General features: G+C 42.2%; 7 protein-coding genes across 11 annotated transcripts in view; 6 read left to right on the top strand and 1 right to left on the bottom strand.

The window, feature by feature from the left end:
- The window catches only part of LOC139553184 (dnaJ homolog subfamily C member 5B-like), a 9,038-nt gene extending 5,097 nt beyond the window's left edge, over nt 1-3,941 (top strand). The window contains exons 3-5 of the mRNA XM_071365219.1: nt 1-140; nt 446-596; nt 2,449-3,941. The exon at nt 1-140 is cut by the window's left edge and continues 74 nt beyond it. Coding sequence (XP_071221320.1) covers nt 1-140; nt 446-596; nt 2,449-2,504 — 347 coding nt within the window. The 3' untranslated portion in view covers nt 2,505-3,941. The remainder of the gene's footprint in view (nt 141-445; nt 597-2,448) is intronic.
- Nucleotides 3,942-23,675: 19,734 nt separating this feature from the next.
- On the bottom strand, nt 23,676-34,796 carry LOC139553221 (putative deoxyribonuclease TATDN3). 2 transcript variants are annotated; one of them, XM_071365309.1, is made up of 9 exons: nt 34,595-34,796; nt 34,442-34,474; nt 33,797-33,955; nt 33,626-33,688; nt 31,655-31,764; nt 31,455-31,510; nt 27,454-27,566; nt 27,110-27,187; nt 23,676-24,457 (listed from the first exon to the last, which is right to left on the bottom strand). In XM_071365309.1, exons 1-9 carry the CDS (start codon nt 34,646-34,648, stop codon nt 24,314-24,316), a joined length of 810 nt encoding a protein of 269 aa, XP_071221410.1. In that variant the 5' UTR covers nt 34,649-34,796; the 3' UTR covers nt 23,676-24,313. The 2 variants fall into 2 exon arrangements, with proteins under 2 accessions (XP_071221410.1, XP_071221412.1); XM_071365311.1 differs by lacking the exon at nt 23,676-24,457 and adding an exon at nt 24,636-25,188 and having other exon boundaries at nt 34,595-34,774.
- Nucleotides 34,797-34,812: 16 nt separating this feature from the next.
- Nucleotides 34,813-47,369, top strand: fuca2 (alpha-L-fucosidase 2). Its single transcript, XM_071365308.1, has 7 exons — nt 34,813-35,153; nt 35,377-35,564; nt 35,749-36,088; nt 42,613-42,823; nt 43,379-43,569; nt 45,910-46,018; nt 46,291-47,369. The coding sequence occupies exons 1-7, from the start codon at nt 34,960-34,962 to the stop codon at nt 46,426-46,428; spliced, it is 1,371 nt and encodes a 456-aa protein (XP_071221409.1). The 5' UTR covers nt 34,813-34,959; the 3' UTR covers nt 46,429-47,369.
- Nucleotides 47,370-60,064: 12,695 nt separating this feature from the next.
- On the top strand, nt 60,065-73,146 carry LOC139553183 (transcription factor HIVEP2-like). Of its 3 annotated transcripts, none has more exons than XM_071365216.1 (7): nt 60,065-60,247; nt 63,185-67,212; nt 67,802-67,977; nt 68,242-68,417; nt 68,623-68,721; nt 68,862-69,709; nt 69,909-73,146. In XM_071365216.1, the coding sequence occupies exons 2-7, from the start codon at nt 63,268-63,270 to the stop codon at nt 70,374-70,376; spliced, it is 5,712 nt and encodes a 1,903-aa protein (XP_071221317.1). In that variant the 5' UTR covers nt 60,065-60,247; nt 63,185-63,267; the 3' UTR covers nt 70,377-73,146. The 3 variants fall into 3 exon arrangements, with proteins under 3 accessions (XP_071221317.1, XP_071221316.1, XP_071221319.1); XM_071365215.1 differs by having other exon boundaries at nt 60,065-60,301; XM_071365218.1 differs by lacking the exon at nt 60,065-60,247 and having other exon boundaries at nt 60,315-67,212.
- A 6,575-nt stretch (nt 73,147-79,721) lies between these two features.
- Nucleotides 79,722-85,837, top strand: LOC139553180 (beta-taxilin-like). 2 transcript variants are annotated; one of them, XM_071365211.1, is made up of 10 exons: nt 79,722-79,849; nt 80,915-81,158; nt 81,293-81,384; nt 81,654-81,824; nt 82,796-82,990; nt 83,760-83,879; nt 84,132-84,206; nt 84,426-84,518; nt 84,683-84,778; nt 85,087-85,837. In XM_071365211.1, the coding sequence occupies exons 2-10, from the start codon at nt 80,930-80,932 to the stop codon at nt 85,735-85,737; spliced, it is 1,722 nt and encodes a 573-aa protein (XP_071221312.1). In that variant the 5' UTR covers nt 79,722-79,849; nt 80,915-80,929; the 3' UTR covers nt 85,738-85,837. The 2 variants fall into 2 exon arrangements, with proteins under 2 accessions (XP_071221312.1, XP_071221314.1); XM_071365213.1 differs by having other exon boundaries at nt 79,826-79,931.
- A 134-nt stretch (nt 85,838-85,971) lies between these two features.
- On the top strand, nt 85,972-89,162 carry LOC139553182 (peroxiredoxin-like 2C). The gene is made up of 9 exons (XM_071365214.1): nt 85,972-86,103; nt 86,289-86,382; nt 86,580-86,633; nt 86,826-86,871; nt 87,047-87,174; nt 87,305-87,419; nt 87,633-87,755; nt 87,944-88,081; nt 88,183-89,162. The coding sequence occupies exons 1-9, from the start codon at nt 85,998-86,000 to the stop codon at nt 88,288-88,290; spliced, it is 912 nt and encodes a 303-aa protein (XP_071221315.1). The 5' UTR covers nt 85,972-85,997; the 3' UTR covers nt 88,291-89,162.
- An 18,304-nt stretch (nt 89,163-107,466) lies between these two features.
- LOC139553179 (afadin-like) lies at nt 107,467-138,485 on the top strand. Its single transcript, XM_071365210.1, has 25 exons — nt 107,467-107,689; nt 115,472-115,664; nt 115,892-115,998; nt 116,181-116,335; nt 116,496-116,660; nt 116,868-116,926; nt 117,084-117,307; nt 122,095-122,240; nt 122,442-122,533; nt 122,732-122,855; nt 123,086-123,245; nt 126,645-126,788; nt 127,047-127,245; nt 127,500-127,594; nt 127,702-127,788; nt 127,903-127,968; nt 128,115-128,188; nt 131,428-131,546; nt 131,781-131,978; nt 134,725-134,810; nt 134,975-135,112; nt 135,268-135,912; nt 136,113-136,226; nt 136,461-136,708; nt 136,935-138,485. The coding sequence occupies exons 1-25, from the start codon at nt 107,594-107,596 to the stop codon at nt 137,047-137,049; spliced, it is 3,849 nt and encodes a 1,282-aa protein (XP_071221311.1). The 5' UTR covers nt 107,467-107,593; the 3' UTR covers nt 137,050-138,485.
- The last annotated feature ends 5,694 nt before the right edge of the window (nt 138,486-144,179 follow it).

Raw genomic sequence — 144,179 nt, 5'->3', positions numbered from 1 at the left:
ACAATGCCAACTCCATCCTCAACGACGAGACCAAGAGGAAGGTCTACGACGAGTACGGCTCCATGGGCCTCTATGTGGCCGAGCAGTTTGGAGACGAGAGCGTTAAATATTACTTCCTCATTCACAAGTGCTGGTTTAAGGTGAGAAGTCTTTTAGGGCTTACACATTTTCATATGCATACACTTTGCAGACGCTTATACCCAAAAGTTACTTATTGTACAGTGAGTGCATACTGTACATTTTTACTAAGTGTATGTGATCCCGTTAGAAATTAACTCACGACCTAGGCGTTGCTAAATTGTACTGCATGTTAATCATTAAGGTCATTAGGGTTCACAGAAATCAAAAATCGGGTTATTATAGTTTTCTAACACTTACAAGTGTATGCATGACAACTTATGTCAATTATGCCCTGTGTGAAACAAATTCCTTCTTTATTTCCCAGACCCTGATGGTGTGCTGTGGGATCTTCACCCTCTGCTGCTGCTGTTGCTGCTGCTTTTTCTGCTGTGGCAGGTGCAAGCCACAGGAGGGGGAGCACGGATACGTAGACCCAGACGACCTGGAGGCTCAGATCAGAGCTGAGCAGGACAGGGGTGAGTGGGGGCAAGGCCTGGGGGAGGCAAGGCCTGGGGGAGTACGAGATAATCCTTTAAGTATTAGGCAGAGGCTGCGGATCCATATAGGCAACCACCTCGCCCCGCTCCTTGGATCCATTTTCTCAGAACTGAAGATCCGATTCATGTTCTGCGCATGTGTTTCATTACCTCTACTTTACACACACCTTTTTTGGGGTTACCCTCCCTTCACATTTCTCACTGTCAATCGTGAATTATAATTCTCCAAGTTTTACCGGTGAAACGTCCATGCAGCATCTACATACCAACCATTTTATCTCAGTCAGTTTTATGGGGATATGCATTTAGATCTTGAGTTATACAGTGTTGTTTTGAATGATGTACAGGGAATTAATTTTAGAGCAAACTGTAGCATAACCTACCTGTGATTAAAGCACATATTTTGCTACTGGGGCATGCTGTTGAGTTTTGGCCACATGAGAAAAATGCGACCAATCGCACAACCATCCTAAAATCTCATAAGAAATGAGGTGGTGTTTTTTGTCTTACAGTAATGTTACACTATGCTATTATATTTGGTTCTGTTATGTAGAATACTATCATCATGTGATTTTGCAGACATGTCTTTTTTTCAACTGTATTAAACAAGCACTATTTGCCACCAGTAGCCTGTAGTGCGTAAAGTAGAGAATCCTGCATATGCGCAAAACCTTTGGGGCCTTTAGCCATTTTGGCGCGGCAGGTAGCCTAGTGGTTAGAGCGTTGGGCCAGTAACCGAAAGGTTGGTGGATCGAATCCCTGAGCTGCCAAAATCTGTCATTCTGCCCCTGAACAAGGCAGTTAACCCACTGTTCCTAGGCCGTCATTGTAAATAACAATTTGTTCCTAACTGACTTGCCTAGTTAAGTAAAATAAATAAATACAAATTGGCAAGAGGGGTTCAGAAAAGTCCGATCTGCAGCCACTCCGTACGTATGATATCTGTGTGGGTCAATGTGTTGAACAATACATCTTTAGAAGCTAGTTTTAGAATCCGCCTCTTTGTTTAGAGCAACCAGGACATCACTTTAAAGATGGTCCAGTGCACATGCTTAAAGGGATGAAGTAGAAGGAGTCTGAAAATGTTTTTTCATTTCACAGCCGGTGGTGAGACTATAATAATAATGGCTCAGCCAGGCCCTAGGGCAACCTCTGGCAACTCAGTTGAAACTCCAAACTGGGTCGGCTTTAACACTCTTTGTGCATTTTGTATACTGTATATCGTGCTTACTGCTTACGCCCGTTGATTAATGCTATTGTGGGCTAGCAGCTTATTAACCCATATGCTTTTGGCAATTGGAAATTGAGCTCCGAATGTGCTCACTAACTCGAACTATGCTAGTGTGCTTATCACTGTGATTACTTTTGTTGTTGGGAGCTTTCTTTAGTCTTTCATGCTCCAGCTCTATCTAAAAAGCTTTTCGTGTCCCTTCACACCACTAGCTGAACTCATTCCAATTCTTTCCCCCATTGCCAACCATGCGTTCTTTGTGATGTTGACATGATTAAGGCCATGCTTTAATTTTGTTCTGTTAATCAATGGCTGTTTACACAGGCAACCCAATTATTGGCAAAAAGCTGATCTGATTGGTCAAAAGACCAATTAGTGGGAAAAGAACGCAGCCTATGTTTACAAAACATGTTTTGAAAATGTTTATTATCATTACTAATAGGAAGGGTTGGTTCAAAAAAGCAGAATACACATTTTTATTTCATATGGACTAATAAAAGTATATTTTTCTAATAGGTGATTTCTGCCTGCTTGTGTCCTGGCTTGGACTTAAAGATAAGCGCTCAGTGAATTAACAGTACATCTCTGTTCTCCCTGCAGGGGAACACGAACCCATTGTGATCCAGCCTCATGCTGCTGCTAATGAGAAGACCTAGTTCGACCACGAGCAATCTGCAGCCAAACCACTCTGACCCTATACTCACCACAGCGGACCAGTAAAAACCTGTCAGCGAGATGTCTTCCCATAGCCTGGTCCCAGATCTGTTTGTGCTGTCTTGCCAACTCGTATGGTCATTAGGACTTGGCAAGACAGCACAAACTGATATGGGACCAGGCTAGTCTGCCCACTCTGGTTACTCCCAACTAGGGTTGCAAAATTCTGGTAACTTTCCCAAAATTCACAGGTTTTCCCGAAATAAGGAGGGAATAAGCAGGAAATCTGGAATCCTCCACCCAGGATTTCTGGAAAAACAGCCAACATTACTGTGATCAGTTTCTGTGGTTCGTTTTTTAATCAGTGGCTGGTGCTTAAATCATGCAGTCGACCCACCGTACTATATGTGGCCAAAGCCTTATATTTGTGGCTCATTTTAATTATAAATTGGGGTCTGTGTTTACAAGAATCGTACATTCTTATGATTGTGCCAACTGCCAAGTTGACCTTAATGCTGAGGGGATCTTTCTTTGTAGATTGAAAAATTTAGCATTTTTTAATAGTACAGAACAATATGTGCAGAGTAATGGCTTCTATGCATGCTCAATGGCGAGTGTAGGGAGGGTGTTTGAATAGAAACTGATGTGCCTCCCAAATTACACCATATTCCCTATGTGTAATGCACTACTTTTGACCAGAGCTATGTAGTGCACTACTTTTGACCAGGACCCATAGGTCTCTGGTCCAAAGTAGTGCACTATATAGGGAACAGGAAGCTATTTGTGAAAGAAGGGAAAGCGCAGCCTGAGTCTGAAGTTGTAAATTAATGTGCACTTTAAACGCCTTGTGGGTCATTCAACAAAATGTGTCAATTTTGGGTAGGGTAACTTGGTAAAAACATTCACATAATTCTGTCATAAAGAGCACATGTTCAACTTTAATAAAAAACACATTTTACCATTGAGGTTAAATGGGTTAAAATCTTCGTGGAAGTCACAGAGGGTGCACAAAGGGACATACCAAAATGCTGAATCTTTGCACTTTAGAAAGTCTTTATTAATATGAATAATCAGCTGTATTGAAAGTTGTGGTCTACATTAAATGGCACTTTTTTTTGGTAAATATTGGTGCACAATTTCTACTTTAAATATTAAAGGAATGCAAAAGAGACTCATTTTGTGGAACGACCCTTCTAAGCATAATGATCCAGTTATAATAAGGGCTGCTGTGGACTGTCACGACCCCTTGTGTGGGAGCCAATCGCTGCAACCTATGAACCAATGTGAAGAGACGCCAAAAGTTTAAATGTGTTTATATGTTTGTTTTAGGCAATATTTTTGTGCTGTCAAGCTTTATTTTCAATTTTCCGAAGCTTATGATTCCATACATGTGCTTACTTTTTTCATTTTCTCATATGCCTCTCTTATACCTCCCTCTCTTTACATGGAATAATATTGGAGTTCTTGTCATTTAAAAATGTCTTCCTGACCCATATGACTTCCCATTTCTTCTGATGTCTGTCCTCTTGTGTGATCTGGAGTCAGTGTCAAATTCTGTTTCTGTGCAGTATAGTGCACATTCTATTTTTATATGGAGCACTTCCTGAGCACACCTGCTCAACTTTTTTAAACACTTGGACACCAAATAATGCCATTTGTTGAAAGTCATTCTCTCACATACCAGCAATTCTCAGATTTTAAAGTGGGTTTCTTTTGTAGTTCAGCAGTATCACATTCAGTGAAAACTGAAGAAAAAAAATATATAATGCAGTTTAAACATTGCTGTGATTATTTGTCCATTGACTTTAATTTCTCCCTGAGGATTTAACTGTGGTGGCTTTGTGTCAAATGCTGTTGATATGATATTTAATCCATAGCTCTTTAATTTCCCCAACCTAATATGCAGGATTCCTCAAAGGCTTTATTTTTGAATTAATGTGTTACTAACATTCACCTTTAATAAAAATGTTTCCTTTTTGTTTTGATCCTACTTTCTACTTTATATACTGTTGATACTGTAAAATATTTATATAAATGTATATTGAATAAATTGGGGGTTATGTAAAGAATTGTCTGCCTATTCATTTCTCACAGAAGTTCTACAAACTTATTTTTCAGGAAAATCCCATACTTCTACAGCATATGAACGTATGTAATGATCCTTGTTGAAAACCACACCTGATGAACAGGTGGCAGGTTTTCAACAGACGCAGGCATGAACCAGACCAATGTTAAGAGACTGGCAGAGTTCATTTGGAGATTTGTGTTGTAAACTTAGAGGTAGCAATGCCATAAGAACAGTGGTGTTTCCTTTTAGTTTAAGCAGGCACCTTTTAGCCTGTTTGATTCTTTCTAAACTTTCAGTAGCTGTTTTAGGAGGAGAATGAAATGTTCCGATGATGGATTTGAGAAACACCATCTCATTGAGGATGATACTACATACTCAATTACATTACTGGGGTATGTAGCACTGGCGAACCGGACCCCCCCCCGCAATGAGGGGAGCCCACAAGCTCTGGGGGCCCATGCGCCTGTCACGGTCTATTTTTATTTAATAAACCGTTTTGACAGTAACCCTCAAAAGTAATTCATAAACCTTTTTAATTTCCATATGTACTAGGAAGATAAGTGTTTATTTCTTGGGCTTCAAGAATGGGACTAAAAAAGAAACTAATTGAAAGTACAGTATGAGTGGATGTCAGTGAACAAACGTGGCCAACGCTACGACGGGGCCAGTGCAATGAGTGGAGCTTACAGAGGTGTTCAAAAACACAGAGAGCCTAAGTGCTTCTTAGGTAGTTCTTTATGAGTTTTCCTTTAGAAAACGATCTCTCCGCAGAAGTGACAGTTTCAGGTGTGGTAAAAACAGCTTGATTGCCGTAGCAACAACAGGGAAACTGGGCAGAAGGGAGTGGTGCTTCAAATACAGCAGTTCCGTAACATCTTTAATTGAGGCTCTCATTCTCCTTAATTGCCGGCCTCGACACGTTGCGGAAAGAGTAACTGTATAGGAAGCTCTGGGGACAGATTGTCTGGATACTGGACAGCCAATAAATTGGCAGATACAAACCGGTTATCCTTAGCAGAAAACAGTTCTTGAGAACTTGAACATAAAAAGATGTTTGCGATTTCTTTCAAACTGGTAAACTGCCGTTTGAGTTGTGTGGTTGCAATATCAACAGTCTCTTATCTCTGGTATATCTTGTCATTCATCATTCAAGACTAAGATTAAATTGTGTGCAGCGCAATGGACATATAGTGCATTCTGAAAGTATTCCGGTCAAAATGAGCAATCGGAGGAAAAGGGCCTTGGTCAGGGAGGTGACCAAGAACCCGATGGTCACTCTGACAGAGCTCCAGAGTTCCTCTGTGGGGATGGGATAACCTTCCAGAATCAAATCAACAAAACAAATTGTCACATGCGCCGAATACAACAGGTGAAATGCTTACTTACAAGCCCTTAACCAACAATGCTTTAAGATGTTAAGTAAAAAATTGAAAATAAAAGTAACAAATAATTCAACATTAGCAGTAAAATATCAAGCGAGGCTATATATAGGGGGTACAAGTACAGAGTCAATGTGCGGGGGCACCGGTTAGTTGAGGTAATTGAGGTAATACGTACATGTAGGTAGAGTTAAAGTGACTATGCATATATTATAAACAGGGAGAAGCAGCAATGTAAAAGAGGGGTCTGGGAAGCCCTTTGATTAGATGTTCAGGAGTCTTATTGCTTGGGGGTAGAAGCTGTTAAGAAGCCTTTTGGACCTCGACTTGGTGCTCCGGTAACGCTTGCGGTGCAGTAGCAGAGAGAACAGTCTATGACTAGGGTGGCTGGAGTCTTTGACAATTTTTAGGGCCTTCCTCTGACACCACCTGATATAGAGGTCCTTGATGGCAGGAAGCTTGGCCCCAGTGATGTACTGGGCCGTATGCACCACCCTCTGTAATGGCTTGTGGTCGGAGGCCAAGCAGTTGCCATACCAGGCAGTGATGCAACCAGTCAGGATGCTCTCGATGGTGCAGCTGTAGAACCTTTTGAGGATCTGAGGACCCATGCCAAATCTTTTCAGTCTCCTGAGGGGGAATGAGAGGGACAGCCATCTCTGCAGCACAACACCAATCAGGCATTTATGGTAGAGTGGCCAGATAGAAGCCACTCCTCAGTAAAAAGCACATGACAGCCTGCTTGGAGTTTGCCAAAAGGAACCTAAAGGACTCTCAGACCATGAGAAACAAGATTCTCTGGCCTGATGAAACCAAGATTGAACTCTTTGACCTGAATTCCAAGCGTCACGTCTGGAGGATACCTGGCACCATCCCTACGGTGAAGCATGGTGTTGGCAGCATCATGCTGTGGGGATTTTCAGTGGCAGGGACTGGGAGATTTGTCAGGATAGAGGGAAAGATGAACGGAGCAAAGTACAGCGAGACACTTGATGAAAATCTGCACCAGAGCGCTCAGGACCTCAGACTGGGGCGAAGGTTCACCTTCCAACAGGACAACAACCCTAAGCACACAGCCAAGACAACGCAGGAGTGGCTTCGGGACAAGTCTCTGAATGTCCTTGAGTGGCCCAGCCAGAGCCCAGACTTGAACCTGATCGAACATCTCTGGAGCTACCTGAAAATAGCTGTGCAGCGACGCTCCCCATTAAACCTGACAGTACTTGAGAGGATCTGCAGAGAAGAATGGAAGAAACTCCACAAATACAGGTGTGCCAAGCTTGTAGCATCATACCTGGCCTGTACCCTACCTGCCCTAAGCTCTCTCCTGGCCCCTTACACTAAGTCTGAATTTGTCCTGCTAGGTGACCTAAAATGGGACATGCTTAAACCACCTATATATATATATATATACACTGCTCAAAAAAATAAAGGGAACACTAAAATAACACATCCTAGATCTGAATGAATTAAATATTCTTATTAAATACTTTTTTCTTTACGTAGTTGAATGTGCTAACAACAAAATCACACAAAAATGATCAATGGAAATCAAATTTATCAACCCATGGAGGTCTGGATTTGGAGTCACACTCAAAATGACAGTGGAAAACCACACTACAGGCTGATCCAACTTTGATGTAATGTCCTTAAAACAAGTCAAAATGAGGCTCAGTAGTGTGTGTGGCCTCCACGTGCCTGTATGACCTCCCTACAACGCCTGGGCATGCTCCTGATGAGGTGGCGGATGGTCTCCTGAGGGATCTCCTCCCAGACCTGGACTAAAGCATCCGCCAACTCCTGGACAGTCTGTGGTGCAACGTGGCGTTGGTGGATGGAGCGAGACATGATGTCCCAGATGTGCTCAATTGGATTCAGGTCTGGGGAACGGGCGGGCCAGTCCATAGCATCAATGCCTTCCTCTTGCAGGAACTGCTGACACACTCCAGCCACATGAGGTCTAGCATTGTCTTGCATTAGGAGGAACCCAGGGCCAACTGCACCAGCATATGGTCTCACAAGGGGTCTGAGGATCTCATCTCGGTACCTAATGGCAGTCAAGCTACCTCTGGCGAGCACATGGAAATGCCACCCCATACCATGACTGACCCACCGCCAAACCGGTCATGCTGGAGGATGTTGCAGGCAGCAGAACCTTCTCCACGGCATCTTCAGACTCTGTCACGTGCTCAGTGTGAACCTGCTTTCATCTGTGAAGAGCACAGGGCGCCAGTGGCGAATTTGCCAATCTTGGTGTTCTCTGGCAAATGCCAAACGTCCTGCACGGTGTTGGGCTGTAAGCACAACCCCCACCTGTGGACGTCGGGCCCTCATACCACCCTCATGGAGTCTGTTTCTGACCGTTTGAGCAGACACATGCACATTTGTGGTCTGCTGGAGGTCATTTTGCAGGGCTCTGGCAGTGCTCCTCCTTGCACAAAGGCGGAGGTAGCGGTCCTGCTGCTGGGTTGTTGCCCTCCTACGGCCTCCTCCACGTCTCCTGATGTACTGGCCTGTCTCCTGGTAGCGCCTCCATGCTCTGGACACTACGCTGACAGACACAGCAAACCTTCTTGCCACAGCTCGCATTGATGTGCCATCCTGGATGAGCTGCACTACCTGAGCCACTTGTGTGGGTTGTAGACTCCGTCTCATGCTACCACTAGAGTGAAAGCACCGCCAGCATTCAAAAGTGACCAAAACATCGGCCAGGAAGCATAGGAACTGAGAAGTGGTCTGTGGTCACCACCTGCAGAACCACTCCTTTATTGGGGGTGTCTTGCTAATTGCCTATAATTTCCACCTATTGTCTATTCCATTTGCACAACAGCATGTGAAATTTATTGTGAATCAGTGTTGCTTCCTAAGTGGACAGTTTGATTTCACAGAAGTGTGATTGACTTGGAGTTACATTGTGTTGTTTAAGTGTTCCCTTAATTTTTTTGAGCAGTGTATATATATATATATATATAGTGGGGAGAACAAGTATTTGATACACTGCCGATTTTGCAGGTTTTCCTACTTACAAAGCATGTAGAGGTCTGTAATTTTTATCATAGGTACACTTCAACTGTGATAGACGGAATCTAAAACAAAAATCCAGAAAATCATATTGTATGATTTTTAAATAATTAATTTGCATTTTATTGCATGACATAAGTATTTGATCACCTACCAACCAGTAAGAATTCCGGCTCTCACAGACCTGTTAGTTTTTCTTTAAGAAGCCCTCCTGTTCTCCACTCATTACCTGTATTAACTGCACCTGTTTGAACTCGTTACCTGTATAAAAGACACCTGTCCACACACAATCAAACAGATTCCAACCTCTCCACAATGGCCAAGACCAGAGAGCTGTGTAAGGACATCAGGGATAAAATTGTAGACCTGCACAAGGCTGGGATGGGCTACAGGACAATAGGCAAGCAGCTTGGTGAGAAGGAAACAACTGTTGGCGCAATTATTAGAAAATGGAAGAAGTTCAAGATGACGGTCAATCACCCTCGGTCTGGGGCTCCATGCAAGATTTCACCTCGTGGGGCATCAATGATCATGAGGAAGGTGAGGGATCAGCCCAGAACTACACGGCAGGACCTGGTCAATGACCTGAAGAGAGCTGGGACCACAGTCTCAAAGAAAACCATTAGTAACACACTACGCCGTCATGGATTAAAATCCTGCAGCGCACGCAAGGTCCCCCTGCTTAAGCCAGTGCATGTCCAGGCCTGTCTGAAGTTTGCCAATGACCATCTGGATGATCCAGAGGAGGAATGGGAGAAGGTCATGTGGTCTGATGAGACAAAAATAGAGCTTTTTGGTCTAACTCCACTCGCCGTGTTTGGAGGAAGAAGAAGTATGAGTACAACCCCAAGAACACCATCCCAACCGTGAAGCATGGAGGTGGAAACATCATTCTTTGGGGATGCTTTTCTGCAAAGGGGACAGGACGACTGCACCGTATTGAGGGGAGGATGGATGGGGCCATGTATCGCAAGATCTTGGCCAACAACCTCCTTCCCTCAGTAAGAGCATTGAAGATGGGTCGTGGCTGGATCTTCCAGCATGACAACGACATGAAGCACACAGCCATGGCAACTAAGGAGTGGCTCCGTAAGAAGCATCTCAAGGTCCTGGAGTGGCCTAGCCAGTCTCCAGACCTGAACCCAATAGAAAATCTTTGGAGGGAGCTGAAAGTCCGTATTGCCCAGCGACAGCCCCGAAACCTGAAGGATCTGGAGAAGATCTGTAGGGAGGAGTGGGCCAAAATCCCTGCTGCAGTGTGTGCAAACCTAGTCAAGAACTACAGGAAACGTATGATCTCTGTAATTGCAAACAAAGGTTTCTGTACCAAATATTAAGTTCTGCTTTTCTGATGTATCAAATACTTATGTCATGCAATAAAATGCAAATTAATTACTTAAAAATCATACAATGTGATTTTCTGGATTTTTGTTTTAGATTCCGTCTCTCACAGTTGAAGTGTACCTATGATAAAAATTACAGACCTCTACATGCTTTGTAAGTTGGAAAACCTGCAAAATCGGCAGTGTATCAAATACTTGTTCTCCCCACTGTATATATACAGTACAGTACAAGGACAACAAAGGAGGTGATCGTGGACTACAGGAAAAGGAGGTCCGAACAGGCCCCATTAACATCAACGAGGCTGCAGTGGAGTGGGTCCGAGAGTTTCAAGTTCCTTGGTGTTCACATCAAACAAACTATCATGGTCCAAACACACCAAGACAGTCGTGAAGAGGGCACGACAACCCCTTTTCCCCCTCAGGAGACTGAAAAGATTTGGCATGGCTCACCAGATCCTCAAAAGGTTCTACAGCTGCACCATCGAGAGCATCCTGTCCGGTTGCACCACCGCCTGGTATGGCAACTGCTCAGCATCTGTCCGACACTCAGCTAAAAGTGTGTGCAAGAGTGTGCAAAGCTGTCATCATGGCAAAGCGTGGCTATTTGAAGAATCTCAAATATAAAATATATTTTGATTTGTTTAACACTTATTTGGTTACTACATGATTCCATGTGTGTTATTTCATAGTTTTGATGTCTTCACTATTATTCTAAAATGTAGAAAAAAGTAAAAATAAAGAAAAACCCTTGAATGATTAGGTGTTCTAAAACGTTTGACCGGAAGTGTATTTACGTGTATTTTTGGCTGAGTGTCGTCTGGTTCAGTTGGGTTTCCGTTATGACAGAGATGAAACAAGAAAAAGGCCAGTGGTCCTGGCGTTGGAGCATACAGCTGAAGAAGCGTCTTCCTTCGTCAGAGCTCACACGCATAGGAGACGTTCTCTTTCTTTCTCAGACTCAGTCCTCAATTGCGTTCAGTCCAAAGAAATAAAGCTTGTTCAGGCACTAGGGTGCAGTGGAATGTTTCGGTCCCCTTAGGGAGATTTTTTTATTTCACCTTTATTTAACCAGGTAGGCAAGTTGAGAACAAGTTCTCATTTACAATTGCGACCTGGCCAAGATAAAGCAAAGCAGCTCGACACATACATACAACACAGAGTTACACATGGAGTAAAACAAACATACAGTCAATAACACAGTAGAAAAATAAGTCTCTAGACAATGTGAGCAAATGAGGTGAGATAAGGGAGGTAAAGGCAAAAAAAGGCCATGGTGGCGAAGTAAATACAACATAGCAAGTAAAACACTGGAATGGTAGATTTGCAGTGGAAGAATGTGCAAAGTAGAAGTAGAAATAATGGGGTGCAAAGGAGCAAAATAAATAAATAAATACAGTAGGGGAAGAGGTAGTTGTTTGGGCTAAATTATAGATGGGCTATGTACAGGTGCAGTAATCTGTGAGCTGCTCTGACAGCTGGTGCTTAAAGCTAGTGAGGGAGGTAAGTGTTTCCAGTTTCAGAGATTTTTGTAGTTCGTTCCAGTCATTGGCGGCAGAGAACTGGAAGGAGAGGCGGCCAAAGGAGGAATTGGTTTGGGGGGTGACCAGAGAGAAATACCTGCTGGAGCGCGTGCTACAGGTGGGTGCTGCTATGGTGACCAGCGAGCTGAGATAAGGGGGGACTTTACCTAGCAGGGTCTTGTAGATGACCTGGAGCCAGTGGGTTTGGCGACGAGTATGAAGCGAGGGCCAGCCAATGAGAGCGTACAGGTCGCAGTGGTGGGTAGTATATGGGGCTTTGGTGACATAACAGATGGCACTGTGATAAACTGCATCCAATTTATTGAGTAGGGTATTGGAGGCTATTTTGTAAATGACATCGCCGAAGTCGAGGATCGGTAGGATGGTCAGTTTTACGAGGGTGTTTGGCAACATGAGTGAAGGATGCTTTGTTGCGAAATAGGAAGCCAATTCTAGAATTAACTTTGGATTGGAGATGTTTGATGTGAGTCTGGAAGGAGAGTTTACAGTCTAACCAGACACCTAGGTATTTGTAGTTGTCCACATATTCTAAGTCAGAACCGTCCAGAGTAGTAATGCTGGACGGGCGGGCAGGTGCAGGCAGCGATCGGTTGAATAGCATGCATTTAGTTTTACTTGTATTTAAGAGCAGTTGGAGGCCACGGATGCAACTCAGCATTTCGTCGTGAGTGAGCAGAGTGTGTTGTTCGGCAAAGTTCCTCTCAGGTGATTCTTCTGTTTGAGTTGAATAAGGCTTCCTCGGTCTGTATTTTGAATTTCCAAGGAGTTGGGATCATTCGTCCCACGGGCGTGGCCTCGCCTTGCAAAACTGGATCTGACTTCTGTTTCGTAAGTCCTCTTATTTATAGGGAGACTCAAAGGCAGGCAGGCTCTAACGGCCGGACAGTGTGAAAAGCGAACGCCCTGTTGTTCAGGAAAACCCCGCAAATTAATGTTCTTATGAGATAAACCTGAGCCTCATGTTTTTCTTGTACAGAAGACTGTTTCATAATCTTTAACATAGAATATGTATCCTGTACAAACACTTCTTGTGTAAAGTCCATATATTTTATGTTACACTAAAATACCAATTATACTTATTGTATGACATAGGAAAATCAGAAGAAAGATATCACATTGATTCAGGTTACATCAACGTGTCATGAGTCCTTCAGTTTTAATACAGTGAAGAAAACATGTTTAAATGTCCTTTTGTACTCTTGGTGCCATTTTCTCTTCGTTACAAAGAGTAACAATTCCTGACTGTCCTCTTGGGATACACATGCAGATCGCCAGGTGGTCTGCTGACTTGCAGAAGGGTCTGGTTTATGTTTCCTGACCTACTCAGGGCCATTCAGAGTCATAAAGAGATAAAGGGATAGCAGTTTATTGGTCTTGTTGAAAGGGGGCGGCGTCAATTACAGAACTGTAAATCTTGGCCTGGAATGTGGTACTCTGTCCATTCGTGGGCTCTCATTACAACGACACTTTCTAACTGGGTTAAGTTTAGACTGTAGTATTCTTTCATAACACCCGCAACCCATTAAAAACCTCCTGCGACCCAAATTAGGGTCGTGACCCACCCGTTGAGAATTGCTAGTCTACTGCATGTAGTACCAGGACCCCTTGGACTGACACCACTATCACTATGAGGGTTGAGACTGAACTAAAGGGACCACTATGGGGGAATGACTTAACGCATTATGGGTTTTGTCATAGGGAGATCTTACTGCTGTACTCAGCACGAACCCAGAACAAAATCTAGCATGTACTGGCCAGCTGCTTGAAAAACATTTATGTTAACAGTGAGTGACAAGTTATTCTCTAATACTTTGTTGTATACCTCCTGAATGTAAAATATAGAATTCAATCTCTGTAAAATTGCTGTTTAAAAGCAGGAACATTTCTGAACGACCGCCATGATTCGGTCTTATGTAGCAAAATTTGAATGTAATTTTTATTTTTTACATTGGATAAAAGTAGAGACTCAGAGCTACAAAATTGTATTTCATACACTGCAGTTGAAGAACAAAAGGAAAGTAATTCTGCTTTGAAAGTTGATAAACTTCTAATCCCACTTGAGAAAATGGCCCTTGAATGTTTTGGTACACCTACTGGAGCGCTCTTCTTTGTCTACACCCATTCAGCATCGTTTACACCCTCTTAACCGTTAGCTCCACCCATCTCTTTAAGGATTCACATGTGAGACCATTTGCTAAACAGAGTGATTAGTTTAGTTTAGTAAACAACCAAATATGAATCACCCCAGACACACTTAGCTAACTTGATGGGTCATGTAATCATCTGGAAAAGTGTTTTGTTTAGACATATAGTCTTATCTTTTGTTCAGATGTAGCTCGCTAAACAATGAACCGGCATAATCCCAACTGTTGATAAAACGTTTACTGGAGACAGGAGACCAAGTGGAGACATAGGACGAGGTGGATAATTTTATTATAAGGCCGTTTTATTAAAGTGTAAAGATATCAGGCAAAAACGTGCACGGCCCCTTTCTGTCAGATTCTTATGAAATCGTCGGAGAAGAGGCCGCTCTAAGCAGTACATACAGATTATATAGGCAACAAGCAAAGTAGGTTGATCTTGTCGTCTGGCCTTCCGATTGGTCGATCTGGGTCGTGGGTAGTCCTGCTCGTACCCGGTGTCGGCGTTCCATTGGTTCTTGACATAGTTCTTTGTCTGGAGCTCCAACCCTGAGTTGTGTGTGTCTGAGTGATTGTCATGGGGGAGGGGAGTTGTGGGTGTCGTGCATGTGTCCAATGAGTCCAGCATATGTCCAATAGAAAGAGGGAGTGTGTATATTATGTCATCCATAGCTAATGTTGAGAAGTTGTCAAAACAAGTTACCAATATCTAATACAATTCCTTACAAATCCCCCTCTTCACGTCTCACAAGAGACGTGACATAAAGTATATAAAAAGACAAAACTAAAGGATAAAATTTGTCAGAAGACAAATTTTTGATTCCCTCTCTTCACGTCTCACAAGAGACGTGACATAAAAGTATCTTAGTCCTCAAATAGATAAACAGGTCCAGCTTCCCCATCATCAAGCAATGGGAACATTTGGGCCCTTTCCTGAATAGGGTCTATGGCGGCAGTGATAACACGACTAGCAAGCGTGCGCGCACATGGAATGCAACAGCATCCACAAAGTACAAGAATGCCTGCAAACACGGAAATAGATACTAGGATGGAGGAAACCAGCGTCTTATATTTCCCAAAAGCATCCATCCATGAGTCCCACATAGACGTGTCCACTCCAGAATGCTGTTTCATCTTACCATTAAGGGTACGGAGTCCCTCCAATACCTCAGTCAGACTCCCATCCGTAGCTGTATTGTTGGGAATGAAAGTACAGCACTGCTCACCAAACATGGCACAGACCCCCCCTTTCTCAGCCAATAACATATCTACCGCGATTCTGTTTTGAAATGCCATCAGGGATGTAGCTGCCAATTGTCCATGGACCGCCTCAAATCCTTGTTGAGTCCAATTGCCCAGTTTCTGGACATTAAAATGAATGTAGTTAATTCTGTCCACATTTTTATTAACTGTACACCACCAACAGACAGAAGATTCAAACCCAGCTGTCACTTAGTCCACCAGTTTATATTCATCTGGCACCCCCTAGGGACACCACTAGCATCAATGTAAGTTGAGTCGTAAATAAGCAAGGACCAAAAAGGAGACCACTCCAATAACTACACCTGGAGTGGCCAACCACACATTAGTAACCCAAAAAACTAGAATATGTTAAACCCTCAGGTCCATCCCTCTATACAACCTGTACCAGGTGGGCTCGTCGCCACCCGGGAACTTCAAACCTTCACAACAGGGAGGACAAACATCACTTTTTATTCATTCGACAACATCAACTACAGCAAACCAAGGGTCCTCCTCTGTCAGCCCACTCTCCTGCGGAAGCTTGTTTTCGTATCAGCCTCTCCAACTGGAGCATCAAGCAACGGCATCATACCAGAGGCCCCTTACACATCTGTAACAAACTTCTTCAAACAAGGTATGATACAGGCAATACAGAAATGAAAAACAACAACTATTGTCAGAAATCCAGTAATCATCATTGCAGTGTACTTACCAAAACAACCACCCAGCCAGGGGAACAGTCCACTCTCCTCCACACCTGCAAGACCCTTCATCTCCACTGATAACCTTGCCAACCCACTCAGAGCTTTTGAAATGCTCCCATCCGGACTAGTATTGTTAGGAACAAACGTGCAACACTGTTCTCCAATCATTTTACATACACCTCCCTGGTTGGCCAGACTCATGTCCAGTTCTAGTCTATTTTGTCTACTGGTTTGAGAGGTAGCCTCCAATCGTTCAGCCATCCCCGTAAGTACTGTGTGGGTGTAGTTTAACAAATCATTGTTGATTATAGTAGATATAATTGATCCAAGCATTCTGCTTAGCATCAACAATAGCTGGGCCAAACTGGGCAATAGATGCCACAGGCCATCATTCCTGTTTGATGTCTGGTATTCGTGGGGGACCCCTATTGGGACCCCAACAGGTTGGTGTGCATGTTATCTGTACCCTCGGACCAAGGAGCGTCACGGTTCTGCCGTCTCCTGGGTTGGTACCGAGTCTCTGTGTCATGTGCAGCTCCCAGAAGTTGATTAGCTGTAACCTCAATAATAGGCAATGGTGTTATCAGACTGGCCAAAACACATGTGCAACGACAATTTCCTTTCAAAATGGGGGTCAACTGCCTGGCAGGTCCACACATCCACCATACATCAGCAACACCTCTAGTTAATAGTGACATTAGTGATGCAGGCAGCAGTAGGGAACCTCCCATAGTCTCTACCTCTACCTGTACCAGTGTTACAGCTGTAATATCCTCCATATGCCTTAACTCCCCACGGTACCTTCTGGGGAGGTACTTCTGGGAACACAAAACTCAAGAGTTTTACACAAGGTTGAATTTGGCTTAAACTTTCCAATATACACATCCAACCTTCCACATTACTTAGGGCAAATGGGTGAGCAGCCAGAATAGGTCTGGCATGTCCACATACGACACAGTCCTTTCTATTAAGTATTCTGTAGGCCAACCACATATTCTCCCTTTCCTCATAACCAGTTTCAGTCCCCAATTGTTCACTATCTTAGATGTCTTTTATATTTATTACCTGTACCAGATTGGAGAGCTTAGGTGATGGCGTGGGACTTGGTCTTGAAGTGGTGGAGGAGGCCGGCTGAACCCTGGTCCGTTAGAACTGGTGGTGGTTCTGGCAACACTGCGATGGTAACATCCCCATCGTATCCTAATCAGACAGCTCAGGACTTCAAGCAGTCCTGTAAAACCCCACCCTCTCCCAAAGAACACATCATCAGCCAGAGGTCAAACAACACTTTCACTTCTATGAACGTACACAGTGAGGAAAGGTCGGGGTCAGGGAATTTTCATTAAGGAGTTGACCCCCGAGCTTTATTAGCAACAGTTCTTCTCCTTAACTCTGTGATCATTCGGCAGTGTCAGTGTGTCTCACCCTCCAAGTGCGATATGCCCCCAGGTCGAGTGAATCACCTTCTCCTTTAATTCACCTGCAACGCATAAAATCCTGGACATACAGATTTGGTTAACCACCAGTTTCTCATTTGTTTTATCTGATTATATATTTAACTTCTATACCTATTTGTTAGCTATAATTTTGAATTTTACATTAGTTTATTTTCCAATAGGCCCCATCCTATCCTAGACCACAATGTACCCCTCCCCCGTTTGATACCTGGCTCTGGCCAGGTATCAACCTTACCTACTCTAAATAATGACTTAGTACATTATAATATGGAAACGCCCCATTCATTCGCCGCATATCCAATTCTCCCTTGGGCGTACATTCATATCTATTTTTTTCCAATTCTCTGTCAAGTGACTTATCTACTTTAAAATGTATCTGTGCTGCTTATATATGTTAAACCCTTTCTCTCCTTTCTTATTTCACAGCCTACCTTGCTCATTTCCTGGTCCACCCTCCCCACTCTACTCTCAAACCTTCAAGGTCTCAACAGTGCGGGGTAGACCCATCTGTCAAGGTCTCAACAGTGCGGGGTAGACCCACCTTTTTCTAATAATAGTCAATAACAACTATGTGTTCTTTTGCAATATTAACTAAGTGTCTCACTGTTTTGACTTTATCTATCCCAAATGGATTTAAAATAACAACATGTCTTATAGTGTAAATCTCTAAAGTCCTTACATAACCTTAATAAACCTATCTCTATCTTCTAATGGCCAAAACAAATGCTAACCTTATGGTCAAGAGTTATAAACTAGTATCCCAAATGACACAAATTCATTATTCCCACTACATTCTCCCGTGAGTGATCAAGTCACCGGAAAATGCAATGAAAATAGGTCAAAAAGGTTACACCTACATTCGTGTTCCATACCATATCTAGGCATACCAAAAGAACCCTTTATCTTCTCAAAGTCCCCTGCCTAAATAAAACTCAGAAAGTAAAACTCCTATTCCAATATGAGTGTATTCTTTTAAGATATCTTGTCTCTGGGAACACGGAAAACCCCTTAACCCAAACGTTTACCACAAAAACAAAACCTAATAATTATGATAATACCCTTAAATCATTCGTTCTAAATTTCCCCGATGTTTCATGTAACACAACTGTGATAAACGTGTACTGTCCCTTTAAAAACTCCCTGCCAGCCATACCAGGTTGCGAGTCGTTCATTGTTCCCCATAATGAAAACAGATCACGTTTAGAATACGTTTACTTATTGTTCGAATTCTCTGGTGTTACCTAAACAAAAACCAATAACTTTCAGCAACTTTTGAAAAGTATCTCAAAGCGATAATGTACACATTTTCCCTCTAAATGACACAACCAATTTTCTCTAGCATAATTTAATACGACCACACCCGGTGGGGAAAGTACACATTTTATCCCGTTCCTCCTATAATACTCAATGCTAAATTCAAAGTTGTGGTTAAATATATGGATTTGCCAATTATTATCAAATGTTAAATATACAGGTTTAGTACTTTTATCAAATAGATTAGTATAGTTCAAATAAAGATATGCGTTTACTAGCGCTCAACCTGTGTTCAGAACGCAGCAACTAGCCAATATAATACCAAAAATGACTGTCTTATTCCTGCCTCTAGGCAAAACATCTAGTTACCCCAACTAAGTTTGGCAGCAAAACTATCGTATAAGTAAAATCGACTTCTCAACTTTCTCCATTCCAAAGTGTAAACTTACCATATACTTCGCTAAATTTATATCGCATGTCACCCAATCCATAACAATAATATCATTAGTCTGTAAATTTAACCTGAATAAGTTATTAAACGTATTCTCTCTACTCCGAATTGGTTTTAAGTTTTTTCTCTGTCACCAGCACTCAAACAGGCTCCTGGGAGACCGTTGAGTGCTGCAATACTGCCATCTTCTGTCCATTCTCTGTATAGCTCTCCACCCCCAAACTATCCTAAGAGTTATGAGTGTGTGGAGTAATATCACAAATAAGGGGCCAGATACCCCTAGTCTTGCCCAGGGAGGGAGAAATGTCCCTCTAAATGGGCGAGGTTCCTTTTTCAGGGGAGGCGGAGTTTGATGCCGCATCCCCTGAGTCAGGAATGTCTTCATTTGGAATCGGATTTAAGCTGTTTAAATCAGCTCTGACTTCTGTCAGTGTTCTAGAAGGGATTGGGGCTGGAGTGCAATGTGTGAGGTGGTGCCAAGGTGCGCCTGATTTACCTTTGACCTGGACTGAGTGTGAAGTAACCTCCCTCACTTCGTACTGTCCAGTCCACCTGGGTTCTAGCCACTTTCTCTTGTGGACTTTTACCCCACCCAGTCACCAATTTTTTACCTTCCGTGGTGCCGGATCTCTCGTCAGCTCCCCTTTTGGACCTTGTGAATCTGTGTGGAGAGAGCTGCAGAAAGTTCCGTCAATTATCAGACATTACAATTTGTTATACATCAAGGGCGGGCATATGACCTCCCTCCCTTGGTGGACCGAGCATAATTCTTCCAACCATTATCTCATGAGGAGAGAGATGGGTGCCTGCACCTGGAGAGGCTCTCATGGCCAGCAACGCCAGGGGCAGGGCTTCAACCCAAATCAACTTCAAACCTGCACATACATTTGATTGGCGCGTTCCACGAGACTTTTGAGATTGTGGCCTGTACACTAACCCAAACTTGTGTACAATACCCAATCTTTCCTCCACCTGTCTCAGGTGTTGGTTACTGAAATGGGACCCGTTTGTCGGATCTGATTTGCCTTGGAACTCCATACCTTGGTATGAGTTCGGTTTGGAGCCACTTAATGATCGATTTTGCATCCTCCCTTGCTGTTGGCATTGCCTCAACCTATTTAGAGAACCTGTCTACCATAACTAACAGGTACCTTTTTCCATTTGTCACATTGTCTTGCCCCATATCTGTGTAATCTATGCTGATGTCCTGCTAACCCATTGTGGTCCAACAGTATGGACTGCTCCATGAGCATACGCTGAGTCGGTGTAGATGTTTACAGTCTTTCCTTCAGCTCTTTCCAGAGCTTGTGTCAACCCTATGAATACAGTTAACTGGGCTGATGCAGGTGTGTGATGATGGCAGATTCCAAAGTCACATGTGATCTATCCGGAAGCTGCTGCACCACTGCGTATGCTGCTATGTTCCCTTCCTCTCCTCTATAGCAGCACCCATCTGTGTACAACCATAGGTCAGGGTTGGTGAGTGGTTCGTTCCCCAGGTCAGGTCTCAGTTTCAGTTCTTGTGCAGCTCTTTCTGTGCAGGAGTGGGGTAGACCTTCTTCAGCATTGAGTGCGTCTGCCATGTTTTTGTCAGTGTTGACAAAAGTGATGTGTGATTGTGTGCATTTATTCTGGTGGTGCACTTAGCCCATCACTGGCCAAAACTAACAATGTATCTCTGGTGCTGACACAGTCTTATCTCTGGTGTCTGTCTCCCCCTTGTGTACAAAGAATGTTATTGCTTTATGTTTGGCGAATTAATTAAATACTTTCCCAAAGTATTTCGGCAATATCCTTTTGGAACACTCTACTAGTATTATCTAGCGCTTCTATTTTAAATATAATAATAATTTTAGGAACTATTTTCAAACAGTTATTATTCGTTTTCACTTTTTCGATTATTTAAATACTTTGCCAAAACATTTCAGAAATGTCCTTTCGGGACATTATATTAGTATATTCAAGCGTTTCTAGAATAAATATTTAATTAATTCTAGGACTCATTTTTCTCAAAAACTAATTAAAAAACTGAAAACTCAAAAACTAACTTAATTATTTAAATACTTTCCCAAAGTATTTCAAACGTGTCCTTTTAGGACAATATATGGTGTATCCTAGCGTTTCTAGAATAATTATCAAATTAATTCTAACCCTTAAGGATTTACCAACAGCACGAGAGGGAAAAATCAGGTCAACTTATCAGCAGAAAATAGCTGCTTCTCTGACCCGGCGGTCACTTCCAACACAGCCTCAACTTAGCATATGGCTAATTATTAGCAATCGGCCTCGTGGAACGTTCAATCACTCACATTGATTTGGCGTTATCGACTTGTCTCGGTTCTGCTCATGCAACTTATTTCATCGATTCCTCACTGGTATATCAGACTACTTGGAATACATTTCAGCATTTAATTCCTCACTGTTATCAGACTACTTGGAATACATTCAGCATAGCCTTCTGTCTACTGGAATGCCAACTCCAGTAGGCTCAGGTTCGCTATTACCACAATTCCTCACTGTTATATCAGACTACTTGGAATATATTTCAGTTAATTCCTCACTGTTATCAGACTACTTGGAATACATTCAGTTAATTCATTTAATTCCTCACTGTTATCAGACTACTTGGAATACATTCTAATTCCTCACTGTTATCAGACTACTTGGAATACATTCTAATTCCTCACTGTTATCAGACTACTTGGAATGGGATTTTTAACGCAGATATCCTTACAGCATGCCTTAAATTCTAGACAATTCCACATAAATTTAGCAACAATTCACACTCACCTCAGTACTCCTGATCATAATTTAGATATTGGCTATTATACAATATGCAGATTTTGATTAAACCGGCTCTGCTTACCTTAATATTTTCGAGCTCTTTGATCAGTTTCCTGGGTGAGTTGAATCGCCGACGTCTCCCTCGAGCGGGTCACCTCTCCTTCTTGAATCTTTCTCCCACTCGCCTCCTGTCTGATCAACTTTCTATGGACCGAAATCAAAGGTGTCTAATTACCATCCTCTGCTTACCAAGTCTGTTGATAAAACGTTTACTGGAGACAGGAGACCAAGTGGAGACATAGGACGAGGTGGATAATTTTATTATAAGGCCGTTTTATTAAAGTGTAAAGATATCAGGCAAAAACGTGCACGGCCCCTTTCTGTCAGATTCTTATGAAATCGTCGGAGAAGAGGCCGCTCTAAGCAGTACATACAGATTATATAGGCAACAAGCAAAGTAGGTTGATCTTGTCGTCTGGCCTTCCGATTGGTCGATCTGGGTCGTGGGTAGTCCTGCTCGTACCCGGTGTCGGCGTTCCATTGGTTCTTGACATAGTTCTTTGTCTGGAGCTCCAACCCTGAGTTGTGTGTGTCTGAGTGATTGTCATGGGGGAGGGGAGTTGTGGGTGTCGTGCATGTGTCCAATGAGTCCAGCATATGTCCAATAGAAAGAGGGAGTGTGTATATTATGTCATCCATAGCTAATGTTGAGAAGTTGTCAAAACAAGTTACCAATATCTAATACAATTCCTTACACAACTCATACTACTACCAACCAATACAAACATTGTCATAGATGTAGTATGAATCTGCAAGTAGCTAAAGCTAACCAACCAGGTTCAATGTTAGCTAGCTAACATAAGGCTATAACTAAGAATGCAAACGGTTTCTGATTCGAATAATATTACTACACAGATCATACACATAATGTTCACTTGTGAGCCAGCAAGCTAACGTTCGCTAGCTAGCTAACAGTACAATTTAACTTGCCATGAAAACGACTTTCTGACAAAACTAGAAACATATAATATCTGAAAATATAGCTAGACTCTTACCCGTATACATGGATGAACGCTTCACGACAGACTGGAAACATTTAACTCTTGCAGCTACATCTTGTTTTGCCAGCATTGTGTCAAGTTACTCCAGATCACACTGACCGTGGCGTATGCAGAAAGTACCAAATCACTTTTTTCCAACTGATCTGTCGATAGCGCCTGCTAAATTCAGGGCATCAATGTTGAGAAAAGTAGCAAAACTTTTGTAGTTCTCAATGGCTAACGTTATATATTTCAAAAACTGCGGTAGAAAGTATTATCAACACATACAGAGCAGCTCACGTCATAAACAGAAGCACGCTACATGGCAGACCAATCCAAACTCATCTCCCGGCATGTCCAGACCATCCATTATCTCAGCCAATCATGGCTAGCGGGAAGGTTCCTGTAATTTCCATCACTAAACTAACTAGGCTCGTAATTTAACAATTTACGGATGGAATACAAGTTTGTTATTAAGGCACATGAAAGTTCACATGTTCCAGAAGGCATTTCTGCCCAAAAAAATGCATTTAGATTTTTTTAGAAATATGTTCAAATGACTCTCCTGTGTAGTGACGTGCTTTTGTGTTCCTGGTGTAGCACTTCTGTGGGAAAGCTCCTGTTTCTTTCAATATTGTTTTTCCTATTAAGATAACAGACAAGGTCTACCAAAACTAAATATATTGTCTGGTGTCGTTGTAACACATCATTTACATGTAGCACAAGGAATGTAGCACAAGAAATCTGATCATATTTACTTAAAGAAATACATTTGTCATATTTATTTAGTTTGTTATATAACAGATGTTGGATATGAACAGAAATACTGAAACATTTCAATCTCAAAGTTTGTTTTTTAAACTCTACACCTCAACTCCAAGGCATACAGAGTCCAAAAGCAGCTCTAACTTGAAAGTCTTTATAAATGCTGTTCAGTTTGTAGGCCTTTTTGTTGCCTTATTTCCCTCTAAATTCTTGCTGATATAACACCAAAGTGAGACAGTGGTGACTTTCAGGAACTTCACCCAAGAGGGTGAGATTCAATCCAAGGCCTCTTATAGAGCAGAGCACTGGACAGCTGACCATGCTCCACTGAAAGAAAATTTCCCTAACGTTCGCGGAGATCACATTCACGGTAAACACTGTGCATGTCAGCTCCCCGGGCGCCGAAGACGTGGATGTCGATTATGGCAGCCCCCCCACACCTCTCTGATTCAGAGGGGTTGGGTTAAATGCGGAAGACACATTTCAGTTGAATGCTTTCAGTTGTACAACTGACTAAGTGTCCCCCTTTCCCTTTCCCTCAAGCGTAAATTACCTTTAAAAAGGTCAAGAGCCATGCACTGCTATATAACATGCCTTGGATTGAAACTCGGACTTGGTTGTTCAGGCTCTGAGTAATGTCTTGAGCCTAGGGAACAGGCGCAGGGCATTCTGTGTCGTCACCTCCATCACCGTTTCCAAGGGAACCCCTTTGATCTTACTGATGTACTCAGCGCAGACAGAGATATTCTTTGGCTCATTTCTCACCTATGTTCAAGATGCAAAAGCATGACTAGTGTTAGTAACACCATCTCTAAAATATATTCTTAGATGCATCAATCACTTTCAAACATTATTTGATGTACAACCACTTTCAAACCAGGATAAAGTCAATGGCATATGGATTTCAATCTACACTGAACAAAAATATAAATGCAACAGACAACAATTTCAAATATTTTACTGAGTTATAGTTCATATAAGTAAATCAGTCAATTGAAATAAATTCATTAGGGCCTAATATACAGATTTCACATGACTGTGAATACAGATATGCATCCTTTGGTCACAGATACCTTAAAAAAGGGTAGGTGTGTGGATCAGAAAATCAGTCAGTATCTGGTGTGACCACCATTTGCCTCATGCAGCGCGACATCTCCTTTTCATAGAGTTGATCAGGCTGTTGACTGTGGCCTGTGGAATGTTGTCCCAATCCTCTTCAATGGCTGTGTGAAGTTGCTGGATATTGGTGGGAACTGGAACACGCTGTTGTACACGTCGATCCAGAGCATCCCAAACATGCTCAATGGGTGACATGTCTGGTGAGCATGCAAGCCATGGAAGAACTGGGACATTTTCAGCTTCCAGGAATTGTGTACAGATCCTTGCGACATGGGGCTGTGCATTATCATGCTGAAACATGAGGTGATGGCAGCTGATGAATGGCACAACACTGGGCCTCAGGATCTCGTCACGGTATCTCTGTGCATTCAAATAGCCTTTGACAAAATGCAATTGTGTTTGTTGTCCGTAGCTTACGGTGCATTTGGAAACTATTCAGACCCCTTGAATTTTTCCACATTTTGTTACATTACGGCCTTAATCTAAAATCGATTACATTTTTTTCTTCTTCTCATCAATCTACACACAATACCCCATAATGACAAAGCAAATAACAGGTTTTATAAATGTTTGCATATGTATAAAATATAAAACCCTGAAATATCACATTTACATAAGTATTCAGACACTTTACTCAGGACTTTGTTGAAGCACCTTTGGCAGCATTTACAGCCTCAAGTCTTCTTGGGTATGATGCTACAAGCTTAGCACACCTTAATTTTTTTTTAAATACATTTGCAAACATTTCTAAGTACCTGTTTTCACTTTGTCATTATGGGATATTGTGTGTAAATTGAAGAGGATTAAAAAATATATTTTAGAATAAGACTAACGTAACAAAATGTGGAAAAAGTCAAGGGGTCTGAATACTTTCTGGAGGCACTGTATACCTGCCCATACCATAACCCCACCGCCACCATGGGGCACTCTATTCACAACTTTGACATCAGCAAACCCACACAACGCCATACACGTGGTCTGCGGATGTGAGGCCAGTTGGACCTACTGCCAAATGGTAGAGAAATTAACATTAAATTATCTGGCAACAGCTCTGCAGTCAGCATGTCAATTGCACGCTCCCTCAAAACTTGAGACATCTGTGGCATTGTGTTCATTGTTTTGTGTGACAAAACTGCACATTTTAGAGATGCCTTTTATTTTACCCAGCACAAGGTGCAACTGTGTAATGATCATGCAGTTTAATCCGCTTCTTGATCTGCCACACCTGTCCGGTAGATGGATTATTTTGGCAAAGGAGAAATGCTCACTAACAGGGATGTAAAAACATTTGTGCACAACAACTGAGAGAAATCTAATTTTAGTGTGTTTGGAAAATTTCAGGGATCTTAAAGTTCAGCTCTTGAAATATGGGGTCACTAGAAATGTCCTTGTTTTACATGTTGCATTTATATTTTTGTTCAGTATATATACTGTGTTATGTTTTATGTACACTAACGCTCAAAAGTTTGGGGTCACTTAGAAATGTCCTTGTTTTTGAAAGAAAAGCAACATTTTTGTCCATTAAAATAGCATCCCGGAGTCTATTTACTACTATTTAATGAAGCTGCCAATTGAGGATTTGTGAAGCGTCTGTTTCTCAAACTAGACACTCTAATGTACTTGTCCTCTTGCTCAGATGTGGACCGGGGCCTCCCACTCCTCTTTCTATTCTGGTTAGAGACAGTTCGCGCTGTTCTGTGAAGGGAGTAGTACACAGCGTTGTACGAGATCTTCCGTTTCTTGGCAATTTCTCGCATGGAATAGCCTTCATTTCTCAGAACAAGAATAGCCTGACTAGTTTCAGAAGAAAGGTCTTTGTTTCGGAACATTTGGAGCCTGTAATCGAGCCCACAAATGCTGATGCTCCAGATACTCAACTTGTCTAAAGGCCAGTTTTATTGTTTTTTATATAAGGACAACAGTTTTCAGCTGTGCTAACATAATTGAAAAAGGGGTCTCTAATGATCAATTAGCCTTGTAAAATTATGAACTTGGATTAGCTAACACAACGTGCCATTGGAACACAGGAGAGATGGTTGCTGATAATGGGCCTCTGTACGCCTGTATCGATATTCCATTAAAAACAAATCTGCCGTTTCCAGCTACAATAGTCATTTACAACAGTAATTAACAATGTCTACACTGTATTTCTGATCAATTTGATGTTATTTAATGGACAAAAAATGAGCTTTTCTTTCAAAAACAAGGACATTTCTATGTGACCCCAAACTTTTGAACACTAGTGTATATTGCATTTTGTTTTTGAGTGTAAATAAATAAATAAGTTAACAATCCTACCTGTTTCTCTGGACCCAAGGCAGGTGAATCGGTTTCTAGACACATGCTCTCCAACGGCAGCTGTTTCACTAGCTTCTGCTACTTGTGGGATTTTTTTAAATTTTAAGGAAGTGACATAAGTTCAAATTAGCACATGACATAGTGACATAGTTCAGACAGTACAAGACTCACATCTGTTCAGATAAAATGCATCAACAATTTTTTTTTTAACAACGAGCGAACAAGTGCTGTAGTGTTAGTACTACTTAGTGTGAGAAAACAAATCAAATCACAATTCATTTAAAGTGAATTTAACAAAAGCCTTAATACACTTACAGAAAAATAATAATTAAAAAACTCTTTACCTGTTCACTTCTTACTATAGATGGAGGAATGGAGAAGAAATACCCAGCCTTTACTCCCTCCATGGCAACTGAGGGTTTCCCATCAAAAGCATGAAGAAGAGCTTTCTCAACACCTAGTGGAAAGTCAAAATCAATCAAATGTATTTATAAAGCCCTTCTTATATCAGCTGATGTCACAAAGTGCAGTACAGAAACCCAGCCTAAAAACCCCAAGCAATGCAATGCAAGCAATGCAGGTGTAGAAGCACGACGGCTAGGAAAAACTCCCTAGAAAGGCCGGAATCTAGGAAGAAACCTAGAGAGGAACCAGGCTACGAGGGGTGGCCAGTCCTCTTCTGGCTGTGCCGGTTGGAGATTATAACAGAACATGGCCAAGATGTTCAAATGTTCATAGATGACCAGCAGGGTCAAATAATAATAATCACAGTGGTTGTCGAGGGTGCAACAGGTCAGCACCTCAGGAGTAAATGTCAGTTGGCTTTTCATAGCCGATCATTCAGAGTATCTCTACCGCTCCTGCTGTCTCTAGAGAGTTGAAAACAGCAGGTCTGGGACAGGTAGCACGTCCGGTGAACAGGTCAGGGTTCCATAGCCGCAGGCAAAACATTTGAAACTGGAGCAGCAGCACGGCCAGGTGGACTGGGGACAGCAAGGAGTCATCAGGCCAGGTAGTCCTGAGACATGCATTGTTTACTATATGAATTAACTTGGCATATTCCGTGCCTTCAGAAAGTATTCACACCCCTTGACTTTTTCCACATTTTGTTGTGTTACAAGGTGGGATTAAAATGGATTTGTAATTATTTGTCAACGATCTACACAAAATACTCTGCCAAAGTGTAAGAAAAATGTGAACCTTTGTAAAAATAAAAACAATATTTTAAAAATACTAAAAATAAAACACTAATATATTATATATGGATTCAACCCCTGAGTCAATAGATGTTAGAGTCACCTTTGGCAGTGATTACAGCTCTGAGTCTTTCTGGGTAAGTCTAAAAGCTTAAAACACCTGGATGGTACAATATTTGCAAATCATTCTTTAAAAAAAATCTTCAAACTCTGAAGTTGGTTGTTGATCATTGCTATTCGGCCATTTTCAAGTCTTACCATAGATTTAAGCCAATTTAAGTCAAAACTGTAGCTAGGCCACTCAGGAATATTCAATGTCGTCTTGCTTGGTAAGCAACTCCCAGGGTCTGTTGGAAAGCAGACTGAACCAGCTTTTCTTGGATTGTGCCTGTGCTTAGTTCTATTCCATTTCTTTTCATCCCAAAAAACTCCCTAGTCCTTGCTGATGAAAATATGAAGAGCCCTACTCTGTGATGGGTTGGGTTGTATTTGCCCCAAACATAACACTTTGTATTCAGGATATGAAGTTCATTTTTTGCAGTATTACACGCCGACACAGTTAGAATGTACATTTACAAAACAGGGGACCATGTATATACAGTTTATACTACAAATGTAACAAAATGTGGAAAAAGTCAAGTGGTTTGAATACTTTCCGAATGCACTGTATACAAAAGTATGTGGACACTCCTTCAAATTAGTGGATTCGGCTATTTCAATCACACCCGTTGCTAACAGGTGTATAAAATCGAGCACACAGCCATGCAATCTCCATAGACAAACATTGGCATTAGAATGGCTTTACTGAAGAGCTCAGTGACTTTCAGAAAGGGAAGAAACACCAGGAGAAGAGTTCCAGTAAGGAGGGGGTGGTTAACTGTGCCTGTACATTGATTTAGAGTTGCCCTAAACTGTTTATTTTGAGTATCATGTGGATTTTGGAGGTCTACACACTGGGAAGCGTATTGTAATTTAAATTAAAATGCATTGAGATACCGATCTGTCATTAAAATGCAACTCGCGACAGTAAAACAGATACAAATGGGGTCTGTAATGAGAAAAGTTAATACTGGTAATATAAGTAGTATAAACTCTATTTACATGGTCCCCTGTTTGTAAATGTACATTCTAACTGTGTCGGCGTGTGCTAAATCGAGGGTCTTGAATATGAGTGATAGTGTTTCACGTTGAGTCTAAGGACTGTCATTCTAAATTTGGGTTGTAGAACCATGATGGGTTTTATAACCATTGATAGTAGGGGTTTTGTTTTACCATGTTATCAGTATTCTAATGTTAAAGCGCTTCAATACATATGGCTTTCTGGATGATACAGTACAATTGATATGAGCAAGTTTTAGTATGTTAATAACTATATAAGTCGACTAGCAGTAGTGACTAACATGTTATGGGTTAGATGGAATGATTTATGTGCAAATGCATTTGTAGTCAAAGGTTAAGTACATACAGGGCATGTGTTTGAGACAGAATGTTTGCTGCACAAGGGTGTTAGTTGTAGATTCTAGCGGAGATAGTGTTTTCATTTCAGACATTATTGTCAACTTTCAGTGAGGGGTTTGCCAAATAATGTACAATGCTTGAAATAGCCAAAGATCCCTGTATACAGGAGGCCATCTTACCAGAAGGGAAGTTCGCTGTAGTAGTAGCATCACATCTTCTGCAGAGTGTGCCGAAGGATCAGTGACCATTGCTGTACATTCATACCCCAGGGTGAGGGTAACTTGACTATTGTAGTGGAACATCTGAAAGAGCTCATCAGTGATCTCGCAAACAAACACCAAACGAAGCGATTGCCTTGCGTGTGGTGATGAAGCGTGTACCGATGTTTAATTCTTATGTTATTTTTCCCCTTCTGAGAATGAATTGCACTATGTGAAGGTTTGAAACTCAATGACAAAGGAGGTAATTTACTAAGTGTAAGAAAGTCTTCAATTTTTCCTCTTTCCCCTCATGTTAATGCTTGTTTGATGAAAATGCTTGTAAGTAATTTTCTATTAGTTTGAGACATAGTCTCAAAAGGGTGGACTGTGGTGGAAAATTACTTTTAGACATCATATGCTGTTTTTTCTTAAGAGAATTGTGCATTGTTAAATGTTAGTTGCTTTTTTGCTGACGCAGGCTTGTCTTGTGTGAATTAGTCATACGTCTGGGTGTACAGATAAGAACCGGGTGCGACCACAGTATGTGACATCCCATTTGTACTAACTGTAGGAACTCATCTGTGTGGAAACTTGCAGGAAGGAACAAACAATGGTGGCAACATCAGCTATCAATTTGCACAGACAAGCAAAACGCCTTTTATACACTATGTTCCCCACCCGTTTGCACATATCTGCTAACTGCCACATAGACAAAGAGGTTGGACTTTACCATAAAAGCTAAGAGCCAACTCTGTTCGTTAGGCTCTTAATTCTGCACCTTTGAGTGATTGTTAACCGCTCCATTTTTGCAAATCTTATAATAAAGTTGTTGTTTGAAGAAACTAGTCTCTCTTCTTCTGGTTAGAATTTCCACGACAGCTGTTATTGTGAAGTGGTAACGTAGAGGAGCAACAACAGCTCATCCGTGAAATGCTAGGCCACACAAGCTCACAAAACGGGACCGCCATGTGCTGAAGCGTGTAAAAAATCATCTGTCCTCAGTTGCAACACTCACTACAGAGTTCCAAACTGCCTCTGGAAGCAACGTCAGCACAATAACTGTTCATCTGGAGCTTCATGAAATGGGTTTCCATGCGTTTCCAATTCCCCTGTGCACAAAGCGAAGTCCATACAGAAATGGTTTGTTGAGATCGGTGTGGAAGAACTTGACTGGCCGGCACAGAGCCCTGACCTCAACCCCATCAAACACCTTTGGGATGAATTGGAACACTGACTGCAAGCCAGGCCTAATTTCCCAACATCAATGACCAACCTCACTAATGCTCTTGTGGCTGAATGGAAGCAAGTCCCTGCAGCAATGTTCCAACAGTGGAAAGCCTTCCCAGAAGAGTGGAGGCTGTTATAGCAGCAAAGGGGGAACCAACTCCATTAATGCTCTATTAATGCCCATGATTTTGGAATGAGATGTTCGACGAGCAGGTGTCCACATACTTCTGGTCATGTAGTGTACATAGAAATATATGAAATTACCTTGTTCCTTTAGCAGGTGTATAGTAGGTCTGCCTGCAGATCTTGAATGGACATTTCTAAACAATTGATACACCATGTTACAAAAAACATCTGACAAGATATATTGATTAAAACAAATGGACTGCGAGGAAAATGTATCAATGCCAACAACAACGCATGATCAATAATTTTGATTTGGTTTATATTAGTGTAGGACTCACAGCGGAAGGTCCAGTTGTTTTGCAATCTCTGCCTGCCGAATAAGCACCTGTCTTTGACTGTCTTTGTCTGCGTCACCACTGACAAATCTGGGGGTGAAATCCAAGCCTACCTACAATGATGACTGATTATCAGTGATGTAAGATCCTCAACCAACCACTTAGTTACTGTCTAGTGTGGATCTAACCCCAGCCCCAGGCTTATTACCACATACAGTGCATTGCAAAAGTATTCATACCCCTTGGATTTCTTCAATACAGCGATAACAGCTGTGAGTCACTCCAGTGTAGATTTAACCTTGTGTTGTAGGTTATTGTCCTGCTGAATGGTGAACTACTCTTCCAGTGTCTGGTGTAAAGCAGACTGAAGCAGGTTCTCCTCTAGGATTTTGCCTGTGTCTAGCTCCATCCGGTCTCTTTTTATCCTGAAAACTCCCCAGTCTTTGCCGATGTCAAGCATACCCATACCATGATGCAGCCACCACCATGCTTGAAAATAAGAAGGCAGTTACTCAGTGACGTGTTGTGTTGGATTTACCCGAAACATAAAGCTTTGCGTTCAGGCCGAAAAGTTTATTCCTTTGCCGTGTCTTTTTGCAGTATTACTTTAGCACCTTGTTGCATTCAAAATGCATGTTTTGAAATATTTGTATTCTGTATATTTGTATTCTTTCACTCTGTCATTGAAGTCATTATTGTGTAGTCACTGCAATGTTGTTGATCCATCCTCAGTTTTTTCCTATCACAGCCATTGAACTCTGTAACTGTTTTAAAATCACCAATGGCCTCATGGTAACACCCCTGATCCCTTCATTTCTGTCCTGCAGCTTAGTTCAGAAGGACGACTGTATCTTCGATGTGTCTGGGTGATTTTTTTATTTTTATTTTTAAATTTTACCCCCTTTTCTCCCCAATTTTTGTGGTATCCAATTGCTAGTAATTACTATCTTGTCTCATCCCTACAACTCCCGTACGGGCTCGGGAGAGATGAAGGTCGAAAGCCATGCGTCCTCCGAAACACAACCCAACCAAACCGCACTGCTTCTTAACACAGCGCGCCTCCAACCCGGAAGCCAGCCGCACCAATGTGTCAGAGGAAACACCGTGCACCTGGCTCCCTTGGTTAGCACGCACTGGCCCGGCCCGCCACAGGAGTCGCTGGTGCGCGATGAGACAAGGATATCCCTACCGGCCAAACCCTCCCTAACCCGGACGACGCTAGGCCAATTGTGCGTCGCCCCACGGACCTCCCGGTCGCGGCCGGCTGCGACAGAGCCTGGGCGCGAACCCAGAGTCTCTGGTGGCGCAGCTAGCGCTGCGATGCAATGCCCTAGACCACTGCGCCACCCGGGAGGCCGTGTCTGGGTGTTTTAATACATAATCTACAACATAATTATTAACTTGACCATGCTTAAAGAGATATTCAATGTCTGATTTATTATTGTTACCCATCTACTAATTTGAAATGCTCCCTGGTCTTTGTAGTTGAATCTGTGCTTGAAATTCAATACTTGACTGAGGGACCTTACAGATGTTGTATGTATGGGGGACAGAGGAAGGGTTAGTCATGAAAAAAAAACATGTCAACGCCTATTATTTCACAAAGAGTGAGTCCATGCAACTTATGTGATTTATTAAGTCAAATTCAACTCCTGAACTAATTTAGGGTTGCCTAAACAAAAGGGCTGAATATTTATGTAACAACTATATTTTAGTTATGTAAATTTGATTTATCTTTTAAACAAATATACATTTTCTTCCACTTTGACATTAGAGTATTTTTAGTAGATTGTTGACAAACAAATGCAAATTAAATGTATTTTAATCCCACTTTGTAACATGATAAAATGTGAAGAAATCCAAGGGGTAAGAATACTTTTGAAAGGCAGTGTATATAGAGAGTTTTGCCTGCTGGACGAGAATAGTGTGGATCTGTATCAATTTACACACAAAATCAATACAAAGACTACTTACCTCCCCAATAGCAACAAGATGGTCTTTATATTTCTCTATCAGGGGCAAAGCAGCATCTAAATCCTGCATAGAGAAAATCTGACCATTTAACAAACAGTGCCGTAGTAGACATGCATTATGTTGATGATGGTGGTGGCGATGAAGATTATGATCTTTGTTTGGGGCACATACCTGGAGTAAGGCTCCTCTCTGTGGCTCAGGAGCTGTACCCTGTATAGGATGGACTCCTAAACAAGGGAAAATAAAGCCTGGGAACCTCTGTGACAGCTGTATAATCTTTTCAAACTCTCCGGCATTTTCTGCTACTGCTAGTAGTGCTAAAAGCCCAGCCTGAAAAAAAATAAAGTTGTATTGGTCACGTAAACATATTTTGCAGGTGTAGCAAAATGCTTATGTTCCTAGCTCCAACAGTGCAGTAATACCTAACAATACACACATTCAAAATGTTCATAGTGTGTAGACATTAGACATTATACATTATGGACAGTATATGAATAGAAAAGGTGTGTACAGCAGTAGTTATATAGAATTAGCCTTGTCTAGAATACTGTATATACATATGAAGTGGGTAAAACAGTAACGTAAACATTATTAAAGTGACCAGTGTTCAATGACTATGTACATAGTGCAGCAGTCTCTAAGGTGCATAGTTGAGGACCGGGTGGTAGCCGGCTAGTAAAAGTACTAAAGTTCTGGGCAGGGTACTTGGCAGAGGCCGGCTAGTGGTAAAATGTATACCATTAGGACACGCCAATGACTAGGGGCCCTCCCCTGGACTACGACATTAGCAACAACAACTGATCAAGTTACAGTTACCTTTTTAGAATTCTCAATCACATCTTCTATGTCCTGAAAGAAAATACAATAAATTGATTAAAGCATTAGACAAAACAAACAGACTGTCATATCTAATACAGAACCAACAATTGGTAAAGCTTTAATACAATATGCGTTACGTAAAAGTCATACATTGTCGAAATCTCCTGCAGAGATGTGACAGTGGCAGTCAATAAAGCCCTTCATGGATAATTTTATTTATTTAAAGGTGGAGAAATTGAGACTAAATAGGCTATAATTTTCATAGAAACATGCTCTGCAAAAGCTCTCCCCAAATTGTCACGTAAAGAAAATATTGTGGATTCCACTTCCTGGTTCGTCACCGTTTTCATTATCCAATCAGCGTCCAATGAGCGGAGTCTATTGTTTTTTTAGCAAAGGTGTTCCTGTTTTTCTCATGTGATTAATTTGCGGAAGCATCATGTGATATCAGCAAGCTATTTTAGTTGCAAAACTCAACTGAACGCTGATTTCGGTTACCTGACTTCGTAGGAGTTATGGCTTCTTCAAAGTTAGCCCTCATTTCTGTCGCACTGCTCCTGATGATTACTGTATGCAGTTGTAAATATGAGCCTACCTGGGAATCCATCGACTCCCGACCTTTGCCAGAGTGGTATGACCAGGCCAAGTTCGGAATATTCATTCACTGGGGAGTGTTTTCTGTTCCAAGCTTTGGTAGCGAGTGGTTCTGGTAAGCTGGTTAGCCTATACTTTTGTGCAATACAGAAAGTAATACGCTGTTTCTTCATCATTAGTCCTACTTTAAATGCACAATCTACATTTCCTGCTGTGGTCAATTCAATAAATGATATACATTACTGAAGAATTTAAATGTTTTTGATCAACTGTACCTCACTCCCCAAGCCCATATTTAAAAAATTATGTTTTATCATTTGTGTGGATGTTTATTACAGGTGGTTTTGGCAGGGGCAGAAGATAAAGTCCTATGTTGACTTCATGCAGAAGAATTATCCTCCAGACTTCAAGTACCAAGACTTTGCACCACAGTTTACAGCTGAGTTCTTTGATGCCAAAGAATGGACTGACATCTTTGCCTCATCCGGGGCAAAATATATTGTCCTCACCACGAAACACCATGAAGGTAGGTGTGTGTGTGTAGGTGTGTGTGTGTAGGTGTGTGTGTGTGTGTGTGTGTGTGTGTGTGTGTGTGTGATGCATTATCCACTGATAAGCTGTAGCCATCTTAATAAAGTAATACATATGATTCCACTAGATTAGGCCTATAAAAATGTATTTGTGGTTTATTGTTATTGTTCTATCTGCAGGCTTCACTCTGTGGGGTTCGGAGAACTCCTGGAACTGGAACGCAGTGGACGTGGGTCCAAAACGTGACCTTGTCGGAGAAATGGCTGGAGCACTCAGAGCCAACAGCGACCTGCGTCTGGGACTGTACCACTCTCTGTTTGAGTGGTTTAACCCGCTTTACAAGCAGGATGCTGCCAACCTGTACACTACCAACCTCTTCCCCACCACTAAGACGCTGCCCGAGCTGTATGAGATCATCAACAAGTACAAGCCGGAGCTGCTGTGGTCCGATGGAGATGGGGATGCTCCTGATAAATACTGGAACAGCACCGGATTCCTGGCTTGGCTATACAACGAGAGGTACAGTCATAGAGATAATAGACAGAATCTACCACACTCCCAAAACATATTAGTGAAGGTGCTAGAGGCAAAACTGGAGAAAGCAGAAAAAATCTGCACACTTCCAGTTGATGCAAATTTCGGTAACTCTTCATTTTAAGGGGTCCTTATTAGTGTAATTACACTGTAACAAGTATTGTAGTTAATTGTAATAACTCATAGTTACACTGTATTAACATGTAATTGGTGGTAATTGCAGTCTGTAATGCTTGTTACAAATGGACAAGTTTCCACTAAATTCTTCAATTTAGTGTTGAGTTTCTTCATTGTTGCATCAGATTCAGTAATAACTGTCACAATGTTGAAATCTCTTGTGGACCGATGCACTGGGTGTCCGAGATTACAACGGTTGGAGGCTCAATGGGCTCTAATTAACTACCCGTGAATGGGCACTCTTCAAGATGTTGTTGCTAGGACTTGCCCCCCAAAAGTGTACCATCTGGGTTAACTTGGTTGAGTTTACAATAACAGATCAGAAATAGGTCAACATTACTAACTGGGGCCTACCGTATGGGTGTCATCCCAGATTCAATAATAAAAAACGTATATTTAATGTGTACGTTACCCATTATAACAACGTGTACCTCCTTGCCATCCAAGTGATCCACAAGTACACCACAGAGTACATGTCATATCTGCATAAGTACAATGTAATTACTAGGTGTTACACAGGATTTAGCTTCTTAGAATGAAGTGTATCTTGAGGGATACTTACCTGTCATTAATGTGTACTTATATAGTACATTACCCATCCTGACAACCTGGCCTTTATTTTAAGGCTTCCGGAAGTGCCATCCAAGTTGGAGGATAGACACACTAGTACACCACAAAGTGCATGTAATATCTACAAAAGTACAATGTAATTACTAGGTGTTACACAGGATTTAGCTCGTTAAAATGAAGTGTATGTTGAGGGGTACTTAATGTGTACTTATATAGTACATTATCCATCCTGACCCTTATTTTAAGGCTTCCTGAAGCACCATCCAAGTGAGAAAATAAACTCACTAGTACAACACAATGTAATGACTAGGTGTCCTTACTTGTAATTATTGTGTACCTACAAAATAAGTTACCCATTCTGACAATCTAATCATCAGCTTCTAAAAGCGCCATCCAAGTGAAAAAATAAACACAATAATATACCACAGAATACATATCTGTAATATCTGCATAAGTACAAGGTTTTCGTTAGTTCTTACCAGGATTTAGCTATTTAAAGTGAAGTGTAACTTTTTATAGTTACCTATGGGCAATTTCTATATAATTACTCATTACCATATGAAAATACCTAGAAACAAAAGATGAGCTTCAACTTTAGTCGACTTAATTGCAACATGTAAAAATGCCTGTCACTTCTTACAAAATAATAAGGAATTTTATTGTTAGATTAATAATTAGATCAAACAAAGGCGTGTGTGTGTGCCTACTCAATAACATAAAAATAACTATTCTAGTGGTGACTCAAATTTGTAGCCTATGGTATGCTGAGTAGCCTAGATGGCTAGCTAATTTAGAAAAATTTGATTTTCTTTTTAACAATGGAAATCGCAACCGTCTCTAACTATCTTCATCAGTTTTTTTTCTTGTAAGCATTTTCCCATCCTGGAGTCTGATATCTTGTGGGAATCTATGGTAGAGAATAGAATGTATGACAAATTAGCATAGGCACTATACATTTTATAGTTGAGGCATATAGCTAGCTAGGCCTAGCTAGTTGTGTTATTCAGTTAGCAATAATAGTGCTTGTCTTGACACATGGCTAGCTAGCTAGTTAACGTTAGCACCCCAAAATCAACAGATTGCATTGAAAGTCTATTCTGTGGATGGTAATTAGCTAGTTAGTCTAGTTGGTAGGCCCAACAAAAACGGCAGCTAACATTTGCTAGCTAGCTACAGTTAGCTAACTTTAGCTAGCCAACACTAGGCTAGCTAGCTAGAAAACCCTAGCTAACTAACCGAGGTAAAGCCAGTTTCAGGTTGGATATTCGACGGATATTCACGCTTTCAAACCTCAATAGCTTTCAAACCACTTGAACCACAGACTCCAAATAAGTGTCACGATGTTGGAAAAATTGTGCACAACATTGCACAGGTCTTATTTTCACGATTTGGACATTCATTCGCTTTGCAAAGCTAATAAACATGTGGAAATGTGAGCAGCATTTTGTATTCCTAGTTGAATTAGTTAGGGAGCATAAACAAAGTACAAACTTTTTTTACATTTGAATTTCAAAAGCTCCTTGGTCACTGACTTCAAACAAGGTTCAGAATGTACACTCGGTGGGCCTACACATTGCACACCCTTTAGTTTGTCCATTTTCATCTCACTCACTTTTACATGAATTTTCAACGTTTAGAATTTCAATATCTCCTTGGTGATGTGACCTACTGACCTCAAACAAGGTTCAGAATGTCCACTGACTACCCTTCTATATTGCACACCCTTTAGTTTGTCCATTTTCATCTCACACGATTTTAAATGAATTTGCCTGCCATGCACCCCTGAAGGACAGTGTCACTCACACACCTATTCACTTGGGCCTTCTCCATGGGGCCTTCCTGACCTCCAGGTAGGCCCCCATTGACCTGGTGACCTCTGACTCCTGAACTCTAGGCCTAAACTCCCTGCCCGCTTACCTGCCCTCTCCCTGGGCCTGAGCGTGTATAGCTTACTCCCTGGAACTACAGACCTCCAGGCTTCCACACCTACTCTCCCTACCTGGTCAACACCCCTCTCCATTGGCCTTAGAGTATAGCTTACTCCCTGGAATTACTAAGACTTCTATAGTCCCGCTGTCAGGAACCACGTGCACCCGGTAACCCGAAACAGGCTCTGTAAACCTGTTTATTCGAAACAGGCTCTGCTCCTGGTGACCCGCCCACCTTTTTACTGCTCACAGACTAAGTCCCCACTCCAACCTCCCTGGCGTGAGTGCTGCCCCCAGCCCCCAAATCCGGCGGCCCCTGCTTGGACTCGGAGTGCCCCCCCACCTTGATGGAGGCCTCCTTGTACACCTGGTAACCTGAAACAAGCTCTGTGCACCTGGTGACCCTTCCGCTTTTATCCACTCAGAAACTAAGTCCCAAATCTCCACAGCCTGAGTGCTGCCCCCAGACCCTGAGTCCGGCCGCCCCTGCTCGGACTCTGAGTGCCACCCGCCTTGGGGGAGGCCTCCTTGTGCACCTGGTGACCTTTTGACTTCCACAGAGTCCCAACCTGACTCAGTCCCACCAGAGGACGGGCCCGGGCGGATGGACGACCACCACCTAGCCCCCTAACTATCCAGAGTCCAATGTCTTATGCCTTCTACCCGCCTGCCTAGGCTCTCTCACACTCTGTGTCTGGCACTTGGCCCTTCTCCGTGCACCTGGTAACCCGTAAGTAAAGGAGGATGTTGTAGGAAGATGCCTTCCGTCCCCGACAAAAGCTTGGATCAAGGGCTGACTTTCAATAGATCGCAGCGAGTGAGCTGCTACGTACGAAACCTTGACCCAGAATCCGGTTGTCTATGAGTGATTTAGCACCAGGTTACCCACAAACATGCGGTGTGCATCAGGAGAGGGGCAGTAAGCTCAACAGGGTCTGCTTTCCCCGCTGATTCCGTCAAGCCCGTTCCCTTGGCTGTGGTTTCACCAGATGGTAGATAGGGACAGTGGCAGTCTCATTCATCCATTCATGCTCGTCACTAGATTACGATGAATTTGGATGCCTCAAGAGACTCTTAATTATCTCCCGCCGTTTACCCCAGCTTCATCGAATTTCCTCGCTTTGATATGGGGGGGGGGGGTCACAGCCACGCCGAAGGTGGTTTGAGTGCGACCGCGAAGGGTAGCATGCTACGGTCAGATATTATCAAATTGACATCCATTTGAGTCACGCCCGGTGGTATCATCAGAGGCTTTTCTGTCTTACAAACTGGGCATCAGTTGGGTGTTTTTACACCCAATCAATATCAAGTGCCAGCGCAATACTTATAGGCTTGAGAACCAAATACCCAATGCAGTATCTAGCGGCACCATCGACCGGGTGCCGGAAGAAGCAACAGAAAAGAACCATCCCCTTTCCTCACCTTGACATGAGGGGGTCACAGTCACCCCACGGGTGATTTGAGTGCAACCGCAGCAGGTGGGTACGCACCGTTAAATTTCATCAAGTTGACATTCAGTGATCCGTGCCCAGTGGGAACCTAGGCTTCTTCCGTCCGTTTTATGGTTCCGCAGCAAATCAATGGGCGTGGATGGTACTACCCACATCAGATGTAGGCCTCCCTCCCCAGACAAGCTGGAGATACCTCTCCCCACTTCATAGGGCATGAGACAGATCCATGCAATGCCCTATCACTGCGGAGCCAATGGGTTTAGTCTCCGCCTCAAGTCTAGTGAGCGTAGAGGAGACCTCCCCGGCGAGCGCCGTAGCTGGGGAGATCCGCAAGAAGGGCCGGGCACGTGTCCAGAGTTGCCGGACCCAACCCCCCCACCGGTCCGCCTTCGGCCCGCCGACAGACACCACCCCGACAAACCCCCGCACGCAGCCCCTTGCGAGACCACGCACGAGAGACTGCGAGATGGGCCGCACAACGAACTTCCAGTGGTTGCGAGCGGAGGACGATGGAGCGACTGCTCCCACAGCCGCGGCTCGAGCCAAGACCCGCTTCGCACCACAGCCCGACCGACCCAGCCCTTAGAGCCAATCCTTATCCCGAAATTGTGGATCTTTTTTTGCCAACTTCCCTTAAATACATTGTTATAACATGCCAGAAGCTGTTCACCTTGGAGACCTGCTGTGGATATGGGTACGGCCTGGCGTGAGATTTCCACCCTCTCCCCCGGAATTTCAAGGGCCAGGGAAAGCTCACCGGACGCCACCGAAACCGCAACGCTTTCCAGGTCTTGGACCCCTCTCTCGGGGCGAACCCATTCCAGGGTGCCCTGTCCTTCACAAAGAAAAGAACTCTCCCCGGGGCTCCAGCCAGCTTATCCGGGATCAGTTGCGTTACCTCACTGGATGCCTCGTGGCGCCCGTTAACGCCAGTCCGTGGACATTCTGAAAGTAGTTTGAGGTCAGTAGGTCTCATTACCGAGGAGCTTTTGAAATTACAAAGTTTGAAAAATGTATGTAAAATCGTGTGAGATGAAAATGGACAAACTAAAGGGTGTACAATATAGAAGGGTAGTCAGTGGACATTTTGAACCTTCTTTGGGTCCAGTAGGTCACATGACCAAGGAGCTATTGAAATGTAAATAAATAATTTAAAATAGTGCGAGATGTATATCGACAATAAAAAAGTGTGCAATGTTTGTTTATGCCATCGGGTTTGCTAGAACCAGTTTGAACGTTTTTTTTTTTTAGGAGTAAAGGTTAAAGAGCTATTGAAAATTTGATTTGTCATTATGCTGACGGTCCCTAACTGCTGTTGGTTGACGTAAGGAAAACTACAGGCGAATATCCAACCTGAATCTCTCTTTACCTCGGTAGCTAACTACCAATGTTAAATCGTCTAGCACAATTATTGTATCCAAAAAAGCAAAACAAATTGCATGGGAAACTTTCTGTCCTGTGTTTACGTTTTTGACCTACAACGCATATGTTTCTTTCACGGCAATCTTTCATGTCTGGATTTTGCACACTGACCATCTACTCGACCGCCGCTCTTTTCGCACTGTTACATGTCAGTGTCAACACATGTAGGCACGTTCGAGGTCGTCGTTATGTTGAGCGTGTTGCGCAAATGGGCAGATCTTGACATGATGCAATAATTCCTGGTATAAATAAATAATTGCACCAATGCATCCCATCCAAAGGGAGTGCTCCTCATCAGTGAAACCCTTGCGAGGTTACATGATGGAATAAAAGTTTGTCTTATGACCATTTTAAAATGCATTTATAAACCATTATTCAACCACGCTTAATAGCCATTCGTGCTTGCCAAATTGTAAGCCTATCTCACAATTTGAACCATAGCTCTTTATTAATGTGTCTAAAAATGGTTAATTGATGGTTAAAGTAATTGACCCATTGTCAATTGCACCACTAAATTATAACTTTTTATTTGTTTGATGTGAACCCATTTTTTGCCATTGGGCCTGGGCATCAGACTCCAGATCTTAAGTGCAGAGTTGTCAATGAGGTGGTCGGTTTTCAATTGGCTTACACTTCTCACGTGTTTTACGCAGGCTGAAATATGGTGCGTTGGGATCGGAAACTTTAACATTTGTAACAAGCATTCGTTGTTACACTCCTGTAATTACAGACTGCATTTAACACCAGTTACATGGTATTACACTGTAACTACAAATTATTACAGTAGTGTCCAGGGAAACTGGCCGTAAATGTATACAAATCTACACCAATGTCTTTTAGAAGTTTATAGGTCTATTTAATGTGTCAGTTAATGCTATGGAGTATGATGTATGTATGCACCAACAGTATAAACATCACATGCGTCATGATATGATTTCATTGAATGTGCCCCCCCCCAAAGCCCAGTGCGAGAGACCGTGGTGACCAATGATCGTTGGGGCTATGGAAGCATCTGCACCCATGGAGGCTACTACACCTGCGATGATCGCTACCAGCCCGGACACCTGCTCAAACACAAATGGGAGAACTGCTTTTCGATAGACAAAGGTTCCTGGGGTTACAGGAGAAACGCCCAGCTTAAAGACTACTTCACTATCGAGCAGCTTGTGGCGGTCAGTTTTAAATGGTTCTGAAAGCACTTTATTTTATGGTAAACAGGAGATTCAGATCCTTAAGATCTCTTACTACCCAATAAAACTTCTTCCAATACCATAACAAACTTTTTGTAGCTGAATCGGTCATAATCCTGTTTAGTATGACCTCATAAACAGCCTAATTTAACTGTAAAGTGCACTCAGTCTAAAGTATTTTGACTTGTTTTTGAAATGCTGCTGGTCCTGTATGTTTCTTGTATAACACTTTACAACTGTTTTTTTGGGGTAACCTAAATGCTCTACTCTACAGCATGACTTGCTTGGCTTCATTCTTCTCTGCTAGACTAATAATTGTACACTACAGTAGAATATGTACGAAACTAGTAGAAATGTATTTTGTTATAGACTGAAATGTGGTTACTTTTCCAGCCCCACACAACTAAACTCCGCGACAAAATGTTGCTGGGAGCAGTGCAGGGTCGGCTGCATTCCTGCCTATGGAAGATGTTATAATATTTCATATAGCTGTCATAAAGGCTTTATGAGTGCATACTTGTGTCTTGCGTGATTCAGACGTTGGTGGAGACTGTGTCCTGTGGAGGGAATCTGCTGCTGAACGTCGGACCTACGCACGACGGACGCATCGCCCCCATCTTTGAGGAGCGTCTGAGGCAGATGGGTCAGTGGCTGGGGGTCAATGGAGAGGCCATCTACAACACCACCGCATGGAGGGCCCAGAACGACAGCATCATACCTGGCATCTGGTAAGTTCATAATGATAATAGTAATAGTAACTAGATTCTTCTTTTTTTTTCATGAAGAATTTTTTTTCCTTTCTTCAGCTGTCCAGAAGTAGTTTTATGTTAGTAGAAGAAGTTTAGAAGTTAGAGGCTATTTTAGTATTTTTTTTAATGGGTGAGAGCTTTGGCGTTTGTAACAAGCCTCAGCGCCCCATGGTACAGTGTCCAGCTTACGTAATGACACATGACTTATTTCGAAAATAAAAACTCAACTTGAGATTGAGCTTTTTCACAAGACCTAAAAGTAAGACAGGTAACAAGAAACCCAGGTATTTGTAAGTTGATACCCTTTCTATGTGCTTGCCCTGCATGGTGACTATACATGGAAGTTTCATCTTAAATTTCCTGAAAACCATCAACTTTTTTTTATCAGCATTTCAAAGCGACTTCAGCTGACAGAGCTGAGCCTGGACAATAGTAAAGGCACATTGCATTTCAGCAAAGGCCTTTTTCAGTGTTGCTGCACAACAATACATTAAAAAAATTACATTTTGGGTTAGGTCACGGCACGATAAAATGGTCAATTTGACTTACGAACATTGGACTACAAACACTACCACAGACAAAGCCTGACATGCTGCCATCTTGGTTTTTCAGTCTACTGTATGTAGATTGAGTGTAATATTATTGACAGTTACTGTTGGTGGGTTCTACAATCCTGACAAGTTTTTATCAAATTTGACAAATTGGAAATGGCCGTTGTTGCCCTAAATGGAGTGGCAATTTGACCGCAATGACTATTCCTTCACAAACTGTCAGACTAGTAAAGAGACTGTGTCTGAAATCTGTAATGCCTACTACTTACTAAAACTACATACTGTGTACTAATCGTACTACATACTATTTACAACATACTGTTTAGTAAAATGTGCTAGGACCCTTAATCTAAGCTTTATCAGCATTTCAGGATCCAAGAACAAGGCCAAAGCCCCACGTTGTTATGTTTAGTCTTAAAATACTTTTTAATGTTCTGAGAGATATGAGGAAACATGTTTATTAACAAGAGGGGTAGATTCTAGAGTTAAGTTGGCAAACAAGCAGGGTTTGTGGAGCTTGCGATGAGGATGCTTAAAGCCACACTCCTTAATTTGTCAATACCCTCAGACTGGGCCACCAACAAAAATGTTAACAATGGAGCAAATGCATTCTATGACCTTTTCTCATGCAAATAGCACTTGATTTACGCGACACATCTGTAGTTCTTAAGTAATTACTCCGTAGCAAAAGGAGAGTTCATCAGAGCAGCCAGCACGCAGGCTCTTTCAACGTGATGGCAAATTCAACACATGATGCTTACTTCCAACAGAAGCACACTGTGCGCAGATAAATGTAACCCCCAAAAATCGATGCAAGGTGGAAAGGGTTAAAAACATTCATGTTCTGAGAGATATATGAGGAAACAAAGGTTTAATAAAAATAGAGGAATAGATTACTGAAATAATACTAACACAGCTGTATCTCCTGATTTGGTAGAATATATTTATATTATGATTGCTGATTTTGTAAAGCAGAGAAGTAGACTAAGTCATACTGTCTAAGTTGTTGGAAAAGTGGTCACATTTTCAGTTGTGTTTAAAAGTTGAGATAAAAAGTAGTTTGACGCCTTTACTAAAACAGCTGTGTCGTTTGATTGGTGGAATATATTTCTGTTCTAATTTTAAGATTTGAACAGCAGAGAATATAACTATACCAAGTTTTCCCTTACATTTAAAGTTTTTTTCCTAGCTTGTTGGGAGTGGTCAAAGTAGCTGATTTGTGTCAAATCAGTTTACACTGAATGGAATGTTGGAAGTCACATCTTAAGAAGGGGAGTTTTTAACAATGGGAGCTTTAGAATGTTGAGGAAATCCCATCACTCACTCCTGTAAAAAGTATACATGTTACCAAAAAGTTGTAAACAAGCAACCTAGTCCGGACCAGTCTGCCTGTTTTTTAACGGCATTTCAAGTCAGTAATAAATACAAGATTTAAAGTGTGATTCCTAAAGCTAATAATAATCATTTATTATTATTAACACCACAGCAGGAGACCAGAATGACAGCATCACCCCTGGCGTCTAGTTCTTAGCAAGTCATTTAGTTCCCCGATTCGTGTGGCAGAAAGGCCTATATGTTCTATGGTCACAGTATGCCTACCAGACACTCTCATGACAGGCTTTCGATATAAGCCCACAAAAGGAACCATATGTTCCAAAACTTGTTTGTCCTCGAGTTTAAATCAAAGTTAACATTTCTTATAAAAAAAAAAAGGCACAGCTTTTCACTAATAAACGGCTCATTATTGCTTTTGACTGCGTTCCAATAGGTACACTGCTAAACCACAGGATAAGGCCATCTATGCAGTTCTCCTGGACTGGCCTCCAAGTGGATATGTTGTTCTGAATGAACCTATTGTTTCTACAGGAAAGACTCAGGTAAGATACAGGATCACACCGCTACTTTTTGTATACCTTTTCACATGTAGAATGTGTAATTAGATTGAAAATATTGTATTATTACTGAAAAGAAAATGTATGATATACTGACTGAATGTCCATTTAAATATATACAACCAGGTAGTGTTGGTTTACAGTTGATGAAAGGGAACAATGCACCAGGTTTTTTTTTTACATCTGGAAAACAGGACAGACTGGTAGAACAGCTACCAAATCTGAATTTCCACTCTGATCACCTGTTATTTGCACAGGTGGTGCTGCTTGGTCACAAGCCACTGTACTGGGAGCCGGTGAAGCCTCGTGGTCTGAAGGTGTTTCTGCCTGAACTGTCTTACAGTCAGATGCCATGTCGCTGGGCCTGGACCCTACGCCTGACAGGTGCCGCATAGGAAAGAATGCAGGGTCGTGTTTATTAGCAAAAAAAATTACAAACAGATAACAATAACAAGTGCTTCTTATTGAACAAGTTCAGATAGTTTGTTTGTCCTTTTTCTTCTGTTCTGTGCCTACTGAATATGACCCAGTTTTAAGCAGAGGGGTGCAGTGCTAGGCCACTGCAGACCTGGCGGGAGGGCTTCAATGTTGGACGAGCTGTTTTTTCTTGCTTCTCAACTATGGGTGCATTTGTTTTGCATTGCCTGGTGAGTTTGCCCATTTTAGACCATTCCAATGGTCCTGAAGTGAAACCTCCACCCACCTGGGGCACCTGTCAATTCAAATGAGCACACTCAGTTTATATAATTGCGAGGAAGTCAAAGAGCTTGCAGGTCATGTGCCACTCCTTTACAGAAGGGATATACTTTTGCTTAGACTATTGTTTAAACCATTGGTCTAAAATGGCTAGCTGCTAGCTTTTATCAACCCAACCTAGCCAATTGGTCATTTTAGACCAATTGTTTAAACCAAAAGTTCACAAGTTTTTAAAAAAGTGTAGGGGAGGACCTTTCTTTGTGGAGAACGATGGTAATTCTGAAACTGAGGCCAGTATAGATCCTGAATGTAAACAAAATTGTTTCATCTGTTTTTTATTTTAGTTAAGGCTAATGAAATTGATTTTAAATTACTTGAATAATTCTTGTGATGGGTGTTTCATAATGATTTTTGCACTTTTTCTATAAGGGATTGATACTGTATGCACTGAAATTGAACATGTGAATTTCAAAGGCTTTTATCAGATTTTTGTTTTCAGGATTGTGACTGACCATCACAGCAACTTCTTAAACTAATGCCAATCCATATGTAATTTTATTAGGAATTGAATGCATTTGATACGTTTTAATTGTGTTGTATGGCTTTACAAATTATATAAATAAAATTCATTTGAATTGAATTAACCTCTAACTGTTATCATATATTTTGGCCAACAGAATTGTATCCATAAATGCCACAGGTTATTGTAAAACAGTAATGATACATAGCATAGCCTCTTCCAGTTTCGGGAGAGAACCAAGTTTCTCGTCTGTCAAATGCTTGGCCGATCAGCGGTACGCGAGCCCCCTCTACAGCCTAACGTCAGCCACTAGCTGAGCAACATGTGGTAACATGTCTAACGCACCGATGCATGTCACAATTCGACACACCAGCGCGTTCAGCTATAGAGAATGGAGGCAAATATCCACTGCATTTCTCTCCGACTGTAAACGCAACCTTGAATAGGATACGATTACAACTAGTGTAGAACGAGTCAAGCACACGATTCCAACACAGGTCCTGTATTCCGATTTACGGTATAGGCTATGCGGTCTTTTTTTGTTGGTCAGCATGCGCTTAAATTCAACCGTCAGTCGTTGTAGCCTAATTTTAATTTAATGTCCAGAAGTAAAAAGGCACATTTCTTAATTCTAAGCCTTCAATTGTGAACGATATCTATATGTCCAGTCTGTGAGCATTGCAACGTGTCTCAATGTTGTCTGTCTACTCCTATCTGTAATGCACGCGCTTGGCCTGTGCCTTTAGGAGATGGGAGGTTCTCCGGAATTGTTACGAAAAAGTTCCATGACGTGAAATAGGGGGTGAGCAAGGGGTTCTCATGTTCCATCGGTCTAATTCTCAGGATAGGATACTTAGACCATAGGAGACACCAGTTCCGCAAGAGAAAGCACACTGCTGATGTATGTTAGACTGGTCATATCTGTTCTTTCTCTTATCACGAGAGAAGGAGGACATTTGATTCCAGCCAGGATGCCAAGACAGGAAAGCAAGCCAGCAAGCCACAATGTCAGTGCAATTGCATGTGGTTTTCTCTGATCAAGCCATATCTTGAAGGTGGACAAGGGCAAGTCGGATAGGACAGCTACTTTGTGCATGACACAAGTCATTTTTACAACAATTGTTTACAGACAGATTATTTCACTTATAATTCACTGCATCACAATTCCAGTGGGCCAGAAGTTTACATACACTAAGTTGACTGTGTCTTTAATCAAATTGGAAAAATCCAGAAAATCATGTCATGGCTTTAGAAGCTTCTGATAGGCTAATTGACCTCCTTTGAGTCAATTGGAGGTGTACCTGTGGATGTATTTCAAGGCCTACCTTCAAACTCAGTGCCTCTTTGCTTGACATAGAAAAATAATTGTAGACCTCCACAAGTCTGGGTCATCCTTGGGAGCAATTTCCAAATGCCTGAAGGTACCACGTTCATTTGTACAAACAATAGTACGCAAGTCTAAACACCATGGGACCACACAGCCGTTATACCGCTCAGGAAGGAGACGCGTTCTATCTCCTAGAGATGAATGTACTTTGGTGCGAAAAGTGCAAATCAATCCCAGAACAACAGCAAAGGACCTTGTGAAGATGCTGGAGGAAACCGGAGCAGAAGTATCTATATCAACAGTAAAATGTGTCCTATATCGACATAACCTGAAAGGCCGCTCAGCAAGGAAGAAGTCACTGCTCCAAAACCGCCATAAAAAACCCAGACTATGGTTTGCCACTGCACATGGGGACAAAGATTGTACTTTTTGGAAAAATGTCCTCTGGTCTGATGAAACAAATATAGAACTGTTTGGCCATAATGACCATTATGTTTGGACCATCCCAACCGTGAAGCAAGGGGGTGGCAGCATCATGTTGTGGGGGTGCTTTGCTGCTGGAGGGACTGGTGCACTTCACAAAATAGTTGGCATCATGAGGCAGGAAAATTATGTGGATATATTGACGCAACATCTCAAGACATCAGTCAGGAAGTTAAAGCTTGGTCGCAAATGGGTCTTCCAAATGGACAATGACCCCAAGCATACTTCCAAAATTGCTTAAGGACAACAAAGTCAAGGTATTGGAGTGCCCATCACAAAGCCCTGACCTCAAGCCTATAGAACATTTGTGGGCAGAACTGAAAAACCGAGTGCGTGCAAGGAGGCCTACAAACTTGACTCAGTTACACCAGCTCTGTCAGGAGGAATGGGCCAAAATTCACCCAACTTATTGTGGGAAGCTTGTTGAAGGCTACCCGAAACGTTTGACCCAAGTTAAACAATTTAAAGGCAATGCTACCAAATACTAATTGGGTGTATGTAAACTTCTGACCCACTGGTAATGTGATGAAAGAAATAAAAGCTGAAATAAATCATTCTCTCTACTATTATTCTGACATTTCACATTCTTAAAATAAAGTGGTGATCCTAACTGACCGAAGACAGGGAATTTTTACGAGGATTAAATGTCAGGAATTGAGAAACATTTACACTCAGTTTATTTGGCTAAGGTGTATGTAAACTTCCGACTTCAACTGTACATGTAGAACCCATTGTACCTTTACTTGGAGAATAGTAGCCTGAGAGCCTGGCTGTCACTCCTCTGTTTCCTGCTCCTACAGGTGTGACACCGGCAACAGAGCACAAACACCTTGGCTCCCAGGCTAGGAGAAATTGTTAACAAGATGAGGAACCTTAGCAGAAATGAGCATTTTGTTGCCATGGGAATCCCAGAATCCCACATCGTTTCTCTCTTTCAGACCCCTTCCTTTTTCATTCTATTTCTCCCATTGCAGACGTATGGATTAAATAAGTGTTCCTCCTCAATCTACTCACAATACCCCATAATGACAAAGTGAAAAGAGGTTTAGATTTTTTTTAGCAAATGTATTAAAAATAAAAAAACACTATTCACAACTATTCAGACCTTTTTGCTATGAGACTCGGAATTGAGTTCAGGTGCATCTTGTGGTAAATTCAATGGATGGACATGATTTGGAAAGGTACACACCTGTCTATATAAGGGACTCTAACTCGGAAGCTTATAAGAAATCCTGCTATGCCCTCCAAATAACAATCAAACAGGCAAAGCGTGAATACAGGACTAGGATCGAATTGTACTACACCGGCTCTGACGCTCGTCGAATGTGGCAGGGCTTGCAAACTATTACAGACTACAAGGGGAAGCACAGCCGAGAGCTGCCCAGTGACACGGGCATACCAGACGAGCTAAACTACTTCTATGCTCGCTTCAAGGCAAATAACACTGAAATATGCATGAGCGCTCCAGCTGTTCCGAAAGACTGTGATCACGCTCTCCGCAGCCGATGTGAGTAAGACCTTTAAACAGGTCAACATTCACAAGGCCGCAGGGCCAGATGGATTACCAGGACGTGTACTGCGAGCATGCGTTGACCAACTGGCAAGTGTCTTCAATTACATTTTCAACTTCTCCCTGTCTGAGTCTGTAATACTAACATGTTTTAAGCAGACCATCATAGTCCCTGGGCCCAAGAACACTAAGGTAACCTGCCTAAACGACTACCGACCCGTAGCACTCACGTCTGTAGCCATGAAGTTCTGGTCATGGCTGGTCATGGCTCACAACACCATCATCCCAGAAACAATAGACCCACTCAAATTTGCAGACCGCCCCAACATATCCACAGATGATGCAATCTCCATTGCACTCCACACTGCCCTTTCACACCTGGACAAAAGGAACACCTATGTGAGAATCCTATTCATTGACTACAGCTCAGCGTTCAACACCATAGTGCCCTCAAAGCTCATCAATAAGCTAAGGACCCTGGGACTAAACACCTCCCTCTGCAACTGGATCCTGGACTTCCTGACGGGCCGCCCCTAGGTGGTAAGGGTAGGTAACAACACATCCGCACGCTGATCCTAAACACAGGGACCCCTCAGGGGTGTGTGCTCAGTCCCCTCCTGTACTCCTTGTTCACTCATGACTGCACGGCCAGGCACGACTCCAACACCATCATTACATTTGCCAATGACACAACAGTGGTTGTGGCCTGATCACCGACAATGATGAGACAGCCTATAGGGAGGAGGTCAGAGACCTGACCGTGTGGTGCCAGGACAACAACCTCTCCCTCAACGTGATCAAGACAAAGGAGATGATTGTGAACTACAGGAAAAAGAGGACAGAGCATTGACAGGGTTACAGTGGAGCAGGCTGAGAGCTTCATGTTCCTTGGTGTCCACATCACCAACAAACTAACATGGTCCAAGCACATCAAGACAGTCGTGAAGAGGGCACAACAAAACCTATTACAGGAGACTCAGGAGACTGAAAAGATTTGGCATGGGTCCTCAGATCCTCAAAAGGTTCTACAGCTGCACCGTCGAGAGGATCCTGACTGGTTTCATCACTGCCTGGTATGGCAACTGCTCGGCCTGCAACCGCAAGGCACTACAGAGGTATCAGAGGCGGTGTCAGAGGAAGGCCCTAAAAATTGTCAAATACTCCAGCCACCCTAGTCATAAACTGTTCTCTCTGCTACCGCACGGCAAGCGGCACCGGAGCGCCAAGTCTAGGTCCAAGAGGGTTCTTAACAGCTTCTACCCCCAAACCATAAGACTCATGAACATCTAGTCAAATGGATACCCAGACTATTTGCAGTGCCCCACCCTCCCACACCCCTCTTTACACGACTGCTACTCTTTGTTGTCATCTATGCATAGCCACTTTAATAACTCTACCTACATGTACATACTACCTCAACTAACCGGTGCCCCCGCACATTGACTCTGTATCGGTACCCCCCCTGTATATAGTCTTGCTATTGTTATTTCACTGCTGCTCTTTACTTGTTACTTTTATCTCTTATTCTTATCCGTATTTCTTTTAACTGCATTGTTGGTTAGGGGCTCGTAAGTAAGCATTTCACTGTAAGGTGTAACCTGTTGTATTCGGCCCATGTGACTAATAAAATTTGATTTGATAAGGTCCCAAGGTTGACAGTGCATGTCAGAGCAAAAACCAAGCCATGAGGTCGAAGGAATTGTCTGTAGAGCTCAGAGACAGACAGGATTGTATCGAGGCACAGATCTGGGAAGGGTATCAAAACATTTTTACAGCATTGAAGGTCCCCAAGAATACAGTGGCCTCCATCATTCTTAAATGGAAGAAGTTTGGAACCACCAAGACTCTTCCTAGAGCTGGCCGCCCAGCCAAACTGAGCAATCGGGGAGAAGGGCCTTGGTCAGGGAGGTGACCAAGAACTCAATGGTCACTCTGACAGAGCTCCAGAGTTCCTCTGTGGAGATGGGAGAACCTTCCAGAAGGACAACCATCTCTGCAGCACTCTACCAATCAGGCCTTTATGGTAGAGTGGCCAGACAGAAGCCACTCCTCAGTAAAAGGCACATGACAGCCTGCTTGGAGTTTTCCAAAAGGCACCTAAAGGACTCTGAGACCATGAGAAACAAGATTCTCTGGTCTGATGAAACCAAGATTGAACTCTTTACCCTGAATGCAAAGCGTCATGTCTGGAGGAAACCTGGGACCATCCCTACGGTGAAGCATGGTGGTGACAGCATCATGTTGTGGGGATGTTTTTCAGCTGCAGGGACTGGGAGACTAGTCAGGATTGAGGGAAAGTGTAACGGAGCAAAGTACAGAGAGATCCTTAATGAAAATCAGCTCCAGAATGCTCAGGACATGAGACTGGGGCAAAGGTTCACCCTTCAACAGGACAACGACCCTAAGCACACAGCCAAGACAACACAGGAGTGGCTTCGGGATAAGTCTCTGAATGTCCTTGAGTGGCCTAGCCAGTGCTCGGACTTGAACCCGATCTAACATGTCTGGAGAGTCCTGAAAGTAGCTGTGCAGCGACTCTCCCCATCCAACCTGAATGAGCTTGAGAGGATCTGCAAAGAATGGGAGAAACTCCCCAAATACAGGTGTGCCAAGATTGTAGCTTCATACCCAAGAAGCCTCGTGGCTGTAGTCACTGCCAAAGGTGCTTCAGCAAAGTCTGAGTAAAGGGGTCTGAATACTTATGTAAATGTCATATTTCTTAAAAAAAATAAAAAAAAGTATACATTTGTACAATTTTCTAGAAACCTGTTTTTGCTTTGTCATTATGGGGTATTGTGTGTTGATTGAGGGGGACATTTTTTTGGAATCAATTTTAGAATAAGGCCGTAACGTAACAAAATGTGGAAAAAGTCAAGGGGTCTGAATACAAATGCACTGTATTACTTATATCATTATTGGCTCACTACTAGAGGATTTGTGTGTGTGTTTGGTTTTACTATCCTTGTGGTGACCAGAAATCCTCACAAGGATTGTAAAACAAGGAAAATTGGGACATTTTACCGGTCTCCACAAGGAAAAAGGCTATTTTAGGGTTTGGGTTAAAATTAGGGTTAGGCGTTTGGTGCTAAGGTTAGGGTTAGGTTAAGGTTTAGGGAAAATAGGATTTTGAATGGGAATCAATTGAATGGGAATCAATCAACAAGGATAGTAAAACAAACGTGTGTTTGTGTGCACAGAGCACAGATATTGGGAATGCCAAGCAGTGTGTGTGGAAGGTCTAGGGGACAGACCATGTGTGCGTCCCAACTGGTACCCTATTCCCTATATGGGTCCTGGTCAAAAGTAGTGCACAATATAGGGAGTAGGGTGCCATTTGTGACAGAGCATTATATTTATAGATTGGCAACTTGACCTTCACTGCACAGTATCAGCCATTTTAGTGTCGCTCCTCCAGATACTGAATACCGACAGGTAGCATCATGGATTTAGCTGCAATGCAGTGCACTCATGTTTAGCTTCAAGCCTAAATTATTATCCCTAGCTGTACTCGTACTACACTTAGTAAAGCAGTCCCATATATATCGACGTTTTTTCTTCTTGATATGTTGCATTTGGATTAATATAATTTAGAGTGAATGTAAGTTGTTTTATGGGTATGTTTTAAAAGAGGAATTTAATGTCTAATATCTGGACAGAACTGTGAAGTTTATGTGTAAAGATAAGGGCATTTATATTATTTTCATAAAACTGTTACATACGTTTAGTAAGCAACCCTTTGCTATGCTGTGTAGGTTTTATGTTAACAATTAAGCCTCTCCTAAAATGTTTTTAACTACAGTACATAACTGGTGCAAACCCTGCCAAGGACTCCTTCTCATAGCAGCATCCATTTGTTCTCACCCAATAACACCTACTGAAACTGAAGAGGGGGAGTCATGGCAGTTATTCATAGTTGTGTTAATTGTATTGTATTAAAAGGGCAAAGATTCACACAAATAACAGAGATGCACATATTGTATCCATAGTTATGGTACATGTAATGATTTGTGCACAGTGTTCAAATATACTATATATAGTGGTAGGCCACACAAGCTCACAGAACGGGACCGCCGAGTGCTAAAGCGTGTAAAAATCGTCTGTCCTCGGTTGCAACACTCACTACCGACTTCCAAACTGCCTCTGGAAGCAACGTCAGCACAAGAACTGTTCATCGGGAGCTGCGTGAAATGGGTTTCCACACAAGCCTAAGATCACCGTGCGCAATGCCAAGCGTCAGCTGGAGTGGTGTAAAGCTCGCCGCCATTGGCCTCTGGAGCAGTGGAAACGCGCTCTCTGGAGTGATGAATCACGCAACACCATCTGGCAGTCCAACGGACTGATCTGGGTTTGGCAGATTCCAGGAGAACGATACCTGCCCCAATGCATAGTGCCAACTGTAAAGTTTGGTGGAGGAGGATTAATGGTCTGGGGCTGTTTATCATGGTTCGGGTTAAGCCCCTTAGTTCCAGTGAAGGGAAATCTTAATGCTACAGCATTCTAGATTATTCTGTGCTTCCAACTTTGTGCCAACAGTTTGGGAAAGGCCCTTTCCTGTTTCAGCATGACAATGGCCCGTGCACAAAGCTAGGTCCATACAGAAATGGTTTGTCGAGATTGGTGTGGAAGAACTTGACTGGCCTGCACAGAGCCTTGACCTCAACCCCATCAAACTCGTTTTTGGGATGAATTGGAACGCCGACTGCGAGCCAGGCCTAAATGCCCAACATCATTGCCCGACTTCACTAATACTCTTGTGGCTGAATGGAAGCAAGTCCCCACAGCAATGTTCCAACATCTAGTGGAAAGCCTTCCTGGAAGAGTGGAGGCTGTTATAGCAGCAAAGGGGGGACCAACTCCATATTAATGTCCATGATTTTGGAATAAGATGTTCAATGAGAAGGCGTCCACATACTTTTGGTCATCTAGTGTAGATCAAATTCAGTTTAAATTAGAACTTTTTTAAAAGATGAAAGAAATAATTGTAATTATGTTGATAAACAATTAATGCTTAAAAATGACTGTGGGTGTAGATGTGACTGCAGTAGTATAAAGGCTGCACAGCATACAGCCAGCTCAGACTGAACAAAGCATTGATAAGGGAACAGAACAGAACAGAGCTTTATTGCCCAACCAAGGATGGAAAAGTTCCTTTGACATCACTTTACAAGCTGTATGCTGCACTTCTATATAATAAGACAGTTTGCTCTCCTGCGGTTGGTGTCCTAATTTTAGCCAACAAATTATGCTTTGGGACATTTTCACCGTCGTTGGTCCACTTCTGAATTCAAACAGTTTAACCACCAGGTTCGGAAGATAGAGAGAGCATGGCATAGGAGCTAACCAGACCGTGGAAGAGTGGTGTTAGGCTATAGTGATTCAATCTCATTCAAATTGCAACCCCCTCTTTATACTGTACAAGTGCATACCTATATATGATGAGGATATACAGTACCAGTCAAATGTTTGGACACCTACTCATTCAAGGGTTTTTCTTTATTTTTACTATTTTCTACATTGTAGAATACAGTGAAAACATCAAAACTATGAAATAACACACATGGAATCATGTAGTAACCAAAAAAGTGTTAAACAAATCTAAATATATTTTATATTTGAGATTCTTCAAAGTAGCCACCCTTTCCACACTCTTGGAATTCTCTCAACCAGCTTCATGATGTATTCACCTGGAATGCATTTCAATTAACAAGTGCGCCTTGTTAAAAGTTCATTTGTGGAATTTCTTTCCTTCTTAATGTGTTTGAGCCAATCAGTTGTTGTGACAAGGTAGGGGTGGTATACAGAAGATTGGTCAAATTTGGTCAAAGACCAAGTCCATATTATGGCAAGAACAGCTCAAATAAGCAAAGAGAAATGACAGTCCATCAATACTTTAAGACATGAAGGTCAGTCAATCTGGAACATTTCAAGAACTTTAAGTTTCTTCAAGTGCAGTCGCAAAAACCATCAAGCTGTGATGAAACTATCTCTCATGAGGACCGCCACAGAAATGGAATTTCCAGAGTTCTCTCCTGCAGAGGATAAGTTCATTAGAGTTAACTGCACTTCAGATTGCAGCCCAAATAAATGCTTCACGGAGTTCAAGTAACAGACACATCTCAACATCAACTGTTCAGAGAAGACTGCGTGAATCAGGCCTCTATGGTCGAATTGCTGCAAAGAAACCACTACTAAAGGACACCAATAAGAAGAAGAGACTTGCTTGGGCCAAGAAACATGAGCAATGGACATTAGACCGGTGGAAATCTGTCCTTTGGTCTGATGAGTCCAGATTTGTGTTTTTGGTTCCAACCGCCGTATCTTTTTGAGACGCAGAGTAGGTACACGGATGACCTCTGCATGTGTGGTTCCCACCGTAAAGCATGGATGAGGAGGTGTGATGGTGTGGGGGTGCTTTGCTAGTGACACTGTCTGTGATTTATTTATAATTCAAGGCACACTTGACCAGCATGCCTACCACAGCATTCTGCAGCGATACACCATCCCATCTAGTTTGTGCTTAGTGGGACTATCATTTGTTTTTCAACAGGACAATGACCCAACACACCTCCAGGCTGTGTAAGGGCTATTTGACCAAGAAGGAGAGGGATGGAGTGCTGCATCAGATGACCTGGCCTCCACAATCACCCAACCTGTCACGCCCTGACCATAGAGAGCCCTTGTTTCTCTATGGTGTAGTAGGTCAAGGCGTGACTAGGGGGTGTTCTAGTTTAACATTTCTATGTTGGTGTTTTGGTGTGGTTCCCAATTAGAGGCAGCTGGTAATCGTTGCCTCTAATTGGGGATCATATTTAAGTAGCTATTTTTCCCACCTGTGTTTGTGGGATATTGTTTTGTGTTTGTGCATGTTCACCACTACTTTCACATTTCGTTATTGGTTTATTGTTTTTGTTTAAAGTTTCACCGTAATAAAGATGTGGAACTTCAATCACGCTGCGCCTTGGTCTGCTCATTACGACGATCGTGACAGAATATCCCACCACAAGAGGACCAAGCAGCATGTTCACAAGATAAAGGAGTTTTGGACATGGGAAGAAGTGATGGGTGGATGCAAAACCCTTCCTTGGCGGCAGACGGACGGTAATAATTGAGGACAGCGACGACGCCAGGGTTTGCGGCCACAGAAAGCCCAAGGACAACCCCAAGATATTTTGGGGGGGGAGCACAAGGGGTGGCCGGTCGAGCCGAGGCAAGAGCCAGAGACCGTCAGGGAGGCAATGGAGAAGTTGGGAGAGAGAGAGAGATGAAAGAGATGCTGTGCAAGTGTGTTCTGCTCAACATTCGATCAGAAGATCCGGTTAGCAGTCTGGTGAAACCTGTGCTGGCTCCACACATCAGATCTCCAGTGCGCCTCCCCAGCCCGGTACATCATGTGCCGGTTCCCTGCAATCGCCCTAAAGAGCCAGAGACCGTCAGGGAGGCAATGGAGAAGTTGGTAGAGAAAGAGGAGAGAGATGTTGTGCATGTGTGTTCTGCTCAACATTCGACCAGAGGATCCGGTTATCAGTCTGGTGAAACCTGTGCCGGCTCCACATCTGGACTCCAGTGCGTCTCTCCAGTCCGGTACATCCTGTGCCAGCTGCCCGCACTCTCCCTGAAGTGCGTGTCACCAGTCCGGTGCCACCTGTGCTGGCTCCATGCATCAGGCCTCCAGTGCGCCTCCCTAGTCCGGTACGTCCTGTGCCAGCTCCCCACACTTTCCCTGAAGTGCGTGTCACCAGTCCGGTACCACCTGTGCCGGCTCCACGCACCAGGCCTCCAGTGCGTCTCCCCAGCCCGGTACGTCCTGTGCCAGCTCCCCGCACTAGCCCTGTAGTGTGTGTCACCAGTCCGGTGCCATCTGCGCCGGTGCCCAGTGCAGGCACGGTGTCCAGTCCCGCTACAGGGCAGGAGCCTTCCTCAGCGCCGGTGCCCAGTCCAGGCACGGCGGCCAGCCCAGCTCCATGGCCGGAGCCTTTCTCAGCGCCGGTGCCCAGTCCAGGCACGGCGGCCAGCCCAGCTCCATGGCCGGAGCCTTCCTCAGCGCAGGTGCCCAGTCCAGGCACGGCAGCCAGCCCAGCTCAAGGGCCGGAGCCTTCTTCTGCGCCGATGCCCAGGCACGGCGTCCAACCCAGCTCAAGGGCCGGAGCCCTCCTCTGCTCCGGTGCACAGTCCAGGCACGGCGTTCAGCCCGGCGCCATGGTCGGACCCGGGGTCTGGGGGGGGGGGGGGGGCTACGACCAACACTAGTCACCCCCCTAACCCCCCCCCCCCTCAGGTTTTGCGTCCGGAGTCCGCACCTTTGGGGATGTACTGTCATGCCCTGACCATAGAGAGCCCTTGTTTCTCTATGGTGTAGTAGGTCAGGGAGTGACTAGGGGGTGTTCTAGTTTAACATTTCTATGTTGGTGTTTTGGTATGTTTTGGTATGTTAATCGTTGCCTCTAATTGGGGATCATATTTAAGTAGCTATTTTTCCCACCTGTGTTTGTGCATGTGCACCACTACTTTCACATTTCGTTATTGGTTTATTGTTTTTGTTTAAAGTTTCACTGTAATAAAGATCACGCTGCGCCTTGGTCACAATCACCCGACCTCAACCCAATTGAGATGGTTTGGGATGAGTTGGACTGCAGAGTGAAGGAAAAGCAGCCAACAAATGCTCAGCATATGTGGGAACTCCTTCAAGAATGTTGGAAAAACATTCCAGGTGATGCTGGATGAGAGAATGTCAAGAGTGTGCAAAGCTGTCATCAAGGCAAAAGGTGGCTACTTTGAAGAATCTAAAATCTAAAATATATTTTGATTTAACACTTTTTTGGGTTACTACATGATTCCATATGTGTTATTTCATAATTTTGATGTCTTCACTATTCTTCTACAATGTAGAGAATTGTCAAAATAAAGAAAAACCCTTGAATGAGTAGGTGTGTTCAAACTTTTGACTGGTACTGTATGTGTTTGTAGTTGTCAGTGATCACAGTGAATTGTTTCCCATCACCCAGAGGGGAAGTAAGTGTGTGCTGTGTTTTGGCCCAATGAGGAGGGTAAATCCCAAACTATACTTCACTATGAACCCTGATTTTACTTAGGTCTGTCTTCTGTGTATTTGGGTCATCCCAGGTTATCAGACTAGTGTAATCAGGGATCCCAGACCCTGGTAGAATCCCTTTTGGTGTATAAAGGACCCACCCCGGGAAAGTGTAGCTGAATATTCTATTCTATTCCCTCCTGGACCCGCTGAGAAATGAACCTCTAGCTAAGAAAATGTTGCTGTCTGTTGTGTTCAGGTCGCTGGTAAAAGCAGCGTTTTGGTATATGAAGGGTTTTAACATTGTTTTGCCCCCACACTGAGAAAGTGTATCTGTCTGCTGTGTTTTGGACCCACACTAAAAAAGTGTAAATGCTGTGTTTGAGAAAATGTCTTTAAACGTGGGCTGTTGTATAATCCCTCACAGGGCCCCTTTGCTATTTTTGTGCTTGGGTCTGTCCGCGTCATGCTTGGGTATTTTCTCTGTTGACTAGCTCACGTCAATAGATATTCGAATGAATACTCAGTCAGCCAACAGCAGCGGCAGAAACGTAAGATTGATGAGATTTTACTCCTCGGTAAATCTGATCATTGTTGTTATTACTATAACCCAGGGATGGAGAATGGACCGCTGGAATTTGCAAAATGAGGTATGTCACATGTGACTGGCGATATGGGACAAGAAGGGAGTATACGAGTGTCAGGTTTGTATGAGGATTATATTTGCATGTCTGTCTGTTGCTTAAGGAGATACTATTTTCTTACCACAGATCTTGTGCTTTAACTGCATGCATTCTGAGTAGAAAACAGTCTCATCTTGCATTGGTGTTCATTCTGCATGCTGTGGGCTGTCATGCCATGGGCTTTCTGCCTCAGTGTCCCTGGCGCTATGTATTGTCCTTATGAGATGTATGGATGAGGGGCAAGTGTTGGCCTACATGACTGTCATCCCTGTTATGGGATATGTTCTGTATAGCTTGAACGTGATATGATGCAGTGGTATTATAAAGTCGTTTTCCATAACCTACATACAGTATACTTCCCAGTGTCTCCATTCAACATGCTTCAGCTGCTGTATCATCCATGTCTTATCAGCATGTACAGTCAGATCCATAATTATTGGCATCCTTGATAAAGATTTGCAAAAAAGGCTGTATAAAACAGATAGTACAAATACTGAGCTATATTGTATGCAAAAAAAAAAAAAAGGGAAATTATATTATGTTAATGCAATTGCTCAGAGAAAGAGATTTTGTTTAATGAGGTATAAATTCAAAAACAATACTCTAGCACCCACCACTTGCAAGGAAAACCACACTGAGCCTTTTTCTAAATGTGTTATGAGATTGGAGAACACATTGGGAGGGATCTTAGACCATTCCTCCAAACAGAATATGTACAGATCCTTGGTATCCTTCGTCTGCATGGATTGCCCAATTCAATTCAAACCACAGGTTTTTAATGGGGTTCAAGTCCAGAGACTGAGATGGTCATAGCAAAATGTGGATTTTGTGGTCAATGAACAATTTCTTTGTGGATTTTGATTAGTGCTTGGGGTTAATGTCTTGCTGGATCCACTTGCGGCCAAGTGTCAGCCTCCTGGTAGAGACAACCAGGTTTTTGTCTAAAATGTACTGGTACTTGTTAAAGTTCATGATGCCGTTAACCTTAACAAGGGCGCCAAGACCAGTTGAAGCAAAATAGCCCCATAACAGCAAAGATCCACCACCATATTTTACCGTAGGTATAAGTACTTTTCTGCATTTGCTTTCATTTTTCAACTTCAAACCCACCACTGGTGTGTGTGTGTGGCCAAAGAGCTCTATCTTCAGGTCATCTAACCATAGCACCGGTTCCAATCCAAGTGACAATGCTATTTACCAGGGGCTCCCAAGTGGCGGAGCGGTCTAAGGCACTGCATCTCAGTGCTAGAGGCGTCACTACAGATCCTGGTTTGATTCCAGGCTGTATCACAACCGGCTGTGATTGTGAGTCCCACAGGGCGGCGCACAATTGGCCCAGTGTCGTTAGGGTTTGGCCGGGTAGGCCGTCATTGTAAATGAGAATTTGTTCTTAACTGACTTGCCTAGTTAAATAAAGGTAACAAAAAGAAATGTGGTCAGATTAAATCAAAATAGAGCTCTTTGGCTATGCACACCAGTGGTACAGTAGCATCTTTCTGTGAACAGTTTTGATATACCATGAATGAGATATATTACTGTAACGTGCGACACGACCATTAGCTTTACCTACATGAGGAATAGACTTAAAAGAGGTTGTGAAGTGTACATACTAAAGGGTCTGTTCCCTTCCCGCTCTCTCTCTCTGTGGTGCAGTTCAGAGGCGAGGTATGCATTGTTTCAATGAGGCAGGCTTATCTCCCTGACACCCTGCACTTGTAGTTCCTCCTCTCATTGCTTTAGTTGGGAAGGATGGAAAAATACCCAGCTATGAGGTCAGAACGACCTTGAGGAGAGATAGATCCCCTGTCCCCTCCCTCTCAAGGCTTACAACGTTGTCACCTCTGCCCCGATACCTCTGGAAACCTTCTCTCATAGAATGTTCCAAAAAGCCACCTTTTACAGTACACAGTATATACTGGATTCTCCTTTTTGGTCTGTCTGTCTAAGTGAGGGTTGCAAAACTCTATCTGATTACTGTAGTCTTTAGCCATATGTCAAGTGGGAGGATAAAGCACTTCTCATTTGAATATTAGTTGGACATACTTGCAGTATAAGCACAGCCTCTTTGATTTAATGCATGTTTTATCTCTGCATCTTGAGTCACCTTGGATTTGTATCATCCCCGAGAGAGACAGAGGGAGAGAGAGAGAGAGCGAATACTAGGATGGTTGTAAGAAAGAGAGCGGTAGGAAGTAACAAAAAGAGAGCGCGTCACTCATAGAATGTCCTAATTAAGAGTAGCTCAGTGGGTTTGAACCAGATAATCTTACATAACCTCGTTAAAGAGCACACAGCCTTTGATACTGAGAAGATGAGAATGATGTTCCCTCTGAGACGCAGCATATTGTGGAGCCCCATGGTATAGAGCTGAGGTATAGGACAAGATTACATCCCATTCTACAGGCCCTGGTCAAAAGTAGTGCACTATGTAAGGGATAGGGTGCCATTTGTGATGAAGGCATAGTAATAGTGCCAAGATCCAGATAGCCCCATGGTATGGAGCTGAGATATAGGACAGGATAATATACAGTACGCACATCCAATGTCTTTGAGTTTAGAGTCCAAGTGCACACAAATACAGTACGCACACACACACACACACACATTGTGATTGTGGTGCACAATGTGTGTGTGTAATATGAGGTACTATGAGGTAACGGTATTTGAGAGAGTCTAGTAAAGAGACAGATTTTTCTTTCCTGCTGTGAACACTGGTCATTATGTACCACGTTTATTTGAGGAAGGAACATAAAGTACGGTATTTTTGTAAGTAAGCTATCTTTGCATCTACTGATTAATCGTGTATTCTGTCTTTGCTAGGCATAATGCTTGGGTGTCCTTGAGGTAATATTTTGAGGTATGCAATTTCACGAATAATAATTTCAGTTTTCTGATATCTTTCAGATGACCCTTTATCTCCATATATTACTACATTTACATAACAGACATTATTGTCTGTTGGGTATCAACCCTGAAGAGGAATCGTCATGGAGTCACTAGAAACTACTGTGGAGGTGAAATGCTCTAAAGAGGGTCTAAAAAAGACAGTTACACAGAAAAAGTGGGCAGCACCAGAGCCGACAACTGCCCAAACTAAAATGCCCCCTTCGGCTGATTCGGAGGGGGAGGGGTGGCACCTATGCCCACAACCTGAGGAGGACCAGAGTAGAACCACATGTGGTTCAACAGAAAAGTCTGACTCAGGGAACCTAAGACAATTAGGGAAATCACTACGCCAATTACAGGATCAAGCCTGCAGTCATCCTCATTACAATGTATTAACATCATATCCACCACAGGAGAGACAGACAGTTCCCTTTGCAAGACAGAAAACGGCAGATGGCTTGGTTTCTGCACTTCCGCTATCCCATGGCAACTGTGAAGGGCCCTCTCCTCAGAGGAGCTCCCCCAGTTTACCTGCGTCTCTTCAACACTGTTCCCAGTCAGGGATAGAGGAGCTATCCAAGGACGTGTGTAGTAAGATGGAGCAGAAGCAGCAGCAGAAGCCTGGGAAGTATGTGTGTGATTATTGTGGGAGGGCATGTGCCAAACCCAGCGTACTTAAAAAGCATATTCGCTCACATACTGGGGAGCGACCCTACCCCTGCGTTCCCTGCGGCTTCTCTTTCAAAACCAAGAGCAATTTATACAAACACAGAAAATCTCATGCTCACTCTGTCAAAGCTGGGACAGTGCCAATTTCAGAACTGGGTTCTTACAATGCCAACACAGAGGACCGGGGATCTTTAGAAGGAGAAGGAGAGTTATACTCTGACGCTGAGCAGAGCTCTGACACGGATGATGACTATTCATCGTTCTTGGACTCTGTTTCAGTCGAGGAACCAGATAGCACCACTGCTGTAAGAGTACTGCATCTCGTTGCCCAGAAACAGGGAGTTACATCGACATTATCTGAGGAGCGTTCAGCCAGGCTCCCGGAGATCAATGATGCTCAAGCTCCAGCCGTTTCTCAGGTCAGTCGTGCAATTCAATCCAGCGCCATCAAGCAGCGACTGGCACTCCGGCTCTCAGAGAAAAGGAGCAGTGACACTGACACATCTCTCTCCCTGCCTAGCCAGGGAAGCAAAGGCAGCACAGACTCAGGCTACTTCTCACGCTCCGAGAGCGCAGAACACCAAACGGGTGGTCCTCCCAACACAAATGCCAAGTCCTATCAAGAGATTATGTTTGGGAAGTGTTACAAACCAAACCCGAAACAGGCCATAACTGTTGTGACTTGCACTACAGACTTAATAAGTGATCGTAAGTCTTCAGAGCGAGGTGTTTCCCGCGTGTTCACACAAGAAAAGGAATCAATGATAGAATCGATCAGAATAAACACACATTCATTTACAAGGGAAGAAATGAAAGAGGCTCAACTAGAGCTCTCTGATTCTGGGCAGCTGGTGCGGAGCAACTCGATGCCCACGTCCTCAGCTTCGTGTCTGGACATGCCACAAGGCCTGCGAGGCAGCCACTCCTTTGATGAGAGGGCGTCCCCTGGAGGTATTAGGAGACTTAGGCGACAGGCTGCCTTTGAACACTCTGCACACGATGGACACACAGAACTTCCTGACCACTATGGAAACATCTCTGAAATTTCCAACCTTGGAGTAGAGATGGAATTTGCGACGAGGAAACGGCGGAAGGAAAAATGTATTAGGGAGGAGGAGGATGCAGCAAGCCAGTATCACACAGACTACGACCACTCTGAAGAGATGAGGGACTATGATTCAAAGCAAGCCTCTCAAGGTGCTCTAACCACTACTCCTTCAGTGAAAGTACATGCCCAAAGCGTGAATACACAGGATAGAGTACAGTGTGATAGACTGCACATGGAAATGTTGGAAGACACCATAGAGAAGAGAACTTTAGGTAATGTCATCTCTGTGATTCAACACACAAACTCCCTAAGCAAGTCTCACTCTGACGAGTCTTACAACTACCAGAGACGGGAAAAGCCTTCCTCAATGGAAGTGGTGGAGCAAACCGAAACTCGAGATAAAAGGACTGAGATCTTTGCACACCAATTGAGTGACAGTAGATTGTTAGATCAATCATATCAAATGACACCTAAGCTAGTCCGCCAGTCCAACATACAGGTCCCAGAGATCAGGGTGACTGTAGAACCTGACAGTCCAGAGAAAGAGAAAGCAGCTGAGGTGAAACAGGTGAAGGCGAAGGAGCCCGATAGATATGTAGAGGAGTTCCAATGGCCTCAGAGGAGTGAAACCCTGTCTCAGTTCCCCCCAGAAAAACTCCCTCCAAAGAAGAAGAGACTCCGCTTAGCTGACTTGGAGCACTCTTCTGGTGAGTCTAGCTTCGAGTCGGCCTGTACGAGCCTCTCCCGAAGCCCTAGTCAGGATAGCAACCTATCCTACTGCTCCAGCTTCTCGTTTGACCGAGAAGAGAGAGAGCGAGAGTTTATCCCCAAGCCAGCTTCCCTGGCAGCTAGACAGGATGAGTTTGGAAAAGCGTTGGAGTTCTTAGCGGTGCCAGGAAGCGCCCACTCCCTCTCTGTCCTGAACCAGCGTCAACAACATGAAATGAGACGCTCCTCTTCAGAACAGGCACCATGCAACTCTCAGCGCAGAGAGCTCCCAGAGGTCCGAAGCGTATCATTTGACTACGGCAGTCTCTCTCCAATGGCCAAAGTTAGACATGCGGAACTCGGCGCCAGTTACTCAGAACCCAGACGGGGTAACTTGGTAAGACAGGCGTCCTTGAATGTTGACCCTGAATTTACACATCCAGTCCTTCCGCTAAATATTCTTCCTCAGTACCTCAGCAATGCCCTGTCGTTCTCAACCACTTCACTGCTCTTGCAGTCTCTGCCAATGTTTGCCCCTCAGCCACCACACTCCGGTCTCTTAGTTCCTGTTAGAATACAGGCTCACGTGCCGTCTTACGGTAGCATTACATACACCACTGTGTCACAGGTTGTAGACGATCCATACGAAAACTCTCTCACTTCTCACTTTGCACATTTATCCACAAATTTAGATGCATTATTAGGACACCCCCGAGGACTGTTGACCAACCCAGCCCAGATTCAAGTTCTAGATCTGTCACCAGCTAAGTTTAAGACAGGCATCCCTCTAACCCTGACCTCCAGGACTATCTCCACCACCAACTGTGGATCCAGTGGTGGATCCAACAAGCGCATGCTATCTCCGGCCAGCAGCTTGGACCTGTTAATGGAGGTCAAACAGCAGAAACGTGTCAAAGAGGAGAAAATGTACGGTGAGATAGTGGAGGAGTTGGGCGCTGTGGAGTTAGGGAACTGTAATGTGACCGAAGAGAGCAAGTACAGTTTAAAGACAGAGTTTAAAAGTGACACCAACCAGGGAGCATCACTGTCAGGCCTTTCTTCTATATCCTCTTTGTCTGTGTCATCCTCACATCATTCTCAAGACGACCGAGCAAGTGGAAGCTTCATCTCACCTCAGCAACAAGGGTCAGAATGTCCTGATTCCCTTATGGACAACTCCTCAACCGAAACAAGCCTACATCCACCCTCTCTGATGTCTCTAAATGATTTCAAAGAGTCTGGGATGGACAGCAAGGCACAGATGGAAATGATGGTGCAGTTAGTCAAAGGTCAGGGCATCCTCATCTCTGACGGTGAAAACACCAAACTGATATCTCAGTTTCCAAGTCTTCGCACAACGACAGTTGTGAGTTGGTGCTATCTGAACTACACCAAGCCGAACAGCACTCCCAACACTTCTCCTATGTCCTCTGTGTACACTACGTGGCGCGTCAGTTCCCATAACCCCAACCCTCCTAACCTCAACACCAGTGCAACCCTGGCTCTGCTCCGCTCCAAACAGAAGACTAACACATGGGTGTACACCATGGCTGCCATGTACCAACCTGGGACTGGGAAACTGGTCTCCTCCTCACTCTTATGGAGGCAGAGGCTTGAGCTGGTGAGAACCTTTATTGTTAGTGTTTGATTTAGTCCAAATCACCCTTACATTTCCATATTGAATGTATGTATACAATCCTTGACTCAAGTTACATCATAAACTATCTAATATTGTATAATATTGTAACCATATTACATTGTTAATATCCTGTATTACCTAACTCCATTACCTAAACATATCTAAACTGCATGTTAACAGAATGTTTATTCTTGAACTCCCGAGTGCCGCAGCGGTCTAAGGCAGCGTCACTACAGCCTGTGGTTCGATCCCACCGGGAGTCCCATAGCGCAGCTGGCCCAGCGTCGTCCGGGTTAGGGGAGGGTTTGGCCGGGGGGGGCTTTACTTGGCTCATCACTCTGACTTTGGTCGTCAGTTGAACGGTGTTTCCTCCGAAACATTGGTGCGGCTGGCTTCCGGGTTAAGCAAACGGTTTGGCGGTTTCTGGGGAATGCATTACTCGACCTTCTCCTCTCCCGAACCCATCGGGGAATTGCAGCGATGAGACAAGATCGTGGGGAGAGAAAACGGGGTTACATTTTTATTTTTTATTCTTTCTTCGTATGAATGTTTATGTATCTATCTCATTTAGCTACAGAGCAAACCGGAGCTCAAAGAGCTGAATGTGATCTGCCATGGAAGGAAAGTGAAGGATGCCAGCTGCAGGGTAAAAGCAGCGAAGGAGGACTGGAAAGACCTGGAGGTCTCCTCGAAACAAACAGCAGCGCTAACACCAACGCCAACCCAGATCAAAATCTTTGATGGAGGGTCAGTTATGATACTATCACATTAATCAGTAAGCAATAGAGTGTTCATTATAATGTTAGTTTGTAATGTTTTATATAGGGGTAACGCCTGGTGGTACAAACGATTTGTAACTTTATTTATTTAACCCGGTAGTCCTATTGAGGTCAGAAGACCCCTTTCCCAAGGGTGACCTGGAATTAGATGAAATATATGTTTTTTCACTTACCTTGCATGTCTAAAGCTTTTTATAGAACATCACATGAAGGATTGTTTCCCTTCCCTCAGGTTCAAGTCCAATGAGGACTATGTGTACGTGAGGGGCAGAGGCAGAGGAAAGTATATCTGTGAGGAGTGTGGCATCCGCTGTAAGAAACCTAGTATGCTGAAGAAACACATACGCACCCACACTGACGTCAGACCCTACGTCTGCAGGGTCTGCAACTTCGCTTTCAAAACGAAAGGTGGGTGTCCCGTCTTTTTATTCCATTGAAATGAATGAAACGAGAGGTACGGACGCACTTTGTGACAACTGATGATTTGAAAAGGGATTTATACATTTGATTGATTGATGACAATAGGAACATTTATTTCCAAAATGTACAATTGAATGGTAATGAATATAGTAAGCTCAACAAGATTCATCTTTAAATGTTTGTTGTCTTACAGGTAACCTGACCAAGCATATGAAGTCAAAGGCTCACATGAAGAAGTGTCTTGAGCTTGGTGTGTCAATCACAGTGGATGATACAGACACACAGGAATCTGGTAAAATATTGATCAATGACCAGTATACTATACTTTACTCCCTAATATGAATTATTCAGATATGTAACACTGAATTAATGACAGAAAGGAATTTGATATTATATTTGTCATTATTTTTTCTGTTCTTTCAAACAATACAGATGACATCCAGCAAGACTCGAAGACCGGGATCTTGAGCACAGCCAAACACCAGTTCTCAGACGCAGACGACTCTGATGGCATGGATGAAGAGATAGATGACATCGACGAAGATGACGATGATGATTACGACGGTGGCTCCACTCCAAAGATCCGCTCCCGGAGCACCAGCCCTCAGCCCTGTGACATAGCCTCTCCGTCGGTCACCGCTACCACCGTCACCCAGGTTGTGTCGTCAGCTCTCCATGGCTGTACCCTCAGTACCTTCCGTTCTCTCCCCAGCTGCCTCACCAACTCCATCGTGCCTCCATCGTGCCATCCCCATACCTCCATCTCAGGCAAGAGGACAGGGCCAGACCGGAGGACTGTCTTGGCCTCCAGCCTGGACAAGGAGCAGAGTGAGAGAGCGAGGCTTGTGGAGGAGGACTGTAGCCTGGCCATGCTGTCTCCTGACCAGGGATGTCTGTTCACCGGTCTGCTGTCCACTGGCTGGGAGTCCCCTCTGAGGGAACCGTCCCCCTCCCAGCTCCGCTACCCATCACCCCGTAGAGACCTCTCCCCCCGGGGTCGCTCCTCACCTCGATGGGACACCTCCCAGCTGAGGCCCAGCTCCCCCAACGTCACCCCCATCCAGCACCTCTCCCCGGCCTGCATGGAGAGGCCCATGTCCCCAGGCGGAGTGGACCTGCCTGGGAGGAGGGAGCCATCGGCCCGGGGCAGACAGAGGGTGGTGCTGAGGGCTGTGTCTCCACGTAGAGGGGGCTCGCAACACAGAGGGTCTGGCGATAAATCCATGCAACAAGCCAAGGCTGAACTTGTCCACAAGGGAGGATCCATTGAAATGGATTTGGTATGTAATGTAGTTGTATACACTATATTATACACACATGTTTAGATTGACTAGTATGCTTGTCCATGCAAAACTAGTTACACTGACTTCATTTCTTGATATAAAACCTTTATTCATTTTTTTTCTCCCACCGCTGGAGTCCCTGCATTAAACTGTAGAAAAGTTTCTTCTGGTAGTCACTATAACTTTTTGTTTTTAGGATCAGAGGAGAAGCACGCTCCCCAACCTGCCTGGTCCCTCCAGCTCCAGTTGTACCCATCATAACGTCCTCAGCCACCTTCCCCTACACTCCCAGCAGCAGGCTCGAACTCTTCTCCCCATGGTCCCTATCGGGGGGATCCAGGTACTGCGCTCTTTGCCCTCCTGCAGCTCTGACCGGACCCATCTGTCAGCCCTGTCCCATCAGAAGACTGAGCTCCACCAGGACAGCAATAAGGAGGGATCTGCCTGTGTGGCGGGCCCAGGTGCAGAGGACACAGTAGCCCAGCAGCAGGAGAAGGAGCGGGAAAGGGAGAGGCCGTCCCCCCACCAGACACCCTGGGACTCTGAGGAGGAGAAAGATCCTGTCTCTGTCCTCACGGTCAGGGACCCTAAGCAGGAAGAGGGTCTTCAGACCTGCACCAAGGCCATCGCCTCCCTCAGGATCACTTCTGAGGAGCATCTATAGACTGGGGTTGCATAGGGCTCTGGTCAAAAGTAATGCACTCTATAGGGAATAGGGTACCATTTGGGACATACACTACATGACCAAAAGTATGTGGACACCTGCTCGTCTAACATCTCATTCCAAAATCATGAGCATTAATATGGAGTTGGTCCCCCCATTGCTGCTATAACAGCCTCCACTGGACTTGCTTCCATTCAGCCACAAGATCATTAGTGAGGTTGGCCACTGATGTTGGGTGATTAGGCCTGGTTCGCAGTCGGCGTTCCAATTCATCCCAAAGGTGTTCGATGGGGTTGAGGTCAGGGCTCTGTGCAGGCCAGTCAAGTTCTTCAACACCGATCTCGACAAACCATTTCTGTATGGACCTCGCTTTGTGCACGGGGGCATTGTCATACTGAAACAGGAAAGGGTCTTCCCCAAACTGTTGCCACGAAGTTGGAAGCACAGAATCGTCTAGAATGTCATTGTATGCTGTGGCATTAAGATTCCCCTTCACTGGAACTAAGGGGCCTAGCCTGAACCATGAAAAACGGCCCCAGACCATTAATCCTCCTCCACCAAACTTTACAGTTGGCACTATGCATTGGGGCAGGTAGCGTTCTCCTGGCATCCACCAACCCCAGATTTGTCCTTCGGACTGCCAGATGATAAAGTGTGATTCATCACTCTGGAGAACGCATTTCCACTGTTCCAGAGTACAATGGCGGTGACATTTACACCACTCCAACTGACGCTTGGCATTGCACATCGTGATCTTAGGCTTGTGTGCAGCTGCTCGGCCATGGAAACCCATTTCATGAAGCTCCCGACGAACAGTTCTTGTGATGACGTTGCTTCCAGAGGCAGTTTGGAACTCGGTAGTGAGTGTTGCAACCGAGGACAGACGATTTTTACGCACTTCAGCACTCGGCGGTCCCGTTCTGTGAGCTTGTGTGGCCTACCACTTCGCGGCTGAGCCGTTGTTGCTCCTAGATGTTTCCACTTCACAATAACAGCACTTTCAGTTGACCGGGGCAGCTCTAGCAGGGCAGAAATGTGATGAACTGACTTGTTGGAAAGGTGGCATCCCATTACGGTGCCATGTTGAAAGTCACTGAGCTCTTCAGTAAGGCCATTCCACTGCCAATGTTTGTCTAGGGAGATTGCATGGCTGTGTGCTCGATTTTATACACCTGTCAGCAACGGGTGTGGTTGAAATAGCCGAATCCACTAATTTGAAGGGGTGTCCACATACTTTTGTACATATAGTGTACCTTGGCGCTTCCTCCAGGAGCAGCTGAGCCTCTCATCCATCGTCCAGTCCCCAGCTTGCCTGGTCCTAGATCTGTTTATGCTGTCTTGCCAACTTCTATGGTCACATAGGAGTTGGCAAGACAGCACAAGCAGATCTGGGACCAGAATACACCCACAGTCCCTCTCAATCTCCTTCCTCTAGACAGACAGACAGGCAGTCAGACATACAAAATGACTTCATCCAGGCCCTTTTGGTTGGGTGTTGGAGGCTCTCCTCTCAGTCGGTTCAGGTTTCTGCATGCAAGTAGTGTAGAGGCCAATCATCTAACAAGCCCCTTCCCTCCTGTCTCCCTCCCACAGACTATATCTATATCTGAGCCAAGAACAAACCTTGAAATACAGAAACGACACAGACTTCATGCTCTCTATGAATTTCTCTATGAATTAAGAGTTTTTGAACATGTAGGTCAGCATGAATATTCATAGCGAAGGACAAGCAAGAAGTCAGTTGAAGTGGTGGCCACAGGTGCAAAACATGGTATCAAAGTAAATGCTTATATATTAATTAAGCTTGCATACACTTGCACACAAACATACTTATTGATGTTGATTATACTCCATAACCCACTCTTAACACATACAGTATATGCATACACATGTATACGTGGACAAGCATTTCGCTACCACCGCAATAACATCTGCTAAATATGTGTGTGTGTGACCAATAACATTTGATTTGATTTGACTACTTTGAATATAGGCTGTTATTGTATTCATATCGAGTGATGATAGTTAAGGGTTTGATTATTGAAAAAATTGGAGGGGAAATAACAACAAAAGTATCTGAAATATGAAAGTATTTGAAAATTGAGTCTGACCAAATTTAGCGTAGACTTGCTTCTTGTCCAGTTTGGTGCTTTTGATTGAACAGCAAAGGTCTGTCCGTGCCTTTTCTTTGCTTTCCACCTATGTTTTGAACGAGCATATTAAGCAAGGGAAAAGTGAATATCATTTTGAAGGAACTTTTAATCAGAATTGTCTGACGTGACAGTGTTATTTACCATCAATGAATATTGCACTAAAACATAGCTTTTACTTTGTGGAATAATTAAATTGCTGATTTGTGCAGCTACGTTTAATGTAAATGTATCTATTTGACATGTTTTATGTTGCAGATTCTCAACGTTGTGTTTTTATCTTTATGCTATTGCACAAATAGAGAAGTGAATATTATGTATACTTGCGAGATGTCTTTATATATTAGAAAAGTACTCTCTTATTTATGATGGAAAATATTTGACTACTATTTATATGCTGTATATTATCTCCACTTTTGCAACAGTGTGTCCCACTGACCGATAATTATGAGATCCTTATGATGTCATGTCATTGCTTTATAACTTATGGCTTAATCAAAAACTTGTTTTTGTTATTCTGGCCTTTGAACCTTTATGAATTGAAATAAGCACTTTCATCCTAACTTTGATAACTGACTGAGATGGTTAGTGAGGAGAAATAAAAACAATCGTGTGAGCTATTGTGAGTTCAAACATTCCACTTCTTTTAAGTGATCCTTATCTACAGTGTCTTCAGAAAGTAGTCACACCCTTTGACTTTTTCCACATTTTGTTGTGTTACAGACAAAATGTATTACATTTGGATGTTGTGTCACTGGCCTACACGCAATACCCCATTAATGTCAAAAAGGAATTCTGTTTTTAGAAATGTTTACAAATTAATTTAAAATGAAAAGCTGAAATGAGTCTTGAGTCAATAAGTATTCAACCCCTTTGTTATGGCAAGCCTAAGTATGTTCAGGAGTAAAAATGTGCTTAACAAGCCATATAATAAGTTGCATGGACTCTGTGAACAATAATAGTGTTTAACATGATTTTTAAATGACTACCTCATCTCTGTACCCCACACTTAATTATTTGTAAGGTCCCTCAGTCGAGCAGTGAATTTCAAACACAGATTCAACCACTAAGACCAGGGAGTTTTTCCGGTGCCTCGCAAAGAAGGGCACCTATTGGTAGATGGGTTAAAATAAAAAAAAGCAGACATTGAATATCCATTTGAGCATGGTGAAGTTATTAATTACACTTTGAATGGTGTGTCAATACACCCAGTCACTACAAAGATACACGTGTCCTTCCTAACTCAGTTGCTGGAGTGGTAGGAGACCGCTCAGGGGTTTCACCGTGAGGCCAATGGTGACTTTAAAACAGTTACAGAGTTTAATGGCTGTGATAGGAGAAAACTGTGGATGGATCAACAATATTGTATTTACTCCACAGTACTAACCTAAATGACAGAGTACAGAATATAAATATTTCAAAACATGCATCATGTTTGCAATATGGAAATAAAGTAAAACTGCAAAAAATGTGGTAAAGAGATGTACTTTATATCCTGAATACGTTATGTTTGGGGCAAATCCAACACAACACATCACTGAGTACCACTCTTCATATTTTCAAGCATGGTGGTGGCTGCATCATGTTATGGGTATGCTTGTTATTGGCAAGGGAGTTTTTTGGGGGATAAAATAAATGGAATTGAGCTAAGCACAGGCAAGATCCTAGAGGAAAACCTGGTTCAGTCTCCTTTCCAACAGACACTGGGAGACAAATTCCCCTTTCATCAGGACAATGTCCTAAAACACGAGGGGAAATATAACCTGGAGTTGCTTAGCAAGACAATATTGAATGTTCCTGAGTGGCTTAGTTACAGTTTTAAATTAAATTGTCTGGAAAATCTATGGTAAAACTTTAAAATGGCTGTCTAGCAATGATCAACAACCAACTTGACAGAGCTTGAAGAATTAAAAAAATAATCATGTGCAAATATTGTACAATCCAGGTGTGCAAATCTCTTAGAAACTTACCAAGAAAGATTCAAAGCTGTAGTCACTGCCAAATGTGATTCAAACATGTATTGACTCAGGGGTGTGAATAGATATGTAAATGAGATGTTTCTGTATTTAATTTTCAATACATTTAGAAGAAAGAAATGAAAAAAATGTTTTCAATTTGTCATTATAGGGTATTGTGTGTAGATGGGTGAAAAAAAATCTATCTAATCCATTTTGAATTCAGGCTGTAACACACCAAAATGTGAAATAAGTAAAGGGGTATGAATACTTCCTGAAGTCACTGTAAGTATGCATGTACAGTGCATTTAAGTTTTACAATTTTCTTCCCTTTAATTTTAAGTGTGAATGTTCTTTTAGGTTTTAGGTGAAGAAGATGGGTGGATTAATTCATTTGTTTCCGCTACAAATGTAAATACTTGTACACTGAAATTCATATTACCTTAATGTGCATTTTTTTTTCTGGGTTGAATTTTCAGTGTTGAATTCACAACTTTTTATGTGGATTGTAGATATCTTTTAAGAGGTAAAAAATAATGGCTGCATTTTAAATATTGAAGTTAACATGACGTTAGCAAATTGACTTGACATTTACAGTTTCACAGCTGAGACATGAGTGTAGATTGATTTAAAATACGTTATACTCAGCTTTAACTCTCACCATGATGTCTGGGGTAGCTATCACTTTACCGACTCCATTTACATGCTATCACAGGTCATACTGTATGGCAGGGGCGATTTTAGCATGTAAATCTTGGTTGGGCAAACTCCCCCCAATTTTTTTTTTTAGATGCATGCCAGCAAAGCCACTGCACAACACAACACTAAACTATACATGAATTGCACTATAATGGTGACTTGCGGTGCCCACAAACTGTTAGGGCCTACATAAAGCTGAGCTTTCTTTTCAGCATCATAGAGTGAATCCTTACCACTGCTACACCTGGCTATCAGCAGAGCCTTGCCTGGCAGCGAAACAGCCTCATTTCTTTTTTAAATTGAATTAACCTTTAATTAACTAGGCAAGTCAGTTAAGAACAAATTCTTATTTACAATGGCGGCCTACCAAAAGGCAAAAGGTCTCCTGCGGGGATAGGGGCTGGGATTAAAATAAATAAATATAGGACAAAACACATCACGACAAGAGAGACAACACAACACTACAATTATCAGAGACCTAAGACAACATAGCAAGGCAGCAACACATGACAACACAGCATGGTAGCAAAACAACATGAAATGATTTACTGTCTTTTAAAAAAAACAGCTGATATGGCTGACTTGCTTAAACAAATGTCGTTTCTACTGACAATTGAGATGAACAAACTATGGCATAAGGTGACGGCGAGCGGATAAGAGGTAATCTGTCATTTCGATTAAGACATTAATGAGCGAGCTATGATGGACATAACTATTTGGTCAGCACTTTTTAAATGTACAGCGACAGAATTTAAGACATGGGCCATTCTTACAGTATTCTCCCTGTATACCAAGTCAGAACCGTAGGATAAATAAAGGGGTGCATATAAGCAGACAAAGTTCTTATAATATTCAATGGTACAATTTCTCTAAAACAGGCTATTGGCTACATGTGCACCACCAAGTCAGAACAGTAGGCTAAGTTAGGAGGGGGAAAGGCACCAAATTATTAGGGTGAGGCACATGGGCTACTAACAGCTTTCTACACAACATACACTTAGTATTACGTTCTTAGCTACAGTATACATATCTCCCTGACATATTACATAATTTATGTAGCAGCATACAAGACCCAAGTCCCCGACTTTGAATTCTGAATTGGATGACCATTCAAAACGTATTTTTCCAGTCGGTGCAAGTTTTTTTCAGAGTTGCCAGTTGTCTTGAACTCACTGAAGTCTGAGATTTCCCACTTCCCAGTTGTTTTGAACACAGCAGAAATCATACTGGATTGACTGCATGGCCAATGTATTCAACCTTTTCTGGCCCATCGTGTTGAATGTTTATCCTTTTAAGCTTGGAAAAGAGACCATTAAACCCAGACTTGGACCACACACCCACTCCACTGAATAGCAGGATAGTGATTGCTTTGCAATGCTTGCAGTTAGCCACTGATTCCTTCCAAACCACTCATTGTTGAATTTGCGATTTCCAACTTGTTGTGTAATGTTTATGTCCTATGGCTGATGAGCACCGATATGTTTTATCTAGAATTTCTCTTAATCTGAAAAGGATTTGCCAGTAGATTGTTGACTTTTTTATTTTATTTTACCTTTATTTAACTAGGCAGGTCAGTTAAGAACAAATTCTTATTTCAATGATGGCCTAGGAACAGTGGGTTAAGTGCCTTGTTCAGGGGCAAAACGACAGATTTTTACCTCATCAGCTCATGGATTCGATCTTGCAAACTTTCGGTTACAAGTCCAACACTCTAACCACTAGGCTACCTGCCACCCTGCTGACTTGATTCATGATGATGACTGCTAGCTTGCTAGCTAAGATTTTGAAAGTATGATGTTGACATGATCACTCCAATCAAAGCTACGGTAGATATAATATGATGTCATTTTATCTATGGCCAATGATCTTGAGCCTTCTTGGATGGGCAGTTCTAATGTAACTCTATGGCAGCACCCAAGGGGCTTGAAGTTTCGAGCTCTACCAGTAGATTTTGCAGTGACGTAGTGTCCCCATGAGCAGGGTTGGGGAGTATCGGGATTACAAAAAAACTAACTGTAATCCGTGACGTTACCAGCAAAAATATTATAATCAGATTATAGATACTTTTGAAAAACTAGATGATTACTTCGAGGATTACTTTCAAATTCAGAAAGGATGCTTGGGAAAACCCTTCTCTGTTTACTCAATGACATTCAAATCAGCATTGAAAAAAGGCACAATTATAAGTTTGTTCCACCTAAGCGAGTCTGACCACAAGTCAGAGACCACTATGATGACACACCAAATGTGTTTGATGGATTGCTGGAAAGGAGCAGGAATAGGCTTTTGCAGGCTACAGTCCAAGCTATGTCATCCAATGGTGCGACTAATGTCGGCATCCAAAGATGATCCAACTCGAATAAACGCTTGGAGGTAAGGATGACTGCAGTGGTGTAGCCTACGGCGATACGGATATAATTTATAATTGATAACTAGATAGCGCATTGATGTGAATCACTGCTGCTCTCTCATTTAACTATTTGCGCTTTACGGATTGAAGTGGATGGCTGTTCGCAAATCTAAATGTGTATTTGAACCCAATAATCGTTGAATGCAAGAAGTTTAAGCTGCCGATCAATCATTGTTTTTGAAACCAGTTGACAGCCAGTGAAATTGTGCTTTTGCAACAGCTGCATAGCATGGATCCCAGCCTATGGAATAAAAGTGGGTCTTTTATTGCTCAATCTAATTCATGCTGATAAAAAAATATCCATAGACCTAATGCTCAAACTCGCACACTTTTGATAGACTTAAAGGGGCAATCTGTAGATGCTACATCCATCTTTGGACTTACAAATGATAGATATATATATATATACATACAGTACCAGTCAAAAGTTTGGACACACCTACTCATTCAAGGGTTTTTCTTTATTTTTACTATTTTCTACATTGTAGGATAATAGTGAAGACATCAAAACTATGAAATAACACATTGAATCATGTAGTAACTAAGGAAGTGTTAAACAAATCAAAATAGATTTTAGATTGTTTAAAGCAGCCACCCTCTATCTTGATGACAACTTTACACACTCTTGGCATTCTCTCAACCAGCTTCATGAGGTAGTTACCTGGAATGCATTTCAATTAACAGGTGTGCCTTGTTAAAAGTTAATTTATGGAATTTATTTTCTTCTTAATGTGTTTGAGCCAATCAGTTGTGTTGTGACAAGGTACGGGTGGTATACAGAAGATAGCCCTATTTGGTAAAAGACCAAGTCCATATTATGGCAAGAACACCTCAAATAAGCAAAGAAAAACGATAGTCCATCAATACTTTAAGACATGAAGGTCAGTCAATCCGGAACATTTCAAGAACTTTGAAGAACTATTTAACTAACTAAAAGGCAGTGTTAGTGTTAACTCACCAAGTTACAGACTATTGACCTCTTATTAAAGCAGTCGCTAATTCCCTTGATTAGTTATTGACATCGTTACAGGACAGTCAGGATAGAGAAAACACAGTGATGTTTCAGATTATATCATATTTGTCCTGGGCGGGAGAACTCTCCAGAATGAAGTGAATAGAGATTTATATTCTACTGACATCTTCTGGTGATGAATGATCAGTACAGGCAACTGTTACTTTGAGAAAGGGGAGAACGTCAATTGCACATAAACACAATCCTTCACATTCCAGGCACTGTTACTAAGAATACCATGATCAATTATACAATGGATTTCGTGTGTCGTTTAGTCATAAAATGTATTCGCTGTCTATTAATTCAGTTCTAATATGCTGGAGGGTGAGCAAAATATGATTGCTGGTTGTATAGTTTATGAATCTACATAGTACCATGGGTCGCATTAGCTTTCAGAAATCAGCATTTTTAAAACGCAGACCATAAAACACATGCGTTTTAAACCATTTCACCTGCGTTTTATATTGAAAGTCAACAGTGGTGTTTTGCATCAATGAAGTGATTGGGGCGTGCAATAACTAAACGATGCATGGCCATCATATTTCTCAATGTTTATCGTAGAAAGAATGTAGCCAGATACATTTCCTAATGTTTTGCTTGAAGAATCTAGCATTTTAACTAGCTACCAGAGAAATACTAAACAGGAGGAAAGTACCGGACAAAAGTAGTCTACAATAGTCTGCACATCAGTCAGAGCAAAAACATTTCATCGGATTGTAGAAGTGCAACTAAAAAAAAAGTAAAAAAGTAGTCCTTTTACATGAACGATTTGGAGCGAACCCTGACTGAAAACCGAGCAGAATTTACATAAGAAGCATTTTATAAAACGCAACAAGATGTAGCCTATTTTCTGCGTTCTGTCTTTCCTTTTCTGCGTGACAAATGCGAATCCTGCGTTAACGCGACCCCTGATAATACTGTTACAAAGTCCTTAACGTTTCTTGGTAAACATCAACATAACTCTTGTCGGTAGGTCATTACAAGCTTAGAGGCATAAGGTTTGTGTGGTTTCATTGTGGGACGTTCTGAACAGGGGATGCGATTTATATGTTATTATTTCTCTATGGCCTCTCTCTTTCTGTGTTGCTGTCAATATGTTCCCCTGTCTCTCTGTTATGTCCCGGTGGTTTATTTTGAGGTCTTCTTCACAGCTGTTATATTTGTGGGGCCAGAGTTAGAGCTCCCCCTCTCTCTCTTACCCCCCTCTTCACGTCTCCTTTCCCCTCTCCTAGATCCTGGACCTTTTGGTAAGAAGCAGTTCAATATCTTCTATGCGTTTATTTGCAGATATTTGAGTTTTGGATGGTGTAGAATGAAATATATTCATGGGTATGTGTTTTCTGTCTTGTGCATTGTAAGTTTGCATTGTACGTTTGAATGTATTTAGGATAAGCTTACTTTTGGGGGGGGAATGGGTGACTTGTCACACTCGTTGAAGCAGTGTAATGTTTCTATCGTGATGGAACCTCTTGTTCTTTGGTGTTTTATGATAAGTTGTCAGCTACAGTATAGGCCAAATGCATTTTTACATGTCCCGTTGTATCAAATTAATGTTCTGTTCAAAGTTTTTCTTGGAATGTATTAGGCAATAGAAAGAGATACAGTATGTCAGAATTTACATTTACTCAGAAGAAATTAAAACTCAGTTGGGTAGTCACTTAAGTACTTTGCTGGATATTTAAAGTGATATTTTTAAGTGTCATTAATCTATCTACAATTTACAACAACAAGCGTAAGATTGTAAAAAAATAAATAACATGCCTATATTAAGAAGTTCCTAAAATAGCATATGGGCCCAGAACAGGTGCCATGTGCTCTGACTACTCTGCTCTGCCTGTGAGTTGAGACTGAGTAGAGGGTATGCACCCAGGCAGCAGGCTAATTATATGCACGTAAACAGGCCACAGTCAAGCACTACCAGACTTCAATAGTCTGGTAGTGGACAGTGGAGGTTGACAGATTATAAATTGCTAATCTGATCGACTATGTCATTAAGGGTAATAAAATACATAAAAAAGAGAAAACAGTTGAAATAAAATTGGAAAATATTATTTCAGCTATTCTGATAAAGATTGGTTTGACCTTGGCTTTTCTTATACAGTAGTATATCAAATACTATTAGTACATAGCACTGCTTTTAATTTCCAAGCTTGAGAAACTAATCAGGGCGTTTTCTTTGTGAGTGTGTGAAATAGGGCTATAAGATTTGTCTCATTAACTGTCATCCTTCACAGAAACATTGAACTTGGAACAAGAATATGTCCATATTAGTTCAAGTAATTCTAATTCTATGCTGTATCATTGTATCTTAGTGCAAGCCTATCAGAATGGAGACATGTCAGGTGAGTGACCAGGGGGATCCAGCCCAGTGTCAGGGTCAGGTGGACCTGACAGAGGACCTGAGCAAGCAGCTAGAGGACATCATCAGTACCTACCAGGAGGCCAGTGAGGAGCCTGCTGAGCAGGAAGAGGTGGAGGAGGAGGTTCTGACGGAGCAGGTCACCAAGAGCTCCGCCAAGGACCAGAAACTAGAGAAGAAGATGCTGAAAAGCCTCGGTGGGTTGTGTGTTCTTCTTCATCTTTCTTCTTCTGTTCTATTTAGCATCTATTCAGCATCAATAGTTGTTCGTGTTACAGTGTATCAATAGTTTTAGTGGTATTAACTGTCCTGCGACATGATCTCGATTCAGGCAAAGAGGCCATGCTATTGATGCAGAGCTTGAACAAGCTCGGCACTCCAGAGCAAAAACTGGAGGCCATCATCAAGAAGCACGCTGAGCTGGTGAGTGGACCATGCCGAATTATACACCGGAGGTAGTATGCCGTGGTGTCTAGTAGGGAACTAGATGTGGTCTTTGCCCATGTACATTTGTATTTTCTGTTCATGCTAAATATGTTTTATATTATTCATAGTGAAGCATATAGTTATATTTATCTAACTGGCTGCTAACCAGTACCATATAATTAGTCTACACCTATGCCACAGTATTTGCTTATTCTACATATATTTGATTTGTGAAGAACAAAAATGATGTGTGTGTGTGTTGGTAGCTGGAGGAGCACCGGGGTGACCAGAAGCAGCTGAAGGTTCTGCAGAAGAAGCTTCTTCAGGTGATGAAGGAGAAGGACCAGCTTCAGAGTGAACACAGCAGAGCGGTTCTGGCCCGCAGCAAACTGGAGTCTCTGTGTAGGGAGCTGCAGAGACACAACAAGACACTGAAGGTGAGCCTCTCGTTGTAACATATACTGTAGTACTATAGTACACAGACTGCTCTGTCTAACGTCCTAGGTGAGGCTCTCTTCTCACTGTTTACAGCCAACCAGACTTAATCAAATGCATATATCAAATAGTACTTTTAAATACCTAAACTGTGCTTGATTTCATATTCCCTATACAGTGGAACCAATGGAATAGTCCCGAAAGTTCAAACTCCCAAGCTAAATCCAGTGCAAACTCCAAGCTCAAATACTGACCCAGGTCTGATGCAACAACCAGCGGCGCTCACTAAGTTAAAATTGTGTGGCATGTGTATGGTTAGGCTACAGTTAGGGCTCTATTCAATTTGTAAAGCTGAAGCGTTACAGATTCCGCTGTTAGAAATGTAAAGGTCATTTCCGATTGAGCTGACATATGCAACATTTCCTCCGAATGCAGTCTCCACTCAAGCGGGAACATTGCCTTTAAATTTAAATGATGCTGTAAAGCTGAACTTCCGGGATGCGGGTTGAATAGAGCCCTTAGTATGTGCGTACACGGTCTGTGTGTCTGCTTGTATGTGCAGCGACATTACAGTACATATTTCCTTGCATTATGAGTATATCTGTGAGTGTAACTTACTGTGCATCAGGTGTCTGTGAGTGTGAGATGAAGATTAAGATAACTTTATTGGTCAATTGCACACACGGTCCAACCTAAATTTGACTTCCGCTTTTAACCCAACCCCCCCGAAAGACACACATACATATAGATGTTTTGGAGAGGTGCGGGGGCTGCCACACTGGGCGCTCGGGGAGCTGTTGTGGGGGTTTAGTGCCTTGCTCAAGGGCACAACGACAGGCAATGGTATCTAGGATTTGATACCAGGAACGCTCCGGTTGCTAGCTCACTTCCCGGGATTCTAACTGGCAACCCATTGCTAGGCTACCTGCCACCCAACTAACTGTGCATCATCCTGTATAATGTGATCATGCAGGAGGAGACCCTCCAGAGGTGCAGGGAGGATGACCTGAAGAGGAAGGACATCACCACTCACTTCCAGAGCACGCTAACGGACATCCAGGTCCAGATCGAGGAGCACAGTAACCGCAACACCAAACTCTGTCAGGAGAACAGCGACCTGGCAGAGAAACTCAAGAGCCTCATCTCCCAGTACGACGCAAGAGAAGCGGTATGGGGCCTTGTTACACATGCTCTGGACTGGAGTTTGTAGTGCAGTTTAAACTGAATGTGTTTACTTATATCAGCATGCTATAATAATATATTTATTTTATGTAGCGTTTTTCAATACAATGAGAATCTCAAAGATGCTTTAAAACAATAAAACAAATGTTACTATGTGCGTCTCTCGAACATACGGTATGTCACAAACACATTTCAAATCCCTTAGCGACGGCATTCAGTACTCAACTGAGCCCCTCATTATTGACCACAACAGGCCCATGCAACACCAGGAGTCACGGTGTGACAAAAAAAAACGTGCTCCTCCATGAGTCAAGACTCAAGAGCATGCTCAGTGGTTCATTTGTCTCATTTTACGTTTCCTTTTTAGTCATTTAGCAGTGCATGAATCTTAAGCTAGCTAGGTGAGACAACCACACATCACAGTCATAGTAAGGTAAATGTTCCTCAATCAAATAGCTATCAGCAGAGTCGGTGCTAGTAAGAAAAGACAAGTGTGAGTGTTTGTGCAAAGAAGTTGTTTTTTTAGTTGTTTTTTCCCCCCACAGTGTTGTTAGTGTCTGATAAGCTTGGCTCTGTTCATCTCCTCTGCATAAATGTCATAGTTCTCCTTTCAAGTCAAAAATGTTAACCACTAGCAATATACCAATGATAAATACTAGCCCTTGCCTCCTGTCTTACTGTGGCTATGTTGCGTCCAAACGTGTGATGTTCGTCTCGGTGAAAAGTGACCCAGTCTCCCTCGTCTTACCTTGCAGAACCTGGAAAAGGTATTCAAACATCGAGACCTGCAGCAGCAGTTGTTGGAAACCAAACTTGAACAGGCAAACATGTTCATTAAAGAGGGAGAGGAGAAGCACAAGCGAGAGAGGGATCATGTAAGTTAGCATCTTTCAGCAATTCTTGACTGACTTAATTGATTTGATACAATTTAAGATATTTTATTCATATGTATTTGTTATGTAAGAGTTTAATCACATGTTAAGTTAATTTTTTATACTGTATGAAATATAGATCAGTGCATGGAATAAGTTAGACACTGACATAAAATATTTTTGAGAAATTCCATTCTGTGACAAAGCAAATAATTATTAACTGATTTCTTTTTTATAAATTGTATTTCTCCAAAGTTGATAAATAAGGCGGCACAGTCACAGGTGAAGGTGCAGATTCTGAAAGAGCAAGAGGAAGGGATGCAGGCCCAGGTAAATGGAGACTGGCTCTGTCTGTCTCTGTCTCTGTCCCCCCCGTATTTTTGTCTGTAATGTATTTTTCGTTATGTGTCGGACTGTGTAAGACTAGCTGTCACCATTGACGTCGGCTAATAGGGATCCTAATAAAATACAATCAAAATCTCTGTCTCTCTCTCTCTCTGTGTCTGTCTCTATATTTTACAAACTTAACTTTTCCATTTCTCCCTCCAGTTGTCCATGTACTCTGAGAAGTTCGATCAGTTCCAGGGGACTGTGTCGAAGAGCAATGGAGTGTACGCCAGCTTCAAACAGGACATGGATAAGGTAGCCTAAGTCTTGTTCTCCGTATATTACTATCTCCTATTATGATGACCTTATCTATAATCTTATAGGAGGTCAATTTTGTTGCCATGGCACAAATACATTCCCTTTGTTTACTCTTCGATTGAACTGACACACTTTAAAATGTCATGGGTTTTGTCTTGTAGATGACCAAGAGAATGAGGAAGCTGGAGAAGGAGTCTATTCAATGGAAAAGCCGTTTTGAGGGCTGCAACAAGGCTCTTATTGATATGCTCACAGACGTAAGATACCATAAACATGGCGTACACTTTTCACCCATTTTTTGGAATGTTACTTTTACGGTCACCCTCTGTCAAAGACATGATGAAAGACAAACAAGCAACAAAGAGTTAAATATGACTCTGACTCATGGTGGAGATAGTGGCTGCATACCAAATGCACCCTATTCCCTAGTGCCCTATGCTTGACCATAGCCCTATTGACTTTATGCACTATATAGTGAATAGGATACCATTTGGAATGATACCTATGAGTGATCTTTATGAATATCTGTACTGATTTTCAACCTGTATATTTCTACTCCATTCAGAAAACCTTGAAGGAAAAGGAGTTTGAGCTGTTCACCCTGAAGACCCAGAAGCTGGAAAAACTGTGCCGGGCGCTGCAGGAGGAGAGGAACAGTCTCTCTCATAAGCTCCAGGAAGCAAATCCAGCGGCTGCCACCAGTGTAGCGGAGATGAAAGAAAATGAGACAAAGGAGAAGGAGAACTCAGAGGTACCTGCTGCTGAGAAGCCCATTGAGACACCCTCTGAAAACCTCTCTAATGAAAGCCCTACTCTCAAAGTACCTGTTGCTACAGAAACCCTCGCAGTTGTAACTCCTGCTCCGGAAAAACCTGCTCCTGCAACACACCTGACCAGCGAGCTGGAGAACCTGAAGGCCCAGAAGTCCCGTCTGCAGGAGATTCAAATGTCGTTCACCCTTTCCAACGTTGTGCCACCTGAGTTCTTTGACAACGAGGAAGAGGAGGAGACCACCACAGAGCCACATGGACACACTGAGGCCCCAGAGGCCAGTAGCGAGGCCAGCAAGACCCCAGAGGAACATCACATAGAGGGGTGTAATGGAGACAAGATGACAGAGGAGACCACTGGCTCTTATTCTTCTTCTTCTCCTGCAGCAGCTGAAGGAGACGAGGCCCAGGAGCAGAGAGATAGGGAACTGGAGACAGTTGACTAGACTATGGTGTAGTTACAGTAAGTTACAATCAGAGATGAAGAACATGAAGTGATCATAACTTATTTGACTGGATTTTTTAAGAATAAACAATAAAAACGTGCTCTTGTTGTCTTCTTTCTATAACTCCATGTTAGAAGAGAAGCTGAGAAGGGGGAGTTGTATAAATGGGAAGCCTAACACTGGATTGATTAGGAGTTGTATATCTTGTATTTATTACACATCTTTGCTGGTAGTTAATCATTAATCATTAACCATACAACATGGCTGAGAAGGAGACAGATGCGCAGACTTATGCGAAAGCTTTGACAAGTTTTGTTGAAAATGGAAAAGCACTATTGGAACTTGCTAAACAGGAGAGCAAAGAGGGTAGGTTTGTGTACTAGGCCTACAGCTAGCGCTATCTATTAAAGATTCATGATTCATTCCTGCTCAACATGGACAATATGTAGAAGGCTAATGAGCTGTTGGCAAATGGCAACAGTAAGTTAAAGTCAGCAATGTCCTCAAAAGAGGCTATGACAGTTAATTAAATAAACGTATATCATTTATAGGACTTCTGCAAGACTACATCAGGAAGAAGATCCGTATTGAACTGGACCAATCGCTACTGGGACTTATTCCAGCAGGGGCAAGGTTATTCACAAGGTTCTGTTTTATTAACCCTTTACAATCTGTTTATAAGCACGTATTTGCTGTCAAACTGACTCAGTCTCTCAGGCACTGAAAATATACTCTGGAAATAATGCAAAATCTACCCTATATAGATTCAATGATTATTATTGGAAATGACTACCAAATATGTTTGCAAATAATGAAAGACGTTGATTATTATACACCACCAGCATGTCAGTGAAGAAGAAAAAGGAAGCTGAGGAACTATGGAAGAGAAGCTACCAGTAAGACATATAGCAAAGCCATGTTTCCTAATCAAAACCATTGACTTTGAATGTCAACACCTTTGTGAGATCAACTTTATTAGAGCCAATGCCTTTAGTAATAATTAACTGTTTACCTCATTAGATTAACCTTTGAACAGCTCATACAGAAGTTACAGAGTTATTGTTCTCTATCTCTATCTCTCTCTCTAGATGTGCTGAAATGCAGGACGCTGTTGAGGACTTCTTGCAGCTGGGAGTACGCTGATATGGCTGTTGCTAGGCCTGTGTTTGATATTACTTGCATGATTCTGTGTAAAAACTCTTGTGTATTAGCTTGGCAGGTTAGCGTTCTTTCTTGTTCTGGAGGCAGCTACCTTGCATTAACTTATCACTTCCTTCCTCCGACATCCACTGGATGTGCTTGGTAATAGGTGCAGTGGGATAGTTTTCTGGAGTACTTGGACAAGGAGCTACATCTGGGCGATAGAATCTTTGGTCAAGAGCCACAAGTAAAATGCCTGTCGCCTGACATACCCCTCATTGATGCCCAGACTGGAGCGTGAGTTTGATGACTTTGTCTTACACGGCCTCTTCTCTGTGATAGATAATAGCTGAAACCAGGGTATTATCTTCTGTCTGTCAGAAGTGATGTATTTCGTCTGTCTATCTGCCTTTCTGTATTTGTTCAGAACTCTGACGTTAGGGAAGTACCTTGGGAGAGGTGAGAAAGTTCTACTTGTGTTGATCCGTCAGTTCTCCTGCCTCCTCTGTCGAATCCATCTGAAAGATCTGGAGGCCCATAAGGTGAGCCATGTGTTGACAGTTGTACCTAAGGTTTATGATACACCTAGCTGACTCTTCTCATCAACATTAGTTCTCTGTGCATAGCCTATAACCTTTATGGATACACAGAACTGTGATAAAGAAAGAATATGCACGTCCACATTCAGGTGCCGGACAGAAAAAAACATATTCAAGTTGAGGCCATTACACAGAGCACTGTGCCTTGTGTTGCAGATTGCCCTGGATGCATGTTCAGTGCAAGTGGTGGTGGTGTCATTTGGCTGCAGAGAGGGGGCGTTGCATTGGCTAGCGGACACAGGTTGCCAGTATGACATGGTGTTAGACCCACACAGGAAGGTTAGAGTTACCAGGCAAATTGATTGATTTAGAACAAGGCATCGCAGTGTCAACTGTATTTGATTCACTCACTTCCTGATACTTATCTGACTGAAATGATGTATGTTATACATACTATATAGTGTATTTACTACTACTATTAATTTACAATGCACTATAAACAGTCGTGTTATGTTGGGGGATTGCAGGTGTACAGCGCTTTCGGCTTGAGAGCATCTCTAAAGAAAGTGTTGAACTTCAACAACATGCTACTCTACGCTGAATACGTTGTGGCAAACCTGGAGTTCCCAAGAGGTCTGCCGTCTATTGAAGATGATATGTTTCAGGTGTGGTTGTGAGATGATCAGATACATAAAGAATGCATTCATTAAGGAGTGTACTTTTATGGTTCTATTTTTCGTTCATTCTGTTTTCCATGTATTCTCAGCTTGGAGGAGACTTTGTCCTGGATGACCAGGGGAGGGTGCTGTTCTCTCACTGCTGTGACAGCCCTATAGACAGACCTGCTGTAGAGGACATACTGAAAGCCCTATAGAATGACCTGCAGTAGAGGACATGCTGGGTGCCATTCAGAAGGGATACCCAAACGTGTCAGGTTCAACATTATGTTAAAAAAAACAAGCAGACCCCATCTCATCTGATACAGAAATGGCTTTATCACAGGGAGATAAAGACTATAGACTATTGCCCTCAAATTTCCCCCCCCCTAATCAGAGACTGATTTAGACCTGGGACACCAGGTGGGTGAAATTATTTATCAGGTTGTAGAACAGAAAACCAGCAGTACTCCGGTTAACCATAGGGTAAGATTTGAATACCCCTGGACTGAGATTATATTAGCCAGTCTCTTTCAATAGCTGCTGTACAACTCTAGCACTGGAGACTATAGTCCAGGGGTATTCAATCTTACCCTATGAGGTTACTGCTGGTTTCCTGTTCTACTAATTGCACCCACCTGCTGTCCAAGGTCAGAATCTGTCCCTGATTAGAGTGGGAAGAATAAAAAACTGGCTTCAAGTTCCAAATTTGAAGCAAATCTTACATGCTCTAACAGTCTATTACAAGACACTAGCTAAACACTAACAGGTAGTAGCTGATCAATCGAGAGAAACCTTATATGACATTCCCTCATTTCTTGTGAATTATGATTTGTATTGGTTTCCAATGAGATTTCTTATTATTTGCTCGCTGTTGTAGACCTTTTTGAAAGTGTTTTGGTTGGCGTAGATGTCGGTGATGTAACCATATGCGCTAACGTTGAGCTTAGTTCTTCTACGAACTGTGGTTACAAAATGTGGTACATAAGGTGCAAGCGTGCAGCACAGTTTTGGTGTTGTTGTTGAAATTCATGATTACACATAACCTACCGCACCAGTTACTAATATATTATTAAAGGCACTGCAGAAGAGGAGTTCACCTTATGGACATTCTTGGAAAGCACGCCATGTCATTGCAATAGACACTAAGAGAAATAGTGTACTATTAAGGACCATAAACTTTACTTTTAGAAGGGCAGACTGCAGCAAAGATGGTGGATAAATGTTCACTCAGGCCATTTACCATTGTCTACTTAAGGGGGTGGCTTAATTATGATTATATGATGTATATGTAATTGTATATACATACGATAAAATGACCTAGGTCCATCAGCTCAACATTCTCAACACTACAGTCGAATGGACATTTTGTCAAATGCAACCTGAAAGACCCCTCAACCCTCAATTTCAATGACTGTTTTATTGTCAACAGAGTCAAATACAGCAAAATAAACGTTTTTAATTTTGGTGAGGTAATATCTTTCTAAGTAAAATAATTGTACATACTGTCTTTCCCACTTTATATGTATATACTGTGTTCTAGTCACGGCCCATCCTGTATAACTACTGCTGTACACACCTTTTTCTATTAATATACTGTCTTAATTTCTATTTTTTGGATTATGTGAATATTGTTGTGCACCTGCAAAAACATATGCAAATCTGTATATGCGACCAATAAACTTTGATTTGAAAATGCAGCAATGCTAGCTTTCACTAGCAAGGTAGCTGATATCAGATTTGAGTAAAATTAAATTGAACATTTGATCATATTTAGAAAATGTATTTCTGCCCCCCCCCCCAAAAAAAAACAATTTCTCCATTAAAATGATATATAGGAGTCCCAGTTTAACAGTAGGCAATTGGCATACTGGGACATTGTCCAAATGAGTCAGTTCAATTCACAATTACATCCCATTACAAAATAATGTTGTAACGAGATGCTGAATATCCTTTCTTAATTATTTTCATAACCTTAACATTATTTACCTCAGAACGCTATGTAATTTTACTTAACATTATGTATCTGTTCTCAGGGCCCTATGTTCCCTCAACCTATGTTCCCTCAGCCCTATGTTCCCTCGAACCTATGTTCCCTCGACCCTATGGCTTTTGCATGATTGACCTTAAACTGAGACTTTGGTGGTGGGTCACCTCCTCCCTGCGCCTGCCGGCCGCATTGTAAACATTCCGCATTGTAAACCTATTTTATTGGTACAGTCGGTTTCTGCCTCATCGCTGCTGTAACACTTTGTCAAAATCGCTTTCTGCTCACCATTCCCGCCTCTGGTGGTTGCAGATGGTCATGAAACTCGAGTACTCAAGTATTTGGATTTCAGCATCGAACATGTAGTCACTCTTGCTCTGCAGTTCTTTCGCTAGCACCTCCTCTGAATGTTGTCACCCCTCGTTTGGTGCCGGTGATACCTGAAGTGTGCATACTCACTTAAAAAAACCTTTGCTTGAAAAACGAGAGAGAAGCACCAATAGTAATGTTTGTTCATTTTGAGACGCCATAGCCAAAATAGTCCGAATTAATCTAAGATAACTCAAGAAATCTTTCATTCATTGTAAAGTTTTTGCTGAGGAGATCTTAGTCACACAATTTTACATCTAACTAAGATGTTTGGTGCAGTATTTCTCAATGAAAACATGTGCATGAAAATGAGTCGTCTCTCGTTGAAAGACAACAAAGACTTTATTGAAGAATCCCTACTCTTGACCAATCACCAATGAAGGGGCGTAGACTTCGACTACGGATTTCGGATTGCCTCAAGAAAAAAATGAGTGTGCCTGAACAGCCGAAATAACTTCACAACATGTCATCATAATATATGAACTCTTCCGAATTGTTTTGGCTTGGAAGCCTTAAGTCGCTCTGAATAAGAGCATATGCTAAATGGCCAAAATATGAAGGTAAAACTAAACATTTGCAAAGCACACTGGGTATTTCTATAATGAACGGTGTCCCAAATAATTCGCAATGTAATTAAACTTGGCCTTGTTTGGGGACGGTGATCATTAGAGTTTGCTTTGCAAGTATTCATTTTCACATAACATTTTGGTCACTTAGCAGACACTTTTATCACACCATATAGCCATCACACTTCTAATCAGGGGTGAAAGTAGATTTCATTTCTTGCCGGTAGGGGACCTCTTATGTCTGCACACACTTTTTTTATGGGCCTAATCATAGAATTACATATAGGATCTCTATGGGCCTAATAGTAAAGATGTGTTCTTTAACTTTTAAAACGTATTAGCCTACCTTTTAATGTGGCATTAACACAACCAGTCATGATGTTTTCCAGGGGTGCAACTTTCACTGGGGACAGGGGGACATCCCCCCACATTCTGAAATTGCATTCTTGCCCCCCCCCCCAGTTTTATCATATGAATGTGATACAAAACGAGGCAACGGTGTGCTTTAGGACCATGCAGACGCCTCCGAGCAGTCGGGTCGGCTGTTTAGAGTGTTTATCCGACTGGATAAAAAAACTTCTAAAACCAAAGTTGCGCCCCTGATGTTTTCATCTGTTTGTCAAACAATTACTTCAAAAGGCTCATGTAGGCTACCGGCACACGTTACTCAGGGACTGCTGAACGACAGGGGGTGCAGAAAAAGATTGTCTTTAAGCCTCATTTAGATATTTTCTGCTTATAATTTCAAACATTTGGTAAGCTACTTGTTAGTAAACTTGTCTTTAATTAGATACATGCAGCTTCTCTTCTGTCATTACTTGATGCTCGTCTAGAATACTAAATAAAGCCTTATTCACCAGAAATGCCTTAAATTGATAGAATGATCAATGCATCATCAACAATCTAGTTGACATTTGTAGTTTTTCTTTAATTTCTGCTTCTCTCGTGGAGCAAGGAATTTTTTTTTAGTGTGGGGGGGATTTATTGACCTCCGAAAGGTCCGGAAAGATATATCCATATTTTTTGTTATGTTTTGAAATCTCCTTTTGTCTAAGTATTCAGCCCAACTCAGAAGCTTCAATTGCTGGAGAACACTGAATCCAGCAAATGTCTATTTGAGGATTAACCGTCCATCAATAGTTGAGTAAGAAGTATCTTCACTGTATAATGGTGAATAGTCTTGGTGATACATTTCAATGTTAAACAAATTACTTTAAACATTAACACTACATGAGCCTGTCGTAGCGGATGTAAGCAATGACCCCACTCGCTCTGGCAGCTTTCATGGCTGGGATAAGTTAGTTCCTCTTCTGGCGCACAGCTTCAGGATAGTCCTCGTTGAGGAAGATATACGTTCCTCTCAAGTTCTTGGCTCTTTCCAGAACAGCTACCTTGTCCTTGAACCTCAGGAACTTGACCACTATCGGGCCTGTCACCTGGGCCGGTGGTGGGTTTTCCAGTCCAAAGGAGGAGGCCATAGCCAACCCCATTAAGGAGGATCACTACCACAGTCTCATACATGAAATTCCTCCAAACCCCTTGTGGTCGGTACAGAGAGTAAGTGCACTCTGGCATATACAGTGGGGAGAACAAGTATTTGATACACTGCCGATTTTGCAGGTTTTCCTACTTACAAAGCATGTAGAGGTCTGTAATTTTTATCATAGGTACACTTCAACTATGAGAGACGGAATCTAAAACAAAAATCCAGAAAATCACATTGTATGATTTTTAAGTAATTAATTTGCATTTTATTGCATGACATAAGTATTTGATACATCAGAAAAGCAGAACTTAATATTTGGTACAGAAACCTTTGTTTGCAATTACAGAGATCATACATTTCCTGTAGTTCTTGACTAGGTTTGCACACACTGCAGCAGGGATTTTGGCCCACTCCTCCCTACAGATCTTCTCCAGATCCTTCAGGTTTCGGGGCTGTCGCTGGGCAATACGGAGTTTCAGCTCCCTCCAAAGATTTTCTATTGGGTTCAGGTCTGGAGACTGGCTAGGCCACTCCAGGACCTAGATAAGCTTCTTACGGAGCCACTCCTTAGTTGCCATGGCTGTGTGCTTCGTGTCGTTGTCATGCTGGAAGACCCAGCCACGACCCATCTTCAATGCTCTTACTGAGGGAAGGAGGTTGTTGGCCAAGATCTCGCGATACATGGCCTCATCCATCCTCCCCTCAATACGGTGCAGTCGTCCTGTCCCCTTTGCAGAAAAGCATCCCCAAAGAATGATGTTTCCACCTCCATGCTTCACGGTTGGGATGGTGTTCTTGGGGTTGTACTCATACTTCTTCTTCCTCCAAACACGGCGAGTGGAGTTAGACCAAAAAACTCTATTTTTGTCTCATCAGACCACATGACCTTCTCCCATTCCTCCTCTGGATCATCCAGATGGTCATTGGCAAACTTCAAACAGGCCTGGACATGCACTGGCTTAAGCAGGGGGACCTTGGGTGCGCTGCAGGATTTTAATCCATGACGGCGTAGTGTGTTACTAATGGTTTTCTTTGAGACTGTGGTCCCAGCTCTCTTCAGGTCATTGACCAGGTCCTGCCGTGTAGTTCTGGGCTGATCCCTCACCTTCCTCATGATCATTGATGCCCCACGAGGTGAAATCTTGCATGGAGCCCCAGACCGAGGGTGATTGACCGTCATCTTGAACTTCTTCCATTTTCTAATAATTGCGCCAACAGTTGTTTCCTTCTCACCAAGCTGCTTGCCTATTGTCCTGTAGCCCATCCCAGCCTTGTGCAGGTCTACAATTTTATCCCTGATGTCCTTACACAGCTCTCTGGTCTTGGCCATTGTGGAGAGGTTGGAATCTGTTTGATTGAGTGTGTGGACAGGTGTCTTTTATACAGGTAACGAGTTCAAACAGGTGCAGTTTATACAGGTAATGAGTGGAGAACAGGAGGGCTTCTTAAAGAAAAACTAACAGGTCTGTGAGAGCCGGAATTCTTACTGGTTGGTAGGTGATCAAATACTTATGTCATGCAATAAAATGCAAATTAATTATTTAAAAATCATACAATGTGATTTTCTGGATTTTTGTTTTAGATTCCGTCTCTCACAGTTGAAGTGTACCTATGATAAAAAATTACAGACCTCTACATGCTTTGTAAGTAGGAAAACCTGCAAAATCGGCAGTGTATCAAATACTTGTTCTCCCCACTGTATATCTTCTCAGTAAGGAATCAAGAGTAAAGCTTCTGATCAAAGGAATAACAGTCAGAGGAAAACATTTTGTGTTTAAAGAGAATAATCCTTTCAATTTGAAGTCACACATGGCTGTCCAGAACTCAATTCAAGTTACAAATAAAGAACTACCTGAATCAGCAGATGATAGTGTTGTGACTGAGTTTCTGGCAAAAGCTAGATGTAAGGTGGTGGGGAGAGTGACGAGGCACATGATAAGATACAAGCGTCAATTCACAAACAGCTCCAATGGAGATCATTTTGTACATGTTGAAACAGCACCCATCACTCCCATAACACAGTCTGTAAAGACGGGCCCTCACTGGATCAAAGTATTTTATGATGGACAAGGCCTTGCGCGTAGACAAGACTGGCAGACACAATCCCACTCTAGAGGGTGTCAGGAGACGGTAGAGTACAGTCCTACTACACTGGACAACATCAGGTGCATAGAGGAAAGTTGTTCACACGACAGTATGTGCAGGACAACAATCCTGTCCCCATGAGTAGGGCAGACGTATCACATATCCCAGCTGAAATGACAGAAAGTGAGACAGAGGTTGAAGAGCAAAAGGCAGAGTGAATGAATCATTGGAGTTGGTACCTGGTGAGCCAGAATCTACAACAATGACCTCTCATTCCAAGAAAGAGAAGAAGAGGAAAAATGCAAAAAAATTAAGTGGCCAGCAGGGTCAAATCATGTCCAATCAATTGAATTTACCATAGGTGGACTCCAACCAAGTTGTAGAAACATCTCAAGGATGATCAATGGAAACAGGATGCACCTGAGAGAGAGAGAGAGAGAGAGAGAGAGAGAGAGAGAGAGAGAGAGAGAGAGAGAGAGAGAGAGAGAGAGAGAGAGAGAGAGAATACTTAAATTCACACAGGACACTGGATAAGACAGGAGAAATACTCCAGATATAACAGACTGACCCTAGCCCCCCGACACATAAACTATTGCAGCATAAGTACTGGAGGCAGAGACAGGAGGGGTTGGGAGACACTGTGGCCCCATCCGACGATACCCCCGGACAGGGCCAAACAGGCAGGATTTAACCCCACCAATTTGCCAAAGCACAGCCCCCACACCACTAGAGGGATATCTTCAATCACCAACTTACTATCCTGAGACAAGGCCAAGTATTGCCCATGAAGATCTCCCCCACGGCACGAACCCAAGGGGGGGGCGCCAACCCAGACAGGAAGATCACTCAACCAATTCAAGTGGCGCACCCCTCCTAGGGACGGCATGAAAGAGCACCAGTAAGCCACTGACTCAGCCCCTGTAATAGGGTTAGAGGCAGAGAATCCCAGTGGAGAGAGGGGAACCGGCCAGGCAGAGACAGCAAGGGCGGTTCGTTGCTCCAGGGACTTTCCGTTCACCTTCACACTCCTGGGCCAGACTACACTCAATCATAGGATCTACTGAAGAGATGAGTCTTCAATAAAGACTTAAAGGTCAAGACCGAGTCTGCGTCTCTCACATAGATAGGCAGACCAGTCCATACAAAATGGATCTCTATAGAAGAAAGCCCTGCCTCCAGCTGTTTGCTTAGAAATTCTAGGGACAGTAAGGAGGCCTGCGTCTTGTGACCGTAGCGTACGTGTAGGTATGTACGGCAGGACCAAATCGGAAAGATAGGTAGGAGCAAGAACATGTAATGCTTTGTAGGTTAGCAGTAAAACCTTGAAATCAGCCCTTGCCTTAACAGGAAGCCAGTGTAGAGAGGCTAGCACTGGAGTAATATGATCAAATTTGTTGGTTCTCGTCAAGATTCTAGCAGCCGTGTTTAGCACTAACTGAAGTTTATTTAGTGCTTTATCCGGGTAGCCGGAAATTAGAGCATTGCAGTAGTCTAACCTAGAAGTGACAAAAGCTTGGATACATTTTTCTGCATCATTTTTGGACAGAAAGTTTCAGAATTTTGCATTGTTACATAGATAGAAAAAAGCTGTCCTTGAAACAGTCTTGATATGTTCGTCAAAAGAGAGATCAGGGTCCAGAGTAAAGCGCGAGGTCCTTCACAGTTTTATTTGAGACGACTGTACAACCATCAAGTGTAACGGCTGTCGTCCTCCTCTTCTGACGAGGAGAAGCGAGAAGGATCGGAGGACCAATATGCAGCGTGGTAAGTGTCCATAATGTTTATTTAAAGACATAAACTGAACACTACAAAATACAAAACAATAAACGTGAAACGAACGAAACCGAAACAGTACCGTGTGGCAACAAACACACACACGGAAACAAACACCCACAAACCAAAAGTGAAACCCAGGCTACCTAAGTATGATTCTCAATCAGGGACAACGATTGACAGCTGCCTCTGATTGAGAACCATACCAGGCCGAACTCAAAACCCCAACATAGAAAAACACACATAGACTGTCCACCCCAACTCACTCCCTGACCATACTAAATAAAGACAAAACAAAGGAAATAAAGGTCAGAACGTGACATCAAGATTAAGTGTTAGATTCAACAGAAGATCTTTTTGTTTCTTGGGACCTAGAACTAGCATCTCTGTTTTGTCCGAGTTTAAAAGTAGAACATTTGCCGCCATCCACTTCCTTATGTCTGAAACACAGGCTTCCAGGGAGGGCAATTTTGGGGCTTCACCATGTTTCATAGAAATGTACAGCTGTATGTCATCCGCATAGCAGTGAAACTTAACATTATGTTTCCGAATGACATCACCAAGAGGTAAAATATATAGTGAAAACAATAGTGGTCCTAAAACGGAGCCTTGAGGAACACCGCAATGTACAGTTGATTTGTCAGTGGACAAACCATCTACAGAGACAAACTGATATCTTTCTGACAGATAAGATCTAAACCAGGCATGAACTTGTCCGTGTAGACCAATTTGGGTTTCCAATCTCTCCAAAAGAATGTGGTGATTGATGGTATCAAAAGCAGCACTAAGGTCTAGGAGCACGAGGACAGATGCAGAGCCTCGGTCTGACGCCATTAAAAGGTAATCTACCACCTTCACAAGTGCAGTCTCTGTGCTCTGATGGGGTCTAAAACCAGACTGAAGCGTTTCATATACATTGTTTGTCTTCAGGAAGGCAGTGAGTTGCTGCGCAACGGCTTTTTCAGAAATGTTTGAGAAGAATGGGAGATTTGATATCGGCCAATAGTTTTTAAAGTTTTCTGGGTCAAGTTTTGGCTTTTTCAAGAGAGGCTTTATTAATGCCACTTTTAGTGAGTTTGGTACACATCCGGTGGATAGAGAGCCGTTTATTATGTTCAACATAGGAGGGCCAAGCACAGGAAGCAGCTCTTTCAGTAGTTTAGGTGGAATAGGGTCCAGTATGCAGCTTGAAGGTTTAGAGGCCATGATTATTTTCATCAATGTGTCAAGAGATTTAATATAAAAAAAACTTGAATGTCTCCCTTGATCATATGTCCTGGCAGTGTTGTGCAGGTGTTGTCCAGCTTTCGAGGAATACGCAGATTTAAAGAGGAGTCCGTAATTTGCTTTCTAATGATCATGATCTTTTCGTCAAAGAAGTTCATGAATTTATCACTGCTGAAGTGAAAGCCATTCTCTCTTGGGGAATGCTGTTTTTCAGTTAACTTTGCGACAGTATCAAAAATAAATGTTGAATTTTTCTTATTTTCCTCAATTAAGTTGGAAAAATAGGATGATCGAGCAGCAGTGAGGGCTCTTCGATACTGCATGGTAATGTCTTTCCAAGCTAGTCGGAAGACTTCCAGTTTTGTGTAGCACCATTTCTGTTCCAATTTTCTGGAAGCTTGCTTCAGAGCTCAGGTATTTTCTGTATACCAGGGAGCTAGTTTCTTATGACAAATGTTTTTTGTTTTTAGGGGTGCTACTGCATCTAGGGTATTGCGCAAGGTTAAATTGAGTTCCTCAGTTTGGTGGTTAACTGATTTTTGTACTCTGACGTCCTTAGGTAGGTGGAGGGAGTCTGGAAGGATATCTAGGAATCTTTGGGTTGTCCGAGAATTTATAGGACGGCTTTTGATGATCCTTGGTTGGGGTCTGAGCAGATTATTTGTTGTGATTGCAAATGTAATAAAATGGTGGTCCGATAGTCCAGGATTATGAGGAAAAACATTAAGATCCACAACATTTATTTCACGGGACAAAACTAGGTCCAGAGTATGACTGTGGCAGTGAGTAGGTCCGGAGACATGTTGGACATAACCCACTGAGTCGATGATGGCTCCGAAAGCCTTGAGTGGGTCTGTGGACTTTTCCATGTGAATATTAAAGTCACCAAAAATGTGAATATTATCTGCTATGACTACAATGTCTGATAGGAATTCAGGGAACTCAGTGAGGAACGCTGTATATGGCCCAGTAGGCCTGTAAACAGTAGCTATAAAAAGTGATTGACTAGAAGCTCAAAAGACGAAAACGGCAGTCATTTTGTTTTTGTAAATTAAAGTTTGCTATCGTGAATGTTAGCAACACCTCCGCCTTTGCGGGATGCGCGGGGGATATGGTCACTAGTGTAACAAGGCCTCATTTAACACAGTAAATTCATCAAGATTAAGTCATGTTTCAGTCAGGCCAATCACATCAAGATTATGATCAGTGATTAGCTCATCGACTATAACTGCCTTGGAAGTGAGGCAGTAAGTAGCCCTATTTTGAGATGTAAGATATCACAATCTCGATCAATAATGACAGGAATGGAGGAGTTCTTTATTACAGTGAGATTGCTAAGGCGAACACCGCCATGTTTAGTTTTGCCCAACCTAGATTGAGGCACAGACACGGTCTCAATGGGGATAGCTGAGCTGACTACACTGACTGTGCTAGTGGCAGGCTGGCTAACAGCCTGCTGCCTGGCCTGCACCCTATCTCATTGTGGAGCTAGGGGAGTTAGAGCGCTGTCTATGTTCGTAGATAAGATGGGAGCACCCCTCCAGCTAGGATGGAGTCCGTCACTCCTCAGCAGGCCAGGCTTGGTCCTTATCTACAAACTATCTTTTGGGAGGGGCAGAAAACAGTTTTCAACCAGCGATTGAGTTGTGAGACTCCGCTGTAGAGCTCATCACTCCCCCTAACTGGGAGCGGGACAGAGACAATTACTATGCATGCTATGATCTGCTCACATCTGAGATATTGCCTCACTTGCTGGTCACAAACAGGAGCTACTATTCTGAAACCAATTAAATCACTCTACGAACAAACACTTAAGATTTTTGATAACAAACCAAACAGTTACCACCATTGTCACTTCATTCACAAACATACTTTGTTCAGTCTGGATTGTTTTAAGCAGTATGTAGATGAAAGCCTTGTCTTTAAGATCCTGCATGGTCTTGCCCCTCCACCCCATATCATGCTCAAGGAAAGCACCTCCAGGAAAACAAGGGCAGTAACTAGAGAGGATTGCATTGTCCCTTTTCAACACAGTGAATTCGGTCAATCGGCCTTCTCTGTTAGAGCCACAATATACTGGAATGCAATACAAAAGTATGTGGACACCCCTTCAAATTAGTGGATTCGGCTATTTCAGCCACACTCGTTGCTGACAGGTGTATAAAATTGAACACACATAAATGCAATCTCCATAGACAAACATTGGCAGTATAATGGCCTTACTGAAGAGCTCAGTGACTTTCAACATGGCACCGTCATAGGATGCCACCTTTCCAACAAGTCCGTTTGTCAAATGTCTGCCCTGCTAGAGCTTCCGCGGTCAACTGTAAGTGCTATTAATGTGAAGTGGAAACATCTAGCAGCAACAACGGCTCAGCCGCGAAGTGGTAGGCCACACAAGCTCACAGAATGTGACTGACCACAGAAGTGCGTAGTGTGTAAAAATCGTCTGTCCTCGGTGGCAACACTCACTACTGAGTTCCAAACTGCCTCCGGAAGCAACGTCAGTACAATAAGTGTTCGTCAGGAGCTTCATGAAATGGGTTTCTATGGCCGAGCAGCCGCACACAAGCTTAAGATCAACATGCGCAATGCCAAGCGTTGGCTGGAGTGGTGTAAAGCTCGCCGCAATTGGACTCTGGAGCAGTGGAAATGCGTTCTCTGGAGTGATGAATCACGCTTCACCATCTGGCAGTCTGATGGAGTAATCTGGGTTTGGCGGATGCAAGGAGAACGCTACCTGTCCCAATGCATAATGTCAACTGTAAAGTTTGGTAGAGGAGGAATAAGGATCTGGGGCTGTTTTTTATGGTTCGGGCTAGGCACCTTAGTTGCAATGAAGGGAAATCTTAATGCTACAGCATACAATGACATTCTAGATGGTTCTGTGCTTCCAACTTTGTGGCAACAGTTTGGGGAAGGCCCTTTACTGTTTCAGCATGACAATGTCCCCGTACACAAAGTGAGGTCCATAAAGAAATGGTTTGTCGAGATTATGTGGAAGAACTTGACTTGCCTGCACCTTTGGGATGAATTGGAACGCCGACTGCGAGCCAGACCTAATTGCTAAAAATCAGTGCCCGACCTCAATAATACTCTTGTCCCCGCAGCAATGTTCCAAGATCTAGTGGAAAGCCTTCCCAGAAGAGTGGAGGCTGTTAAAGCAGAAATGAGGGGACCAACTCCATATTAATGACCATGATTTTGGAATGAGTCGTTCGACAAGCACATGTCCACATACTTTTGGTCATGTAGTGTATTATGTGACTTGTTAAGCAAATTCTTACTCCTGAACTTATTTAGGCTTGCCATGAAAAAGGGGTTGAATACTTATTGACTCATGACGTTTCATATTTTCATTTTTAATTTGTAAGAATTTCGAAACATAATTCCACTTTGACATTATGGTGTTTATGTGTCGGCCAGTGACACAAAATCTCAATTTAACCCATTTTAAATTCAGGTTGTAACACAACAAAATGTGGAAATATGTGAATACTTTCTAAGTATGTGAATACTTTCTTAAAGTACTGCATTTAGTCCTGTGCGTTTACATATAGTCAGTGCAAGATAGGGTCCATGCAGATAATCCGGGTCACCATTTAATGAACTATTTAGTAGTCTTATGGCTATTTAGCAGTATTTTGACTTGGGGATAGAAGCTGTCTTGGAGCCTGTTGGTCCGAGAGCCAATGCTCTGGCAGCGGTTGCCGGACGGTAGCAGAGTGAACAGTCTATGGCTTGGGTGGCTGGAGTCTTTGGTGCTTTGCGGTCGAGGGCGTTGCATTTGCCATACTAAATGGTGACGCAGCCAGTCAAGATGCTCTTGATGGTGCAGCTCTGGATAAGAGCGTCTGCTAAATGACTTAAATGTAAATGTAGAACTTTTTGAGGATTCCAGGGCCCGTGCCAAATCTTCTCAGCCTCCTGAGGGAGAAGAGACGCTGTCATGCCCTCTTCACGACTGTGCGGGTGTGTGTGTGGACTATGTTAAGTCCTTAGTGATGTGGACGCTACTGGTGCATGGGTCAGCTGTTTGTTCACCTGCCCGCCATTGCTAATAACCTATACACAACTGCCAGACTATATGTGATAAAGTGAAACTCTGATGCCCGCACCTGACCCTAACCCTCTAATATAGAAAATGTGCTGTACAGTCAGAGATGGAGGAACAATTTCCTGACAGGCCTTTTTAGATAGGCCTATGTTTCTGATTATCATTTCTGACATTTTGGTAGGCTATTTGTTAGTCAACTTGTCTATAATTAGATGCAGCTTCTCTTCTGTCATTACTTGTTGTCCTAGAAGACTAAAAAAAAACTTGCTTACCAGAATAATCGATAGTATGAATGCTTCAACCTAGTTGACATTGGTCAAGTTTGTTTTCGCTTTCCTCTTTCATCTCTGCTTCTCTCATGCAGCAAAGACATTTAGGGACTGAGGAGAAAATGCAATAACATTTTTTTTTAAACTGAAATTAACAGCTGTTAAAACGACCCAACATGCTTTTGATAAGATTTTAGTTGACTTGGATGGATATTTGATGTGGTTGAAATACTATCAGCTTTAATGTTGCTGATTACCTCAATTACCTCGACCCCGGTGCCCCCGCACATTGACTCTGTACCGGTACCCCCTGTATATAGCCTCGCTATTGTTATTTTACTGTTGCTCTTTAATTATTTGTTACTTTTATTTCTTATTTTTTGTAGGTAGTTTTCTTAAAACTGCATTGTTGGTTAAGGGCTTTTAGGTAAACATTTCACTGTAAGGTGAAATACCTGTTGTATTCGGCGCATGTGACAAATAAAATTGGATTTGATTTAATTTGATAAATGTAGCAGCTTTATGTCTCAGAGGATAACATGTCTCACTAGAGGATAACATGTCTCAACAGAGGATAACATGTCTCAACAGAGGATAACATGTCTCAACAGAGGATAACATATCTCAACAGAGGATAACATGTCTCACGAGAGGATAACATGTCTCACGAGAGGATAACATGTCTCAACAGAGGATAACATGTCTCAACAGAGGATAACATGTCTCACCAGTGGACTTTGATTTATAACGTTACATAGGGAATCTGTGTATGTGCAGATATGAAAAGAGAGTACTATTAATGAATGTGCTGTATGAATAGAACACTAGTGTAAATATTTAATTTTGTTGGAACCTCTCCAGCTTATTCATTTAATATTGACTTCAGGCGTCCCTGGTGGTCATTTTCACGACATGACTGTCGAATTTGTATAGCACCTCACAATCATCACACAACATAGCCGGCACTGCTATAATTCTTCTTTTACCACTCTTTCCAAAACATTAGAATACTGTTCTGGCCCTTGTAATAAATACCATTTAATATAACACAAGCATATCCCTATTACATTGTTATAACTAACTTCTTTCAAAACAGGGTTTCTCACAAACTAATAGCAGATACTGAGACCCACACACACCCAGAGACAGATGGCTGACATAGACCTTTTATCAACACTGACAAGAAAAGGGTGCTTGGTACTGTATTTCACGAGGTACTGAGACACACACATACCCAAGGACAGAGGGCTGACGTAAACCTTTCATAAACACAGATAAGACAGGAACATCTACGCACACACAAAAACTCCTCTTCAGTCTGAACATTTTACAGAGACACACAGAAATGTCAAAATAGGAACATCTACGCACACACCTAATCTCCTGTTTTAGCTGAACATTTCTGAAGACAAAGAACTCTACTCAGAGCCAATGGGACAGTGATACTAGCCTGAAGGAGACCTCGCCCAACTCATCAGAACCAACCAGAGGACCAGAACTTCCAGACTCAACCTACTTTCTGTACTGTATAAAATGTATATGCACTCTGTTATCTGGGCGTCATTCAGAGAGTTCCATTTGAGCTTGATGAAAGGGTCCGTGCACGCTATTTCAGATATCTTTACACTTTAATAAACTGCCTTATATCATACCTTATCCACCTGGTCCAGCATCTCAACTTGGTCTCACTCTTCTAGTAAATGTATCATCAACACCCTCCCTTCTATTTATTTTCAACTCTCCATTTCGCATATTTTCTCCTATTGAATTAAACTCCGACATTGTCATTTTTGCCTTAGTGGATCGACGTTAACTTTTTCTTCCGAAGTTCTCAAAAGCGTTTGTCAATTTTAGGTCTGCTTGGTGCACTACAGTTAGGCCCTAAAGCTTAGGCTACGCACCACCAGCACATAAAGTACATTCCCGAACTATTCAGAACCCCTGACTATTTCCACATTTTGTCAATTTACAGCCTTATTCTAAAATTGATTATAAAAAAAAATTCCCCTCATCAATCTTCACACAATACCCCCAAAATGGAGCTGTAGTCCAAACCGTTCAGACGCTACAGATGTTTTCGTGAGAAGACCGATTTTCAGGATGTCTCATGGTCTGACAAACACCGCTCTAGCTCTGCCACCTTTCACCGCAGATGCGGAAGGGCGATATCGGCGGGTGCGGTGGATTGCGAAAAAGCAAAAAAACATATCTCTAGCTTAAACAGATGGATTTTGATGTTGTTGTTTTTCATTACGTTAATTCGATTTCCGCAGGGGCGCGACCATTGTAAACCAAGGTTAAAAATCCTTCTTTAATCTGTCTCCTCCCCTACATCTAAACCGATTGAAGTGGATATAACAGGATATAACAGGTGACATCAATAAGGGATCATAGCTTTCACCTGGTCAATCTGTCACGAAAAGAGAAGGTGTTCCTAATGTTTTGTACACAGTGTAGATATGATACACTAATGGATTTTGAATGAATTGTTTTCTCTTTATTCCCCTGCTCTCTCTCTAAGGTTCAAGAGCACTGTTGATTTTCAAGGGCTGGTTCTACACCTGGGGATCACAGGATACAATATCTTCCTGAATGTATTTATCTCTGCAGCTGTGGAGCTGCCCACTGGTCTCATCTTCAACTGCTGGTGGACAGGGTGGGACGGGGACCCCTCATGGCTGTCTCTAACTTCATATGAGGAGTCGCCTGCCTCATAGTCCCCTTTGTTTCAGTAGGTGAGTAGGTGTACGTCTTTTTATTTGTTTAATTGGAGAATTCTTTTTCCGTATTTTTCTATTTTATTTAGAACAGCTCATAATGTAGATGTATGGGTACATGCAGAATGGAGAAAGGGGCTGGGGTTCCACTTTGCTCTTGGTGGTGTCAATTCAAACTGAATAGTGAGGTTAACCAATTTAACTCAGTTACCCATTCCCGATGACAACTGACATGGGAAAGCTGATAAGAAGAGATTCATGTTGAAATGAGAGCTGCTTTTTCCCCTTTTATGGATGATCGTTTTTCACTATTTCTTTTTGATCTTTTACTTTAATTTTGAGATTGTCTGTTATAATCCCATCATAAAAAATGCTGGGATGACCATTCTGCTTCATTTGGCCATTAAAAATATATGATGTAGTTTACCACCCTGCATCCCACTGCTGGCTTGCTTCCGAAGCTAATCAGGGTTGGTCCTGGTCAGTCCCTGGATGGGAGGCCGGATGCTGCTGGAAGTGGTGTTGGAGGGCCAGTAGGAGGCACTCTTTCCTCTAGTCTAAAAAATATCCCAATACCCCAGGGCAGTGATTGGGAACACTGCTCTGTGTAGGGTGCTCTCTTTTGGATGGGATGTTAAATGGGTGTACTGACTCTCTGAGGTCATTAAAGATCCCATGGCACTTATCGTAAGAGTAGGGGTGTTAACCCTGGTGTCCTGGCTAAATTTCCAAGCTGTCCCTCATACCATCATGGTCACCTAATCATCCCCAGCTTACAATTGTCTCATTTCTCCCCTGTAACTATTCCCCAGGTTGTTGCTGTAAATGAGAATGTGTTCTCAGTCAACTTACCTGGTTAAATAAATAAACATGTACTCTACCTTTTCTTTTCATTTTCCTACAGACTATGTGTGGCTGATGAAAACCATAGCGATCATTGGTCAGGCTATCTGTTGCCATTGGAATCGAGACTGAACTTTGCCAACTCTATGCTGTATCCAACACCTCTCAGCTAATAATAAAATGAAACTCATTAATACTGCTTAATTCTGTTTTCACAACCTGGATTACATACTGGTAGTAATACACGCAGTAACATACAATAATAAGGTATTATACTGCATACATTGTGTAAACATATGTTCAAAAAACTCACTTTTTTGTTTCCTTCATATTGATATGATGTAGTATCGAGACTCATATTCAGTAACGTTTTCTAATTATTGATATTTCATGGCAATTTTACTGTGACATCTCATGGCAGTTTACACAGAGTATACCAGACATTAGGAACACCTTCCTAATTTTGAGTCGCATGAACACTAAAAGGTGTCGAAACCGCATTCACCTGGTCAGTCTATGTCATGGAAAGAGCAGGTGTTTTTAATGTTTTGTATACTCAGTGTATATTCAGCTCATATTTCTGCATCTCTGAACTGTCGGCTACACTGCTTGATAATACTGCACCATGTGTATCTGTAGGTGTCATGTCTGTGCTGTACAATGGACTGGTCATGATATTACCAGAGATGACAGGCATCAATTTGCCTGAGACCATAGAAGACGTGGAGAACTTAAATGGTTGTGTTAGTTTATGTTTATGCCTTAGTCGCTTAATATGCCCATTTTGCGTTACCAGGAGGAGATACAAACAAAACACAAAAAAGAAAAGTCTTGAAAGGAAAAAGACTCCAACAGAAAGGACTACATCATGTAATCTATTTAATATATTTGTGTACATTTCACACAGTATTACACTCATTTATAGACTTACATATTGCTATCTGTTACTCAGTGAGGCTTGGGAGGAAGAGAAGCAACATGTACAGTAGGAGGAAGAGAAGAGCAAAAAAAGAAACACTTTTGTCTTTCAAACACTGTTTATAACATCGTGAAATATGTTTCAAACCATAAGAATCGTTTGTTTAATGCACACTAGTTTATGATGACAATAAACATATTGAAAGTAATTTTGTACTGTAAAACTTTCTGAAAAATACTACTGATGGAATCATGGAATACAATAGCATTTTCAACATCCAGACGACAATAGCATTTTTTTTTAAAGAACATTTAATTGGTTGTTCATGTATATTAGGGTCTTTGTTCCATTGTGAGTTGTCCTGTAAGCGTCAAGAGCAGTAACAAAAGCTGCCCTACATTAATGATCTGGTTGAATGGGCTGGCTGGATTGATGACCTGTAAACATACATTCTAGTGGAAATCACAGATATGCATGAGAAGTGGAATCCACTCAAGCGTGATCACTTCCTGGACCCCACTAAAGGAGGGTGGAATGCACTCGTACGTGCTGTAGCAAGCTGGGGCAGAGTTCTAGGGTTCAGGGAACACCCATAGCCTATAAATCATGCAACTATCTTCATTATCAATCTCAATGACTTAACTCTGTACACTCCACCAGATGTCAGCCGTTTGAGTACAGTATCTGCACCACACACACCTTGATGGTAAGCCTTGTACAGGGGCATACCAGAAACCACAGGGGTGTAGGGGTGTTCCCACTTTTTATAGGCCTACACCCCATACCAGATTACCCAAACTAGTTGACTATGAAATTAACTAGGACACCGCCCACCTTTACAGTAAAAACAACAGTTATGGGCCAATAGACTAGATGATGTTGCTGTTATTGTTGATGTTGTTATGCTATAAGACTTTACACAGGAAATGCAATATGTATTATTATGGAATCAAGTCATCTGGGTTGCAGATACAGTAGGATAATTTGATTAAGAGGCCAGTCTATTGCGGTCACTGCCACACATAAGGGTGTGATGACCTGTCACTAACAGGGGTGGGATCCCAGGGACCGCTGAAGACATTAACATGACTATGTATAGGCATTCAGAGCACTCCTGTCATCGCTATAGGTTATGCAGAATAGTGCACTGGCTGAAGATTGTGGCCAAAAACAAGGATCATTGTGAAGATATAAGACTTTAGTATTTACTCGGTTGACTGGACATGGCGGGGAAGGAAGAGTGGCAGAGATTAGCTGACATCATCCAACATTGGAACAACACCCGACTGGACCTGTTTGAGATCAGTCTGCCATGCAAGGTGAGTGGACTTCAGAAGTGTACTCAATCAAATCTACAGTGGAGTGGGAAATGATTGACTCCCTTGATAAAGATGAGAAAAAATGACAAAATAATTCAAATATGGAGCTATATTACACGCTCAAAATAATTGGGAAATTATATTATTTTATACTAATACCATTGATCAGATAAAGAGATTTAGTTTAATAAGTAATATTTTTTTCTCTCAAAAAGGTAGCGATCAAAATTATTGACACTGATGTTTTCAATACGTTTCAAAAACCTCACCCTGAGAGGTTAACGGCACTGAGCCTTTTTCTATAATGTTTTGTGAGATTGGAGAACACATTGGGAGGGATTTTAGACCAGTCCTCCATACAGAATCTTTACAGATCCTTTATATCCTTCATCTGCACTTATGGACTGCCCTCTTCAATTCAAACTACAGGTTTTCAATGGCATCCGGAGACTGAGATGGCCATTGCAAAATGTTGATTTTGTGTTCAATTAACCATTCCTTTGTGGTGTGCTTGGTGTCAGTGTGTTTCTGGAAGAGCCACAAGATGCCAAATTTCAGCCTCCTGGCAGGGGCAACCAGGTTTTTAGCTAAAATGTTCAAGTACTTGGAAGAGTTCATGATGCTGTTGATTTTAACAAGGGCACCAGGACCAGTGGAAGCAAAACAAACCCAAAACATAAAATATCCAGCACCATATTTTTCAGTAGGTATGAGGTTCTTTCCTCACATGCATCCTTATTTTGACGCAAAACCCACCTCTGGTGTGCGTGGCCAAAGACCTCTATTTCCATCTCATACGATCATAGCACCTGGTTTCAATCCAAGTGCCAATGCCGTTTAGCAAACTCCAGGTTTTTACATTGGTTGCTCTCAATAAAGGCCTTTTTTCTGGCAACCCTATTGGCATGCGTGCGTCTAAAGAGCCTGACTGCCAATATGTCCAGCCTGAGACTCACACCTCACCATTGTTACAGCCCCCCTCCGTTTATTGTAAGTGTCGACTTTTCAAAACAGTACTGCATTTAAAACTGTATGGATTGGTTCACATGTATAAACTAACCTGTCTCTGGCATGCCACCTGAGCTTTTTGAGGAGATAAACTGAGTGCGGTGTATAAGCAATAAAAGTCAACTGGTGTTAATAAAATCACACAACTTAAACCATTTACATTTCATATACTTCCTACCGCCAGCCTATTGCTTATGTGTTGCATGTGTCACGGCCGTTTCTGGAAGAAGACCAAGGTGCAGCGTGGGCGTACATTTTCTTTTATTTGTTCTAATGTCGCCAACAAAACAATAAACGAAACACAACCGTGACGCTTACAGGGCATAAGTGCCACTAACAAAGTCAACTACCCACAACGAAAGGAGGGCAAAAGGGCTACCTAAGTATGGTTCCCAATCAGAGACAACGATAGACAGCTGTCCCTGATTGAGAACCATACCTGGCCAAAACATAGAAACACAAAATCATAGAAAACAAAACATAGAATGCCCACCCCAAATCACACCCTGACCAAACCATATAGAGAAATAAAAAGGCTCTCTAAGGTTAGGGCGTGACCGCATGTGAGTACCAATTACTTCAATAATTAATATTTATTTTAAGAACTGTGACGCACATTAAAATGGTGATAATGTACAGTACCAGTCAAAAGTTTGGACACACCTACTCATTCAAGGAGTTTTTGTTATTTTAGCATTTTCTACATTGTAGAACAATAGTGAATACATCAAAACTATTAAATAACACATATGGAATCATGTAGTAACAAAACAAAGTGTTAAACAAATCAAAATATATTTTAGATTTGAGATTCTTCAAAGTAGCCACGCCTTTGCCTTGATGACAGCTTTGCACACTCTTCACCTGGAATGCATTTCAATTAACAGGTGTGCCTTGTTAAAAGTTAATCTTGGGGATTTCTTTCCTTCTTAATATGTTTGAGCCAATCAGTTGTGTTGTGACTAGGGGTGGTATACAGAAGATAGCCTTATTTGGTAAAAGACCAAGTCCATATTATGTCAAGAACAGCTCAAATAAGCAAATATAAACGACAGTCCATCATTACTTTAAGACATGAAGGTCAATCAATTTGGAAAATTGCAGTCGCAAATACCATCAAGCGCTATGATGAAACTGGTTCTCATGAAGACCACCACAGAAAAGGAAGACCCAGAGTTACCTCTGCTGCAGAGGATAAGTTAATTAGAGTTAACTGCACCTCAGATAGCAGCCCAAATAAATCTTGGTCAAATTGCTGAAAATAAACCCCTATTAAAGGACACCAATAATAAGAAGAGACTTGCTTAGGCCAAGAAATACAAACAATGGACATTAGACCAGTGGAAATCTGTCCTTTGGTCTGAGTCCAAATTTGAGAATATTGGTTCTAACCGCTGTGTCTTTGTCAGACGCAGAGTAGGTGAACTGATGATCTCCGCATGTGTGGTTCCCACCGTGAAGTATGGAGGAGGAGGTGTGATGGTGTGGGGGTGCTTTGTGGATGACACTGTCTGTGAATTATTTAGAATTCAAGGCACACTTAAGGATTAGCCCCTTTTTTTTTCTCAATTTTCGCCTAAAATGACATACTCAAATCTAACTGCCTGTAGCTCAGGCCCTGAAGCAAGGATATGTATATTCTTGGTACCATTTGAAAGGAAACACTTTGATGTTTATGGAAATGTAAAATGAATGTAGTAGAATATAACACAATAGATCTGGTAAAAGATAATACAAAGAAAAAAACAACCGTTCTTTTGTATTTTTTTTGTACCATCATCTTTGAAATGCAAGAGAAAGGCCAAAATGTATTATTCCAGCCCAGGTGCAATTTAGATTTTGGCCAATAGATGGCATCAGTGTATATGCAAAGGTTTAGACTGATCCAATGAACCATTGAATTTCTGTTCAAAATGTTGTATCAAGACTCCCCAAATGTGCCTAATTTGTTTATTAATAACTTTTCATGTTCAAAATTGTGCACTCTCAAACAATAGCATGGTATTCTTTCACTATAATAGCTACTGTAAATTGGACAGTGCAGTTAGATTAACAAAAATGTAAGCTTTCTGCCAATATCAGATATGTCTATGTTCTGGGAAACATTCTTGTTACTTACAACCTCATGCTAATCGCATTAGCCTACGTTAGCTCAACCGTCCCGTGGAAGGGACACTGATCCCGAAGACATGGTCTCAATGGGTTCTCAATGGGGATAGCTGAGCTGACTACACTGACTGTGCTAGCGGCAGACTCCACTAAGCTGGCAGGTTGGCTAACAGGCCAGGCTTGGTCCTGTTTGTGGGTGAGTCCCAGAAAGAGGGCCAATTATCTACAAATTCTATCTTTTGGGAGGGGCAGAAAACAGTTTTCAACCAGTGATTGAGTTGAGACTGCTGTAGAGCTCATCACTCCCCCTAATTGGGAGGGGGCCAGAGACAATTACTCGATGCCGACACATCTTTCTAGCTGATTTACATGCTGAAGCTATGTTGCGCTTGGTGACCTCTGACTGTTTCATCCTAAAATCGTTGGTGCCGACGTGGATAACAATATCCCTATACTCTCTACACTCGCCAGTTTTAGCTTTAGCCAGCACCATCTTCAGATTAGCCTTAACGTCGGTAGCCCTGCCCCCTGGTAAACAGTGTATGATCGCTGGATGATTCTTTTTAAGGCTAATAGTGCGGGTAATGGAGTCGCCAATGACTAAGGTTTTCAATTTGTCAGAGCTAATGGTGGGAGGCTTCGGCGTCTCAGACCCTGTAACGGGAGGGGTAGAGTCCAGAGAAGCCTCGGCCTCTGACTTCGACTCGCTGCTTAATGGGGAGAACCGGTTGAAAGTTTCTGTCGGCTGAATGAGCGACACCGGTTGAGCATTCCTACAGCATTTCCCTCCAGAACCCATGAGAAAGTTGTCCACCTGCGGGGACCGTGCGAGGGGATTTATACTACTATCTGTACTCACTGGTGGCACAGACGCTGTTTCATCCTTTCCTACACTGAAATGACCCTTGCCTAACGATTGTGTCTGAAGCTGAGCTTGCAGCACAGCTATCCTCGCCGTAAGGCGATCGTTCTCCTGTATATTATGAGTACAGCGACTGCAATTAGAAGGCATCATGTTAATGTTACTACTTAGCTTCGGCTGGTGGAGGTCCTGACAAACCACGTCCAGATTAAGCGTCCGGAGTGAAAAAGTTGAGTGAGGGAAAAACTAAAAATATAAACGGTAATTAAAAGTAAAAACCGTAAAGTTGTCAGTTAGCAAAGTAAGGTTCGCAACAAAACGCACAGCCGCACGTAAACAAGTCTACAAGTTGTGACCGGAAATCCGGTAACTCTCCGGATGCACTGTACAAAGAAGTTGTTGACTCCCAAGATGAGATGTGAGATGTGAAAGTTACAATAAAAACAATCTCCCCTTGTATCAAAGTGATTCCGAACACCTCACTGCACCCCCCCCCCCCCCCCCCCATCACACGAAGCATCGGGGAGTACTGGCATTCCGGTTGGTGGTGACGTCGGTCCTGGGTCGCTGCCGATGTAACCGGGGGTGCCTAGCCAGCTTGTTGGGCTTCCACGCCCTAGCTGGTTCGAGAGGTTTCCTTTCCCCGGTTGGCTCAGAAGGCGCCCATCCCACGTCGGGCCTCAGCCGGATCGTCAGGTCTTGTTCGCCCAGCCGGCCAATGATTTTTCTTGTTTTGTTGGTGACGTCGGGCTTGGATTCCGCCGACGATGGAACCGGGGGTGCCTAAGCCAGCTCGTCGGGTTTCCACATCCTAGCTGGCTCGAGAGGTTTCCTTGCCTCGGTTGGCTCGGCAGGTTCCCATCCCACGTCATGCTCCGCCGGATCATCGGGCTTCCACGCCGCAGCGAGATCGACAGGCGTTCAGGCCTCACCCTGGATCGTCAGGCTCCTATGCCTCAGCCGGCTCGCCAGGCTCCCACGCCCCTGCTTGTTCGTGGGGAGTTTACCTCCAGCCGGCTTACCCAGCGCCCATTTATCGGCCGGCTCGCCCAGGTGGGACGCGGGGTGGCGCCCCTAGAGAGAGGGGGGGGGGGGGAATGTCACGCCTGCTCCCTCTTTCCCCCCCTGCCCTGCATTGCAGTCCTGCCACCATCATTTACGCACACCTGCCTTCCCTCGTCACGCGCTTCAGCGATATTGGACTCACCTGGACTCACTCAATCACCTCTTTATTACCTGCCCTATATTTGTCAGTTCCCCAGCTCTGTTCCCCGCTGCTGCATTGATTGTAATATGTCCCTGTTACCTGTTACCTGTGTGCTGATGCTGATGCTGTTTCTGTCTTGTTCTATGTCTGTTCCCTATTAAATGTTTGACTCCCCGTACCTGCTTCTCATCTCCTACGTCGGTCCTTATATATACATAATGTAGAGATTCAAGGGGGTATTCCCGACTGGGACTCAAACCCAGGCCCAGAAACTGTCAAGTCAACACCTTAACCCTTACCCCAAAATGTCCAAGCCTCTTGACGAGGTTGCTAGGTATTGGGTTTTGGTCACTACATTACCCCCTTCCTTAAGGGTGAGTCCCCACGCCTTTCTATACCAAGTACTTAATGGACACACGCCTTCCCGATGGCCGCCCTTGCTCCACCCAGCAACTGTCAAGCCAACACTTTAACCGGTGTAGGACATCATTGTAAATAAGAATTTGTTCTTAACTGACTTCCCTAAAAAAAAACTTTTACCGGTACGCCAAGAGATCTCAACCTTTTGACGAGGTCGCTAGGTGTTGGGTTAAAGTACTGTTTGTACTGCAGGTCTCCTGGAAATAGATGAAGACTGATCATGAGGATGTGTAAGACTTCACTGTATGCCTGAGATTGCCAGCTGTCATAAGGAGCCATGTAAGGAAGAGATTAAGTTTTTACCACAGTCAAGGAGTTTAACCATACAAGAACCACGTTCATCTGTAAATAGAAAAGGGTACAGTAGACTGGTATGCGTTTTGTTACGCTCAGAGTAAATCATGGGGCATTGAGTTCGACTGTCAGCAACGGTGTGAAAAGTTTGTAAACAGTCTAGTCATGTATTGTTGTGTATGAGCACCTACAGTTGTGCTGTTGAGAAGACAAGCACTGCCAACTACACACTGAATAGGCTCAAAGAGTGTACTAACAGCCCCTATCCCCCATGACAAAGAACTGACTGCAAGGATGCAAGGGTGTGAAAAGTATGAGGAGCACTTGGCTTGTGGATTGGTGATGTTGTTTTCTCAAGAGGGGGTTTAGCTTTCATAAATATCTTTGGCTGTCCTGGCTTTTTTGCATCCCACATTCTCATCATGCTCCAGGATAGCATGATGTGTCCGCAGCAGGATTAGTCTGTAGGACACACATTAGACAGTGATTATCTAACATTTTACTACTTTGTCCCAAACAAATCAAATCAAATCAAATGTATTTATATAGCCCTTCGTACATCAGCTGATATCTCAAAGTGCTGTACAGAAACCCAGCCTAAAACCCCAAACAGCAAGCAATGCAGGTGTAGAAGCACGGTGGCTAGGAAAAACTCCCTAAAAAGGACAAAACCTAGGAAGAAACCTAGAGAGGAACCAGGCTATGAGGGGTGGCCAGTCCTCTTCTGGCTGTGCCGGGTGGAGATTATAACAGAACATGGCCAAGATGTTCAAATGTTCATAAATGACCAGCATGGTCAAATAATAATAATCACAGTAGTTATCGAGGGTGTAGCAAGTCAGCACCTCAGGAGTAAATGTCAGTTGGCTTTTCATAGCCGATCATTAAGAGTATCTCTACCGCTCCTGCGGTCTCTAGAGAGTTGAAAACAGCAGGTCTGGGACAGGTAGCACGTCCGGTGGACAGGTCAGGGTTCCATAGCCGCAGGCAGAACAGTTGAAACTGGAACAGCAGCAAGGCCAGGTGGACTGGGGACAGCAAGGAGTCATCATGCCAGATAGTCCTGACGCATGGTCCTAGGGCTCAGGTCCTCCGAGAGAGATAAAGAAAGAGAGAAGGAGAGAATTAGAGAGAGCATACTTAAATTCACACAGGACACCGGATAAGACAGGAGAAGTACTCCAGATAATACAAACTGACCCTAGCCCCCCGACACATAAACTACTGCAGCATAAATACTGGAGGCTGAGACAGGAGTGGTCAGGAGACACTGTGGCCCCATCCGATGATACCCCCGGACAGGGCCAAACAGGAAGGATATAACCCCACCCACTTTTCCAAAGCACAGCCCCCACACCACTAGAGGGATATCTTCAACCACCAACTTACCATCCTGAGACAAGGCCGAGTATAGCCCACAAAGATCTCCGCCACGGCACAAACCAGCCCCTGTAATAGGGTTAGAGGCAGAGAATCCCAGTGGAGAGAGGGGAACCGGCCAGGCAGAGACAGCAAGGGCGGTTCGTTGCTCCAGAGCCTTTCCGTTCTATATCCACCCATCCCCCCCATGTCAATAGATCATGCATACTAACAACCCTCACACACAATACCCACCACCAACAGACATCAATTAGTCACCCACATTATCCCTTCCTTACTAATACCTCTGCATTTCTCCAATTTACACTTCAAGTTACAAATCTCATCGCCAGATAGCAGCTGGCTTATTACATTGATTTGCTTTGGAATATCTAGCCAGCGGATTATGAAAGCTAGCTATGTAGATTTTGGTTTAGATAAACAAATGAAGATTGCTAGCTAGTTAGCTAAGTTAGCTACGTTACCTCTGCTCGACTTCGTTCATCCACTCTTTCCCCTCTAGAACTTAGAGTTCCATGGAGTGATGCGGTTCTACTTTGAGGACCATGTTGCAGGGAACGTTGCCACCAAATGCCTGCGTGTCAGCAGCACCACCACCACTGGAGAGGTTATTGAAACACTGTCAGAGAAGTTCAGACCGGACATGAAGATGTTGAATACTCCCTATTTCCTGTTTGAGGTCCATGCTAACAAGGGTAAGATGGATGGATGGATGGATGGATGGATGGATGGATGGATGGATGGATGGATGGACGGATGGACAGACACAGACAGACGGCTGGATGGATGGATACATGAATTAAAGAGTACACTTGGGGGCAGGGCATTTGTGAACAATTCTATATTTTGAATAGATTGAGTGTATTATCTTGTAAATTTGTTCATGTTACTCTCCCACTCTTCGCCCTGTTAACCATGGCAGAAGAACGGCAGCTGGACCTGAGTGAAAAGCCTCTGGATGTGCAGCTGAACTGGAACACAGACAACAGGGAGGGCCGCTTCGTACTCAAGAAGGATAAGGACATTATTGTACATGTGACTGACTGCTTACTGTATTTATAATTGAGCAGAATTTGCTCAGTTAGAAATGACTTTTCATGCCCGACAGCTTGAATGGCAAGGAAAGCAATTTAGCTGGCAAGAGTTAATGCTTTGATTTCCACTGTAGTGTTGTGTCTCTCTGTGTGATTATGTGGCCTTTATCCATACAGGACAACAGCCCAGAGAAAAAGAAGGGAGGCATGATCCAGAACTTCAAGAGGACACTGTCGAGGAAAGAGACGAAGAAGGAGAAGAAGAAGACGGGAGATGATACTGTTAACCACTCGGCAAAGCCTAATGGGTCCACTATGAGGAAAGAGAATGGGTAGGTCTTCCCTTAACACCAATGAATTCATTAGCAAACAGAGAAGCATGACAATAAAACGTTTTTTTTTTTTAACTCCAAGCACCCCCACTCTGGTTCACAAAAGTTCATGTTCAATGTTAAGTCTCAAGTTATAGGTACAGTCTTCTCTCCACTGCAGGCAGATATCAGCTTCTGTACCCGTGGAGAAGTCATCGACCAACAAGGATATCGTTTCTAACACTGACACAATGGAATGCAAGAAGAATAGCACGTGGGGTGGCATTATAAAGCCTATGGTCCGGAAGCATAACCAGCAACAAGACTATGGAACAAGGAATGAAAGGTAAACCAGACCAAGTAATGTAAACATTTACATTTATTGACATGACCTTGTCTTCTGTGTGTGACAAAAATTCACACGTTTCTGGCATCTCTTGAAACTTAATAAAATGGCTACTGTGGCTGTTGTTTTTTCATGATTCCGGTTTTGAGATATTGTTGAAGTGACTATTGGCTGGACAACTGAAATTATTACATCTCGTCTTAACAGAGATCAGGACAACATGGACCAACTTGCACTTCCAGTTGGTATTAAATTCAGGGAAAATTGTAAGTAATTCAATTTGACCACTGTAATAGCACTGTAGTAGCACATTGTAATAACACATAGTAATAACATAGCAATAAAACAATCAGTTTGTTGTCTGTGTCATTATCATCCTGTGTTAATCTGCTGTCCTCTACTGGTGTCCCTCTGTCATAACAGCTGAGGACCCCTTCCTCTCTGCAGTCATCAACTACACCAACAGTTCCACTGTCCACTTCAAGCTCTCCCCTGCCTACGTCCTGTACATGACCGGACGCTTCGTACTCCACCGCCATTACAGCCACAGTCAGGAGACATCGCAGAGTCATCGCCCCTCAGAGCACGCACACAGAGTCACCGCTACTGTCAGCAAGATGGTAGCCATGACTGAGGTGGTCTTCCAGGCAAGTGAGACCATGCGTGCACCATCACACGTTTGACTCTGTGAATTATACAGCTCAACTGGAAAGAGCATGCCTCTACTGCTTCATGGGCTCATTGTGGTTTTGGTAACACTTTAGCCTGAAGGTATACTTAAGCAATAAGGTTCGAGTGGGTGTGGTACAGTATATGCCAATATACTGTACCATGGCTATGGGCTTTTCTTATGCACAACGAAACGTGGAGTGCCTGGACACAGCCCTTAGCCGTGGTAAATTTGCCATATATCACAAACCCCATACACAGTCAAATAGTATCTCACAAGCTACAATAATGAACTAAATGGGTTCACAAGCATAAGTCATCACCTCTCAGTCTAAGAAACAACATGACAAATAAAACGCGTCCAGCTTCTAGAATTGTCATTTCTACCAGTGATCCTAGCAAGCATTTGTTCATAAGATGCTACTTCTAAAATTGATTCTATCCATTGTTTCAGAGTAGGAGTGGCATGACCCTTCCAAATTCTAAGGATTACTCTAGCTGCTGTAACCATACCAACAGTGATCAGTGCAAATTCCTCATTTGTTACATTAGGTAACTCTGTTCTATCGCCCAAGAGACATATTTTCGGTGAAACTGGAATTGTTAACCCCAACCATTCCTCCAGATATTTCCAGTGGTATAAAGTACATACATTTTCCCTGACACCCAAAAGTACTCATTACATTTTGAATTCTTAGCCGTACAGGAAAATGGTCAAATTCACACACTTATCAAGGGAACATCCCTGGTCATCCCTACTGCCTCTGATCTGGCGGACTCACTAAACACAATGCTTCGTTTGTAAATTATGTCTGGATGTTGGAGTGCACCCCTGGCTATCCGTAGGTTTTAAAAACCATAAAATGATGCCATCTGGCTTGCTTGATATACGGAAGTTGAGATGATTTTTGATATTCATATTTTAGAAATTACATTTACTTTTGATACTAAAGTATATTTCAAACAAAATACTAATAGACTTTTACTCAAGTAGTATTTTACTAGGTGACTTTCACTTTTACTTGAGTCATTTTCTATTAAGGTATCTTTACTTTTACTTAAGTATGACAACTGGGTAGTTTTTCCACCACTGGATATTTCAAAACATCCTTCCAGAAAGGTAGCACTAATGTACACTCCCTTATGGACTACCGAAGTGGCGCAGCGGTCTAAGGCACTACATTTCAGTGCAAGAGGTGTCCCTGGTTTGAATCCAGGCTGCATCACATCCTGCCGTGATTGGGAGTCCCATAGGGCGGTGCACAGTTGTCCGGGTTTGGCTGTAGTAGGCCGTCATTGTAAATAAGAATTTGTTCTTAACTGACTTGCCTAGTTAAATAAAGGTAAAATAAAAATTGTGTGTAAGAATTTCCCAGTGTCTTTTTGGCATTTCCAACACAGAGAATTGTTGGTCAGCCCCATTTTATGAAGCCTTGTTGGGGTACAATAAAATCTATGTAGTATCTTATACTGAGTAAGTTTCCTCCTGGCTTCCCTTATGTTCCTCCTTGGCTGGACAAGATCCTCAACCAGGTATCATCCTCAATTTCACACTTAAGGTCAAATTGACATATTGTTCTGAGGTTTTTACAGTCTTTACTCTGCAGATTACTAAATATTGAGTAAAACATGGCTGCTTTATGTTTGGGTAATTCCAGTTACTCAGCTATTGGGTTATTTCCTGGATTTAGTTGATAGCTGGTTGTGGACCACAACCATTTTAATCACGTTGATCTTTCCACATAAAGAAAGTTTGATCTTTTCACATTTTTCTAAATTTGTCTTAATCTTGACTACTGGTGGCTCAAAATGTAGTCTTAATACCCAAATATTTCATCCCAGTAGGAACCCATCTGATATTACATGTGGTAACGGTTCCAGAGTAACATATGGCATTAATTGACATTGCTTCCAATTTATTCCAATTTATTTTGTAGCCTGACAACTAGAATATGATTCAATACAAGTAAGCAATCGTGGTAGAGACTGAAGAGGATCAGAGACCAGCAGTAGAATATTGTTTGCACACATAAGCAGCTTGTGTTCTTTTCCTCCTCCATGTACGCCCCTAATTTGGATCTGTTCTCATCATTGTTGCAAGAGGCTCTAAAACTATGGTAAACGGGAGAGGGGAGAGCGAGCAACCCTGCCTTGTGCCTCTAGAAAGACAAAAAAAAGAAGACATAATTCTATTCGTAAGTACTGTTGCTTTAGAATTAGAATAGAGGACCCCTATCCATTTACAAAATTCAGCCCACTCTACCCTATCAAATGCCTTCTCAGAATCTAAGGAGACAGCAGCAGTAGGAACTATATTTGAGCGGTTTAACCACATGAGATACTGTGGAAATCTTTTCAGTTGAGCCTATGTTGATCTCAGAAAAGGATCTAAGATCATCTGCTAGTGATTGGCTAAATAGCTCATATTGTAATAGCATTGTGTTGAGTCTAAATCTACCCTTTTATATAAACATGTAACTTTAGTATAGCATGATCTGTGAGGGCAATAGGCCCAATCTTGCAATCAATCCCATTATTAACCATGAAATTAGATATCAAGAAGAAATCTATTCTGGAGTGTGCCCTATGACAGTGGGAGAAAAAAGTATATTCTCTATCATTAGGATGGACTAATCTCCATACGTCTGTAAGGCCCATATCTTCTGCTAATATACACTACCGGTCAAATGTTTTAGAACACCTACTCATTCAAGGGTTTTTCTTTATTTTTTCTATTTTCTACATTGTAGAATAATAGTGAAGACATCAAAACTATGAAATAACACATATGAAATCATGTAGTAACCAAAAAAGTGTTAAACAAATCAAAATATATTTTATATTTGAGATTCTTCAAAGTAGCCACCATTTGCCTGGATGACAGCTTTGCACACTCTTGGCATTCTCTCAACCAGCTTCATGAGGTCATCACCTTCCATGCATTCAATTAACAGGTGTGCCTTGTTAAAAGTTAACTTGTGGAATTTCTTTCCTTCTTAATGCGTTTGAGCCAATCAGTTGTGTTGTGACAAGGTAGGGGTGGTATACAGAAGATAGCCGTATTTGGTAAAAGACCAAGTTCATATTATGGCAAGAACAGCTCAAATAAGCAGAGAAACGACAGTCCATCATTCCTTTAAGACATTAAGGTCAGTCAATCCGGAATATTTCAAGAACTTTGAACGTTTCTTCGGGTGCAGTCGCAAAAACCATCAAGCGCGATGATAAAACTGGCTCTCACGAGGACCACCATTGGAAACGAAGACCCAGAGTTACCTCTGCTGCAGAGGATAAGTTTATTAGAGTTACCAGCCTCAGAAATTGCAGCCAAAATAAATGCTTCACAGAGTTCAAGTAACAGACACATCTCAACATGAACTGTTCAGAAGAGACTGCATGAATCAGGCCTTCATGGTTGAATTGGTGCAAAGAAACCACTACTAAAGGACGCCAATAATAAGAAGAGACTTGCTTGGGCCAAGAAACACAAGCATTATACATTAGACCGATGGAAATCTGTCCTTTGGTCTGATGAATCCAAATTAGATTTTTTTGGTTCCAACCGCCATGTATTTGTGAGACACAGAATAGGATGATCTCTGCATGTGTGGTTCCCACCGTGAACCACACATGCGTGACCCACACCGTGGACCACACGTGAACCACACTGGTGACACTGTCTGCTATTTATTTAGAATTCAAGGCACACTTAACCAGCATGGCTACCACAGAAATATGCAGCAAAACTATGCATGCCAGTCTCTCTTAGCTAAGAGTTGCGTCACTTCTTGTTTTTCAAAGAAACATTATTATTTTGGAAATTCCAAATTGTTTGCTAGTCAACTTACACACTGTCACGCCCTGACCATAGAGAGCCTTTTTATTCTCTATTTTGGTTAGTTCGGGGTGTGACTAGGGTGGGTGATCTAGTGCAGTTATTTCTATGTTGGCCTGGTATGGTTCCCAATCAGAGGCAGCTGTTTATCGTTGTCTCTGATTGGGGATCATATTTAGGCAGCCATTACCCCACTGTTTTTTGTGGGATCTTGTTTCTGTGTAGTTGCCTGTGAGCACTGCTTGAGCTTCACGTATCGTTTATTCTTCTTTGTTGTTTTTGTGAGTTTCATTTGATTAAACATGTGGAACTCTACGTACGCTGCGCCTTGGTCCGTTATTTCAGTAGACGATCGTGACACACACAGCACTGACACACACACCTACCCCACCAGATATGCCACCAGGAGTCTTTTCACAATCCCCAGGTCCAGAACATATTCAAGGAAACATACAGTATTATACAGAGCCATGAGTGCATGGAACTCCCTTCCATCTTTTATAGGGCAAGTGAACAACAAACCTGGTTTCAAAAAACAAATAAATCAACACCTCGCAGGACAACACCTCTCCACATGTGACCTACTCGTTGTGTGTATGTACTGACATGTATGTGTAACTGATAGATTCACACACACTACATGTTTATTCTTTTAAATGTATGTAAATTGTAAAGTCTTTTGTCTGTAATTATTTTTCATTATGTGTCAGACCCCAGTAAGATTAGCTGTCGCCATTGTCATCGGCTAATGGGGATCCTAATAAATAAAATAAATATACCACGGCTGTTAGCTATCAGCATTCAGGGCTCGAACCACCCAGTTTATAAAGCTTGATAACTTGTTACAAGCATGCATGAGACTTTATAATGTCTCATAAGGCTTATAATATGTCCATATTTATTCCATCTTGGTCTTTCTCTCCCTTCCAGAAGCAGAAGTCCATAGCTGGTGCTGTAGCCTTCTGGATGGCCAATGCCTCAGAGCTCCTGAACTTCCTGAAGCAGGACAGAGATCTAAGCCCCATCACACTGCAGGCTCAGGAGAACCTGGCACACCTGGTGCACAAAGCTTTCAAGTGAGACATTACATATAGCACTTATCTCTTCTAATCTAGGTCATTTACTCTGACTTCAGTAAATAAGGATTGTAGCTGCTGTTCTACTGTGAAGACATTGAACTGAGCACATAAGGGATCTTCCCTCATCAGTCCTGATGTTGTACAGTATTGATAAAGCCCCCTGCTGTCTGACTGTCTGTCTGTCTTTTGTTCCTCAAGGTGTTTGACTCAGTGTCTGCTGGCTGATCTGAGCAGACACTTGCCAGAATTCCTTATTTATCCTGAGGGGAGTCAATCGCCTGCAGGAATAGGTACTGTCAACCACAACAAAATCTAGTTAAAACCTATAACTTTCTTTGTTTTAACCCGCAGCTTCCATATGTTAGTTTTGATCCAGTAGATATAGAACCATCATATTAGCATGAAAATCAACACCAGTGTGCTTATTTTCAATGTTTTTTAAAAAGTTTGTTTTAAAACTTTTGGTCACTCTATCCTCCCCCCACCAGAGGGCGTACTGCAAACCTTGATGGGTGCCATGTCTCTGCTGCGTCGCTGTCGAATCAACGCTGCCCTCACCATCCAGCTGTTCTCCCAACTCTTCCACTCCATCAGCGCCTGGCTCTTCAACAGGTGAGAGAGGACGACATACAGTAGTTGAGGCTTTTAAATCACGTTTTGAAAACCCACCCTTTTAGCCTGGCCTTTAATCACCATTATTTTACGCATCTTTTGTGTTTCATGTTCTTTAATTAATCTCTTTTATTGCTTTGTCTTGTTTTAATCTCCTTGTTTTTCATGATTTTTTTGTAAAGTGTGTCATTTTAAATGCACTTTAAATAATGTTTGATTTGATTCAACAGGCTGCTGAGCCCCAGCCCCCAGGGAGAGGCCTGCTCCCTGGGCCTTAGGTCCCACTACTGGGGGGCCACCCTCCGCCAGAGGCTTAGCCTGGTGGAGGACTGGGCAGAGAGGCAAGGTCTGGAGCTGGCCGCAGACTGCCACCTTAGCCGCATCATACAGGTGGGTGACTTTATTTTAGTTTATTTGACCAGGTTAGTCAAATGTGTCTAAATTCCTCAAGGTGGGCATTTTAAAGCTAGTTCCTACGTCACAGTAGGGCTGTTTAAAGGGCCAATGCAGCCGTTTTTATCTCAATATCAAAGCATTTCTGGGTAACAATTAGTTTGTTTTTAATTAAAATGGTCAAAAAGAAACAAAAATAGCTTCTCAGCAAAGAGCAATTTCTCAAGCAAAAATGTAACTAAGACAAAGTTATTTTACAGAAAACAGACTTTCTGCATGCTTATAGGGAAGGGCACTCAAAATGCTTGGCACTGACACAAATTACTGATGATTGGCTGAAAGAAGATTGTGGGAGCTGTTTTGTTAGACTTCAGTACAGCTTTTGATGTCATTGATCATAACCTATTGCTGAAAAAACTTAAGTGTTATGGATTTGCATCCTCTGCCTTATTATGGATTGCGAGTTACCTACTGTATCTAATAGAACACAGAGGGTTTTCATTAATGGAAGCCTCTCTCATGCAAATTCAGTTGAATGTGGTGTACCGCAGGGCAGCTGGCTAGGGCCATTATTGTTTTCTGTTTTTACAAATGACCTTTCACTGACCTTAAATAGTCTGTGTGACTTTGTACACTGACGACTCAACAGTATACAAGTCGGCTGCAACAGTAAAATAAATAACTGAGACATTTAACATAGAGATCCAGTCAGTTTTAGAATGGCTGACTAGCATTAGGCTGGTGCTAAATATCAAAAAAACTAAAAGCATAATTTTTCAGACAAATCACTCGCTCGATGCTAAACCTTGTTTAGATCTATTATTGAATAATATGGCTAATGAGCAAGTTGAAGGGACAAAACTGCTGGGTGTAACCCTAGATAGCGAGCTTTCATGGTCAAAACATATAGAATCAATGGTTGCTAAAATGGGAAGCGGTCTGTCCATGATAGGGTGTTGCTCTGCCTTCTTGACATCTTAGTTGAACAGACAGGTCCTACAGGCCCTAGTTTTGTCGCACCTGGACTACTGCCCAGCTGTGGGGTCATGTGCGGCAAAGAAGGACAGTTGGTCCAGAACAAAGCAGCACGTATCACACTTAGATGTACACAGAGGGAACGTGTCAGTAACATGCATTTCAGTCTCTCCTGGCTCAAAGTTGAGGAGAGGTATTGATGTGTTGAAGTTACCGAACCCAGAACTCTGATGAAGGCAGCTTGTCTGTTGAAACGTTGGTTATTAAATTATTGCATCTGAGCTCCTAGAGTGTGCAGCTTTCCTTTTCTTTTTGAAGTTACCGAACTGTCTGTTCAAGCAGTTCGGACACACATCAGTACAACACAAGACATGCACCCAGAGGTCTCTTTACAGTCCCCAGGTCCTGAACAGAGAATGGGAAATGCACAGTATTAAATAAAGCCATGACTACATGGAACTCTCTGCTACCCCAGGTAACTCAAGCTAGCAATAAAAACAGTTTAAAGATCATACTTTTTGGAGAAATCTCCTCTGGTCTGATGAAACAAAAATAGAACTGTTTGGCCATAATGACCATCGTTATGTTTGGAGGAAAAAAAGGGGATGCTTGCAAGCCGAAGAACACCAACCCAACCGTGAAGCACGGGGGTGGCAGCATCATGTTGTGGGGGTGCTTTGCTGCAGGAGGGACTGGTGCACTTCACAAAATAGATGGCATCATGAGGATGGAAAATTATGTGGATATATTGAAGCAACATCTCAAGCCATCAGTCAGGAAGTTAAAGCTTGGTCACAAATGGTTCTTCCAAATGGACAATGACCCCAAGCATACTTCCGAAGTTTTGGCAAAATGGCTTAAGGACAACAAAGTCAAGGTATTGGAGTGGCCATCACAAAGCCTTGACCTCAACCCTATAGAAAATTAGTGGGCAGAACTGAAAAGGCGTGTGCGAGCAAGGAGGCCTGCAAACCTGACTCAGTTACAAGAGCCAACTTATTGTGGGAAATTTGTGGAAGGCTACCCGAAACATTTGACCCAAGTTAAACAATTTAAAGACAATGCTACCAAATACTAATTAGAGTGTATGTTAACTTCTGACCCACTGGGAATGTGATGAAAGAAATACAAGCTGAAATAACTCCTTCTCTACTATCATTCTGACATTTCACATTCTTAAAATAAAGTGGTGATCCTAACTGACCTAAGACAGGGGAATTTTTACTAGAATTAAATGTCGGGAATTGTGAAAAACTGAGTTTAAATGTATTTTCCAAAGTGTATGTAAACTTACAACTTCAACTGTATCTTGTCTTGTTTTTTGCACTAAACTAGATATTGTGTGTATGTACTAATGTGTATATATATATATATATATATATATATATATAAAAAAATATATATATTTAACCTTTATTTAACTAGGCAAGTCAGTTAAGAACAAATTATTATTTACAATGACAACAGTGGGTTAACTGCCTTGTTCATGGGTAGAGCAACAGATTTTTACCTTGTCAGGTCAGGGATTTAATCCAGCAACATTTCAGTTACTGGCCCAACGCTCTAACCACTAGGCTACCTGCCGCCCCTGTATGCTATGTGTGACCTTTTAAATGTACTGTATGTATTTCAGTCCTTGACTAATAAATGTTCTGTACTATGTATTTTGTCATGTTTCATGTGGACCCCAGGAAAAGTATCTTACACTTTTGCAGCGGATAATGGGAATCCTAATAAATACCAAATATCAAGATGAGTCCTAATTGGTCTGTCATGTCACAGGCTTCTGTCTATAACAGAATGGGGGCCTGCCTCCCTGGTCAGTACAATGTACATCCTTTTTTGCTACCGCAGATTTTTGGAAAGATATAGCTATGGAAAATTGCTACAGTGTTGCTACAACTCTCAACAACATTGCTGCCCTGATTTCAGCTGGTGCTATCGACAAAGCTCAGTGGGAGAAGAAAGACTAATTTCTGGAGGACAATGCCAAGCTGCCTCACATGCGCTTACTTGTGAATTCTTAAAGAGATGTGAACAATGCTGAATGGGTGTAAACAAAGAAGAGCTCTCTAGCAAGTGTGAAAATCTCCTTATAATCTTTCAAGGGCATTTTCTCCTACTTGTGTGTTTACAAGTTTATCAACTTTCAAAGCAGCATAACTTTCCCATGTTTCCCCGGTCAACTACAGTGTATGATTTACCATAAAGCCAACATTAGAGACGTGCCGTCACAAACGAAACAGCTGAAGCAAGCACACACATTTTCTTCAGGAAATTTACCTTTTCTAGTTGAGATTTAGAATCTCCTTTTCAAGACCTGTGTTTACCCAACCACTTAACCCATGCCATTTATAAAAATATGTATCTTATCAGGTTCAAGGTAGTAAAGAGGTGATTTGATTGATGGATATTTCCTAGGTAACAATGCTGTTGACCATGAACAAGTGTTCCATGCACGATTCAGAGAACATCCAGAATAACTGCTTCAAGTTAAACTCCTTGCAGCTTCGAACACTGATGACAAGCTACCTCTACGATACCAACGAGCCCCGCATTCCCCCTGTGAGTACTAGCCAAGTCCTTCAATTTGTAATTAATTGTTCGTAAACATTTATGGGCATTTATAAACATTATATGCATTGTAATTTATACTGTGGGTATGTATTTTTTTTTTATGTAGATGTTTTTTATATGTATTTTTCTCAAATAAAATCAATCAACATCAAATAAATGATACAGCATTTATAATGGCTTATAAAGTCTAACCAAAAACACAGGTTTTTCAAATATCCTTCATGTCTTCTTCCTCTGGCCTTTCAGGGTGTGATTGACAGGGTGGTGGCGGCTGCAGAGGCCAGTGCTGATGAGTTGTTGCGCAGTGAAGGGCTGGACCTCCAGCTGGAGGAGGGGCCAGACCTCCACCTGCCCTTCCTGCTCCCCGAGGAAGGCTACTCCTGTGACACGGTCAATGGCATCCCGCAGGGCTTCAGAGAGTTCCTGGAACCTATCTGCCGCAAAGGTACTGTAGATACATGCTTTTTAAAAAGAGGTTTGCTGAACTGACTAATTAGTTTCAGTATAAAACAGAGAAGGACTTTTGTCTAAACTGGTATACAACATCTGTAGAGGCATTATCCGGGATGGTAAAAGGCTATATTGTAAGTAAAATGCATGATACACATGACACAAAACAATGCACGCACTGTACAACATGTGTTGTGTGTTGTGTCTGTGAATAGTTATCTAAATAGGCTGTGCTCTCTCTTCCTATAGGCCTCTGCACTCTGATATCTCACCCCCACTCTGGTGGCACCTGGACCATCTTCTTCAACAGAGCAAACCATTTCTCTGCACAGGACGCAAACCCGGTACACTTTTTTTTTTAAACATATCCATATTTTTAACCATACTCTTTTCATATACCTCTCGAATACCTCTTTCCTATTGAGATCTCTTCTCTATTTCTTTCATTTAGCCACTGCATAGAGAACCTGAGGTTGTGACTATTACACTGACGAAACCCATGAACAGTGGAATGGGGGTCAGCATCGTGGCGGCCAAGGTACAAATTCATCCATCCGTTTATTCATAAATTTTCCATCCATCCATCCATCCATCCATTCATTCATTCACCCAACAATCAGTGACAATAATCCATATTTTGCCCCATCTACAGAGAGCAGGACAAGACAACCTTGGGATTTACGTCAAGTCTATCGTCAAAGGAGGACCAGCAGAAATGGTTAGAAAACTAAAGTACAATTCAAATAATGCCTGTTGACTGGATGCAGTATGCAATAACATTTCGAATCATTTGAATTAACAGCATTGGTATCTCATTAAAAATCGTATGTTCCACATGTGTTTCTATGCTGTTGTGTTGGACAGGATTGCAGGTTAACTGCTGGGGACCAGTTGCTGTGTGTGGATGGACAGAGTCTCGTGGGCCTCTCACAGGAAAGGTAGATAACATTCTAACGTTCTATGTTCAGATCAGAGTTAAGCAGTTGGAAATCCCGCTCATGATTTCCTTTCCGCTAAAACTGCTCGTTGCTCATAGAAAAAAAAACTGCTGCTCCAAATTCGCTCCATTCTTTAAATCACAATTGAACCAACACTCATCTATTTTTGTGACTAGCTGGACCTACAATTTGGTTTTGAAGTATTGAAACCAAACCATATGGATTTGAATAAAAAGTATTTTAATAAACATGAAAAGGTGAATGTAATCATTATAGTCTATAAAATGTAGGCTGTTACTTATAATTAAATAAAAAATTACTTATTAGTGCATTTGAATACATTTTTTTTTTTCATAAATAGATTTGGCTCTTCTGATATGTGAGCCGGCTCCCAACGTTCACCTACAAGAGTGAACACCTCGTTCGCGAATGACCCATCACTACTAGCTAGCACAAACCTCATCACACACATTTTCAAAACGTTATAACAACCCTTCTACACTAAAACAAGTGACATATTAGACAACTGCAACCTGTTAAATGTTACGATCTTGTGGCTAGCAAGTAGCAACTAACGTTAGCTAGCATAGCTAATGTTAGCTAGCATCGTTCAGCCCAATCTAGCCAGCTTATAACTTTAGCTTTCTTGCTATCAACTCGAAATCAGCTAGCAATGCATGAACATGAAGTACCCTTAAAACTAATAGATCACAGTCGGGCCCAAAAAAGATCCGATTGCAACAAGTATGACCAACAAAACCAAAAGAGATTTATTATATTTTATCAAGTCAACCTAAAATGTCTCTCTAATGCAATATTAACTCATGTAAAGATAAAGAAAACAGAAAGCATGTACAAAGTGAACTTTATTTTACAGGAGGATATAATGCATGAAGCAAACATGGAATGACAATGTGAAGGTGTGGACTCAGTGAAGGTGTATTTCATCCCTCTCTGTATCCTGATGCAGTGGAACAATTCTTGTTCAGACTTACAGTAGCATGATTCTGGTTCTGATTCTGTGCTATGAGTTTTCCAACTTGAGACCCTAAGGAGGGTGAATGACCTGTCGAACTAGTATATGTCATCACTATGTTGATAGATTGATTGGAAAGAAAAGGCCTACCGTAGGTAGCCTAGCTAGCCAGTGCATTTGTGGCAAACCTTGTATGCCAGTGGTGGACGGCTGGCTTGCGTCTCTGAGCTTTTCCGTTGTCTTTTGTCATCCACAACACCCTCTTGCAGGTACTACCTTCTTCATCTTCTCTGCGTCCTACAGCAGGAAAGGGGGGAGAAGAGAGAGAGCAGGGGAAAAAGAGGGAGGGGTGTTCAAATTTACACGCCGTGCAAGGGGTCGTGATGCCTATGCTGAAGGGCAAGTGGGCAGGCATCGCCACAGCCACCTACATGGGCTTCTGTTGTTAAGTTAAACCACCTCAGCTACTTGCAGTACTTGAGGAACGCCTTCCATTCCATAGACATTCCCACTGCTCTCTCTTTTTCTCTCTCTCTCTCTCTGTCACTAGGTCATGCAGTATCATTTGTTTGCATTAGGAAATTACGCAAAATGAACACATTCAAATACCTAGAGCTTTTTGTTTTAAGTTGTGTTTCACTTTGAAGACAATATCTATGAGTGGCGATGGCCCCTAGTAAGGCAGACAGTCGACATGGGCCATAATCTAGTAAGCGATACCTTCTCAACATGGCTCCTCATGTTTAATTCTCTCTCTGCCACTCAAATAACGTAGCCTGATACCACTTTTGAAGATTATGTGCTCATATAGTGATCTCATCTTCTTTCACAAAAGAATGCAGTTCTCCAAGCTTGCTGAAACTCTCCCGAAAGGCAGGTTTTCATTTTGAGCCCTGACCCCTACGGATAGATACTGTTGTTAGACTGCTGACTGTGATTCAATTCCCATCCTTATTCAGAGCAAATGTATGTAGTCGGTTAAAAATATAAAGATATTGAAGCACATTTGATTACTATGCTAGTAGTTTTTGCATAAGAAAATGTTATGTGTGGGATCCCATAGTTGAATCCAGTAAAAGTACTTTCTATAGTGCCTCTTTCATCCCTTATGCTGCCTGTCACCCAGTCATTTATGATGCTGTACTATCACTTTATTAAGGCTACTCAATGTCTTATAGGCCTATCATGCAAACATTTTAATGCAAACAAACACTTCTTACTCATTACGTTTGTACAAATACAAAGCTTTCAATCAATCATTCGCTAGTGTGTCCATCACTGTAATTTCCATTCCGACGTTACATGTATCCGTCTGTCATTCTATACCATCGAAGTACAGTTCTAGGCATAGCTGCGGGAAGTACGGGTGCTGAGGGTGCTGCAGCACCCCCTGAGAAATCAGATTTTAAAAAACTATATATGTTTTTTTTAACAAAATCACAAAAGTACACTAGTCCTGTGTTAGCGGACGATATAGCGGTCTGTAGCACATGATTTTTTTTGTCTTCTGTCCACCAAAGCCTTTAGCAGGGACACAACTGTCAGAATTGGAGGCTGTTTTCCTTGCTTCCTGAAGACTAGAACTACCTAACTAGCTGGTAAATGAGGTTTTCCCCAAAGCATGTTGGCAAGACCGCTAATAGATCCTCCCCTCACATAAAGACTCGAAATGTTTCAAGTTGCTCCTATTTTAATTCAATTCCTAAATTGGCCTTTACTATGTGGCAGTGTCGTCTCTCTCTCGTCTTTTCAGAAAGCATCACTGAGTTTTTCTCCCCCCACTTTTAGTTAGTTAGGCAAGCTAGCCAGCTAGTCTAACTTTAGCTTGGCTTGTTTACCTCTCTAGTGGGGGAGTAGCAAATTGACGAGGAAGCTCATGCAAAAAGCGTGCATTGGAGAACCAATCAAAAAGTCGCTAAAAGTCACTCAAATGTTGAGCCAACCTCCCCTTTTAAAAGCCCGAGATACTAGACCAGTGAGTCACAGCGCGCTGTCTAGTCACGTGGTTCGCGTGTCAGCAAGGCTAACTTTCAGGTCCTTTTTTTAGTATGACATTTTTATTTATGAAGGTCCGACAGATAACTATTCTGTCATTAACCCTGATGTGATTGATTTGTTTTGGAAAACAGTTTCTGCTGGAACAATCTGCAATTGTTACATCTGTTCAATGGTCATTTCAAATAAGCTGAAAAACAAATAAAGGATTATGCTTTGAAAACATGATGAATCCACAGTGATTGATGTGGTCTTGTCTTGATTGTAGGGCAGCAGGCATAATGATGCACACTGGGCCAGTTGTGACTTTACAGGTTGCCAAGCAGGGGGCAACATGCCATGGTCTGGCTGCACTGCTAGATGAACCACCTTCAGTATCAACTACAGGTACGAGCAGAGCAAAGGCAATATTCTCTCTGCATTGTTATCATTTTCCCCTGAACAGTCCCTCAACAGAGGTCTAATGATCTAAGACCAAAACCAAATTCAGATAATTTCATTTCATGGCTTCCTGTTAGTGGTTGTTTTCCAAAATGAATGGTAAGAATAGTCTTTCTCAATTAATAGTAGACCTACACCTAGATGTTCTAGATCTAACCAACCTTTCTATGATTCTCCCAGCTTTGGATGGTAGTGCCCCCACCAGCAGCAGCCATGCCAAGCCGAACGGCAAGGCCCTGATCCTGTATGATGGCATGGAGCAGAGCCCTGGGCCCTCAGGACTATGGGGTAATAACTCCCATGGATGGAACAGGAGACAGAGAGAACAGACCCTGCTGAAGAACAGACAGCTTTACCGCTCCAACCCCAACATGATCAGTGAGTCTAACAATAGTGTTATTTTTGAAAAGTTGACTTAACACCCTTTTCACACTATTGCGTCGATCCAAGCCAGTCAAACTGTGCTGGCTCTGATATTTTCGTTTCACATGGTGTTTCTCAGCACAGTCCCAGCAACCATGGTAGGTATAACCGAGCCAGTTCAGTACAGCTTGATTTGGCTTGGCTCAGTTCGGCTAGTATTTTGCAACCCTAGATGCAAGTCACATTATTGTCAATTGAGTTCCAGACAGCCCTCTGGTGGCTGAAATGTGTTAGGACACTTTGAGCCTGGCTCTATAAGCACAGGGCCTCCTTTGACTAATTAAATACAGGGTTGTCAAACTCATTCCACAAAGGGCCAAGTGTCTGTGGGTTTTTGGAGTTTCCTTTCAATTAAGACCTCGACAACAGGTGAGTGGAGTTCCTTACTAAATAGTGACTTTAATTCATCCATCAAGTACAAGGTGGAGTGAAAACCCACATTTTATTTGACCTTGATTTAACTAGGCAAGTCAGTTAAGAACAAGTTCTTATTTTCAATGACAGCGGGTTAATTGCCTTGTTCAGCGGCAGAACAACAGATTATTGTCAGCTCGGGGATTCGATCTTGCAACCTTTCGGTTACTATTCCAACGCTTTGACCACTAGGCTACCTGCCGTGCTTTATAAAAATGCATCCTTCCTTCCTTGTTTCCTGGAGGTAAGTACAGATCTATAGGTGGATAGGTTCAAGCAAAAGTTCACCAATCCAACCAATTCAGATCTGTGATTACTTTGAGGAAAGTAAGACGGGAGGAAGCATTTCTGAAGAATTCAAACAGGGCCAGAGTCTTGTTTGAATACTTTTCGGTTCAAGGTTAAAATACTTCTAAAATGCACTCTTCCTCCATCCCTTCCGCTCAGTCAAAAAATCACTGATCTGGCTAGATTGGATAGGTGAAAATAAGGGTTCCACCACACCGCTTCCACCAATCCACTTCATTACTTCAAGGAAGAGAAGGAAAGGATGCATTTTGAAAGTATTCAAACAGGGCACTTATTTGCATCCTTTCTTCTTTCCATCCTTGAAGTAATCACTGATCTTTAAAGACTAGATAGGTGCAAGCAAGGGTTCCATCCCACAGCTTTCACCTTTCCTGTCATGTCTGATCAGTGATCCCAAGCCCTTTGCCCCCGATTGCTCTAGGAAGACTCTTGGTGGTTCCAAACTTTTAAGAATGATGGAGGCCGCTGTGTTTTTGGGGACCTTCAATGCTGCAGACATTTTTTTGTACCCTTCCACAAATCTGTGCCTCAGGGGCTCTACGGACAATTCCGTCGACCTCGTGGCTTGTTTTTTTGCTCTGACATGCTGTGGACCTTTATATAGACAGGTGTGTGCCTTTCCAAATCATGTCCAATCAATTGAATTTACCACAGGTGGACTCTAATCAAGTTGTAAACATGTCAAGGATGATCAATGGAACAGGATGCACCTGAGCTAAATTTCGAGTCTCATAGCAAAGGGTATGAATACTTATGTAAATAAAGTATTTCTGTTATTTATTTTTAATAATTTAGCAAACATTTCTAAAAGCCTGTTTTCGCTTTGTCATTATGATGAGTATTGATGAGATTTCAAAAAAAAAATGTAATCCATTTTTGATTAAGGCTGTAATGTAACAAAATATGGGAAAAGTCAAGGGGTCTGTGTTTGTGCTTGGCTTACTTTTCACAATGGATTTTTTGTTTTTGTTGTATGATATGCCTTTCTGATTATATATTTTTCCTGTAATATAAAACAGCACGGCCACAAACAACGCAATAATTATAAAATAAAAAAACAGGTACCAATAAAATATGAAATGTATAATAATAATTTTCTAAAACATTTTCTCTCTTGCTTCAGGGAATGTGCTTTGATTATGTTGCCCTTGTGCTTTTAATGTGGCATTCTATTTGTGCAATGTATTTACGATAATCTACTGTATTCAGTTTATACAGTATGTTACTGTTGAGTAAAAAAGTAATTTACTGTGACAATTACAGGATATTTTTTTTTACAGTGTACTGTAGAATACTATAGTAAATGCTACAGTATTATCAGCAAAAAAACACTGTGGTAAATACTGCAGTAATGTCTACAGAAGCACTACAGTCCGCAAAACACAACAGTTTTTTTAACTATAGTAAATGCTAAAGTATTTAATTTACATATACCCTGCCCATTTCCCTCCCTCATATTCCAGTTTGTGCCATCCATAAGTGAGAAACCTACATGCCAAGTATAGATCATATAATTTGTTTGCTAAAGGTTATAGAAAATAGTAGAAGTACTGGACTTTCTGTTCAGAACCCAGTCGTACCTACAGGTTATGGAAAATGTGCTATTTTAGTATTTCTCCAGTAGGTTTCCTTAAGGGAAAATACTCCACTTCTATGTCAAAGATAATAAAACAAAAACAGTATAGTAAATATTACAGTAATGTCTGCAAAAACACTACAGTAAATACTACAATATACTACAGTCTGCAAAAACATTACTATAGTATATAGTTTATACTATAGTTACCTGTAAATACTACAGTATACTACAGTACATACTACGGTGTTCACTGCAGTGCATGTGCAGACTTTAAGAGTGTATAGTATGTATACCATAATACGCTATAGTATTTTTTCATGTGGGAGTAGTGTGAAAAGCCCTTTTTAGAGATGTTTCATGGCAGTTCTGTCATTTTCTTTCTTTCCTCGCTTGTTCTAGGCCCAGAAGGAGAACCAGTTGATCCAGTCATACCAACAGACAGTAAAATCACTGCAGTCTCCACCAGCAACCTGCTGTGCTCTGATGTAAGTAACTTAATAATAATACATGGGTTTAATATAGCGCTTTCAAGGACCCAAATATGCTTAAACAGTGGGTCAATACTTGTAATCCATGGCTTAGTGGGTTCGTCTACATTGTATCTGTAATGGTCTAAAAACACACAGTCACCATAATGTTCCCCCATCAGATGTACCACAGGGAATACCTGACTCTACCAGCCCCAAGGTCGCAGGACAAGAAGACAGTAGCCTTTGAACTCCCACCTCAGGGGCCCAGAGTCTCGTTTAATCTAGATGGACAGATCTCCAACAAGAGGACCTTGATGGTATGTCCAGCTATTATCCTTTATAAAGCAGTACAACCCCCAATATCTTAAACCAACTATTTCAAGTATGGACCATTTCATATATGCAATTGTTACACTTACACTTAATCAATTTATATGCCAAATTAAAAATAATTGAATATTTCCTTCCGTAGCGGCAGGCCCTTTCACAGGAGAACCTGTGCATGGAGAATGATCGCCCCCTAGTGGACAATATACACAATGCATGGAACCAGAACCAGCAGGAAAGCTACTACTCCTCTTTTCCTATGAAGCCTAGCATCTCTACCCACGACATCCATTACAACCATACTGTCAGCCTCTCCACTAAGACCCAACCGAGCCGCCACAACACAGGGTATGGCTACTGGAGAACTCCTACGTCACACAACCCTTCGTCTGCCATCCAGCCAATACACATAGACATCCCTGCTACACGGCTTTCCAACACCCAGCCGCGCACTCCAATGACTACCTTCCAACAAACTCCGACTTTACTGCCCGCGAAGTTGAACCAGAACCCTGAGGTTAAAGGCCAGGGGCAAGCCCTCCTCAGCAATCAAAAACAAGGGTCTCATTATCAACTGCCAGCCCAGCATCGCCAAGCTACATGTCCTCCTCCATCCTCTGTGTCCATGAGGCAACCTCAGCCCTCACTCTCATCCTCACAGAAGATCCAACAACAAGCCTTGAGGAGGGTGCAACCAGCGATGTCCCAACTGTTCCCAACCCAGTCAAAAGACACATCCCACCAGAGACCTCTAGCCAAACCACAACCAGGGACCACCCCAGGACATCAGGTACTGTACATCATATTTATATTTATATATTTATTTATATTTATATTTATATATCATACACATATTTTGTCGTCAAAATTCAACTGTCTTAATACACATGACAGTGAAAACTCATATGCATGTATGAAGAAGGAATATACAAACAAATAGTGTACACTTCCAGTATAAAATACACAATTAATGCCGAATGTCGAAATCAGGACCAATACTTCAGCATGACTAAAGAGCCGTCATCAGAAGGGAACAACAGTCTGTCTCCAGACCCATGGAAGAGGGATGCACGGGAGAAGCAGCAGAAGCAGCAGAGACTACAGGTAACATAATAATAATTAACATCTTTATTTGAAGTGCGTCTACTATATTATACTGTACAGTGTTGTATTGATTTTGTGTATTTTGTGTTTTTGATGTGTTGCTGACCTCACAAAATGAACTTCCATGCAAATAGAGAATAACGTAACGTATTGTCCATCAAAATCAAAATTTGCTTGTTGCTGCCTGCTCTTACATGGACATGTGTATTTTTTGCTGTCTGTTCCTTGATCTAGGTGGTCGACCTGTTGGAACAGGAGATCCAGGATCTGCAGGCTAATGCCCAGCTCACACCAGAGGAGACCGACAGGCTCCGTAGGCTCAACCTGGAGTGGCAATTTCAACAGAGACTGCAGGAGTTCCAACAGAATGGAAACGATGATGATGATCATGAAGAGGAAGAAGATAGAGGCACGCCAACAGGAGAAAATGTTCAAGAGTCGAATGAACTCAACGTAAACTTTGATGAGAAGTTCTCGAAAGAGTAAGTTTCAACTTCATTTGAATGTACATTTGTATCCCACAAAAACAGTTTTTTCCCCAACAATGTCCCTGGCTAAACCAAAAGTTAAATGGCATAATTTGTTCTGAAAGCAATGCATCATGATGTATAACAGACCATGATATACATTGTAGTTAACCTATAGGTATTGATCTTCTCAATTACATCCGTATGTGTGGGTTATTGATTGGTTATTGATTGGTTGCAGAGGGCAGGAAGAGAACAACTACAAAGGTGATGCAACACCTGAGAATCTCACATTTAAGGAGCGCCAACGTCTCTTCTCCCTCGGATCAAACGCCTCCATCAAAGTCAAAGCCTGAGATGAGGATCCTGAGAAGATGGCCTCACCATTCGGTCAAGGCTCATCGATCAAGGCTCAACCTTTTATAAGCTACAGTAGAAACCAATCAGAAGATATCAGAATTGATATTATAAATCTATATTCTGTTGAAAAATGTGGACTATCTTTGTGATTTCTCAGCATATTTACTTCTCTTTTCTCCTAATTGATCTTTACATTTAGACTGTCGAATGCACATTTTCATGTTTTCTGTGATATGTTTACTTGAAATGAAAACTTCGGTAGGTAGATGCTTTTTTACATACATGGATTTTAAAAAATAAAATAAGATTTTATTAATCTTTTTGCAAAATGTACAACAAAACGTACCGTGCATCACATGAGGCTGCTGAGGGGAGGACGGCTCATAATAGTGATTGTAATGGAGAGAATGGAATGGCATCAAACACATGGAAACCATGTGTTTTATGTGTTTGATACCACTCCACTTATTCAGCTTCAGCCTTTACCACGAGTATGTCCTCCCAAATTGAGGTGCCACCAACCCCCTGTGCCGTACACCTCCTTTACAACTCAGGACACCCTACTTGTATTAATAGTTCACTAGTTTTAGGGGTGTCTCCTCAAGGGTCCACGTGTACAGTAATCTGAGCCCTTCTGATCTCATTGATGACATCGATGCCTGAGATTTTCCTGGTCTTTGCCAGCATGGTTCCTGTCCTGCCATGGCCATGCATACAGTAGACAGCTACCTCCTACAGCAGAGAGAAAAACATATGGTTGAGTACATAAGTAAACATACAGAAGGCTATGCGTTTATACACATCATTGTTTGAGAATAATTAGCCTGTGTTCACTGTCCAGACCTGTCACATTGAAATCAGTGGTTAATGTTAATTTAGCTTCATGTGTCAGAAATAAGAACCTCTTTAATGTATTGACTGAATAATGGGTTACTGAATACTTTTTAAATGAATCCTCATATCGCCTTTTGCATTTATTCCTCCACAATGGACAGAAAACTCTGAATTTTCTCTGGAGCTGGTGGGGTGAGGTTTAGGAGCTTTTTTCACACAAGCACACCAGGTGTCGTATGCAATTGTCCAGTAGGTACAGGTAATGGGAAGTAATTTGAGGGAGTGCCAATTTGGCCAATTTGTTCGGTTCGACCCAGGAAAAATTGGGGGGTGGACTACAGTCAATCTGAAAATAGTGTGAAATGTTGATATTGTTTTACCATTCAATAGTTTTATATATTCACAGCTAGAGTGCCTTCAGAAAGTATTCACACCCCTTGACTTTTTCCAAATGTTGTTGTGTCACAGCCTGAATTTAAAATGGATTAAATTGAGATTTTGTGTCACTGGCCTACCAGAATACCCTATAATGTCAAAGGAATTCAGTTTTTCGAAATGTTTACAAAATCATTAAAAGTGAAAAGCTGAAATGTCTTAAGTCAATAAGTATTCAACCCCTTTGTTATGGCAATCCTAAATAAGTTCAGGAGTACACATCTGCTTAACAAGTCACATAAGTCACTCTGTGTGCAATAATAGTGTTTAACATGATTTTTTAATGACTTCCTCATCTCAATACCCCACAAATACAATTATCTGTAATGTCCCTCTGTTGAGCAGTGAATTTCAAACACAGATTCAACAACCAAGACAAGGGCGGTTTTCCAATGCCTTGCAAAGAAGGGCACCTATTGGTAGACATTGAATATCCCTTTGATCATGGTGAAGTTATTAATTACACTTTGGATGGTGTATCAATTCACCCAGTCACTACAAAGATACAAGGGTCCTTCCTAACTCAGTTGCCAAAGAAGAAGGAAACTATCAGGGATTTCACTATGAGGCCGATGGTGACTTTAAAACAGTTACAGAGTTTAATGGATGTAATAGGAGAAAACTGAGGATGGATCAATAACATTGTAGTTACTCCACAATACTAACCTAAATGACAAAGTGAAATGAAGGAAGTCTGTACAGAATAAAAAATATTCCAAAACATGCATCATGTTTGCAATAAAGCACTAAAGTAAAACTGCAACAAATATGGCAAAGAAATTAACTTTATATCCTGAATACAATGTGTTATGTTTTGGGAAAATCCAACACAATACATCACTGAGTAGCACTCTTCCGATTTTTAAGCATTGTGGTGGCTGCATCATGTTATGGGTATGCTTGTCATGATCAAGGACTGGGGAGTCTGTATTTCATTTTCAATAAATTTGCAACATTTTCTAAAACATGTTTACACTTTGTCATTGAGTACAGTTACATGATTATTGAGTCAGATTAATTTAATAATGTGATTAAAACGTTTACATGCAAGTTGACATTTACATTTGCAAGTTGAACGACACATCTGAAATCATGCTACCTGATGGCACTCTGATAAATGCAGAAATCGCTAATCAACATAAATGTTCCACCATATTATTTTTGGGAAGCGTAATCTGCCATAATCTGTTTATTATAGAAATATTAGTGTGCACGTAAACATACTAGGAGTGCACTCCTTGAAGGCTAAGTATGGCATTAGTCATGTAAACACATTACTCTGCTTATTTTAATTGGCGTAAGGTCATAATCTAAGTAATCATACGCTGATTATAAAATCTTGTTTTCTGAACAATCTTTCGAATTATTAGGACATGTAAACAGCTTAATCGGCGTTCCAGTGGTGTATTTCATCTGCGCATGTGCCAGCACCGGGTAACACAATCTTCTTATGTGCGAGTGAATTGAGTTCTGAAAAACTGAATGTATCTTATCCGAAATCTGAATCAAATAGTCTTTGCAAAAATAACATGGTCACTGTGGTAGAACGTTTATTTGGATTGGCGATTTTCTGTATTTATTAAGTCCCATCAGTAGCCTGAGGGGTCATTTTAAATCCATGGGCGGGCCCAACTAGTATTGTTTTAGAGCCCTAATAAAACAAGGTGAATGATCTGATCTACAAATCACCTTGCGTCATAAACATCTTCTTAACATGATTTGTAGATCAGTCAGTCAGTCAATCACAATATACCCATGATACAGTACATTGCGTTTTTGACCCTTTTGAACATCACCCATTTCTAAAATGTATCTTCTTAAAATCTGATTTAAAGCTAACCCTAATCTTAATCATAACCTTACCCACACTGTTGACTTTATGCCTAACCCAAAACTTAAATAAAGACCAAAAGGCCATTTTTTTGACACAATTTGGACTATGTGGCTGTGGAATCTAGTGTGAACCCTGGGCACATTAAAGCGCATCACGTTTGTCAAGTCGTCACCACCTTTTCAAAGTATATTGCATTATGGGGATAAAAATGGTCAGACTTGCCCTTACATGTCAACTGCATGAACTTTACATAAATCATGTGATCAGAGGTCATAAATGTGATATCTGAGGCTCTCTCTGAGGCTCTCTCTGAGGCTCTCTCTCACTAATTGATTGTATAATGTACACATATGATATGGGAAAGGGGGATACCTAGTCAGTTGTCCAACTGAATGCATTCAACTGAAATGTGTCTTCCGCATTTAACCCAACCCCCCTGAATCAGAGAGGTGCAGGGGGCTGCCTTAATCGACATCCACGTCTTCGGCACCCGGGGAACAGTGAGTTTCCTGCCTTGCTCAGGGGCAGAACGACAGACGTGTACCTTGTCAGCTCGGGGATTCGATCCAGCAACATTTTGGTTACTGGCCCAACGCTCTTGTATATTAGACTTGTATATTAGACATGTATATTTCAACATTATAAACAATGGCAACATGATCACATGATTTTTTATAAAGTTCATGCAGTCAACATGTAGGCGCAAGTCTGACAATTTTTTGCCCCAGAATGTAACACACTTTGAAAGGCGGTGACCAATGATGGTCCACGACTTTACAAAAGTGAACCGCTCAAACGCACCCAATCATTAGAGTGTTTTTGTTTGACCCATGAATGACCAAAGACAGGTGTGTCTGAATATGGTCGCCATCATCGAGTACCAGGAAGGAAGATGCCGGAAGCAGATGTTCTGTTTGAAACGTATGGTGCATCGAGTAGATACGAGTGAGAAGGAATGGATTACAGTGGCAAACAAAAAAGGAAATAGGAGAACTAAAGTGGTCGTAGTAAATCCAAACTTAGTTCTGACAATCTTTGGGTTGGAGTGAGGGTTTTGGACCGATGGCGTTATCTGGGAGATCTGTTTGACGTCTTGATGAAAATCATATATGCCTTGGGTGAGTTTGTGTTTGTGAGGATAACAAGAAATGTGCTTATTTTGTTTTTTGGTGTGTCCGAGGAGCAGAAGGAGCGTGATTTGCACCTGGAAAATATATTGGATTGAAATGTGTTGTGTGTGGATCTAAGAAGCCATGCGCCTATCAAGAGGGTTCTCACTGAAGTGACGCTAGAAGTGAGTGCAAGGGATGTAACTGAAGAAGTAAAGGCAGTGGTTGGTGCACGCCGACTGACCCATATGGTTGATTATTTGTTCTCTGAAGAGTCTCTCCCTTCAGAGAACAATTTGGGTTATGTGAGACCCTGTGAGAGCCTTTGTGCCAAAACCAGTGTGATAAATGTAAACTATTTGGACATGTGTCAAGTGCGTGTAGATGGGAGGAGTATCGTATGCCAGTTGAGGCGAAATGATGCAAATCAAATCAAATGTTATTTGTCACATGCGCTGAATACAACAGGTGTAGACGTTACCGTGAAATGCTTGCTTACAAGCCCTTAACCAACAATGCAGTTTTAAGAAAATAAGAGTTAAGAAAATGCTTACTAAATAAACTCACATTTAAAAAAAGAAGACAATAAAATAACAATAACGGGGCTATATACAGGGGGTACCAGTACATCACCGGGGCCAAGCTTCCTGCCACCCAGGACCTCTGGATTGACCCCTCCCCGTTTTTATACTGCTGCTACTCACTGTTTATTATCTACAGTATGTATAGTCACTTTACCCCTACCTACATGTACATATTACCTCAATTACCTCGACTAACCTGTAGCCGAGCAGTTGCCATACCAGGCGGTGATGAAACTGGTCAGGATGCTCTCGATGGTGCAGCTATATAACTCTTTTGGGGTAATTATCTTTTTATTAGAATGTTATTTTATTTTGACAGAGTTTACATAGACAACCAAACAAAGTGTACCACATAGACCAGGTACAATAAAAGGAATAAGGATACAGCAAAACATTATTCAAAAAGACAGTCATAAAATAAAAAATATATACAGACATCACAATTACAACATAGGGCAGTTATGTGAGGTTTTCTACACAGGACCACAATTGAGACCAGATTTTCCTAAATGTATCAGAGGTAAGTTTCTCTAGCGGTAGAATAGCAGAAGCTTGAGAAAGCCACATTCTCACAGTAGGTACTTCAGGTGTGGACCATTATAACAATAAGCATTTTTTGGCTAAGTAAACAAGGGTATTGAACAGACGTTCAGAGTCATGGTCAAACACAACTTTACAGTCAAAGTAGAGCAAATATAAATTCAGTGATAAGCTAATGATCTACCTAAGATCTTCTGGATGTGTAAATTAATATAATTCCAATAAGACTGGATTCTGCTACAGTACCAAAAAACCGTGCATGAAGGTGCAAGTATCCTGTTTACATTTGAAACATAAATGTGATGCATTGGAAAACATTCTGATGGACAGGTGTAAAGTAGATTCTATGAATTGTATTCTTGTGGAGGTGCATTTGGGGTAGACCCTTTCGCAGATAGAAGTCCATTCTTCCACATCGAATGCATGTCCAATGTCTCTCTCCCAAACAGGTCTCAATGCATCATAGGATGAGGCACTTCTGTTCAATAAAATAGAATACATGTCGGAGATTAAACCTCTCCGAACAGTACGATTCATAAATAGCTTTTCAACTTCAGTCATTTGAAAACGTAGTTTATCGACTTTCTTCTGACCCTCTATGAAGTGTCTAAATTGTAGATACTTAAAAAAATCTTTGTTGGGTAAGTCAAACTCAGTTTTTATCTGTTGGAACGATTTAAGAGTGTCCTCAGTAAGTAAAGGCGTAAGGTCAGCAATACCCTTCGTCATCCAGTCCAGAAGTCCAATACTCCTTATTTGGGGGGTCGGGTGGGGAGGGGGGGGGGATCTGTATTAAGGGAAATAGGTGACCAGAGTGATACAGTATATGGTCTGGAATTACCGCCTTGCATCTTGCCAAGCTAAGAGTGTTTTATGTACTGTCAAATTGTCAGATAAGGCCTGGATCTTTTCAAAGCTATTAATAAATGGTAAGGAAGCTAATGCTCTTGGATGACATGCTATTGATTCCCTCCGAACCCTCCTAAATGCTTAGACTTAATTAGTTTGGACAATTTGGTTCTAGGTTTCTTATTGTTCCAGATATATTTAGATATATTGGCATCTATTTTCTGAAAAAAGGACTGAGATAGATGGCAGGGGATATTTTGGAATAGATCATTTAGTCAAGGAAGGATATTCATCCTGACGACATTAATCCTGCCAAAAAGAGAGTTTGGTAGGGAAGACCAGTGTCGCGCCCTGACCTTAGAGATCCTTTAAATTCTCCATTTGGTAGGTCAGGGTGTGACTAGGGTGGGAAATCTATGTTTATATTTCTTTGTTGGCCGAGTATGGTTCCCAATCAGAGACAGCTGTCTATCGTTGTCTCTGATTGGGGATCATACTTAGGCAGCCCTTTTTCCCACCTTCTGTTGTGGGATCTTGTCTTTGTGTGTTGCACTCCTAGCTTTACGTTCGTTGAGTTGTTTATTGTTTTTGGTGGAACATTTAAAATTAAAAGAAAATGTACGCACCTTGGTCTTCATTTAACGACGTACGTAACAACCAGTTAATCAGGTCCTGTTTAATCTTTGTGAGCAAAGGCATATCATTTGAAGTGAACAGGTCTTTAAGATTTGGAGTAACATATATGCCGAAGTATTTTAAGCCTGTTTCAGTCATTTGGAATAGAGATATCGTTTCTAAGTTGATTGTCCAATTTGTAAGTCGCTCTGGATAAGAGCGTCTGCTAAATGACTTAAATGTTAAAATGTTAAATGATTGTAGAGGGTTATATTCAAAGGTTAAGCAATGGATTTATCCATGTTAATTTTGTACCCTGACAGGTT

The sequence above is a fragment of the Salvelinus alpinus genome, chromosome 25 (genome assembly GCF_045679555.1).
Source record: "Salvelinus alpinus chromosome 25, SLU_Salpinus.1, whole genome shotgun sequence".
Classification (NCBI taxonomy): Eukaryota; Metazoa; Chordata; class Actinopteri; order Salmoniformes; family Salmonidae; genus Salvelinus; species Salvelinus alpinus.
This window is presented reverse-complemented; position numbering and strand designations above follow the sequence as displayed.

Coding starts and splice junctions, on each gene's coding strand:
- LOC139553221 (XM_071365309.1), bottom strand. CDS start 34,648: ATGAAGGGCTTTATTGACTGCCACTGTCACATCTCTGCAGGAGATTTC. Junction 31,765..33,625: donor ATCTTGTTGCTATTGGGGAG/GTAAGTAGTCTT, acceptor TCATCATTGTAG/GTAGGCTTGGATTTCACCCC. Junction 27,567..31,454: donor ACACCTGCTAAAGGAACAAG/GTAATTTCATAT, acceptor ACTTTCCACTAG/GTGTTGAGAAAGCTCTTCTT.
- fuca2 (XM_071365308.1), top strand. CDS start 34,960: ATGGCTTCTTCAAAGTTAGCCCTCATTTCTGTCGCACTGCTCCTGATG. Junction 36,089..42,612: donor GCTTGGCTATACAACGAGAG/GTACAGTCATAG, acceptor CCCCCCCCAAAG/CCCAGTGCGAGAGACCGTGG. Junction 42,824..43,378: donor CTATCGAGCAGCTTGTGGCG/GTCAGTTTTAAA, acceptor TGCGTGATTCAG/ACGTTGGTGGAGACTGTGTC.
- LOC139553183 (XM_071365216.1), top strand. CDS start 63,268: ATGGAGTCACTAGAAACTACTGTGGAGGTGAAATGCTCTAAAGAGGGT. Junction 67,213..67,801: donor GGAGGCAGAGGCTTGAGCTG/GTGAGAACCTTT, acceptor TATCTCATTTAG/CTACAGAGCAAACCGGAGCT. Junction 68,722..68,861: donor TACAGACACACAGGAATCTG/GTAAAATATTGA, acceptor CAAACAATACAG/ATGACATCCAGCAAGACTCG.
- LOC139553180 (XM_071365211.1), top strand. CDS start 80,930: ATGGAGACATGTCAGGTGAGTGACCAGGGGGATCCAGCCCAGTGTCAG. Junction 81,825..82,795: donor GACACAACAAGACACTGAAG/GTGAGCCTCTCG, acceptor GTGATCATGCAG/GAGGAGACCCTCCAGAGGTG. Junction 83,880..84,131: donor ACAAGCGAGAGAGGGATCAT/GTAAGTTAGCAT, acceptor ATTTCTCCAAAG/TTGATAAATAAGGCGGCACA.
- LOC139553182 (XM_071365214.1), top strand. CDS start 85,998: ATGGCTGAGAAGGAGACAGATGCGCAGACTTATGCGAAAGCTTTGACA. Junction 86,383..86,579: donor GGGGCAAGGTTATTCACAAG/GTTCTGTTTTAT, acceptor ATACACCACCAG/CATGTCAGTGAAGAAGAAAA. Junction 87,756..87,943: donor TGTTAGACCCACACAGGAAG/GTTAGAGTTACC, acceptor GGGGGATTGCAG/GTGTACAGCGCTTTCGGCTT.
- LOC139553179 (XM_071365210.1), top strand. CDS start 107,594: ATGGCGGGGAAGGAAGAGTGGCAGAGATTAGCTGACATCATCCAACAT. Junction 128,189..131,427: donor GTGGGCCTCTCACAGGAAAG/GTAGATAACATT, acceptor TCTTGATTGTAG/GGCAGCAGGCATAATGATGC. Junction 131,547..131,780: donor ACCTTCAGTATCAACTACAG/GTACGAGCAGAG, acceptor TGATTCTCCCAG/CTTTGGATGGTAGTGCCCCC.